General features: G+C 41.2%; 2 protein-coding genes and 1 long non-coding RNA gene across 10 annotated transcripts; 2 read left to right on the top strand and 1 right to left on the bottom strand.

Annotated features, from left to right (window-relative positions):
• Positions 1–6,127: 6,127 nt before the first annotated feature.
• Positions 6,128–11,402, top strand: LOC128107048 (uncharacterized). Its single transcript, XR_008216922.1, has 3 exons — positions 6,128–9,702; positions 10,284–10,405; positions 10,789–11,402. It is a non-coding gene; the product is annotated as an uncharacterized LOC128107048 (long non-coding RNA).
• A 37,166-nt stretch (positions 11,403–48,568) lies between these two features.
• Positions 48,569–78,251, bottom strand: Gpr180 (G protein-coupled receptor 180). Of its 3 annotated transcripts, none has more exons than XM_052732481.1 (9): positions 78,030–78,251; positions 75,275–75,433; positions 68,502–68,702; positions 61,120–61,300; positions 60,940–60,989; positions 57,027–57,184; positions 53,549–53,740; positions 51,945–52,022; positions 48,569–50,960 (listed from the first exon to the last, which is right to left on the bottom strand). In XM_052732481.1, the coding sequence occupies exons 1-9, from the start codon at positions 78,175–78,177 to the stop codon at positions 50,802–50,804; spliced, it is 1,326 nt and encodes a 441-aa protein (XP_052588441.1). In that variant the 5' UTR covers positions 78,178–78,251; the 3' UTR covers positions 48,569–50,801. The 3 variants fall into 3 exon arrangements, with proteins under 3 accessions (XP_052588441.1, XP_052588444.1, XP_052588442.1); XM_052732484.1 differs by having other exon boundaries at positions 75,275–75,408; positions 78,030–78,135; XM_052732482.1 differs by lacking the exons at positions 48,569–50,960; positions 51,945–52,022 and adding an exon at positions 52,029–52,202.
• A 3,259-nt stretch (positions 78,252–81,510) lies between these two features.
• Positions 81,511–114,665, top strand: Tgds (TDP-glucose 4,6-dehydratase). 6 transcript variants are annotated; one of them, XM_052732489.1, is made up of 13 exons: positions 81,568–81,679; positions 83,509–83,571; positions 83,737–83,803; positions 85,349–85,417; positions 86,431–86,521; positions 92,981–93,123; positions 95,615–95,713; positions 96,984–97,043; positions 97,706–97,749; positions 98,545–98,710; positions 99,591–99,649; positions 100,518–100,615; positions 107,159–110,271. In XM_052732489.1, exons 3-13 carry the CDS (start codon positions 83,783–83,785, stop codon positions 107,287–107,289), a joined length of 981 nt encoding a protein of 326 aa, XP_052588449.1. In that variant the 5' UTR covers positions 81,568–81,679; positions 83,509–83,571; positions 83,737–83,782; the 3' UTR covers positions 107,290–110,271. The 6 variants fall into 6 exon arrangements, with proteins under 6 accessions (XP_052588450.1, XP_052588446.1, XP_052588445.1 ...); XM_052732486.1 differs by lacking the exons at positions 83,509–83,571; positions 107,159–110,271 and adding an exon at positions 112,748–114,665 and having other exon boundaries at positions 81,512–81,679; XM_052732485.1 differs by lacking the exon at positions 83,509–83,571 and having other exon boundaries at positions 81,512–81,679.
• Positions 114,666–140,929: the final 26,264 nt, after the last annotated feature.

Raw genomic sequence — 140,929 nt, forward strand, 5'->3', positions numbered from 1 at the left:
CCATTTTCCTTAATAAACAATTGATACAGAAAATCCCAAATGGAAGACTTCTTCATCTCGAGACTATATGAAGCCAACATTTCCTTTCTAATATCCACTTCATCAGTAATAAATGTTAGAAAGCCCTGACTCTTGAGCCAGGTTTTATAATTAGAGAAGACTGTATTTTACATGTGCAAAATACTTGTGCTTAGTGGGGAAAAAATGAGAAATGCGATATGTTCCATTTTGTTGCAATGGTTATACCATTTTAATCTCTTAGGTTCAATATATATCCTCTAGCAGGCTGTACTTCTAGGATTTCATTTTTCGATCCTTAAGGCTGCAAATATCTGTCAAGCCGACATAATGAATTTAAAGTGCTAATGCCTAGAAGACCAGAAAAACATTGAAATATATCCTTGCTTGATTAAATTACCACCTCCAGCTACTTTACATCCTTATGTCCAAATAGATTTTCTTTTTACTTACCAAGTGCTGGATCTGGAAGATGTGGAAGATGTAATTTTATGGTAAAAACATGTGCATGTCTTTAGAGAAGAGTGTGTTATTTAAAGCATCTTTTAAAAGCCCTTCTGTGGCAGGGTTTGCAATGTGATTATGGTTCTTTCAATTATGTGTAACCTGCAGGTTAACCTTAGGACTGAACAAGTAACTTTCAAGAGTATTCTTGGAATGAGATTTATGTTAGAAATCTAGAGTACTGAGTGTCGAACGTTCATGATAACAATACTGGAAATGCATTAACTTACTTCATGAAAATAAAAAGATGATGATGTGTCCTAATCTTCGTGTTAAAAGTTGTCTCTTTAGGAACTGCTCAGATTGACAGACCAACTCAAGGCAGCAAAAGAGACTTAGAGATGTTCCTCATTCCTAATGGGACTGACTGGTAGTCTGGTGAGTCTGCCACAAAAGGGGAATCTTATTTCTAGTTGTAAAAATATGGCAGGCAAGATAAACCTAGAAATAAAAATGCTATGGATGCTAATGAAGAAAAAAAATATTGGTTTTCTAGTCAACTCTTGCTTCTGGAATTTAAGGTCAACTCAAGGGCTGGAAGATAATCTTTCTGTATGTCTGTCTGTGTAGATTTCCATGGCCCTAAGTCCACAGTTGTGCACACTTACCACGTTGTCTGGATCATATACCCCCACAAACATACATGCATTCAAGCACACCATCACAAACTCAAGCACAAACATAGTCCAGTAGTCACTCTGACAGGATGTTTCACAGGAAAAGTGGCATCAAGCACAATAGTTGCATGTGGGTAAGCATTAACTCCAGTTCACCCTGTCCCTGTGCAGGAAAACACAGTTCGGACCCAGGGTCAGTTCCCTGAACCAGTCTGAACCCAACTAGGAGTTAGAGAAAGGCTCTCTAGTTTTAAGGTGAAGGTTTTAGAGCTTTGAGGCATCCGTGTACAAGGCAAAGACAGTGAGGATCAGTGGTTAGACATCAGGTTGCTCCGATGTCTAGGGGTGAAACTAAAGACTACGATGGATGTGGAGTAAAATGACAAGTATCACGGAGCTGGGAGCAGGCAAGAAGGCAAGAGAGCAGATTTGTAGTGCTTTGAAATGAAACGTTCTAATCCCTCCGACAATCCTGTTGACTGTGAGCCATAGCAGTGACAGTACAACACAGAAAAAAGATACATTGTGGGATAAACAGCGTCTCATACGGCAAAACTGAATGGCCCAAATAGATGAATAAGGAGACACAATGGAGAGAAGAGGAAAATGAGTCGGTGGCGATATAAGAAAAAAGGTGAGAGAGAACAGAGAGGCAGGAAAGGGGGGGAAATGTAAATGAGTGAGACAAAAAAGCCAAAAGACGAGAAGAGAAAGAGAGAACAAGGGGGGAAGAAGTAATATTCTCCTTGATAAAAATGCACAAAAGCGAAGATGAACTTTGTTCTTTTTCTCTTTCTGCTCTCCTCTCTTTTTCTGCTTTTCGCCTCGCAGCACGCCAGCCTAAGCTGAGAGCTGTAATGTCATTAAATTGCAAATGCTTTTTCATTTCCGACACACACTGTTTACTTATCTGGCAAAAACATATGTTGGAAGGAATCCGTTAAATTCTGCCCATTGCCTTGGGTAAAAGTGCAATGGAAACGGACCCACTGAGCGTCCTTTCTTCTTCTTTAGCACTCTCCTTATCTACAAGACGGCTCCGCAGAAAACTGGCTAGTTCAATGAAAAATGAAGATACAGCGGGAGATTAGGGAAGAACACTGAGCACAAAATTCCTGGAGAGAGGGTCACTCCATTGCAAATGATTTCACTCCTCTAGATCTACATAAATTACTATTTTTAAGGCATCTCCAAAGTCTGTATATTTTTCTCACTCTGTCAAACATTTAATTTCACGCCCCGTGTTCTGAATATGCTAAAATGCATATCTCTGATGCACCTTTAAGCCAGAAAAACGAATGCAAAATTGAAGATAAAATGATGTGATTTGCACTACAAGCCTATTACTTGAGGTATTTACATATAGTTTACCTCTGCAGTTCTGAGGATGATTTATTAAAAAAAATCTGGATTAAGCTCATATAAATATGTATAAATCTTTGTTTAGAAAATAGATTTTTGCAGCTGTTGTGTTAAAAAAAAGTTCTTTAAGATTCTGTGAAGAATTTTCCTTTTAGCATGCTTTAAGAGGGAAAAAAAGGGGGACAGAATTTGACATTCTGCTTGGCAGGGAGGGGGAGAAGCCTATTCCACCATCCGCAGTTATAAAGATTCTCTTTATTGCCCTTCTTTGCCCAGAGCAGCTGGCCCCGCCTTACTCCTCTATTATACTTATTTAATTTTCTTTTTTTTCTTTCTTTCCCCATCCTTTTTATTTATTTATTTTTTGCTTGGACCCAAATCAGAGTATCCTGGATTATGAAGCTTAAATTAAATATAGATGTTCGATGGCTGAAACAATTGTGAGCCCCTTGGATGGCCATCCAGTTCCTTCTCTTCTCCGTTCCAAGTACGTTATCCTCCTGCAGCCTCCAAGGAGCCTCTTTGAAGCTACCAGGCCCAGGATTTGAAGCTGATTACGAACACAGCACAAGCAAGATCACTTATCTGTTGGAGAAGCCGCTCGAAAAACTGTTGGCATTTTGTCCAAACAACACTCTCTCTCTCTCTCTCTCTCTCTCTCTCTCTCTCTCTCTCTCTCACACACACACACACACACACACACATACACACACACACACTTCATAGCCACCACCTTTTAAATCTAATTTGCCTCTTTGTCAAAAAAAAAAGGCTCTTTTTTTTTTTAGCTTCCTAAATCCCCTGTGATCTCTTTCCCTTTGTAATCATCACGGCAGAATCACTCTTTGCTGTTTTCTCGTTGGGTTTTGAGTTGAGGAGAATTTAGATAACCACGTTGGCAAATTCAAGACTGAATAACCAGTGGATTCTGTAAATACACCATGAGCTACATGGTCAGGGCAGAGCCTGGCTTCTGGGCGGCACCTGCCTGGAAGCTGCTAGAAGCAGGTAGTGGGAGCTGCCTTTACTTCAAAGCACACATTAATCCCTTTGCAATTAAAACAAGAAAGGGTGTTTACAGGCATTTGGTGGCTTTGGGTGAGATAGGCGTTTGCTTTAAAAAGATTGAATTCTGGTTCTGAGCCTCCTCCTTAAAGTTGACTAATGACTATTTAAAATTGTATAACTACAGTCATTTTAAAAAGTTAACAGTCATTCTTTTAGCACAAAATGGCTTAACAATCCCCCCTAGTGGCCTGACTCCCTGTCGCAGTGGTTTCTGAGTGCTCCTTTCTGAAACTGACTGCTTGGTTAGCCGACAGGTTCTTTGCAGCAGATAAAATCAAAGACCAACCATTCAGAACTGAGCTGAGTGTTCAGGGAATCCCTCTTTCCCACTCCGGGGCAGTGGCCACTGCTGGGGAATGAGTCGCCTGGAGTCTGCCAGACAGTCAGCTTTGCGTCTGCGGGTGCTTCTCTAGACTGAATAATAAACTTGAGTTTCTGGCAGGTCTATCTTCATCTTGGAAGTCACAAACAGAGGTGCAAGGTGACGTGCCCTGTCTTTTCAATATTTCCGGCAGTGGATTTGGTTTCTAAAGGGAAAAGTCAATTGTTGTAATGGTCTCTGCCTTTCAGGAAGGTTTGGCCCAAACTGGATTATTTCAGTCCTTTCAGATAGAATTACCTTTAAATGATTGAAAAACTCTATATGTTTCTCAAGTGTGACCACTAAGAAAATGTCTGCTCATCAATGTCATTCCAGTGTGTAATCCTTTCTTTGACACACAAAGAGTGAGAAATGCTTTTTTGCTTGGGACTTACAGGTGAGTAGAACTAGCCAGCATGCAGGCTCAGGCCTACACTCCAGGTAGGTGAGGACTGGTGAAGCCATCTGCCTGCTTCAAGCTGAGAACATGAAGACTAGGAGAGACCTGAGTGTGTCCCAGAGACCTCTTCCAGAATAGTTAGAAATGGAGCTTAGTGCTGCCGTGGAAGATCCTGTCCAGTGTTGCCTTTTGATAGCCCAGGTAGAGACAGAATCAAGATTTCTTGTAGCAGGAGAATATGTGATAAGCAGAATATGCACCATATGTGCCTGTACAAAAAAAGAAAACAACAGTGCAAAATAGCACTAAAGCCCTCAACCCTCACCCACAGGCAGGTTATGTCAGGGCATGATGATAAAAAAGCAATGCACAACGTGCATGAATAGACAGCATTTCGACACTTCAGCCTCCATGCAGATTTTTTCAGCCTATTTCCTCTCCCCAGTATTTATACTCTAATGTCAGTTGATCTTGGCTGCATTTTCCTCCTTTCATATTCCATCCAGGTCTACAAAAATCTTTTTTCCCCCTTTGTTTCTAGAAGTAACTTTTGGAGACCCTGTGCCTCCATCTATTGATTTATTAATTTAAAGTGAGTGGCAGGAATAGTTACCTAATCACAGGACATCCCCTCCTGGCAATCTTGTCTATTCCCAAAAGGCTTTATCCTAAAAGCTGGCTTAGCTGGTCCATCCCGGGGAAGGACAGGTCTTCCCTGGGAATCATTTAGGGAGGGAGTTGTTTTCCTCCTCTGGATTAGCTCTCATTTCTCACCACAGCAAGAGCTTCTCTTTTTGAAGGAAGAGGGCTTACATGTGGCATGTACAGGTACTTCCTGAGGCAGCGGGGATGCTATGATGTTCATGAGTCTTAAGCTGCCAGACCTGTGGATTAATGCCCATTTCTAGCTCCTCACTCCTTGCCTGGTATTTTTCAATGGGGCTGTTCCAAAATATATAAGGTTTTTGTCCTGAAAACTGGGTCCCATTCCAGCCTTCCCTCTTTGTTATTTGACTGACATGTGGACATCTTAGTCCAGACTCTTCTTAGGACACACACACCACACACACATGCACAAACTTTTTATGAGCTATATACATGGCACTAGAGTGTGCTGTTTATTTTAGGATCTTAAGGATTTTCCCAGCTATGACTTTTTTATTAGATAATGTAACAAACCATCCAAAATAGGACCCATTTCTTAACTATATTCTTTAACAATGACAAGTACCAGAGTTGAGAGTGTGGGTTTAATATTCTTAACACACTGAATGAAAATGCTTACTAACTTCTTCTGAGGAAGTTTGAAAATTTATTGCTTATTAATTTGTTATATATTAAAGGTAATTAGAGGCTAACACCGAAATTGTCTATCATCAGGGTAATTCATACACAAATCGAAGCAAGCATTCATGGACCTCGTTTACTGTCCCTTTGTTAATCTTGGCATGGGTGAACAATAGATAATTCTTAAGTTAGTCAGAACTGGAAGTTGAGACAGGGAGTTCCATTAGCTTTCGTGGGTGAAAAGCCATGGCGGTTTAGCTGTACCTGACAAAGATGAATCCAGAAACAGTCTCTGCCTCCCTTTGGCGGTCCTTTCTTCTGTGTCGTGTCTAATGTCAGGCAGCTTGTGTCCATGTAGTTGCCTGATGACCTTCTCACAGAAGCTGCAAAACTGTCTCAATGCTCTGGGCACAGCCTTCATCCCTCCTGGCCAGCCTGTATCCAGATAGAGCCAGGGCCGGGAAGCATGACACCTCTGGTGGCGGGGTGGGCGGCTGCAGGGGGAGGGGTGGGCGGCTGCAGGGACTGAGGACGTGGTGGGAGATACATGAAGGAGAGAGCAAGGCAGTGTTGCCAGAAGTGAAGCAGATGCAGGCACTGGGTAGGCCAAAATAATCACACTTACCTCCCTGTCCCCACAGTCATCTACTGAGGAGGGAAGATACACATACACACATGATCACACACACATATACACACGCACACACACATATGCACACAGATACACACACGCGCACACACATGCACACACGCGCGCGCGCGCGCGCGCACACACACACACACACACACACACACACACACACTATCAGCGAGCTAGGTGGATAACATTACTGGACAAGCGTCATCTACTGGCATGTGTGAGCAGAACTGACAGCCCTGGAGAGCACTGAGAACAAGTGAGAAGATGCAGCAATCTCCTTCCAGGCATGTCCATTCTCTATGGGAGAATATGAAGCATAATTTCAAAGTACTGAAAATATGAACTACCAGTTGCCATGTGGTTTAGTAGAACTACTGCAGAAAAGAATTGGATCACTTTGTTAAGTGGAATATGCACATTGTCTGTGACCAGCAGCCTCCCCCCACTACAATGTTTATCTTTGAAAACTGTTTTTAGGTGTACATGAGAACGGCCAGTATTCACGGACGAAAGACTGTTAAATGACTCCTAGTTTACTCACACAGTGGCAAAAAGTAAATCACATAGATATATGACTTGTCCAGTTACGCCAGAAGCTGGGCCATGGGATTAGTTCTTGAGATGTAAAAGGTTAATGGGTCTTTCCATGAAGATAAGCAAATTGATTTAAAGATGCATGAATTAGGCATAAGCTTAGGTATGCTGTAGCTGTCTTTTATCATGTTTATATATGTGTCTACATATCTACCAAGTGAATGTGCAGAAGCATAGGTCACATACGTACACACACATAATACAGATAAAGGATGGAAGGCCATGTAGAGAGCTATGTTATTGTAGTACTCACAGACACAGATAAGGATGGAACAGCTTCTTCAGACCCATTCTGTGTGTTTACTATAATTGTGTTTGAAGCACATATCTAACTGAGACCATATATCTGAGTGAAACTTACCTTCCAGTCATGAGCCTTGTTCAACTCTCAGCTTGTATTCAGAAAATATTAGTCAAAATGTCATAGGAAACAAAAGGAGCAATCCAAGTCAAGTACAGAAAAATCCACCCCCCACAGCAGACGTTCCTGAGATAGGGTGGGTAACTCAACCCTAACTGTACGCTGCTCGAAGTTTTCACGTCTATTGTGTGCACTTTTAGGCAAACAGACTGGCTTTTGCAACACACTGTACCCCACACACAGTAACTACAAAGCCTAGCTTGTCACACGCTGGCAAAGGGAAATGGTGCTAAATTGCGCTTCCTGGTAGATGTGAAGAGAGTAGATTAAAGCTCTCACTCTGACACACACAGCACAAATGTGGAAGCCAGTGGGCGGATACAAAAGAAAGTGAAATGAGACATATCTAAAAAGTAGCTGCTGTGCTTATGAGTTAATCACACCTCAAAGCGTAACATTGTTGTTTTTTAAATAACAGAAGCAATAAAATCCTAGTATGGATTAATCTTCTGCCAAATTTTGTTTTTTAATCAAATCTATTTTGAGCCAAAGAAAATACAAAAATGCAAATGAAGGGCCTGATCCTCAAGATCTTGAGAACATGTAAGGGCTGATACACTTCAAAGATTGTTTTTAACTCATCACTTAAGCTACAACACAGCCAAACACACTTATTTGTAAACCTTTTAATTTTACATCCCATGTAAAGTTGGGGCCTTTTAGAAAGAAGGGTTTTTAAATCCTAAAAGTAGGTATTTAATAAGTAAATCCTGATCTAATTCAATAACCTGAGTGTGTTATAATCTGAGACTGTGAGAGAGAATTCAGTTGTTTTTCCATAGTAAATTGACTGCCAACAGCAAAACTGTGCTGGGATGCATAGCCCAGGCCTCTCCAGACACACATCCCAACGGAACACAAGGTCCAGACCGTTCAGGGAAGAGTTGTTTGTGCTGTGTTTCCCCGTGTGCTCTCTCCAGCTGGGATGCAGTATGCACCAGCAGACCTAAACAGACTCTTGAGAGCATTTTTACCTCCTCCAAGTGTGAAAATGCTGTTCAAACAGGCTGTTAATGAAGCCATCCACCATGTTGTTCAGTGATGTTTTCGAAGCTGAAGAAAGCTCCAGCAGGCCCCAGGCAGTGCCTACGCTCAGCTAGCAACTGTTTATCCTTTGTGTGGCAACTGTGAAAATGCCAGCTCACATGCTGTCCAAGCGAATCGTGACAATGTCCATGGACATCAGCTGTGTCGTGGCAGACATCACACTGACCGCCATTTACTGTTTGAGGTCACACTCTGGAGAACTACATAATAATGTGTCATTATGAAGGTGCTCCTCAGAGTCCAAAGTTACAAGAAAGGATGTGGTTTAGTTTCCTGAAGCCAGGGATCCTAGGAAGCATTGAAAAATAAATACATATTGTTGATTAAAACAAGAAAAAATAAAAGTAGCATTACACACATTTTTCACCAGGACCATCTCCTACCAAAGGGAAGCAAATATATAATGGGAACTAATTAATATTATTTCAAAGCATTTTTGTTTACACATAAACACAAGAATGCACAGAAGAGTAAACACAAAGTGGAAATTTGCGTGTTGAATCTGCAGTTATGCAGAAACAGTTGGGAGGAATCTCTGCTTGCTTATATTCAAACGGGCAGGCGTGGTTAACAGGGAGATTCTCTTTTGTTTCTTGCAGCACTTGGGACTGAACCCAGGGCCTCACGAATGCTACACAAGAACTCTGAGTTATGTCCTCAGCCCAGGAAAATGATTCTTCAGTATTTGTAATGACATGGAATGTGTGTCAAAGCTCACATGTGCTCTGGGGAAAGTCATCAAATACAGTGCTCCACTCGGGTGACAACCACCGGTACTTGAAACTCAGTACCTCAACAATCAAATCCAGTGTTTCACCCCAGGGAGATTGTCTCTCTTCCTGTTTCTTTCTGTTCTATATCCGTGACAGGCAGAATTCTGAGATGTCCCCTAATGAGTGAGGACAGGACTTGAGAATTCCAGACGGCACTCAGCTTGATGTAGGGGTTTTGCACACGTGGAGTCCCCAGTGGTTGACCTTGAGTTAATCGAAAGGGAGGTGAAGCTGAGTGAACCTAATCTAATCAGGTGAGGCGCTTAAAGAGGATCCAGAGGTCACGGACGCCCCTGCTGGCTCTGAAGTTTTGTATTGTGTTCGGGGAGGCCTTTGAGAGGGTCTGGGGCAAGGATCTGAGATCAGAACAGTCTGTGGCTGATCACAAGAGACAACAAGAGAGCTTAGTCCCAGGACAGCAAGGAACTCAGTGCCACCAGCCACTGAACACACTGAAGGACTCCTCCACTGAGAACACAGCTCCACTGAGAACCTGAGTGTGGGTTTGGACTCTCCACCCACATACGCTGGGACAGTTTTAAGCCACCACCGTTTGAAATAACAATAACAACAAGGGAAAAGAAATAGCCATCCAGCTCAGCTCTCAGAAGTAAGCAGAAGTCTTGGGAATCCTCTTTGCCCGTTCCATGTCCACCAACATGCATGGCCAACTACACTGCCAGGTTACATTGTTAGGCCTCCTGAGCTGCTTCTGGCCTGAGGCCTAGTCCAGGGTCTTTGCCAATGGACTTAACCTCAGCAACGAAAAGCTGAATCTGAGGCTGGCCATCTCCGTAGAAAACTCTCCTGTCCCCTTCCTCCCAACACATTTGTGGGGAAAACCAATCCTCAGTCTGATGTCCAGCACTATGTGACCATCCACTGCTCAGCTTGCCAACCAGCTTCTGGTGCTGTCCAACTCCGACGCTTCTCTGGCCCCACTCCACCCGACTCAGACCTCTATGCTTTGCACAGGCCATTTGCTTTTCCCAGAATGTCAGTCCTTCCGGGGTGGACCTCCTAGACCTTGCCTACTCTTCACAATCCTGATAGCTCCACGTCCCCCATAAGCCCCGCGTGCATACCTGACACAGCAGTCTCTCTCTGCTGCCTTCCGGGAAGCTTTGGGCAGAGTTCCTTTGACACTTACCTAAACATTGCTTGACTCCATGTTTCTCCTTCATCTTTCAGAACTTTCAGAGCCTCTGTTTCCTCTCTCTTTCCTTCTCATCTCCACCTCTGCTGCTGCTTAGACATAGGAGACAGGAATACAGCCTCATCAGTGGAGAAGGACGTTGCAGAAACTCACCACGGTAACTGGCTACTGTCTACGAAATGCCACATGTGGTTAGTTAGCATTGTACTGTGTGCTGTGTCAACTTTAAAGGACACAGTAAGATCGAATGTCACTGGCAAGAGTCCTTTCCGGTGCTTCAGTGGGCACAGGGCTACTGGGATTGACCGTAAGCAGGCAAGAGCACTTCCAACCACTAACTTCTAAAAGTCTAGCCTGCATCATTCTTCCTATTGTGTTGAGCTGTCCTGCATAATTCCGCATCATGTCCCCTTTCACACTTCTGTTTTTAAGAAATATACTTGGGCTTTTTTTTTTTTTTAAATCCCTATGCCCTACCTTTCAAATTTAGTTATGCAATCAACTTCAACTTCATGTTGTTTCTGTTTATTTTCTTCTCAGATTTCTACAGCAGTTGAAGCCAGCTACACTAACAGGAAGGAATAACACCCGTTCCAGCTCCTCTCTGGACTGTCTACACAGTTGCATTCCACTGCAGTCTGATCCGGATTCTGATCCGGATTCTGCTCTGCACCTTCCTTGCTTACCTCAGACAGCTTCATCTGCTAGCTGTCTTCACAACTGCAATTACAGCAGCATTTAAATACCTTTACATTATAGTTCTAGTAGAATGCATAGATTGTAAATATACAATTCAATGGATTTTGATAAGTGTATAAATCCACATAACCAATACCCAGTCAAGACTGTTTCCAGCACCCCAGAGAGTTCCCATGTGTTTCTTCCTAATCAGTCCTCACTGCCCACATTCCTTTTGCTCTAGCTTAGCTTTGCTGGTTCTAAAGCCTCACACGACCACAGAATGTTCTTTCACGTGAAATACGGACTTTCTGCTCAACATGACCCTGTGACTCGTCCATACTGCTTCCCTCATTCCTTGTTACAGCTGGGATTATTTTTATGTTACTATGATTTGCTCATTCCTTCTTCTCTGTGTGGAAACTTGGTTTGTACCTGGGTTTTGATTATTGGGAATAAAGCAGCTATGAACATTTGCTCCAGCAAATGTTTTTATGGGTGTCTGTTTTCTTTCCATCCCACTTACGTAGGACATAGGAGTAGAATTGCTAGGTCTTAGGGTCAGTGCATCTTCAACTCGATAAGGAAGTGCCAATAACGTTCCCAAAGTGTGTGTGTCATTCTACATCCAATCATCCAAACAGCAACTGTGGGAGTTCCAGTTGATTTTCAGTTCTGCCATTTGAAAACTACTGTCTCTCAGCTTCTTTAGTAAAAAGTTAAAAACAGTTTTCTGTTTGAAAATTTCATAATATATACAAATATTTTCATCTGTATACTTTCCCTTCTCCAACCCCTCTCTTTCCCAGCTTCCTGTGCTTTTCAGTGTCTCATTTTCTGGCTTTTCAGGAGGTGTCAGTTCAAGACTTTTGGCCCCTTTTGTAAATCAGGTTGCGAGGTTGTTTTTTTCTAATTTATTTCTACACTTTACTTATCTACTGCAGTTAAAACTCTTCTACGACTCTCTGCATTATGAGTGTCTTCTGCCAGGGTGTGACTCACTGTGTATCTTGTCACATACCTCTGAGCAGAGTCTTCATTACAATGACACCTATTTGAAATATTTTCTGATGCTACCTGTTTTCCACATCTGGAATTTTTCTCCCTACCCAAATGTCTTAATATTTTCTCTGAGAAGTTTTGCAGTCTTAACTTTTGTGCCTTATGCCTATTATTCTTCTCATATTAATTTTTTTGAATGTTTCATGAGCTCAACATCAAAGTTTATTATTTTCCCATACATTTGTCCCATCATCCAATGTCATTTGTTGCAAAAACTTTCCCCCATTTAATTGCCTTGGCAGTTTTGCTGTAAAGTCATTGACTGTGTAAGTGGCATTCAGCGTCGTAGCTCTATATTCTGTCTCATTTCCATTTGTCTGTTTAGTGTCTTTACACTAAACTATGTGATCCTCATTACTATAGTTTAAGTATAACTATAATTTACAGTCTTTGTGGTTTTGAAAATGCAAAGAAAGCTTTTGATTTGAGTTTTGTAAATTTATTTAAAACTCGTTTTGTGTGAGGGAGAAAACACTACGGCAAGAGCGCTCCACACTAACATTACGTTCAGTTTCGCAGGGAGCATTTTCCAGCTCTTACTGATAACACACTGTTGAATTCTAGGACAGCCAGGGCAGTTACACAGAGAAACCCTGTCTTGAAAATACAAAAACAAACAAACCAAAAAAAAAGGAATAAGATGGCTAGATATACAACTTAAAGGTGTAATAAAATGTAAAGTGAGAATTTTCTTTTAAAAAAATACTCTTTGATGAAGGTATATTTAATATGAATGAATTGACAGTTTAGTTGCTGAGAAAGAGGATGTGTTGCCAACATCAACCATATAGAGACCAAGAAATATACCTGCCCATTTTTCCTTCTCCACACAAATGCGGCACAGCGGTACCAGGCAGGATTCCCACCAAGCAGCGGCTGCCCCCTTGCTCCAAACGTCCAGGAGTCTTCTAGGAAATCTGTCAGTCTCTGAGAGCAGTTGTCTTCTAGGCAGCACAGAACGTTTCACCTGAAGTTTGTTTCATCGGGATAAGCAGATGGAATGAAGCAGCGAAAAGGGATCAGAATGACATGTGAGACGCACTCCCCAGTCCTCCACCTAGCTGTGTGGTGTCAGGTAAAGCGCTTCAACTATTTAATTCATTTCCTTTTGAGGATGCTGACACAATTGCGCTAGATAATATGTGTTTAGTCACGTCCTTGAATTCTATAAATGAGAAAGTTGTCACTGCTGTTCCTTAATTTCCCCAAAATAAACATAAAACAAATATGTACAAATAGGCACATAATTAAATTTAGTACAGTTATTACAGTGACTTCATCAGCATCACCCTTGACCCTGAATGACAAGAATATGAACAGAGACAGATTTTAGACTGAGTAGGACCACCAGCAAATTATTTACCTCTGACACCTTACGTACGAGACCTCATCAACAGAATTGTTTCAGATAATCTTTAAAACTCTGTTTCTGACCTGAGATCTGACTCAGTAATCTTGCTGGTCTGCTCTGGTGTAGATACAAGTGTTTAAGACAAAATGTCCCCTCCCCTCACTGTGTGCTAGCACTTTGGAAGGTTCTAGGCCTTGAGTCACCCATGTAGTCAAAATCTTTGGCAGAGGAACAGTCACCCGCTGTAGGAAGTTGCACTGGCTTTGGGAGGAGCCCACAACTCCACACAGATCATCCTAGGGTCCCCTGCCTTTTCAAGAAGATGTGGCCTCTGGTACTTCTCAAACTGGTTCCAGCAGAACAGTCTCTGTCCTGTGGACCAAATAAGTCTCTAAGCAAATTAGCACACAGAGTGTTTCCTCCTAATTTGCTATAACATTCATAATTTAATGCTTGGCATGGTGTAGAGCAATCTAGATGTGAAAGTTTTTATCTCTAGATATATTGGACAAGTAGACTGCTGTATTCTGTGTTCACAGTTCATAAGAAAGGAACCTAGGTTTCACTGATTCCAAGGTGCACATATTTTTCAAAATTTAAAATCTCTGTAATTGGATACCTTTATTGCCCATTGTGTTTGGGAAGCCTTTTGTCATAATTTGATTGGCAGTACTTTTTCTATTGTAGTAAAGTTAACAGTGCATCTTGCAAGCAATGGAATCTGAGGTTCAGTTTGGTGTGGTGAAACCGCTCGCTATCCGGAACAGCGCAGGCACGGGCGAAACTAATGGCCCCCAGTCCTGTTGACTGGGAAGACATACCCTGGGCTCTCACCTCCTTCAGGAGTCCGCCTGTCCTCAGGACCACTAACCTGACTTCCTCTGTGAATCAGGGAGTGTGAGGTGAGAGGTTAAGGTAACACCGTACTGGCTGCTGTGATTTCCTTGTCTGCCAACGAAATAACTGCTGGATTACATGGGTGAATTTTCCAACCAACCTTCTCCAAACTGTTTTTTTTTTTTTTTTTTGCCCCCTCAGAGATAAGTTACAGTAAAAAGAAAACTCTAGTAAACTTGAAATCAGCTATAATTTAAATTAATATATATGTAACTAATCTTTTAAAAATAAATAAATGCTTATTTATAAAACACAAGCCGAAAGCACCGAACTACAGGTTTATAGGTCTGTATGTCCTCGCCTAGTCCTGCGCTCTGGCGGGGAGCACGCTCAGTCTTGACACATGAGCACAGGGCAAACACTTGGTGCTCCCTTGTCCACGTAGCTTTCTGACTAGAAGTTAATCTTTGTGTTTAAAAGTTAACGTTTTCTGCAACTGATTTTCTCTCAAAGAGTAAGAGATGGCTCTTGTTAAGGGATTTGGGAAGTACAGAGAAGGATGGATAAGGATGTTTGCAGTTTACCTTCCTGGGACTGGAGTGACAGCTCAGTGGTCCAAGTCATGCGTCGCCGCTCTTGGGGAGCCTTGTCCAGCACCTGTGGCCGGCGGCTCATCCCTGCCAGCAACTCTAGTTCCAGGGGTTCAACACCCTCTTCTGCCTTCTCTGGGAGGCACCTTCACTCCTATACATAATTAAAAATAAAAACAAATTTAAAACATTCTACCACCCTGAGGTATTATTAAGGTTTTATTTAATTTAAGGTTTTGAAATTTTATTTACTTAAGGTATTACTAAGATTTAAGTGTATTTGTCCATCTTTTGAATAACACTACATAGGATCATAAAGATGGAATTAGAGTGTTGAGATGTATAAAGTGTATATCCACACACACACCCTTCTTCTCACTTTATCACTACTATTTTCTTTTCTTTTTTTTTTTTTTGGTTTTTCGAGACAGGGTTTCTCTGTGTAGCTTTGCGCCTTTCCTGGAACTCGCTTTGGAGACCAGGCTGGCCTCGAACTCACAGAGATCCGCCTGGCTCTGCCTCCCGAGTGCTGGGATTAAAGGCGTGCGCCACCACCGCCCGGCATCACTACTATTTTCATGTCCATGTGTTTGCAAGGTGAATCGGATCAATCTGGGAAAGGGTTAGACTCTTCCTGACTCTATAGAGTGGTTCTCCCCTCTGGTTTTACATCATGAACCACCTGTAAAATTCTAAGAACTACAGAGGTCATAACCTACCCCAGAGAGTCTCAATTACTCTAGGCACGATTTGTTCTTCATGTGACCCTAACACATCTGGATAAAAACTATTGTTTCATGTCAAAAGAAATTCCAATTAGACTGAGAATTGATTGTAAAAAATAAAATAAAACCTGAAACCATGTGCTGTGGGATGGTCTGTATGTCAAATGTGTTGCTCTGATTGGTCAATAAATAAATCACTGATTGGCCCGTGGCCAGGCAGGAAGTATAGGCGGGACAAGGAGGAGAATAGAGCTGGGAAGTGGAAGGCTGAGTAGGGGAGACACTGCCAGCCGCCATCAGGATAAGGAAGATGTAAAGTACCGGTAAGCCACAAGCCACGTGGCAAGGTATAGATTAATAGAAATGGATTAATTTAAGCTGTAAGAACAATTAGCAAGAAGCCTGCCACGGCCATACAGTTTGAAACCAATATAAGTCTCTGTGTTTATTTGATCGGGTTTGAGCGGCTTGGGACTGGCGGGTGAGAGAGAGATTTGTCCTGACTGTGGGCCAGGCAGGAAAACTCTAGCAACAACCATGGAATTAGCGAGTGAAAATATACATATAACTAACATCTTGAAGTACTGAGGAACACTAAAGACGTATTCACATGTGACAACACGAAAACTTGGCATTTCTGCTTTATACACAAAACTGAACGCTAATGACAAAGTAGGGCATGCATTTCCCATATGTGTTATAGGTAAAAATTCATTAAAAATTTATGCAGGAAGAGCTAGTAAAAAAGGCCTACTACAAGCAAATCACCCAGAAAAAAAAAAAAAAAAAAGCCATGATGATGTGTATGGAGATTTAAAACCATTTCCTTTTAAATCTTTAAATGGCGGAGAGCTGACCTTCCCTCCAGGATATCTTACTCCCTTACAGGCTCTCTGCCGTCAGTAACTCAGGAGCATCCAGCACTGTTTACACTTGTGTCCTGACTCAAAGCAAATATATTAAAACTAAAACCCAAATAAAGAAAGAGGAAAGTTACAGTGACACATTGAGGTTCATAAAGTCAGATGCAAAGGAATGCTGAACTGCCTAATTACCGCCAAGTCCGGCTCCATACAGGTTTAACCTGCAATAAAGGAAGTCTTTTCAATCTGCTCTGAGACTTCACTCTGATTGGAATGCACACTCATTATTTCTTGATTACTTTTCTACATAAAGCAAACCATTTCCCACTTTGGTTTGCACAACCCTTATTCAATATTCATATTTTATCTCTAAAGAGTAATCAATCACTTCAAATACAATAACCTATTTAAGAACGGGTTTTATAGGCCAAAAGGCACACCTTTAGTGGTGTGATGGCAGGCATCAGATTCTCTGATTTTTTTGAGGCATGCTTTATAGGATGCTCAAATGAGGCAGTGTGCAGAAGAGGCTCTCATCAGCTGAGTGAGTCAACCCGATCCAGTGTGTGCTTCCCGGTGTCGGGGCGTATCCATAGGAACCCTTTGAAATGTTTTGTTTTAGTCTTTGGCTCCTTTCTCATTCTTACTAGCGCCAACACTTTCAAGATAATGTAGTTTAGACATGTCGCAGCTGTTGAAACCCAACGAAAGCTCGAGCCGTGGTGGAGCACAATCGGGAAACAGAAACCCCCAAACAGCGTTATGATAAAGAGTCAAGGATGAGGTTGAAAAGACAAAGGGTGGGAGGTAATGCCTGACTGGCTTGACTCAACAGGAGCCTGGGGAAAAACATCTGGCTGGGAGCAAGCACTACCTCTTTTACCCCGAGATCAGGCCTCACTGGGTAGCGTGGAAAAAGGAGGGATCTGAGAGATGGCTTCAGGAGACTGAAGAGCAGGTAGAGGAATGTTGCTTTTGGAAAGGGAATTCATATTCAGAAAGTAACAAAATCTAGTTGGAAGTCATAATCTGCAAGATTTGCTCTGTACTTAAGACTTGAATTCTTTCTGGCAGGAATGTTGTCCATCTCCAATTTTCAGGCTAATGTCAAGATCCATACTATAATACACACTTTTGAGAAACTGTCGAAGACAGAATTTGCACCTGTATAAAGGGAATGTACGCTTGAAAAGAGTAAATTTTCACAACTGCTGGATGTTATTTATTCCCACAAAACTTGAAACCTTTACAAACAAAATAAAATAAAGATGATCACAGTGTACAAATTTGATGGTGAATGTGAAGTATAGCAATGTGTGGTATACCCAGAAAGAAGATATTTTCCAAGTTTAAAAAAACAAAAAACAAACAAACAGAAAAACTTTATTCCTCCTGCCCTGCCCCTGAGGGGGGACTTTTTACAAACACTGGCTTCTGAGTAAGTCTTAAAAGCTAATCTTTTAAAAGATCTATAAAGCTCACAGGCTAGGCGAGAGATGTAAAAGTTTGTTTTGTGTGGGAGTAAGCTGGAATTTAGTCGTGTGTGAGTTAGACAGAATCTTGAACACCTTCCAGTCACACCTACCTTCTGTCTTAATCACATATGTATGATCATTTAAAACAAACATTTCATCTCAGGCCATTTAAATATTATCTCCATGAATGGTAGACTAGTAACAACCTTGGGTTCACTGACAATTCTGCACACCCTTTAGGCCTGTGCACACGAGCATTGAGCCGAGGAGTCGCAACACCATCCACACTTGCTATAACGATGCCGGGAGTCAGTGATGTTAGAACCCACCTCTCAGATCAGTCAGATCATGCTTCTCTCTATTCCCTAAGATCCATCCAAAGTGCGGGAGAGAGCACAGGTGGGAAAATTGAGAAAAACTAGAAGAACCGGGTTTTGAAGCCAGGTCTGCCTGCAACAAAGTCCAGACTCCGTCTAGTATATCTTCATGTCTTAATTACGAAGAATTTCAGTGTCTTTGATTCCTAAACAGCCATACGCTGAAGCATTTAGTGGCAATAAATCCAAAATATTAAGTAATACAGGAGGCAAAAAATTAAAAACATAACTTTTTAAATATTTTATTCCTGTGTGTCTGTGTGAATAATTGACCCCAACTGATGGTGCTGTGGGGGAGGTATAAGAAGTGCAGTCTTCCTGGGGGTAAGATTTGAGCCTAAAGCCTTGCCTCCTTCCCGTGTGCGCTCTCTGCTTCACGGTTATGGTTGGGGTGTGAGCTCTCAGGTTCCTGCTCCTGTCCTCATGCCTGCAGCTCACTGCTGTGCCTCCCCACCATGACAGACTCATTCTGAAACTATAAACCCAAATCAAATTCTCTATGATGCCCTGTGTTTTATCACAGCAACAGAAAAAAAAACTAAAAAAATCATATAAACAGAACAAAAGATAAAAGCCTATCATTATATTCTTGGATGTTGGAAGACATGACAGCATTGAACATTCCTTTTTCTTAAAATTAAATTTCAAAATAAATTTGTAGTATGAAAACTACATGGCATATCATTCTTTTAATTTAAACATATGTACATACTGATTACAATTGCAATACAGATCCCATCCATCCGCTCCCAAAAGCACATTCCTTTATAGTCATGTTTAATCCACTTCTATCTGCTTGCAACTGCCCACCTTTCCTCCAGCCTAAAGCTTTATCTGTGAGAATGCCACTTACACAGAATCCCACAGCACAGAGTGTTGTAGAATATTATTTTAAGACGTGTTACATTTGTTTATGCTCGGGAACATTTGTTTAATGCAAAGATTTGTTACATTCCTTTATGTTGCATTTGTTTAACTCTGTGAAGCTGTGTTACTGTGCCTGTCTAAAACACCTGATGGTCTAATAAAGAGCCGAATGACCAATAGCAAGGCAAGAGAAAGGATAGGTGTGGCTGGCAGTCAGAGAGAGTAAATAGAAGGAGAAATCTGTGAGGAAAAAGAAGAAAGAGCGAGAGAGGAGGAGGACATCAGGGGCCAGCCACCCAGCCACCCAGCCACCCAGCCACCCAGCCACCCAGCCACCCAGTCACACAGCCACCCAGCCACCCAGCCACCCAGCCACCCAGCCACCCAGTCACACAGCCACCCAGCCACACAGTCACACAGCCACCCAGCCACCCAGCCACCCAGCCACCCAGCCACCCAGTCACACAGCCACACAGCTACACAGCCACACAGCCACACAGCCACACAGCCAGCCATGGAGTAAGAGTGAAGGTAAGATTACAGAAGTAAGAAAAGGAAAAAGCCCAGAGGCAAAAGGTAGATGGGATAATTTAAGAAAAGCTTGCTAGCAACAAACCAACCTAAGGCTGGACATTTATAATTAAGAATAAGCCTCTGTGAGTGATTTATTTGAGAGCTAGGTGGAGGGCCTCCCAAAATAGTAAAGAGCAAAAACAACCAACTACAACAGAGTTTGAAATTCTTCTTCTTCTTCCAATCAGCAGAGGCCTTTGAGATCCATTGATTTTTTTTTCTTTTAACCTGGTATTCCTTTGCCTGGATGTATTAGACTTTATCAATAAGGGGCATCTGTCTTGTTCTAGAATGTTAAGAGCATGGGTAGACTGCTACAAGTACTGTGTGGAGCCTTTAGTGTGAAGGGAAGCTTTCCTTCCCCTAAGCTGATGCCCAGAAATCAAACTGCTCAGTCACTTGGTAATTTGACTTTGCAAGAAACTTCAACACTGTTCTCCAAAAGGGTTGCACCATTTTTGTTGCTGTCCATTGCTTGGGAGAATCCCAGCTGCTCCACACCCTTTCCAGGACCCGGTAATCTCAGGGTTTTCATCTAGGTCATTCTAAGATGTGCAGTGGTATTTCACCATGGTTTAATTTGCATTTCCCTAACAGCTAATTACACTGAACATCTTCGCATGTGCTGATTTGCCATCTTATATTCTCTTTGGTGAAATGCTTGCTCAAGCTTTTGGCTCATTTTTAAATTGGGCTGACTTCTCACTACAGGGTTTTAAGAGTCCTTTATGAAGCATTCGTTACAGAGTCTTCGTTTGGATGACTTACAAATGCTTACTCCCAGACTACTGCTTATCTAGTCATTCTATTGATGGTGTCTTTTGTACACCACAAGTTTTTAATTTTTACAAAATTAATCATCAATTTTTCTTTTGTAGATTGTGCATTTACTGTCTAAGGCAAGTCGTAAAGATTTCATTTCTATATTCTGAAAGTGTCATGTTTTACATTTAGGTATCGAACTCTTTTTTTGTTTTTGGTATAAGGTGAGATTGGGCAGAGGCTCACTTCCTTGTGGCTTGCATGTCCAATGACTCTGATGAGGTACATTGAAAAAATATTGCCCTTCACACCTTATTTGTCTCTTTTATTTTTCTGTAATATTGTGATGGTTTGAATAGGAATGGCCCCTATAGACTGCTATGTTTGAATGCTTGGCCCATAGGGACTGGCACTATTAGGAGGTGTGGCCTTGTTGGAGGAAATGGGTCACTGTGGGGCCAGGCTTTGTGGTTTCATATGCTCAAGCTATGCCCGATGTGGACACAGTCTCTCCTTCTGCTGCTTGTGGATCAAGATGTAGAACTCTCAGTTCCTTCTTCAGCACCATGTCTGCCCGCATGATGCCATGCTTTCCACTATAACAAGAATGGACTAAAACTCTGAAACTGTAAGCCAGCCCCAATTAAATGTTTTCCTTTATAAGAATTGCCATGGTCCTGCCTGCTAACACTCCTTAAAGTCTGCCCAACATCCCCCAATAGCACCCCTTCCCCTGGGCTCCATATTCTGGCCCACAACTCTGACTGTTTTACCAGAGGCCAGGCTGGTTCTAGGGACCCAAGGTGAGCCTCCACCCACCACCCGTTAACACTCCTTAAAGCCCCAACCCCCACTCCATATTTCAGTCCACAACTTTGGCAGAAGACGTCTGCTTTACCTGAGGCCAGGCCAGTTCTAGGGACCCAAGGTAAGACATTGCCCCTGCCAGCTAACACCCCCTAAAGGTGGCCTAACAGCCTCCAATTGCACCCCCTTCCCTGAGCTCCATATCCCAGCCCACAACCTCAGCTGAAAACTTCTGCTTTACTGGAGGCCCTGCCTTCCTAGAATCCCAGAGACCAAGCAGGTACCCAGAACTCCAGAGGCCACACAGGTACTTGGAAGCACAGAGGCAAAGTTGGCATCCAAAACTCCAGAGGTTTTGCAAGCTGAAAAAACAAACAAACAAACAAAAAAAAAAAACCCAGCAGAGACACCCTACTGTACCTGAAGACTCAATCACCAGAACCACTTGCTGCTGTGGGATGGTCTGTATGTCAAATTGCTCTGATTGGTCAATAAATAAAGCACTGATTGGCCAGTGGCCAGGCAGGAAGTATAGGCGAGACTAACAGAGAGGAGAATTGAGAGAACAGGAAGCTAGGTGAGGGAGACACTGCCAGCCGCCACCATGATAAGCAGCATATGAAGATGCCGGTAAGCCACGAGCCATGTAGTAAGGTATAGATTTATGGAAATGGATTAATTTAAGCTGTAAGAACAGTTAGCAAGAAGCCTGCCACGGCCATACAGTTTGTAAGCAATATAAGTTTCTGTGTTTACTTGGTTAGGTCTGAGCGGTTGTGGGACTGGCAGGTGACAGAGATTTGTCCTGACTGTGGGCCAGGCAGGAAAACTCTAGCTACAACTTTCCACTTAGGCCAGAAGACCAGAGAGGAAACAGAAACCAAGGAACAAAACACCCATCCAACAAAGACAAACAAAGGAATTAACACCTAGACCTATTATCATCCCATATCCAGATGCCTAAATGCCAGTGTAAGAACACAATCAATGCCAGAAAGGGCAACATGGCACCACCAGAGTGTGGTGGTATTTTACTTGTACTGAAATGTGATTTTAATTGTATGTTAATAAATAAAGTTGTCTGGGGGTCAGAGCTATTAGAGTCATAGCAAGTGCATGGCGGCGGTGGCGCACGCCTTTAAGGACCTGGAGGGCGGTACATTCAGGCAGTGACAAGACAGTCACATGTTTGGGTTTACAACCAATGACAAGGCAGAACAGGGAGACTTTAAAGACAGACACACAGGAAGTAGGTCCTTTTCGGAGAGCTCTCTTGGCTGGAGAGGATCCCTGAATCAGGAAGGGTGAGGCTCTTAGCTCTGACCTCTTGGCTTTCTTCTCTGAATTGGCTCTGTGTTTCTTATTTTATAAGACCGTTGGTTACATCTACATTTGGCGCCCAACGTGACAAGAATCCATTAAAAACCGCTTAACGTGGCTTGGCGGCAGGTCCGGTCTCCCGCCAGGGCGGCCGGCAGGTCCCGTTTTCCGCCAGGGCGGCCGGCAGGTCCCGTTTCCCGCCAGGGCGGCCGGCTCCCTAGCCCGGGACCAGGTCGGCTTGGCCTCAGGCCGGACTAACTTTGAGCTACTTGCTTAAAGCCGGTGCTACAGACAATTCAGGCCTGCCCTGCCGAACAGGGCCCCTGCCTGTAAAGCCAACACACGTGGTTGGAGCTTAAGGTAGCCAGAGCCAAGGCTTGACTAGGCTCAAGCGGGAACACGTGGCTGGATTCAAGTTCTTAGGCAGAACTTGTGGCTACGGTTCTTGCGTGTTCTCTCTCTCTCTCTCTCTCTCTCTCTCTCTCTCTCTCTCTCTCTCTCTCTCTGGATTCACACCTCGGACACTAGGAGGCTGTTTTGAAATTCCCTTGGATTGGTACTGTTCTACGAGGACTTGGTAAGTCATTTAACATATCGAATATTTTAAAGGAAACTATTTAAAAGAGAAATTTTTTCCACATTTAAAAAAAAATGGATTTTCTGTGTTCATTGGAAGAAAATTGGGCTTTGTTTGCAATTTTAAACAGTCTGACAATGGAACAGCTATATGAGAAGATTACTGTTGACCGAATTATGCTTTTTATTACTATGCTTATTCTCATTTTACTATTTAAAAAGATAGTCAATTTAAGTGCCAGGATGACAGCTTTAGAAAAACTTGATAAACCTGTAAAAACTCAGACAGAAGAAACTAACAGTGAAGTTGCTTCAAGATTGGATCATAGGGTTACAGAAAGAAAGCCTGTTTTCACACAGTCACCCTTAGTTTGTCCAGTAACCATACAGCAGTTGCCTGATCAAATGACTACACAAAATATTTGGGCTCCAATTGAAATGCTAGATTTACGAAGGTTTAAGGAGGCAGTAGTATCTTATGGCATGCATTCCCCGTATGTAAAGCAAATGTTAAACTCTTGGTCAACATATAATAGGATTGTACCACAGGATTGGCGGGAGCTGGCACAAGCTGTTCTTGAACCCAGTCAAAGGCTTCAGTGGCTAACTTGGTTCAAGGATGAAGCTAAAAACATAGAAAAACAATGGAGGGATAAAGGAATACAAGTCTGCCAGGATCAGCTTATTGGAGAAGGTCAATATGCTTCAGCACAAGCACAATGTTTATATGATGTCCAAACCCTAATTTTATGTCGAACAGCAGCCTTGAATGCATGGGACAGAGTTGAGGAACCAGGAAAAAAAACTGAGTCATTTACAAAGGTTGTACAAGGCCCAAAAGAATCTTTCACAGATTTTTTACAAAGACTGGCTTCAGCAGTAAAGAGAATGGTCCCGGATTCAGAAGCTAGTAAGATAATAATTGAGTCTTTGGCCTTTGAGAATGCGAATGCAGCATGCAAAACAATAATCAGGCCGTTAAAGGCAAGATCTGCACCTTTGGAAGATTGGATTAGAGACACGGTTAATGTTGAAGCTCATGAGCATGATGATACGTGGGTAGGAGAAGCAATTTCAAGAGGTTTGAGGAATGTTAGATGTTTTGGATGTGGAAAGCAAGGACATTTGAAAAGGGACTGTAAACAGGTCATTCCTAGAAACAATGTTTCTTCAAGGAACAATGGCAACAGACTGCCCCTTCCTTCTGGAGTATGCAGAAGGTGTGGTAAGGGAAAACACTGGACCAACGAGTGTAGATCAACAAGGGACAGACAGGGTAATACTTTGCCTCAGTCTTCGGGAAACTCCCAGAGGGGCCTCATGCAGGCCCCAATAGCAAATCCAGTTCAAACCTTTCCTGCAGTCGTAGAGGAAACCCCAACTCAGAACAATTAAATAACCAAATGCCTATTGGAATAAGTCATGCTGGTCAGGATGATGAAACAGAGAGAATAGAAAATTCAGGAGAAAACATAAAGAAAATTTTTTGGCAAACTTCTATTAATGAACAAAGACCAAAATTATCCATAAAAATAAATGGTGTTTTGTTGTCTGGTCTGGTAGACACAGGTGCGGACGTTACCATAATTGCACCAGAATTTTGGCATCCAACTTGGCCTCTTCAGGAGGTAAACATTCAACTGTTAGGAATTGGGACATTATCTCAGGTGAAACAGAGTGCAAGATGGCTCGAATGTATAGGTCCAGAAGGACAGAGAGCAAAATTAAAACCATATGTGGCTAACATAGCTATGAACCTGTGGGGTCGAGACTTGTTACAACAATGGAATACTCAGATTAACATCCCACCAATCTCAGAAACAAATCATAAACTAGCACATGTTTCTGAGAGAAATATTAGAAGGCAATATTCTGAATGGTCACCAGGCATCCATATTATACAAGAACAGGGCACAACAACTGATGATCTTCCAAAGACATCAACAGCTCTACCTTTAAAATGGTTAACAGACAAGCCTGTATGGGTCCATCAATGGCCTTTAACAACAGAGAAACTCCAGGCTTTAGAAGAGCTGGTAGAAGAACAGTTAAATGCTCAGCATATTGAAGAATCAACCAGCCCTTGGAATTCTCCTGTATTTGTTATTAAGAAGAAATCTGGTAAATGGAGAATGGTAACAGACCTTAGAGCAATTAACAAAGTAATTCAGCCAATGGGCTCTCTACAATCTGGAATTCCTTTGCCTACTCTGTTACCAAAAGGATGGCCTCTCATAGTTATTGATTTAAAAGACTGTTTCTTTTCAATACCCTTACAAGAAAAAGACAGAGAAAGATTTGCTTTCACAGTGCCTACTTACAATAATTCTCAACCGGTTAAAAGATTTCAATGGAGAGTCCTTCCACAAGGAATGTTGAATAGTCCAACTCTGTGCCAATATTTTGTACAACAGCCATTGGAAGTGATACGTAAAAAATTTCCTAAATCTATAATTTATCATTATATGGATGATATTTTACTAGCTGACTCAAATGCAGATACTTTAGAAAGAATGTTTGAAGAAGTAAAGAAAATTTTGCCTTGCTGGGGATTACAAATTGCTCCTGAAAAGATACAAAGAGGAGATTCTATTAATTATTTAGGATATAAAATAGAGCTACAAAAAATTAGACCCCAAAAGGTGCAAATTAGGAGAGATCGACTACAGACTCTTAATGACTTTCAAAGATTATTTGGAGATATTTCTCATCTAAGAACTATTGTTGGGGTAAAAAATGATGAACTGCATAATTTGTTCAAAACCTTAGAAGGTGACAAGGACTTAAATAGTCCAAGAGAATTATCACCTGAAGCTGAGAAAGAATTGGCCTTGGTAGAAAAGAAAGTACATGAAGGGCATGTAGATCGTATTGATCCAAAGCTGGATTGCATTTTGGTTATTTTACCTTCTAGGCATTCCCCAATAGGAATATTAATGCAGAGGGAAGATATTATAGTAGAATGGATATTTTTACCAAATAAACCAAATAAAAAATTAAAAACTTATGTGGAAAAAATCTCTGACTTGATTTGGAAAGGAAAATTGAGACTTCGTCAATTAGCAGGAATAGACCCAGCAGAAATTGTCGTACCTTTAACTAAGGAGGATATTGAAAAATTATGGACAGAAAGTGAACCTTGGCAAAGAGCTTGCAGTAATTTTTTGGGAGAAATTAACAGCAAATATCCCAAAAGCGATAGAATTGATCTTATAAAGAGAGCTGATTGGATCTTGCCTCGAATTGTACGGGAAAAACCCATATCTGGAGTTCATACATTTTATACAGATGCCAACAAACAAGGAAAGGCAGGTTACAAATCAGAAAATTTAAGTAAAGTGGTTCAAAGTCCTTATAATTCAGTTCAAAAATCAGAATTGTATGCTATTCTGTTGGTATTAATGGATTTTTCAGAACCTCTCAACATAGTAACTGACTCTCAGTATGCTGAAAGAGTAGTATTACATATTGAAACTGCAGAATTTATCCCTGATGCTTCAGAATTAACTTCACTATTTATTCAATTACAAGATACAATCAGGAAAAGGAGTCATCCTTTATATATAACTCATATCCGATCCCATACTGGTCTGCCAGGCCCTCTAGCACAAGGCAATGATGAGATTGATAAATTATTGATAGGAAATGTGCTGGAGGCCTCAGAATTTCATAAAAAACATCATGTCAATAGTAAAGGTTTAAAAAAGGATTTTTCCATAACCTGGCAACAAGCCAAAGAAATAGTAAAGAAATGTCCTACTTGTTCCTTCTACAATCAAACGCCATTACCAGCTGGATGTAACCCAAAAGGTACTCAAAGGAATGAAATCTGGCAGATGGACGTGTTTCACTTTGCAGAATTTGGAAAACTGAAATATGTACATCACACTATCGATACTTATTCAGGATTTCAGTGGGCAACTGCTTTGAGTTCTGAAAAAGCTGATTCTGTAATCACTCATTTGCTCAAAGTTATGGCCATCATGGGTATACCTGCACAAATCAAAACTGATAATGCTCCATCATATGTCTCTGTTAAAATGAAACAGTTTTTTGCTTATTACAATATAAAGCATATTACAGGCATACCACATAATCCTACAGGTCAAGCAGTTATAGAAAGATCAAACAGAACTCTAAAGGATATGCTAAATAAACAGAAAGGGGTAACAAAAACCCCCAGAAACAGACTTCATAATGCTCTATTAACTTTGAATTTTCTTAATGCCAATGAGAAAGGAACAACAGCTGCAGAGAGACATTGGATAATAGAAAAAACTACAGAATTAAATCAGCCTATATACTTTAAGGATGTGCTGACCTCAGAATGGAAACCAGGGTATGTGTTACGTTGGGGACGAGGTTTTGCTTTTGTTTCTACAGGAGAAGATAAGTTGTGGGTACCATCAAAATTGATAAAGGTTCGATTTGAACAAGAGAAACCTCTTAATTAGAGGAGGTGATAGTTCTTCAACCAGCATGAACATCCAATTTAAACTAACTTATACCAGTAACACATGTCTTTTCATTTAATCAGATAATAACTTGCCAAAAAGGGACATCCCCAAAATTAGTCTTGGGGAAAGGTTTTTGTTTTTGTCTTTTAGGAGAATGAAGGTTAAGGAATCTGAAGAACACTGGACAAATGAGACAACTGAGAAAAGGGACAAATCATCTATCCCAGGAAACAGAGTGAAACGGCGTATGGGTATATATTATCTAAAAACTTTTATGTCTTCCTAAATGTTTGTTTCTGCTTTTCTCTAAAAATTTAACACTATTGGTCTTCTAATAGTCCCAGTTCAATTAAAATTTAAAGCTGACTTTAGAATTGGAGAATGGCTCTCTCCTTCTTTAAACTCAAGCATGTTGTTAAAAGGAAAATGCAAACCCCCTGTATCATGCCAGAATAAAAGAGCCATCTTCTGCTATGGGACAGGAGAAAAGCCAAATTAACTAAGGGACTATTCTATTACTAATCTCAACTCTTTGATTCTATTCTGATTCTTTAAAACTTTTCTTAAAGTATAAATTTTATATCAAAATTTACAAGATTAATATATAGATATATAGATATATATACATTTTAACCTTTGTTAAGATATGAATGGTCATATAGAGTATTAATTAATTCTAGAAAAAAGGCTTCAATTAGCTGCATATATATGTCTTTGTGTTCGAGTCTCTTATCAGTTTTCTGCAGGAAATCACGGCCAGGCCTAACATCAACTGAAGTCTCCAGGAAGAAGTTGGGGCCCCACAACAACAACAATTCCATGTGGACAATAATAACATCATTAAGCTGACAAACATCATCTACAGATCAGCTTTGAACTACAAGGTGCTCATAGCAATTTTGAGATGACTAGCTGAGATGATCCAGTTTCAAAGACTACTTGAATAAAGACTTGAGATAAACCCTGAACTTTGGCATTATACACAGACTGGATAATGAAGGATATGATTACCTTTCCTAGAATTTGACAATTAACCTAAAATTTTTCTTTCAGGATAAAGATAACTTCGCCCATACCCAGCAGGAAGCAATTTTAAGAATACGACACCCACATTCCCAAAGAGGTGGTGTGGGGCGGGTGGTTTTTTGGTCTTTTTAATGGGTTTTGGGTCTGGGATAATTTTCATTGTTTAGGGGAGTTGGTTACAAGTTGTTGTCAAGGGTTAGGAAAAAGGCTAAGCAAAAGAGATTAGATTTAAGGTTCTTGTTTAAAAAAAAAAGAGAAAGAAAGAAGAAGAAAAAGACAATTACTAGTTTTAAATACTTTACATTGGATTGGATTGTTTTATATTGTATACAAATTATATATATTGAAATTGATATTGTTAGAAAATGCTATATGTATATCTCTAATTGTACTTATACCATTCATTTAACAATGCAATTTTCTGATCCTTGAATGTTATTATTACCAACTATTAGGATATAAAGAAATGAAAGTTAGTAGTTAGACATTACAATAGAACTTGTAGTCATATTAGATATGTTTTAAAAATTGAGCAGATATATTTTAGACAGGTCATCTTCAAACCCTTCAGAGATCTACAGAATATGGCATTTAAAATGTTTTAATAACTTAGAAAATTTTTCTTTTTTGTTATGATTATGAGACATGTCGGCTCCTGGCAGTACCAATCTACTTCAGGGAAAATTTGGGCATTGAAGAAACTGTGTATGGAGTTAACTTTCATTGTGGCAAAAGTTAGCTACTGGACAACAAAGTATCCTTGAATCAACTGCTGACAAAATGGACAGACAGGACATGAAACAAAGGACTACTGATTCTTGCCAAAACAAGTGTGGTTATGGCTTTATCAAAAGGCATCTTCTGAGGCCAGGACAATATAGCACCATCCCTGAAGTGGCCTTCACAATTTGGAAAAGGTACAGTGCCCTTTTCTTCGAAGGCAGCTGAATAGGCAGTGGGCCGATGGCTTCTGATGTGCAATGGAACAGCAGCTGAAACAGTTATTCTTGAAGAGTAACTAAGCTCACGCCTCGCAATAGTAAACTGGCATTTGACAGAGGGATGTGGAGAAGAACGGGATGCTAAGATGAAGCCATATATACACAGCCAAGAAGAATGGACAGCTGAATTAAAAAATCAACAACAATTTCCAGAATTTAAAATCCTGAATCATGACATGACACTAGTGGAATTCAGGTGTTTCTGGTACATGGACTGCTCTCACCCAATGTGAGGTTGAACTGTTGACCTTGTGTACATCCTACTTTACAAATGAGTCTGTCAGATATGCTAAGCCTATAGGCTGAAGATGATGCCCCAACACTGTGGAGAAACCTCAGGTGACTGTCCAGGCAGCTGGCTGTTTCTGTCAACTCACAAATTTTTTGGAAGTTGCTTGCATGCACTTTCTGTTTTTATTTTTGTTAGCTAATATTATTTCCTTCTTGGGTCTCTGAGGGAGTTGAAGATTAGGTAGTTATAGTTGAAGGTTAGTTAGTTATAGTTGAAGATTAATTAGGATAGAAAGTGAATTAGATACATTTTGGACTTAACAAAATAGGATAGATAATGAAATTATTTTCTCTGAATTTGTCAAATACAAATGGACTAGACATTGTTTAGACATTTATTACTTGTATATATTGTATATAGTCATTGTACTTTTGTATATAGTTTTTCTTTTGTTAGTTATAACCTTTTTCTTTTTTTTTCCTTTTTATTAAAATAGAAAAGGGGAAATGTGGTGGTATTTTACTTGTACTGAAATGTGATTTTAATTGTATGTTAATAAATAAAGTTGTCTGGGGGTCAGAGCTATTAGAGTCATAGCAAGTGCATGGCGGCGGTGGCGCACGCCTTTAAGGACCTGGAGGGCGGTACATTCAGGCAGTGACAAGACAGTCACATGTTTGGGTTTACAACCAATGACAAGGCAGAACAGGGAGACTTTAAAGACAGACACACAGGAAGTAGGTCCTTTTCGGAGAGCTCTCTTGGCTGGAGAGGATCCCTGAATCAGGAAGGGTGAGGCTCTTAGCTCTGACCTCTTGGCTTTCTTCTCTGAATTGGCTCTGTGTTTCTTATTTTATAAGACCGTTGGTTACATCTACACCAGAGCCCAGCTATCCAATGACAGCAAGATGTTGAACATTCCAGTGCAGCTGAAGCACAAGAAAATGACTTTAAAACCAACTTTATGAAGATGATAGAGGTCCTTAAAGAGGAAATGAAAAACTCCCTTAAAGAAATTGAGGAAAAGACAAAAAATTGGAGGAAATAAAAAAAATCCCTTACAGAATGCCAAGAATAAACAAACAGGTGAAAAAAACTGACTATGCAAGACCTGAAAATGGAAATAGAAGCAATAAAGAAAACACAAACTGAGGGAATTCTGGAAATGGAAAATCTGGGTAAGTGAACAGAAACCATAGATGCAAACATAACCAACAGAATACAAGAGCTGGAAGAGAGAATCTCAGGAGTTGAGGATACAGTAGTGGAAATAGATGCATTGGTCAAAGAAAATGTTAATCCAAAAAATTCTTAACACAAAACATCCAGGAAATCAGGGATACTATGAAAAGACCAAACCTAAGAATAATAGGTATAGAAGGAGAAGAATCCCAGCTCAAAGGCCCAGAAAATATATTCTATAAAATCACAGAAGAAAATTTCCCTAAAGAAGGACATGACAATAAAGGTACAAGAAGCTTACAGAGCACCAAATAGGTTGAGCCAGAAAAAAAGTCTTCATGACACATAATAATCAAAACACTAAACATACAGAACAAAGAATGAATATTAAAAGCTGCAAAGGAAAAAGGCCAAGTAACATATAAAGACAGACCTATCAGAATTACACCCCACTTCTCAATGGAGACTAAAAACCAGAAGAGCCTGGGCTAATGTGCTGTAGACTCTACAAGACCACAAATGCCAGCCAGCCAAGAGTACTATACACAGCAAAAGTTTCAATCACCAAAGATGGAGAAAACAGGATATTTCATGCAAAGTCAAATTGAAACAGTATTTATCCACAAATCCAGCCCTACAGAAGGTACTAGAAGGAAAATTCCAACCCAAGGTTAACTACACCCACTAAAACATGGGCAATAAATAATCTCACACCAGCATAACCCAAAGAATTAAAACACACACACACACACACACACACACACACACACACACACACACACTACCAGCACCACCAATAAAATAACAGAAATTAACAATCACTGGTCATTAATATCTCCCAATATCAGTAGAATCAATTCCTCGATAAAAAGATATATCCATTCTTCTGCTGCATACAAGAAACACACCTCAACACCAAAGATAGACAATTACCTCAGAGTAAGGGGTTGGAAAAAGATTTTCTAAGCAAATGGATCTAAGAAGCAAGCTGGTGTAGCTATTCTAATATCTAATAAAAATAGACTTCTAATCAAACTTTATCGAAAGAGATGGAGAAGGACATTTCATACTCATCAAAGGAAAAATCCACCAAGAGGACATTGCAATTCTTAACATCTATGCCCTAAATGCAAGGGCACCCACATTTGTAAAAGAAACATTACTAAAGCTTAAATCACACATTGAACCTCATATATTGATTATGGGAGACTTCAGTTCCCCACCCTCACCAATGGATGAGTCATCCAGACAAAAACTAAACAAAGAAATAATGGAGCTAACAGATGTTATAACTCAAATGGACTTAATAGATATCTACAGAACATTATACACAAACACAAAAGAATATACCTTCTTCTCAGCACTTCATGGAACATTCTTCAAAACTGACCATATACTTGGTCGTAAAGCAAATCTCAACAGATACAAGAAAAGTGAAATACCCCCTGTACCTTATCAGACCACCAAAAATTAAAGATTTCAACAACAACAGAAAGCCTACAAACTCATGGAAACTGAACAACTCTTTACTGAATCACCACTGGGTCAAGTGGCACAGCCTTAACTGATGGGAACAGCAGAAGTCATAAAGCCAGCACAGCTGCTTGACAAAGATCCAGCAAAGCTGAGCCACATGATGGCTGCCATACCACTTTTGGTTTTGACCTCCGCCTATTGCATGCTTGCAGGGCTTTTGACATTTGTACAACTTGGGAATATTGGATTGATGGAACAATTTCTTATGAACTGTTTACGCCTTCCCAGTACTGCTCCTAAGCCTCCCTAGGAAAGTCCTAAGCAAACTACCCCTCCTGCCTTTAGGGAGCTATCCTTATTTACTTGAAGGTTTTCCTTATGCCTTAGAGGTTGTGGCACACATAAAGAAATCAGAGGTCTCTTTATGAGGCTGGGAGATATTTTTGATACATCTGTCCCTGTACTTACTCAGGAATAAGATAATCAAAACAAAGTAAACTTAGAAAGGTCAACAAGATTCAGTGGGCTAGTTGGCTACCGATCAGATTGCAAGCCTCTTCCCACTGTACATTCAGGCAATTACATGGCATATACAGCAACAAAGCAACAATGTTAGATCTGAAGTTACCTCTGCCCTATATAGGGACTTATATTAATGAGTAAAGAATGGTGTAAAAAGATGATTTTTTTTAAAAAGGAGGTGTCAGGACCTCCCTTTCTTAGAAGAGCTACCTCATGCAGAGCCAGTGTGGTGTCATATGATGAAGGAACAAAAGAATACCAGGATTAGACATATAAACAAATTCTATAAAGATATAAAATGTAAAACATTGTATTATGTCAGTATTTGAATAATAACTGCAGCAGCTTTGGCCTGAGGATATTTCTTGGGCACTCTGACCATTAAGAGTTAATCATACACTGCTTGGGACATGGCATTCTGCCCAGGATAGCTTGGAGATTTTCTTTCTGTCTTGCATTCTTGAAGTCACAAGAGCTACAAGCCTGAGAACAGGCTGTTATGTGTCTGTAGATTCTTAAAACTTGGGTTATGGGGTTAACGAGCAAAAATAATTATAAAAGATAACTGTTTATCAATGATGACTAAACTTGAGAGAAAATGATTATAAAAGATAACTCTGTTCTGTCATGTTTTATCAATGATGACTGAACTTATGACCCCAGACGTGCAAGAGAAAAAGTTAAACAAAACTGATGTGATCTGTGTTTTGGAACAACATGAATCTATCTCTGCTTACTGAATTCTGTATAAAGAAGCACTCTCACTGCTAGTTTCTCACCACCACTACGGCCTGATTCACTTCTTCCCTCACCTACTCCTTACCTCCTCTCTAGAACCTGTCAACTGCCAGGAAGAAATAAAGAAAGAAATTAAAGACTTCCTAGAAGTCCATGAAAATGAATGCACAACATACCCAAACTTATGGGCACAATGAAAGCAGTGCTAAGAGGAAAGTTCATAGCACTGTCTTCATAACGAAATTAGAGAGAGCTCATATTAGTGACCTAACAGCACACCTGAAAGCTCTAGAACAAAAAGAAGCAAACATACCCTGAAAGGAGTAGAATGCAGGAAATAATCAGACTCAGGCCTGAAATCAATAAAATAGAAACAAAGAGAACCATTGGTTCTTTGGGAAAATAAACAAGATAGACAAACCCCTATCCAAACTAACTAAAAAGCAGAGAGAGAGAATATCTAAATTAACAAAATCAGAAATGAAAAGGAAGTTATAACAACAGACACCAAGAAAATCCAAAAAATTATTAGGTCATACTTTAAAAACCTATACTCCATAAAATTAAAAATCTAAAAGAAATGAACAATTTTCTTGATAGATACCACTTACCAAAGTTAAATCAAGATCAGACAAACAATTTAAATCGACTGATAACCCTTAAGGAACTAGAAGCAGTCATTAAAAGTCTCCCAACTAAAAAAGAGCTCAGGGCCATATGGTTTTTGCATGGAATTCTACCAGACCTTCAAAGAAGAATACTCCTCAAATTATTTCACAAAATAAAAACAGAAGTAACATTGCCAAATTCATTTTATGAGGCCACAATTGCCCTGATACCCAAACCACACAAAGACTCAACAAAGAAAGAGAACTACAGACCAATTTCCTTCATGAACATAGATGCAAAAATAAAATATCTGAGCCGGGCGGTGGTGGCGCACGCCTTTAATCCCAGCACTCGGGAGGCAGAGCCAGGCGGATCTCTGTGAGTTCGAGGCCAGCCTGGTCTCCAAAGCGAGCTCCAGGAAAGGCGCAAAGCTACACAGAGAAACCCTGTCTCGAAAAACCAAAAAAAAAAAAAAAATCTGCAAACCATATTTAAGAACACATCAAAAAGATCATCCACCATGATCAAGTAGACTTCATCCCAGAGATGCAGGGTTAAAGAAAATAAGAAAATCTGTCAATATAGTCCACCATATAAACAAACTGAAAGAAAAAGACCCACATGATCATGTCATTAGATGCTGAAAACATCTTTGACAAAATCCAACACCTTTTCATGATAAAGAGCTACAAGAAACATACCTAAACATAATAAAGGCACTATACAGCAAGGCCATACCCAGTATCAAATTAAATGGAGAGAAACTTAAAGCAATCCCACTAAAATCAGGGACAAGACAAGGCTGTCCACTCTCTCCATATCTATTCAATATAACACTTGAAGTTCAAGCTAGATCAATAAGACAACTAAAGGAGATCAAGGGGATACAAATCAGAAAGGAAGAAGTCAAAGTATCCTTATTTGCGGATGATATGAGAATATACATAAGCACCCCCAAAAATTCTACCAGGGAACTCTTACAGCTGATAAACTGTCTTTCAGCAAAGTAGCTGGATACAAAATAAACTAAAAAACAAAACAAAACAAAAAACAACAGTAGCCCTTCTATATACCAATGATGAATGGACTGAGAAAGAAATTAGGGAAACAACACCCTTCACAATAGCCACAAATAATATAAAATATCTTGGTGTAACTGTAGGGAAAAGGGACCAGCCAAAGAAAACCATCCTGGCCCTGAAACCAGAACTAGTGAAAGAAACACACCCTGGATCTGGGCCCCAAGCCAGTGAAAGAAACACTTTAGTCCTGAACCTAGAACCTAACAAGCATGCCCTGACTCTGACCAGTGCCAAAGAAACACACGTTGGTCCTAGAACCAGAGCCAGTGAAAGAAATACACCCTGCCCTAGAATTAGAGCCAAAAAGCTAAAAAGGACAGTGAAAGAAACACAGTTTGGCCCTGAAACCAGAGCCATCTCTGCCCCGACCAATGAAACTAACATCCCTGAGCAGGAAAACTAACCAATCCCTGAGCAGAAAATCTTCTCCCTGGAATAACTCCGCCCTAAGAAGTCCTATATAAGTCTCTTTGCTTGTTCAGTTGTGAGCTGTGCTTTCCCACCCTGGCAGAGGCAGCTACTCTCCTGGATTCCTCCTTCCCAAATAAATCTCTTCCTCAAGAGTCTTGGGTGAAGATCTTCATTCTCCAGCACATAATAGAAGAACGTTATTGAGACATCCCTTAGGAAACTGAGCAGAAAAAAACCTTGCTGAGACATCCCTTAGGGGACTGAGCAAGGCAGAGCAGAAAAAGTAATAACTTTTCACCTGAGTTGGAGGAGAGTGCTACATTTCTGCAGAGGTTTCCCCTTGAGCAGAGTGAGGCAGAAGAAGCAACATCTTGGGCCAGAGAGAAGAGGAGCTCATAGGGGCTCACAGAGACTTGCATAGGACTGAACAAGGCCCTCTGCATACATGTTACAGTTGCGTAACATGTTTTTTTTGTGGAACTCCCAAGAGTGGAAGGAGGGGCTGTTTCTAATTTTGTTACCTGCTTTTGGAATCCTTTCCTCCTTCTGGGTTGCCACCTTCAGCCTTAATAACAGAGGAGGTGTCTAATCTTACTGCAACTTGATATGCCTTGACTGACTGGTATACATGGTGTTAATATTCTGACTTGCCGGTGGTGCCGCCCTGTGTCCTGATGCAAAAGCCTTATTCTAAGGAAAAACTCCTCCCCTTCCTCTCTGTCTTCTGCTCTCTTCCTTCCTGCCATGAGGCGCGCACACTTCTTTCTCTCTCTCCTTTTTGTCTTTTGTGTCTCTTTATCTCCTATTACAATAAACCATTTCCACACAGAGGCAGCATCTGGGTGTGAATGACTTTCCATGCGCATCATCTGCCCAGCATGTTTCCCTGCATTCGAGGATACCCTCAGGGTCCCCAAGTAATATATGATAACACATGGGAGGCCTGTCCTTTTCTGAAGAGAAAGGAGGAGGAGTGGATGGGAATGGGTTAGCAGAGGTTGGGGGCAGGGACTGGGAGGAGAGGCAGGAGGAGAAACTGTGATCGGGCTGGAAAAAATTAATTAATTTCACAAAAAAGAAAAACAAAGCTGGGCGGTGGTGGCGCACGCCTTTAATCCCAGCACTCGGGAGGCAGAGCCAGGCGGATCTCTGTGAGTTCGAGGTCAGCCTGGGCTACAGAGTGAGCTCCAGGAAAGGTGCAAAGCTACACAGAGAAACCCTGTCTCGAAAAACCAAAAAATAAAAAAATAAAATAAAAAAGGAAAAGAGAAACAAAACAGAGGAAACTTGAAAAGTATTGAGCACCCAAAAAAGAAAAGTAGTATTTGAAAAGAAAAGAAAAAAGTTACTATGGTCATAATGTTTCTTCACAGCAATAAAGCCCAAACTAAGAAGTTGGTATAAGGAGTGGGGTATTGCTATGAGAGGCTTGACTATGCTTTTGTTTGGAGGAATGTGGACTTTGGGATTTTGGATTAGGAAGCAGTTGAATGCTTTAAGTGGAGCTTAATGGGCTGTACTAGTAGGAACATGGAAGACAGTGGTGCTGAGGGTGATTTGTACTATGGGGGCCTGGCTTAAGACATTTCAGAGCAGAAGAATTTTAGTATGTTGCCTAGAGATTGTTCTTGTGATATTTTGGTGAAGAATATTTTTTGCCCTTGTCTGAAGAGTCTGCCCTAGGCTAAAGTGATTTGGATAAATTCTGTTGACAGAGGAAATCTCAAAATAGCCTAGTATAGGCACTGTCATGTGGTTAATAATGTTCACTCTTACAAAGTTTTATAATGAAAGGGAGCAAGCTGAGCAAGGGAAAAAAGATGTAGAACAATTTGAGGAGAAAAGGGGCATCAGGAAGTGGAATGGAGCCAAGTCCTGTGTTCAAGGAGACAACCAGATTAGGAATGGAATAAAGGGAGCAATGACCTCAGGGCAAAACTCCACCCAGCTAAGCTTCCAACTTGTGAAAAAGAATGAAAGAACAGCTTAGAGCCAGGTGTGGTAGTATACCCCTTTAATCCCAGCACTCTGGAGATAGAGGCAAGTAGATCTCTAGGTTCAAGGCCGGCTGGATCTACAGAGCAAGTTCCAAGACAGCCAGGCTTAAGTAATGAAGGAAACCATTGAAAACAGAAAGCTAGTGAAGATGTAACCGAACAAGGGAGCCATGTTCCAGCCCCAGTAAGCAGCAGAACTTGGCAGCTTCAGCCTCATGGTTCTGACTTCAAGGACAGAAGAAAGGGGTCTCCCTTGTGACTAAGGAAAGCCACTGAAACCAGGCATGTGTCAGGGTTATCCCTGAATGGAGGCCTAGAGAGGCCATTGTGTGAAGCTGTGAAGGTGAAGCCTGGATTGCCTTGGAGACCCCAAGATGTTGGAGATGTCAGAGCTGTGGGATACCTGCTGAGGAGAGCTGCTATGAGGGAGTAGAAACAGCCCAAGTGAAAGAAGTATGTTAGTAACGAATAACCAGGCTACAATCCACACCCCCAGAGAAGCTAGGTAACAAGGAGGACCTTAAGAAAGATGCATGGATTGCCCTAGGAAGGGGAAATAGATGAGATCTCCTGGGTAAACTGGGGGTGGGGGTAGAAGGGAGGGGATAAGGGGTGAAAACATGTGGGAATGGAATGGGTGAGTTTGGGGAGGAAGGGAAAGGGGGGCAATGAAAGAGATAATCTTGATAGAGGGAGCCATTATGGGGTTAGGGAGAAACCTGGTGCTAGGGAAATCCCCAGAAATCCACAAGGATGACCCCAGCTAAGACTCCTAACAATAGTGGAGAGCGTGCCTGAACTAGCCTTCCCCTGATCAGATTGGTGACTACCCTGTCATCACAGAACCTCCAGCCAGTAACTGATGCACATGGTGATTGATGCAGAGAGCCACCACCGATCTGCAGATGAAGACATCCACAGCTAGTCATGGGGGCAAGCTCCAGGAATCCAGTCCAAGAGAGGGAGGAGGGATTACAGGAGCAAGGTGGGGTGGGTGGGTAGGTCAAGATCATGATGGGGAAACCCACAGAGATAGCTGACCTGAGCTAAGGGGAGCTCTCAGACTCTGGACTGACAGCTGGGGAGCCTGCAAGGGACCAACTAGTCCCTCTGAATGTGGGTGACAGTTGTGTGGCTTGGTCTATTTGTGGGGCCCTGGAAGTGGGACTAGGATCTATCATCCCTGGTGCATGAGCTGGCCTTTTGGAGCCCATTCCCTATGGTGGGATGCCTTGCTCAGCCTTGAAGCAGGGGGGAGGGGCTTGGTCCTACCTTAATTTGATGTACCAAGCTTTGCTGACTCCCCCTGGGAGGCCTTACCCTTTCTGAGGAGTGGATGGGGGGGTGGGGTGAAGTAAGAGAGGTGGGGGGAGAGCAAGAGGAGGGGAGGGAGGGAGAACTGTGGTCGGTATGTAAAATAAATAATTTAAAATAAAAAATAAATTACTCCAAAATGGGGCGGGGCGGGAGGAGTATGTTGCAGTCAACAAAGCTGATAGTAGTTGGAGATCTGAAGAGTGCTTTGACATCAGATATGGAGATGAAGAGTTGGGAGTTTGCCCAGTTGGTTTTCAGTCTTGCTTTGGTTCAGTATTTCCTCATATATGTTCCCTTTCCTCTCTTTTGGAATGGTAATATATATCCTGTACCATTATATGCTGAAAGTATGTGATTTTTTTTCTTGAGTTCATATGAGATTACAATTAAGAGATTGCATGAATCTTAGAAGAGACTTTGAACTTTTAAACAAGTTTGAGACTGCTATAGACTACGGGGACTTTTGAAGTTGGACTGAATTCATTTCTGCATTATGTTATGGTTACAAGCCTATGGTGGACAGGGAGTGGAATGTGGTTTGAATAGGAATGGCCCCCATAGACTCATGTGTTTGAATGCTTGGCCCATAGCGAGTGGCACTATTAGGTGTGGCCTTGTTGGAGGAAGTGTGTCACTATGGTGGTAGGATTTGAGGTCTGATATGCTGTGTGATGTCTTTCTGTATGCTGTGAATATATGTTGCTACCATTGGTTAATAAAGAGGTTGCTCTGGCCTGTGGAAAGGTAGAATAGAGCCAGGTGGGGAATCCAAGCAAAGAGACAAGGAGAAGAAGGCAGAGTCAGAGGAGATGCTGACCGCTGCTGGGGAAGCAAGATGTGATGGAACACAGGTAATGTTATGAATCCACGTGGCAAAACATAGAATATAAATGGGTTAAATTAAGTTTAAGAGCTAGTTAATAATGATCCTGAGCCATAGACCAAACAGTTTGTAATTAATATAAGCCTCTGAATAATTATTTTATAAGCGGCTGTGGGACCATGGGTGGGAAAGATTCATCCAGACCATGGAGCCGGGTGGGACTGAGACACTTCCATCTACACTGATATGCTCAAGCTATGCCCAGTGGGCACACAGTCTCTCCTTCTGCTTGGTGGACTAAGATGTAGAACTCTCTCTCAGCTTTTCTCCAGCATCATGTTTGCCTGGACATTGCCACACTTCCTGCCCTGACAATAATGGACTAAACCTCTGAAACTGTAAGCCATCCCCAGTTAAATATTTTCTTTTGTTAGAGTTGTCATGGTCATGGTATCTATTCACAGCAATAAAACCCAAAGTAAGACAAATATATTATGTAGAATCACTATTTCTTCTCAGATATTTGATATAATTTTTTTTTTTTTTTTTGGTTTTTCGAGACAGGGTTTCTCTGTGTAGCTTTGTGCCTCTCCTGGGACTCACTTGGTAGCCCAGGCTGGCCTCGAACTCACAGAGATCTGCCTGGCTCTGCCTTCCGAGTGCTGGGATTAAAGGCGTGCGCCACCACCGCCCGGCTTTTGATATAATTTATAGAGAAACCATCTAGGCCAGATTCCTATTTCACTAGTATTTTAATCAGAATTCATTTTCTTAAAATAGTTACAGAACTTCTTGAGGTATTTATTCATTCTTCAGTGCATGTTGGTTGTCTGGGACATTAGAAGAGGCAGTTCACCATGAACTGGGTAAGTCCTTACTACATGCATAACTAATGCAAACTCATTTGTTAGTGCTTACCTTCGCAGATAACTAGAGACTTCGTCCTTCTCTAGTATAAGAGAATGTCGTAGCTTGGGTAACTTGTGAGGAAAAGAGTTTACCTTGTGGTTCCAGAGTCTGGAAATCAAGTGCATGGCAATGACATTTGGCAAGGCAGGGCTTGAAAGGACAAATGAACACATGAAAACCAAACCAGAAAGGACGGATTAACTGTTATCATCAACCCATCCAGAGAGATTTCATAAATGGATTGGTGCCCATTTAGGTAGGTTCTGTTAATCATCTCATTAGGCTCCACTCAACACTTCTGCACTGGAGATCAAAATTCTAACAAAATTTGTAGAACAAAATGAAACCCCAGCAACCTTCCCATTTATAACACAGGATAAACCCTCAAGCCCTTCCTGTTCACTTTTTAAATTACTGATGCATCAGCATGGGCACACGTGAGCGGAGCATGCATGTGCAGGTGAAGAGAGTTGTTCTCTCCTTTCACATTGTTGAGACACTGTCGTTCTTGTTTCTGCTGCTGGACGGGGTACTCCAGGCTGGCTCGACGTGAACTCCCAGGCAATTCTGTCTCTGCCCCCCCCCCCCCTTTGCTTTAGGAGTGCTGAGAATACAGATGTGAGCCACATTATCCATCTTTCTGTGAGCTCTGGAGACTGAACTCTGGTTGTCAGGCCTGTATGGCAAGCACTTTTACCCTTTGGGCCAATAGTGCTTGGCATGTAGTTTCCAGAGCAGCAGCTGTTTCATCTAAATGGACATTATTGATCTCAGTTATACATGATTCCTTTGCTCTTCAGTCTTTCTCCCCGGATCCACCACCTACAAGATTTTCTGCAGTGTGGTAGCTTTTATTCTTATTATCGGTATTTTGTGTTTTCCTTTTTATTTTTCCCCTTTGACAATCTTGATGTAGGTTTGTAAATTTTATTGCTCTTTTCAAAGAACCAGCTTTTGGACTCAGTAGTTTTTCTGTGACCAAGGTCACTAACATATATTTTTATCTTTATTGTTTCGTTCTTTTCTAGTTAATTCTCAAATAAATTTTTTAAATTAAGAAATAGTTTTTTTCTTTAAGATTTTTCATTTTAAATGGTACTGTACCATTTCATGTATTTTCATGCAAGTGCCATGAGCATGCTCCCTTCCACCTACCTTGACCCTCTTTTTCTCATTTCTACTCCCTCCTGTTAGTCCCCTGAAGTAGTTTTACATTTTTCATGTCATCAGGACATGTGACTTTACATATCTATAAAGTCTAGGGCCAACAAATGAAAGAAAACATGAAATTACCTCCACTTGTACCCATTTTCTAGTAAGTGACATAACTTTATTTTATTGATGGATGAGGATTCTGTTGTGTGTATAACCTATGTTTATCCATTCCTGTTATTGAGCATGTAGTTTAGCTCCATAACTTAGCTGTTGGGAACAGGGCTACTTAAGTGAAGTGGATGTTCAAGTATGTTTGTGATGTGGTCATTTGAAGTCACTTGGATGCACATGAGTCACACAGTAGATCTTTTTATAGCTTTTTGAGGGACCCACTATTGGTGCATAGGAGTTGGTTTGGTCTGCGTCCTCACTGGCACTTTTCTTTAAGTTTTAAAATTATGTGTGTGTGGGCGTGTTAACATGAGTGCAGGTGTCCAGCGAGTGCCGAATCCCCCATGAGCCACCTCTGCAGCCTGTTGTTTTCTTAATGACCACCGTTCTAACAAGGATGAGATGACATCTCAAAACATCCTAACATTTTTACTACTGGTGGCTAAGAGTATTGAACACTTTAGAAAAATAGTTATTGGCGATTTATATTTCTTCTTTTGAGAACTCTGCAGTTCCTTACTCTACTTTTTGATTTTTTTGTTGTTGTTGTTGTGTTTAGTAAGAGTTCTTCATACACTCTAGATTTTAATCTACCAGGCATACAACTGGTGAAGGTTTTCTTTCACTTTGTAGGGTGTCTCTTCACTATTTCTTTTTGCTGCGCAGGAGCTTAGTGTTTCATGAAGTATCTGTCTTGGTTAGGACTTCTATTGCTATGAAAAAACACCAAGAACACAGCAACTCTTATAAAGGAAAAACATTTAATTGGGGCTGGCTTACAATTTCAGAGTTTTAGTCCATTATCATCATGGTGGGAAACATGGTGGCATACAGGCAGATACGGTGTGGGAGCTGAGAGTCTCATACCTTGATAGGCAGGCAACAGGAAGTAAACTGAACCACTGGGCATGGCTTGAGTATATATGCGATCTCAGAACCGCCTCCACAGTGAAACACTTCCTCCAACAAGGCCATATTAACTCCAACTAAGCCACACCTCCTAATAGTGCCTTTGGGTTTATGGGGGACAATTACATTCAAATGACTGTGGTGATATTTTATTTGTGCTGAAATGTGGTGATATTTTATTTGTTCGCTAAGAAAGCTTGCCTGGAGATCAGAGGAAAAAGTCAGCCATTATAAGTAAAACAAAAGTCATGCAATTTTAGCACACACCTTTAATCCCATCACTTGGGAAGCAGGGATTGTCTGGATCTATGTGTGTTCAAAGTCACACTGGGAACAGAGCTAGGCATGATGGCACACACCTTAAATTCCAACACTAGTTAACCATGGAGGTCTGCACAGACAGACAGGAAGTGACAGAGATAAACAGGAAGAGGAAGTGATGTAGCTGGACAGAGAGAGCAAATCAGATGGCAGAACAGCAAGGCATATAGGCGTGGGCAGACAGAAGTATCTTGCATTTGGAAGCTGTGGAGTTGGTGAGGTAAGGTTAGTTGTAGCTTTCCTTATTTCCCTGATCTCTCAGGTTTTCACCCCTATATCAGGCTCCATGCTTTTTTATTTAATAAGACCATTTAGAAAATCATCTACAAATGACCACAGTACCACTTGTCAATTATTGGCATTGTCTCCTGAATGACTGGAATCCTACTGAGAAAGTTCTTGCTTATGCCTCAGCCTTGAGGTGTTCTTCCTTCCTTTGCCTTCAGTAACTTCAGTTTAGGCTACCAGTGAGATCTTCAATGTATTTGGAAGATCTTCAATGCATTCGGAAGATCTTCAATGCATTCGGCACTGATTGTTTATACAGAGTGAGATGTAAGGATCCAGTTTCTTAACTTCATGTATGGATAGCTAGTTTTCTACTACCACTTTTTGAAGATGATATCTTTTCTTTAATGTGGGTTTTTTTTGTTTTTGTTTTTTGCATCTCATATGGCTGTGTGAGCTTATATTTAGGCTAATATGTCTGTTTCTGTCAGTACCATGCTGTTCTTGTTACTATGACTCGGCAGCATAACTTAAAATTGGGTATGGCGATCCTTCCAGTATTACTCTGTTCGCTCAGGATTTCTTTGGCTATCTGGGATCTTTTATACTTCCACGAGATTTTAGATTAAAAAAAATTGTGCAAAGAAAGGCATTAGAATTTTGATAAGAATTGCACTGAATATGCAGATTTTTATGTTTTTACCATAGCGTTGTTTTTGGTAATATATTTGTTTTCACAGCATTAATTCTTCTAATCCATGGGCATGGGAGGTTTTTCTATCTCCTAATGTCTTTGATTTCCTTTTCCAAGGTTCAAGTTTCATTAAATAGGTCTTTGAATTCCCTGGTTGTTTATTTCAAGGTATTTTTCTCTTGCTTTGCTGCTGAAAGTATTAGAGCTAGGACTCTCTCTCTCTCTCTCTCTCTCTCTCTCCCCCTCTCCCTCTCCCTCCCTCCCTCCCTCTCCCTCTCCCTCCCTCCCTCCCTGTGTGTGGTCTCTATGGTCTATTGTGTTTTGAATATCATCTGCCAAAAAGAATAATTTGTTTTTTTTCTTTTTGTATTTGTATCCTTTTCTAGTTCCTTCTTGTGTCTTATTGCACTAGCTAAAATGTCAATATATTGAAAAGAAGTTAAAAGAAAAAACAGGCATCTTGATTTTAGTGGAAATGCATCACGTTTTCCCCTATTTGATATATTGGTAAAGATTTGTTATTATATATGGCTTTTATTATGTTAACGCAGACCCTCTCATCCTTTGCCTCTTATAATTTTGATCATGAAGGGATGTTGGTCTGGTAGGACTTTTCTGTATCTATTGAGATAATTGTGCAACTTCTGTCCTTGAGTCCATTAATATCGTTACATTTATTGACTTATATATGTTGAACCCTCCCCATATCTCTAGAAAAAACCAACTTGATTATGGCAAATAATCTTCTTGATGTGATCTTTAACTGTTTGCAAGTATTTCATAGGGATTTTTTGCATTGGTCTACAATTTTGTCTTTCTCTGGTTTCGGTACTAGGATAATATTGGCTTCCTGAAAGGTTTGGAGGACTGGAAAGTGGACACCTAAGATGGCTACTTAGCTGAACCGACATAACACCAAGCCACACCCCTGAATATCTATCTCCACAGTCCACAATGGCTACTGAAAGCCTTAAGGAGATCACTCCCCTTGCAGTTAACAGAGATAAATACAAAGACCCATGGCTGCACAAGGTGCTGAGAATAAAGGGCAGCAGAACCTAGACAAGACCAGCCATTGACAAGACACTGGTATCACCCCCTTAGGCTCAGGAAAGAAACCGCGGAAGAGACTGGAAGAACATGAGCTGCAGGATGGAGATGGAGGCTGGGAAGTACCATTTTCTAAACAGGACATTAACTTTGGAACCACAAACTCACAGAATTATCCAGTTGCGTATCCACTTGGACACCCACCAGGCACTCATGGTTATCTCCAAATTCAGCACCATGCAGACAGTAGTGGTCAAACCACAGGACACCTAACAAAACAGACTGATAAATGGGGGAAACAGATTCATAGGGAGCAATAGGGGAGAGAGTGGTTAATGTGGAAAGGAAGTACAAGTGGGTGGAGGGACCAAAATACACCATGTGCACGTATGAAATTATGAAAGAACAAACTACTAATAACCCACTGAAGACAAACCTAATAAAAATCGTCCTCCCTCTTTCAACTATGCCTGACCCTCCACCTTCTAATCAAGTGGCTGGCCTTTGTGTGGACTTACCAGTCCAACCATCAGGGCCCACCAAAAGCAGACACTAATCACTTACAAAGCTCTAAGAACTTGGATTTAGGAAGTTGTAGGGTAGAGGGGGTTATCCTGGAAGGAGTTAGAGTAAGCAAATTCTTGATTCCTTAGCCTTAATTTCAGCCTCATCTATATTAGCAAAAGACTGGAAACCAACAATGTCCAAATCAATTAAAAACAGGTTAAACAAATGAAAGCAAACCCATACAATGGAGCATATTATATGATGGCTACAGAATACATTACTCGGCATACAGGCAGGTGTGTGACATGTTACAACTTTAATACATCGGTATGTTTATCCATCCTATGCATCAAACTGTTTCTAGAAATTTAAGCAAGAATGTCCCAAGTAATAGGTAGTATTCACAAAAGGAAAATGAGTAGCTTCTAGACCTCAATCCCCTTTTAAGGCTATCTCAGATTTTTGTGCAAGATGTAAATATTACCTATTAAAGAAAAAAAAAACCTATTTTCACATCTGTCTAAGACTATTAAACATGATTTATAATTTTCATATGTTCCTGATTATAGGAAGGGCCCTTGTTACACTGAATAAAACTGAGTGTACTAAGAGACAGGAATGTTTTCACTACTCTGAATGACCCTGAGCTGCTATGATGTGTTATTATTTTTAGTTTCCTGTTTTCTACCAGCTACTCCCAACTACTGTTATTTGGTCCGCAAAGTATTACATGACAGTAGAGGGGGACGGCCTCTGAGGACTGGAGGAGTCGCCTCACAGCACCTGACTGAAGAGTTCACACACCCGCTAGCTCCAGGTAAGTGAACAAAGGACAAGGCAGGCACTAAAGCCAAGCGGGTAGTGTGCCTTAGTTAATGCTACACTGCTAAAGAAATTTTGGGGTTTTTTTCTTCAGAATTTCTTTCACTCATATACAAATAATTGTATTACTGTTGTGTGTCTGTGTGTATATGATATGTGTACACACATATGCATTGGTATATATGTCCAGGTCACAAGAAAACTTGGCAGATCCACCTTTAGGTGGGTTCTCAGGATCAAATTCAGACTCTCATTCTTCTGTGGCAAAGCGAGTCATTTCACTCACCTCAGAGATATATTTGAGAGCCAGGTGTGGTGGCTCGTGTCTGTAATATTAGTACTCGAGAGGCCGAGGCAGGATTGCCATGATTTCCAAGCCCGGGTGGGCTACACAATGAGCCCAGCCTGTCATAGAGCAAGACTGTCTCACAAACATAAAAACAACAAAAATACGTATATATCTGAGCACCTAGTATGCACTAAGAATGCCCCGTGTACAGTAAAGACAATGGACAAACTCTCTTACAACAGAAGGTAGAGCCATGGGGCCCAAGGAAGAAAAGACAATTATTAACTATGACAGGGCTGTGTCAGACAGAATAATGTGTCAGCAGGCAGGGTCTGATCAGAACAGGAAAGCCATTTCTTTGTATGACACTGGGATTGAACCTAGAGAGCTTCATGCATGCCAGGCAAGTGTCTACAGTTGAGTTTATACAAGTGTGGACCTATTACACACACGCACGCATGCATGTACAGACAGACATACATACACCTTGTTTTGAAATAATTCTAAACTTACAAAAAAGCAAAAAACAAACCAAATCTGATCTATGATTAACATATGATCCTGCATGCCCACCATCCTGCTTTCCCTTTTGAGACTGTATTGGCTATGTTGTACATGGCTGCACAGGCAAGCCAGTTTCTTCTCACCCCTCTGGGTCTCCTGGCACTCCCAGAACATGCCATGTACCATGTCCATGGAGCTGGGAAGACAATTACCCAGGTGTGGAAGCAGGATGGATACTTAGAGGACTGCAGGATGTAAACTGCAGGGCACCCACACTGGTTCCCAACTTCACAGCAAAGTCCATCAGTTTAGTCTCAGTTCATGAATCCACGTTGGGTTTAAAGGTGGTAAACCTCTTTTCATAAAGCCTCCAACCATCTGGCTGCTCGTAACAATCCCATCATCTCAAATCAAAACCAAACCCTCTAAGATGTGACACCACAGAAGCTAGGTATAAGAAGGTGTCACGAATAATTGCACTCCCCTAAGGGAACGTGTCAAGGGCCCGTGTTCTGCTCATGCCCAGGGTCTATAGCGATGATCTTGGACTTGTGTATATTCTATTTTCATCAGATATGGATTCCTTTATTTGAGATCATAAAGTTTCCAAAAGCAAACCCTGGACTAACTCTCCATGTCTGGCTGTAAGCTAGGTTCAAGTATGAAAGTGGACTACGTTTTCATAGCTACTGAAGTGCATTTCAGAGTTTAGCACAATTACAGGTCCAATTCTGAAAATATCAGCCAAGCCTAAATACAAATATTCATTCATCCTAATGAAAAACTATGCCCTGGGGGCTGGAAATATGGCTCAGGGTTTGCTGCTCTCAGGGTACTGGGATTCTGGCACTCACAGCCAGAGGCTCTCCACTGCCTGTAACTCCAATTTAGGGGATAAGACTCCCTCTTCTGGCCTCCACAGGTACCCACACACATGTGCACACACTCATTAAAATTAAAAATATATAACCTAATAAATATGTTCAAAAATCATGAAAGTAAAATAAAAAAATAAAAATGTCTGGTGAGCTTCAAAGAAACATTTATTTATTCCTACTCAGTTAAATGGGTGCTTGGTTCTAATGTCTGATGTACAGTAGGCATTTATATTATTTATACATATCAATAAAATCAAACATCTTCACATTTTCTCAAAGAAAGAAAACAGTGCTTTTTTTTTTTAACAGGATGGGGGTGTCCATAGACTGTTTTTAAAGGAAAAGAACCCCCTAATTTCAAAGGTATTGTCCGACAGGAGAAAGAAACATAGGGTAGGGACATTTCATCCTTCTGTGATTTAGAGTGATTAAGAAAAGAAAACAGATACTATTATAACATGAGATACTTTAGTCCTTGGATCTGTTAGGTAAGGGATAGTTTCATACATTTGTCAACAACTGTTTTTCTTGACTTAGTAACAGCTTTTAACAGGAAAATATAAATTATTAGCAACTGAATATATTGAAAAACAAACAGAAACCCTGTTAAAAGTTTTGCAGACGCAAGCACATTGGTCTGTGTCCTATGCCTGCCATCAGACTCCCCCGGCTCTCCGTGTAAGAGAATGGACTGTTCCCTTCTCACTGCTTCAAGTTTGCAGAACTTTTGTGTGTGGCTTAACTGAAATGTACTTGAATACAACAGGCGTAACTTGTAGAATTAGTGAGACACAGTGAGAGGAAAAAGTTATACACACTAGTGGGTTCTATAAACCTAAAATATGCCTTCCACATTTTTGTGTTAACCTGTAGCTCTCACTTACTGAAGGACAGCCGAGTACTGTTTAGAGAGACACTTTAGTCATGGGTGGACTGCATTACTTCATCAGTTTGCCAGCTGCAAACATATTTTGCCTTTAAAATGAAGCAGAATATTTTCATTTTCAATGAAACTACATGAAAGTGAAAAATAAAGACAAAACCACAGATACTTTTTAATTGTGTTACATTACCTGAACTCTTTCATTAAAAAGTTCAATTAACAGACTATTGCACCACTTCCTGTTTAAAAGCATGGTAAAAGCAAATAAAAATATTTAAAATTAGCCAAAGGTAAACAAAAAGACCCAAACGACTCGACAGACACCAACAGACTTAGTAACTGCCAATCAGTAATGACTGGTCAGGGCTCTCATCTCACACAGTGAGTACTGACAGCCACAGAGCAGTTCTGCAATCAGGCACTTCAGAAAACTACACACACACACACACACACACACACACACAAACACACCCCACGAGCACATGCAGCTTTATTACAAAGGATTCAAGATGGCAACTACTTACAATCCAGTGCCAACATGGATTATAACAAATCCAGTGAGTATTTTGTTTTTCAATTATTCATAGAAAATTTAATCCTGATTAAGTATCCTTGGGCAGGAATTCATGGGTAGTTGATGACTGAAACCAACATTTATGTGAAATGCTCCTGTTAATGTAATCTGTGTATACAGCTTAATTATGATTGGGGATTCAATGTAAGAGAAATGAATTATCTCAGGATTAAAATTTTAGTGCCATATCACATACTACTTTTTCCTTCTTTCTTTTTAAACACAAAAACCTGTTTGTCCTTTCACCCAAGTGCTCAGATTTAAAACCCTCTCTGTTCTTACAACCAATGTAACATATCTAAGATTGTCCACACATTGTCCAAAATCCTTTCCTAATCAAGATAAAGCCTGAACTAGGGCCAACAATACGGGAGAAACTGCAAATAACTCTACCCATGAATAAACAGAAGCTAATTCATTTAATTGTTCACATACTTTCTGTTTATTTCCAATTCCCTTACGTTGTAATATGAAATGCACGTCCTTTAGAACATAAAAAGTAGTTTTAAAATCAGCATCTCCCACTGACTTCGTAACTGGACTAGCTGGATATGAACAAGCGTGATCATCTGAGTGAACGCTATTTAAGACTATCAGACCTGAGTTCATTATTAATGAGGCATTGGAAGTGTGAACACCTGACCCACATATCATTTAAGTCATCTCTTCACACTTATTTCCACATCAGCTTCAGTCACCTTGAAACACTTGAAACAACACTCTTTTTAAAGTTTATTGTTTGAGCACACTCCAGACATTTATGACCTTTCTGAGTTTTGGCACTGCTGAAATGCAGTTATATAAATAACATGCTTTGCTCTCACAGTTCAGTTTTTCACAGCAAAGGCATGAAAAGAAGTCACTGCATCTGGATCCTTATTGCACTTATCCAATTCACTTGTTCTTTCAACAAAAATCAAGTATTAGAAATGAGAGCGACTTTTGTGTCCAGATGAAATGGTCAGTGGTAGTGTCACTGAGGAAAGTGAAGAAACTTCCCAGTATAGACTGTGGGACAGGAAGAGTCTGTACAGAATAACCATGGACACAGCCTGGCAAAGGATTACACCTATTGTAATAACCTGGAAAAAAGAAAAAAGAAAGGGAATGTTTCACCATGTGCAGAAACAGAAAAGTTACATTTCATGTACCATGCATCCACTCTGCGCTCTACACAGTCCTTCACCTTTACCACGGGTGCATTTCAGGAAACACATTCCACAGACAGTAGACATAACTTCAGGACTGTGACTGTTCAAGGGTAAAATCCTTTTGACGCTTAGTTTACAGATGCTACAGTGGGAGAGAAAAGTACCTGGTTTCCCAAGGGAATGCATGTTACAGACATGGGTTTTGGTAACAAGAAAAATCAGGAATGGAGCTAATTTAATCTAGCTAATAGCAGTAAAACATACTTCTGCCTCAAGTCACAGGTCTTTTTGTGGGCCATGTTCCTACTGTCCACCTGTAAACACTAAATGGCGAGCTCCGCTCTGAAATGCTGGAGCCATCTGCTGATGAAGGAAGGCAGGTATCACCACATCTAGAGTCAGCCTGCTCTAGTCTGCAGGCTGTTCCAGCAACGTGACTGTTCTGTCCATCTCGGCTAATACCTTACACAGTGAACAATTCTAATCATTTCTGTTTTTAAAAGAGATGCACTACATGTCCTCTAGTTTAATTCATAAAACATGACTTCAAAATGGGCTAAGACCCATAGAAGCTACTTCGAGGCTGGGTGTGGTAGCATGTGCTTGTAATCTCAACACTTGGAAGACAGAAACAGGAGGATCAATTCCAGTTTGAGGCCCAGAGCTATATATTCTGATCCTGTTTCAAAAGCAAACAGACCAACAAAAAAGCTATTTCTATCATTTTGCTTATGAACTAATTTTTAATTTTTTTAATGTTTATGAACTTCTAATTTATGTACTCATCAGTTTTTAAAATTTTCTTTTGAGTTTTTAAAGAACTCAAGAAACTTCTGAATGGCTAGGTAGGTATCTCCTACTTTAACATGTTCTAAATAAAGACTTAACAACATTTTCGTCATGAATATCACTTACCTTATCTCTTTGGTAGTCATTAAAAATCACAGCAATGCAGGCAAGCACTGGCTGGCATAAGAACCACAAGATACAGCCCTGAAAGAAACCGACAAGCCAGTAAGATCTGCTGTCTTTACTTGAGACGCGCCAGACTGAGAAGAGAAACAAAAGCAAGGCTGGTCGGGCAGAGTACACTGTGGTCCTCTCAGCATTAGGAGTCTGCAGTGCAGCGGGAGCACCGCGGCTTGAGGGTAGCCTGGGCTATAGAGTGAGATCCTGAATCAAAAATCAAACAACAAGTATTAATATACTTATGGCGTCGGGTGAAGAGAGGGCTCAGCAAATGTTCTTAACTGAGCATTTGCTGTTCTTGCAGAGGACCCAGGGTTAGTCCCCAGCACCCACATGGCAGCTCACAACTGTCTATAACTAGCTCCAGGGCACCTGACAAAACACAGACACTCATAAAATAAAAATAAAATCTTAACACTCTCTCTGTTGTAGGTCCTGACTGGCCTCAATTACACTTCAGCATAAATTTGAAATAAAATGTAGAAATAAATTTATTTTTGCTATGACATTAATACTTCTTTTCTCTCAATAAATTGCCAATTTTTAGAGCACTTATAACATTACACTTATAAATCTGTCCCATACATATATTTTATAGACTATCAATGCTGTGATACAGGCAGCAATTAGTAACTGAGAAAAGCAAGGTACAAATGTATACTATTTCTGCAAAAAGAAATGAAACCATGAAGTCACAGTCACATGTCCATACTCAAGTGAATTCGTAAAAACACCCCAGACGATCACAGCAGTTACTATGAATGGCAGAGTGGATTGCAGGGGAGAGGCAAGAGACTGAGGAGGAACAGGAAATTTCACATTATGCTTTTCAAATACTTTTCTCTATTTTCCCACAAAATGTCACAATGTATCTCTTTCTCAAAATTCAATTTGAAACAAGTTAATAATGCTTGGGGCACTTTGAAGATTGACAGTTTTCAATGTGTTACTACACGTAGAAAGAGAGGGAAATGTAGAGGAATGCATATATTTAAAACTCTCGAGCAGAGAGACATAGGGGCCAGTGATGAGGAAGAGGTGGGAACTAAGATGAGCGCTCAGAATTCCTCTGCTGCTCTACAGCGTTCTGATTAGACGGGCACAGAAAGGACCCACTCTGCTCACATGGACACAGGGGGTGAAGCACCAGCCTCTGGGCTGCAGCACCAGCCTCTGGGCTGCATCCTCCCATACTGAGGACAGCCCCTCAGGGCTTGTTACACAACACTGGAACTCCAAGAGTATCGGTTCAGACAGTTAACAGCTGCTAACAAACAATTTTTTAAATTCCCACAGAAGAGAAGAAAAATCACTACTGATAAGGAAAAACCAAGATGGAGCCCAAGGGCCTTTCAAGACTATACGGAAAATATTGTTCCATGGGTTCTGTACAATGGGTTCAAAGCCACATCATGCATGGCATGAAGATTAACAGAGAGCTCAGAACAGTGCCCTGGCACACAGAAAGCAACCCAGGTTAATTGCTCGCTAACTTTCCAGAAAGGAGAGTGCAGCAGACCATCGGAAGCCACTTCCTGCCCCATGCATACTTTGGCGAATGTGATGTAGAACTCTCTCTTGAGCGTGCTCCTCTCCATTGTGATGATCTGGTAGAGTCCACAGCCCAGCGATAGTGCCAGGCAGATTCTTAAGATGATCAGCAGGACCCCTGCTAAGCTGTGGTGAGAATGTGAACTATGGTGACTAGTGTCTTCAAACTGCTCCCAAAGTAGCAAAATGCTCTGTAAATAACAACAATTAGGGAAAAATAAATACCTGTTTACAATAAAACATGTTCTCAACTCTTTTGAAAGCATCCTTTATATGTTAGAAAAACATTCCTGAGGGATGCAAAGATTATCTGACTGTAAAGGTTGTCAGTTAATAGTGTAGTTCTTTTCCTGCTCTCAGAATCCTAAGTGGGATTTCTATCGAGTGACACACAAATCATCATCTCTGAGAACAAAGTGGAAAAGGTGAAGAATGGGAACTTTCCTCTAAACCTCCCTCCTTCCCTCCCAATTCTCCTCACTATCGCAAGGCTAACCTGCTTGTTTTTTTAATCTTGCTATGTGTCCCTAGCTAGCCCCAAACTCACGATGACCAAGCTGGCCTCAAACTTTGAGTAATCTCACATCTCTGCCTCCTGAGATCTGGCAATATGGCATGCGTCACCATGCCCAATTTAAGACCACTTTCAAATAGCTCAGAATCTTTTCTAGCAGAATGTGCCAAGTCCAAATTGTTGTCAAACGTCACTCTTTCTGGCAACTTCCCTACATAAAGGAAGACATTTTTGCTTATTGACTTAGATTTTATTTTACCATTATTGTATGTGTGAAGGTGCATGCCTGTACCACACCGTGTGTGTAGAGGTCAGAGGACAACTTTATGAGTTCTTCCATTGTTACATGGGTACTGGGGACTGAGCGAAGGTGGTTAGGTATCAGCCTGAAAGCACATCTGTTACATCTGGTATGAGCTCCTGGGCACTGTCACACACCCTTACTTTTCTGCTGACCTTCCCTCTCATCTAGTTATTGTGACAGTAAAAAAAAACAGAGGCCGGGCGGTGGTGGCGCACACCTTTAATCCCAGCACTCAGGAGGCAGAGGAAGGCGGAGCTCTCTGAGTTCGAGGCCAGCCTGGTCTCTATAAGGGAGTTCCAGGGAAGGTGCAAAGCTACACAGAGAAACCCTGTCTCGAAAAAACAAAAAAAAAAACAAAAACAGAGATTTCTGCTGTTCTGTTTATTGCTATCCATGTTCCCTCTGTACCTACTGAGCACCAAGGACTTATTGTTGTAATCTTTTTACCATCAAATATGCTTTTGTGCTTCCTATGTAAGCTCAGCTTTCAAAATTGAGTTGTTAGTCACTTCCAAACACCTTGGTAAATGAAATTCAGTATTAATCCAATCCTTGGGCAGGGCATGGTGGCTCATGCATGTAATCCCAGCAGTAGGGAGGTGCAGGCGATCTCTGTGACTTTTAGGCCAGCCTGATCGACATAATGAGACCCATCTCCAAACAACAAAAATCCACTTCACTGGCCTTAAGGGGTTACCAGCAGCCTCCTCCTTCCTCACCTGCTCTGTCTACTCCAGAGTCTCCTCCTTCCTCGCCTCCTCTGTCTACTCCAGAGTCTCCTCCTTCCTCACCTCCTCTGTCTACTCCAGAGTCTCCTCTTCCTCACCTGCTCTGTCTACTCCAGAGTCTCCTCCTTCCTCACCTGCTCTGTCTACCCCAGTTCTCACCACTATAGGACTTTCAGTAGACAGCTGCTTTTGTGACTCACACAGAGGACAGTTCCTTTGGGACATAAAACTCGCCATTGCTGGGGTTAGGAAAATAGCTCAGTCTCAGGCTAGTGCGTCTTACAGGTGTGAGGACCTGTGCTCATACAGAAAGAACTGTATGTGTATAGTTTATTGTGTTTGTTTACATACATCAAGTTACCTAGAGTGACTGGAAAAGCATGGACTTAAGAATGTAACCATACTTAAACTCTAACACACACAGAGTGGATGTTATAGTTTCTTTTTATTCTTTGACAGTTTTATACATGTATATAAAGAAACCAACTCTTTTCCACTCTCTTTACCCTCCCTCCCGCTGAGACCCTTCTTCCGACAACCCAGTCCTATTTTTATGTCTTTTCTGTTGGAGACGGTAACCATGACTTCCGGCTGCTTGCATGGGAGAGAGGCTATTTACTGAGGCTTGCACAACTTGTCAATGGCTACACCATTGAATCAAGTGACAACCCCTCCTCCAGCAACCATAACCAACACCAATAAGGACTGAGTCTATCCTAGGACTCGCAGTAAAAAAAAAAAGCTGGGTGTGGAAACATGTGCCTGCGATCCTACAAACACAAAAAAGCACACACAAACACACACACACACACATCCATATACCCTCCCACATGCTCATATACTTCCCATATTTCCCCCACAAACATGCATACACAAGCATGCGCAACACACACACACACACACACACACACACACACACACACACACACACACACACTGTTTATCACTAAAAGCACTATTCTTCCCTTACACTAAATTATACCTATCTGGTTTCTTAAACTATACTTCTAAACTTGACTTTTACAACAAAGAAGTATGATTATAGAACTACCATTTCTTATAAGTTGGTTTTCCATATTTAAGTCTGTATTTCCATACACATGTGCTAATATGTGGTCAGTATATTAATAGCACATGTATGCATTTATGTACTGATAGACTGCCGGTATTATTAGCATTGTTTGGCTGTTGCTGAAGATAACAGTTATGTGCAGTGTCAATCTTCAGGTCTCGTGCAGTGTCAATCTTAATTATCAGTTGGTTATTTGTTTGTGACAATAAATTAAAATTACAATGGAATGATGATTTAAAAAAACCTGCATCTTAGGCCGGGCGGTGGTGGCGTACACCTTTAATCCCAACACTTGGGAGGCACAGCCAGGCAGATTTCTGTGAGTTCGAGGCCAGCCTGGTCTACAGAGCAAGATCCAGTACAGGCACCAAAACTATGCAGAGAAACCTTGTCTCGAAAAACCAAAAAAAAAAAAAAAAACAAAAAACCCTGGATTTTTAAGAGAGCTGTGATTTTAGAATATACATGATTTTTTAAAAGATTCATTTAATTTATGTGTATAGGTTTTTTGCCTGCAGAGGTCAGAAACGGGCATCTGATCCTCTGGAACTGGAGTTACAGAGGACTGTGTGCCACCATGTGGGTGCTGGGAATTGAACCTGGATCCTCTGGAAGAGCAGCTGGGGCTCTTAATTACTGAGCCATCTCTGCAGCACCAAAAAATGCTAAAAGATTTCTTTTAATATTTAAGAAAACAGAAAAAGTAGGAAATGACATTTTTAGTAAGTCAAATCCTGCTATCTATACATACTAGCACTCAGGAGATTTGTGAGATCATGTTATCTGCATTTCTTAGAATCCCAGTGCCCGCTGTGCAGTGAGACACATTCAGATGCATTTCTGCAGGGTAAGCTCTCACCTGGGTTATGACAATGAACACCGCAATGCCTGTGGACGCAGGGGTAGAGTCCCACTGGAGAGGTCGGCTTTGAGACTTCTTCATTCGGACTATTGTCCACCCCATGCACAGGCTCAAAAGCAGGTACAACATCTGAATTTGGGAGGCAATGTCAAAAACTAAAGGGAAAGGAAAATCAAAGTCAATAAAGCTTCACAATTCACAGAATTGGGCACATTTTTTTTTTTTTTTTTTTTTTTTTTTTTGGTTTTTCGAGACAGGGTTTCTCTGTGTAGCTTTGCGCCATTCCTGGGACTCGCTTGGTAGCCCAGGCTGGCCTCGAACTCACAGAGATCCGCCTGGCTTGGCCTCCCGAGTGCTGGGATTAAAGGCGTGCACCACCACCGCCCGGCTTGAATTGGGCACATTTTAAATTGAGATGAGAATGCCCCTTTTCAAATCACAAAAACTAAGAAAATTCAGTAAGAGATATTAATGTGTAATAGTTCTAACACATTCAATATTTGACATAAAATTTGTAATTGATTATAGAAACATGGAAATATTACCATTTAGAAACATATATACATGGCTGTATTATATCTTATGTATTAGTCCAACCTTAAAGTTATTTTTCATTTCTTCTCTTTAAAGCTTTTATTGCTATATACAATTCTGACAAAAGAAATAAATTTTAAATATAATTTCTGCAATGTGGAAAATATTAGGATCCTTTCTAGGGTGCTAATGATGTTTGATGGATGAACTGTAATATGGGAATATTTTTTAAAACTGGAAAGAAATGGTATGAGATTTCATAGCCATAACATCCCTTACGTCGGAATCCTCAAGACAAATGAAGAGCTCCATGAACTAGCGCCATGCGCCACCAGGTGGCCAGCACTTGCACTGCAGGAGAACACCACTACTTTAAAAGAATTCAACACATCACCTGTATGCAGATGCACACGACATAGAAACAAATGAGTACACAAAAATCTATAAATGCTTCAGGTTCCGTGAATACTCATCTTATAAATGAATAACTGCCTACAATAAAAGCTATTACTTTTTATCACCATGTACACCAATGGCTTGTGATCACAAAGTAATGCACTGCCCCTCCACAGCTAACGCTTTCAGCTGTCACCACTTGGGTGAGATTTCCTGTGAGACACAGAAGCATCCGGGGTACAACGTAAGTTTATCAATAGTACATGTTGGCTCAAGTAAGCACCTGTTAGTAGAGTCCGGCACATTTGACAGACTTCCCCTGCTCCGTTACCTACGCTGAAACCAGCTGTTCCACACGCGCTGTTGGGGCACACCGCCTTCTGACATGGCATTCACCGCCTTCTGACATGGCATTCACCGCCTTCTGACATGGCATTCACTGCCTTGCCTCCCTGAGCCCGAGGCAGCTCTGGTTCCCTGAGGAGACCTGCACAGATTAGGCCTGCTAACTTCCCATCATGGAAGGTGAGGAGAGGCCCACAGTGCCCTACTCCGTCCTGATGAAGTAGACAGCTAGCAGTTGCTAGGAGTGGTTATGTTTCCTCAGCTTGCAAGCCGCCCATGCTACCATAGGTTACCCTAACCAAATTCACCGGTTCACCAAGCCAGACTGGGGTGCAACCGATGTGGTCTGCTCTAGGTGTGCTTTCTGGAGACGTTTCTCCCCAGGAAAGGTTCACGTATGTATGCTTATATATGTATGGTGGTGAATGCTGACAATAAACTGTTACTATACTTGAATGATGCAACCTGTCAGATCAAGCACATTTTTCTTTCATCACAAATGTTTAAATGTGATGTGAATTAATTTCTTTAAACATTTCACAAATACAGTCAGTTAACCAGATAAAGAAGTTGGCTGGAGGAATGCCTATATAAGCTCCTAAGTAGCAAAAACAAACACCTGGGGAAATCCCCTTCATTTTCCAGCTCATTTCTTTATACACAAGTTTACAAAAACCAATCAAATACCATAATTGGACAGGAAAACCTATGCTCATTGTTGCTGAAAATAATTACCTGTTATTTTATATATAAATAGATATATTTATAAATCATTTATAAAAATATATTTGTAAAAGTGCAAATGTATATAAATATTTATTTATAGATGAAATACACAGATCACATAAGAACTCTGCTCTCTTGAATTCACTCACTTAACCAGCCAACTCTTTTGTTGGAAGAGTCATCACCACTCAGAACATCAGTCATTGCAGCTAAAACCACTAGTGTGCAGAGCACGGTGAGACACATGACACAGTGGTGTGTACTTCATCCCAGGGCTTGGGGACAGCGCCAGGGTTGAGAGCTGAGGCAGCCTCGGCGACACAGCAAGCCCAACGGCAGTCACAAAGTGACCTCCTCCCTCTCAAATACCAAGGGACATAGCTCTTGCTTCACAGACAAAAAGTCTAGAATCCCCAGAACTGTAGAGGAAAAGAACAGTCGGGTACTCAACGATTCACATACAACAGACCTGATAGTCTTCAGAAGAGGTTTCTGCTAAGGTCTGTGCTGTGTGCTTTCCTCTTCAGATGTCAATTTCCTCAACTGCTGAAGTTATCTCTACAGTTTTGTCCTGCCTTAGCACTGTGATTCCATTAACCCTCCAAGCATGCTCAACAGAAAACAAGGGAGAAGCCAAGGACTAGACAGTGTTCAGAAAGGACAAGCACCTTGGGTTCGTGTCCAAGGTGAACTGTACCCAGGATCTCACAAGGTAACAGAAAGATCCTCAAGTTTCTGAATCAAAACAGGTGATGAGACCAGATGAGTGAGTCCTGAGAAGGCAAATGGCAATTATCCAAAGACACCTTGACTCAAACAGAACTATGGGTAGAAAACGAAAAGTCAACTCCAGCATGGTTCCATAGTCAACATTTGTTGCTTACCAAAGCATTAATTTCTGAGTATAAAGAATGGTGTATGACTTGATTGCTCTCAGAAGTTCTCTTTGAAACATCATAATGGCCCACGCCTTTAATCCTAGCACTGGGAGGCAGAGGCAGGTGGATCTCTGTGAGTTCAAGGCCAGCCTGGTCTACAGAGTGAGATCCAGGACAGCCAGAGCTGTTACACAGAGAAAAACCAAAAAAAGTCATGATTCTAAGACCTTTAAATTTTTTTAATTACTAAGAGTTTCTCTTATAAATAAAAGAACAAAGATGTGAGGTCAGCTCAATTATAGGCGTGAACGTGGTCTTGGATCAGAAACAGAGAAAGAGTATAGGAGAAAACAGAATTACAACAGGAAAACCCCTTCACCCCTGGGACGGGAAAACCTGGGTCTGCATCTGGGCTCTGCAGCTCACTAGGTGAATGTGCCTGGTACATCTGAGCACAGATTCTGCAAACGGGGGTCAGCAAAGCATGTCTACGTTTATTGAGGACAAACTGAAGAAGCACATGTGAAGAACAGTGAAGAACTAAGCTAGACACACCACTTATTAGTAAGATCAAACAAGATCTGAGAACTAAACCAGTCTTGTTTATCTGAGTTCTGACTAACCGTGACTAGAAAAAACTACACCACAGCAAAATAATTATTTCACCACCATCATCACCATTACCTCCATCATCATCATCATCACCACCACCATCATCACCATCATCACCATTACCTCCATCATCATCATCATCACCATCAATACACAGAGCTGGAGATCAAACCCAGGGCCTCATTCAATGCTAGGCAAGTACTCTACTACTGAGTTACCCCATTAGTTGAAAATGAAGTCCTTTGGCTTGCGCTCTCTCTCTGTCTCTCTCTCTCTGTCTCTCTCTCTCTCTGTCTCTGTCTCTCTGTGTCTCTCCCTCCAGCTCTCTCTTTCTTTCTTTCCTTCTTTCTCCTCTCTCTCTCTCTCTTTAAAGAAGATGGCAAATTTATTTTTGAAAAAGTACTCAGAAAGATTCTCACCTTCCGCCAAACTTCCCATAAGAGGTACCCCTATTCCATCTTTGGAATATCTGAGGAATTGAAGAGGAGAGCATTAATATAAATTACCAATGGGGAAAAAAACGCTCCTAATCGAGCACGGCTAACTTTGTGGACTAACTAGGACACATTAGCTGGGACGACGAACAGTGGCTGAGTTACCTGGAGAAGTGAATGTAATTGGCTAGGGCCGAGGCAGCCTGGAGCAGCAGTGCTGTGGTCAGGACCTTCAGGACCGTGTGCATGGGTCCTCCCTTCCTGATGGCCTGCCACAGCGCCTGTGCACAGACGCACGCAGTCACGAAGTACGCCAGGACGAGGAGGAAAAAGAACTCGTGTAACCCTGTGGAGAGAAGAACAGCAGTGCTTCAGTACGACAGTGTTGTCAAGTTACCCTAGAGCTCATCTTTCCAACTGGAGTCATAGCATTCTTCTTGTAAGGAAGAAAGATGGAAATTACTAACCTCTTCCCCCGGGACCAAGTTTTAACTCTAAGAAGGCAACTTAAAACAAAGCAGCTAAAGTCAACCTGCAGAACAGAGTCACTCAAGGATGCGACTCACTGTAACCAGAGTTCTGTTCTGTCTGAACACAGCCAGCAGCGACTTCAGGGCTCAGTTAGAGACACTTCAGAAGCTCAAAGTGCACGTCTTTTCTGAGAACTGCAGAACATTTAGTGTCGCCAGTAGCTTAGTAGACCTTGACTATGCGTCTCCAAGTGTGGTCCCTGATCCGGCCACATCACCACAGAACTTGTGATGGAAATTCTTGGGTCCCAATTCTAATCCACCGAACCAGAAACTGGAGGGTGAAGCCAAGCAGTCTGTTTGGAAAGCCCTATGGTGATTCTGATAATAACACATGTGAATCAGTTTGGGGAGTTTCTATTACCTTGAATTTTCATTTGGGCAAAACTTTAAGACATCTATGTCCAGAGCCCTCTTGTCTGGTACTTTCTGTAGCTACTGCCAAAGAGGAAATCCTCTGGCAGTCAGGTGACTCCATGCCAACATGAAGTAGAACTATGACAACAAATGACCACCATTCCAAGTGGCCAAGAACAAAGTTAGATGAGTCATTTTGTCTCTTCAGAATCAAATTACAAACTACAGAAAGTCAGACGTCAACGTTGAAGGTGGAAAGAGCTAATGCTGGACTCTGCCAGAGTCAAGCAGGCAGTGATGATGCAGAGTTCTGAGTGAGCAGAACATGAGCAAAGAGGACTAGCAAAGTTCAGAACCAAGGAAGAATGCAGGCGCTACACTAAAAACGGTGCCACTCATGACGTCACTTCTGCACGGTCTCCTGTAGTGTTCACGTGACCTCACAATAACCCGCATCTTTTCTCTGTACTTAAAATTAATGTTTAGAGTTTTATTTGAGAGATTTCAGGAAAAAAATTCTAATAAATTTCCAGTTAGAAGACTGGGAATTTCATGGTTGTGAATTTACAGGATTCAGTTTTCCTTTTCAATCCAAGAGGGACTGGTCCCAGGAATCTCTCAGACATCAAACAAAACCCATGGATGCTCAAGTCCCTTAAATAAAATGCATGGGATTTATGTATAAAAACCAATGCATATCCTGCTATACACTTTAAATCACCTGTAGATTATCTTCAAAACCTAATCCAACGTAAGTGCTATATAAACAGGCATTATACTGTATTGTTGAGGGAATACTGAAAAGAACACATGTGGTGGTACTGTGTTCCCCGAAATATTGTGCACCCTAATAAACTAACCTGGGGTCAGAGACAGAGCAGCCACAATATTAAACATAAAGGTTAGGCAGTGGTAGCACACACCTTTAATCCTAGCATTCCAGAGGCAGAGATCCATGTGTTCAAGGATACAGCCAGGCATGGTGACACAACATGCCTTTAATCCCAGAAAGTGAACCTTTAATCCCAGGGAGTGGTGGTAGAAAGCAGAAAGGTATATAAGGCGTGAAGACCAGAAACTAGAAGCATTTGGCTGGTTAAGCTTTCAGGCTTTCGAGCAGCAGTTCAGCTGAGATTCATTCTGGATGAGGACACAGAGGCTTCCAGTCTGATGAAACAAGACCAGCTGAGAAGTTGGCCAGGTGAGGTTAGCTGTGGCTTGTTCTGTCTCTCTGACCTTCCAGTGTTCACCCCAATACCTGGCTCAGGTTTGATTTTATTAATAAGAACTTTTAAGATTCATGCTACAAACAAAGCTGGCATGTTTTCCATATAGACCAATTTTCACATGATACTGTTCATCTGTGGCTGGCTGCACACATGGACGTGGAATCTGCTGATATGGAGAGTCAGCTGTACTGAGTCAAACCCACAGTAGTCCCCAAGAGCAGGGCTTTTACATTCTACCGAACACCAGTGTGCAATACTGGCTGCACACAGAGAGCTCTCTACTGAGTCTGTGGATGGACTTGGATTTGCTCCCCTTCCAATGAGAAGTCTGAGATTGCTCTAGCTTCCCAATTCAGTTAAATGCCAATTAATGAAGAAAAAAGAAGGTACTTTTTTATTTTAAAAAATCATTTTGGAAAAGCAAACCACGAGACACATATCCCAGTAAAAAGAGCAAACAAACAGCTCAAACTCATGATTCTGGAGCCATCAGCAAGAGAACCAACAGGAGTAAGAAGTTCTCCTACCACTGGGTGTCTCTCCTGCTCTGCTATGCAATGAGGAGCTACACATTGCCATGCAGAAAAGAAGCCAGGTTAGCTGGCAGGAAGAACCGTCAATTGTGAGGAGGGGGAACAGCTTGTAAGCTCCTTTTATAGAGAGAGACTGCACTTTAGAATGATGACACCGTAATCCTTAGATTATAGTACTGGAACAAGGCAGGAAACACAGATGCTACCAATATATTCAAAGCTGTGAGCCAATAAAATTCCTTACGCTAGCCCTGTTTTGATCTCAGTTTTTAATTTTTCCTTCTTTGTGTTAAAGAATTATACAAAGCACACAAAGCATCTATTGAAAGTTTTTTTTTCTTTGTAATATTTCATAAAGCACCCACACCAGGATCAGGTGTCAGGGTTCATTATGAAACAGATCCACATGACAAGAAAATCATGACTCTTTACTGAGAAGCCAAAATAACTTAAGGACAAAGGGACTTTATTTGGTGGTAAATATATCTCTCTGAAGAAGCTAAGATTATAGAAAACAAAGAAAAATATTTGACTGGGTGAATATATTAACCAAACTAAGACACTGACTCAAATCTTGTTAACTAAATCTTTGATAAGTGAGTCTTACCTTGAGCCTGTCCATAACATACTTTAAAGATAAAAATGCTGGCTCTCCGACCTGGGCTTTATTATTATTTTTCCTTTTAAGTAGATCAGCTCTAAGACATGTCTTTGTTTTCTCTTTAGCTACCAAGTTTACTTTTGTTTTGCCTCTGGCAGTTACAAGTCACAAGAAAGCAATTTGTGTTGTTCACATTGGAATTAAAATCTCATTTTAAAACAGGTGGGTAACTAAGTCTTAAGAGTCAATGCACACTAAAGAGAACTCTCAGAGGAGCACACAGCAGATGGTGGACACTCAGGGAATGTGTCGACTGTGAAGCGAGCCTTAAAGAAGCCTTGATGAGACGGAGTAGAGAGGACGCTTAGACGGCAGTTCCAGTAGCCTTAGCTTCATCGAGAGTGAAAAAGGGTGAAGAGCAGGGAACAGGGGCATGGAACAGGGGCACGGAACAGGGGCACAGAACAGGGGCACATTCCTGTCCAGCCTGCCTCTGGCCTCGGAGCCCAGCTCTTCCCTCCCTCAAGTGTCTCAACACCAATCAAGATTCCAAAACCATCCGATGATTTCAATCAAGATTCCAAAACCATCCGATGATTTCCAACACTGAAACTTGATGGGGCCGACACAGCAAAGATGTGTGCGCCTGGTCAGGCCCACAACATCTCTGTCTGTCTCTCTGTCTGTCTTCCTACCCCCACCCCCCCCCCAACCCCCCCCAACCCCGGCTCCTTTTTTTTTTAATTTTTAGTTTTTAGGTTTTTGAGACAGGGTTTCACTGTGTAGCCCTGGCTGTCCTGGAACTCACTATGTAGACCAGGCTGGCCTTGAACTCAGAGATCTGCCTGCTTCTGCTTCCCGAGTGCTGGGAGTAAAAGCATGTGCCACTACCACCTGACTTTTTTCTTAAGATACTTAGTACCCCGCAGCTGCAACACTTTACTAGAGCTAAGCACTTATCTTTAGAACATGGAGGGGAAAGGGGAAAACAAAAGCATAAATGTATCTATTGAAATCTAGACAAAATAGCAAAGCCTATAATAGTATTTCAATAAAAACCAGCTGTTTGGACTGGAGAGATGACTCAGTGGTTAAGAGCACTGACTGCTCTTCCAAAGGACCCAGGTTCAATTCCCAGCACCCACATGGCAGCTCACAGCTGTCTATAACTCCAGTTCCAGGGGATCTGGCACAGACACACATGCAGGCAGAACCCCAGTGTACGTTAAAAAAATAAATAAATAAATCTTAAAAAAAAAACCCAAACAGCTGTTTGCTTTAGGCAACATGCTTTCAAGAGTCTAGGTACTTCAAAGAAAAGCAGAAAACATAGTTAATAATTTTAATCTTTTAATTTTTTCATGTTTTGAGAATTTCATGAGTTAATATATTTATATCATTTCCACCTCCTTCCCCCCCAGCTCCTCCCATTTGCACCCCCTCTCAAACTCATGATTAATCTTTTAAAGGAGCCATTTCATTTTTTTCTACCTGAAAAGTCTTATATTCCTACTTAGTAGTTTGTTAAGAGCCATCAAATTTGCCTTAGTTAGTTTTGTAAAATAAGATTTAACTACGAATCAGGGATTAACGAAAGTCTAGATTTAGAATGCATTAACTGGACCAAAGGAAAGGAAACAGTTGTAAATTTAAAGAGAATAGCATGCAACATTAATGGTATGTTGTCTGTAGTACGTATGACAAACAGGTTTCTAAAAGAACTGGAGACTATCCCCTGGAAACAAATTCTATACCAAGGCTACACAATAGGAAGGGCCCTCTTAACCTGTACCATAAAACCAGCACATCTCCCTCAGGATGTGGGACACAGCTTTCTACAACAGTGGTTCTGCACATTAGAAGCAACCTCAGCTCTGATTCAATGCCTGGCTTACAACCCAAAACAAGTCTGAGTCTTGGGAGAAGTGAATTTATTTTTCATTTTACTTTTTGGTTTTTTTGAGACGGTGTCTTACTATATAGCTCTGGCTGTCCTGGAACTCACTATGTAGACCAGGCCTGCCGTGAACTCACAGAGTCTGTCTGCCTTTGCCTCTCAATATTTTTTTTTTGAAAAATAAAAATAACAATAATAAAAAAGCTTCTCTATATGTATACACCTTCTCTATATGTATAGTGATGGGTTAAGAATCACCAACTTAGCCGGGCAGTGGTGGTGCACGCCTTTAAGCCAGGCGGATCTTTGTGAGTTCGAGGCCAGCCTGGTCTACAGAGTGAGATCCAGGAACGGCACAAAGCTACACAGAGAAACCGTGTCTCGAAAAAAAAAAAAAAAAAAAAAAAAGAAAGAAAAACAAACAAACAAAAAAAAAGAATCACCAACTTAAACTGCAATATAGACCTACTCACAAGGGCTTAATGCATTTTAATTGATAAAGTAATATAATTTTCAGGAAGTAAGCCAGCCATAGACTGGTTTCCAATAACTCAAGGTACTTTTGGGCTCTTTTGACTGTGAAATAATCAGTCCCTGCAGGGTGGCTCTGCACATAATCTCATGACCAATCACATATTGTCAGGGCATGACCTGTGTAACTTTCCCATTTTAGAATAAGCTTTTGGATACCAAATCAGTAACAAAAGCCAGAAGAAGTAGGCCAGAAAGCCGAGGACTGACAGCCAGATTGGAGTTATTTGTGTGAATTCTAAAGAAAAGCTAGCAGAAGTCCTGGCTGCTAGGAAACCATTAGAGGTGTGGGCAAGTTCAGAGAAAGTCAGGACAAGATGACTCGAATTTGGAGGCCCCAGCGCAGCAGATGGACTTGCTTTATGCTGTGGGGTTGAAGTGCAGATGCCAAACTGGGGATGCGGAAAAAGGAACTGAAAAAGGAGCCAGCACAAGGAAAACAGCGTTCTTCAAGGTTCTGAGAGCTGCAGGCCGAGCATCTGCAGGCAGCAAGGGGAGGGCCCACGGCCAGGCAGGGCATTACTGCCTCGCATGGCCTGAGCAGTCCTAAAGTAAGTGTCCCAGGAAATAAGGGAGTTTGGGAAATAACGGCCTCCAACCACACAGGGCCGTTAGTAGAAACCCATGCCCAGTGCTCTCCACTGGCCTGGGCTTCACCAATGTCATCTTACAGTACTGAGAACAGCCACTGGCATGGCTTGCAAGGATAAAGCATGGCAGACTGACTTCCAGAAACGGTCTACAGCCTATGGTGTCATTAGCCAAACACAGCCTAAGTTAATTTGTGCTCACAAACATCTTGAATGGCTGTTATTTCCTTGACAGAGTAATGCTTTAAAACTACTCTAAGACACTTAGTGCCCCCACTGTCATTCTAAATGTTTTCAAAATCAAAGGACACTTTAAGACTCACCCTGTCACATTCCATTTGTGACCTGCTATTACACATGCTTTGATTTGTTTCTCTAGTGATATTCATACACTGAACTTAATCAATCAAGTCTAATGTGGCCTTACTCCTGTTCAATTCAACTGCTTTATTGTCAACAAGACCCAATGGCATTTTCTTTATTGACTTCTTCAAATGGCCAGTGACCATGAGGAAGTGAACCCTAAGCCCCTTTCCTTGACAGGGGGCCTACATAGATGCTTACCCCAGCATGTGAACTGACAAATCTGTCACCCTTAGAGGACATTCACCATGCTCTGGCCAATCATTCCTACGTGGCTACAATCTCATTTCAGTAGGGCAAGGCACAGTGACCTGAAATTTTAACGAAGACTTGTGGGAATAAATTTGATTCCAGAAAACACCACAGACTTGATCATTACTACCTAAGAACCCAGAAAAGCAAGGTCTAAGTCTGCTCAAAACTAAGGGAAGGGTAGTTTAGTTTATACCTTAAAGTAGATTGTTCAGTTCATTAACATTTTTGATCATAAAAACAATGCTGCTGGGTGGTAATGTCGCACGCCTATAATCCCAGCACTTGGGAGGCAGAGGCAGGCGGATCTCAGTGAGTTCAAGGCCAGCCTGGGCTACAGAGAGAGATCCAGGAAAGGCACCATAACTACACAGAGAAACCCTGTCTCCAAAAAAAAAAAAAAAAAAAAAAAAAAGCCAAAATGTATAAAGAAAACTAAAAATTATATGATTCTATTACCTGTATATACAACTACCTGTTAATATTTTATAATTTGTTTTACTTTCTGTCTTTAATATACTCAAAGTCAAGCTATATAAAATTTAGCATTCTGCTTTTTTAAACTTCAGCTGCTTTCCGTTTTTAATATTCTAAGAAGGTAAAATGAAGATACCTGTGCTCAAATCTCTTCTGTATTTAGGATACATTTAAACACACATCTTACCAGATTCTCCAGCGCTGAAATGGTCAAATGGGTTTCCTTCAGCATCTGGGTTTAGTAACACCATTTCAAATGGGATCTCTTCCAGCTGGGGACTCTCCGTGTCATCTGTGCAGGTGAACTTGTCTGCATAAAACACATGCCATGTCTGGGGAGCCGGAGTCTGGGACACCGTCAGGTTATGCTCTGTCTGGTTCATTGTCACTGAGAGAGAAAGAAAACAGCACCTTTCAAAGCAATCTTCTCAATGTCTTAGTAATAGAATTAATTTGAGTTTAAAATCTTTTTTTTTTTTGCCTCAAAAATTCAAGCCCTGGTATAATATTAGAATAAAGCATAGAGACTATAAAGCAGACTAAAATGAATAATTTAAGCAATAAAATCACTATAAAAGTATCAATAACATACCACAAAAGAGAAATGGTTTCACTGAAACTGAATTTTTAATAAATATTTACAAAGTTTTAGTGGGTTAGCAACATTTAAAAATTATTTTATATGGTAAAATATATACCAAACAATCATTTTAACCATATGATCACAGCATGTAGCAGCTGCAACCACAGTTTTGGAAGTAACTTCCTTAATTTAAATTTAAAATGGAATCTTTTGCTAGGAAAATCCTTATATCCAAAAGTTGTACCTGTTTAAAAAAATGTTTCTTCTAACTAGTCTTTCTTTTCCAAAGGTACTAATAGAAGTAAAAAGAAATGACAACGATTCTGGGTCAGATCCGTACACGGGAGTGAGATACGAAGGACAGACTCACGAAGGCTGGGACACAGAGGTCTGTCCTGGGAGCTGGCTTCAGTACTGTGCCAACTTGACACAAGTCAGTTATCTCGAAGGAGGGAACCTCAGTTGAGAAAATACCTCCATAAGATCTGGCTGTAAGACATTTTCCTAATTAATGATTGATGGGGGAGGGCCCAGCCCAGGTGTGTGGTGCTATGCTTGGTGGTCCTGAATTCTGTAAGAAAGCAGGTTGAGTAAGCCAGGAGGAGCAAGCCAGTAAGCTGCATTCCTTCATGGTCTCTGCATCAGCTTCTAGCTCTAGGTGTCAAATTCTCAAAGCTCTTAGTAAGAATTTAATATGACATCAATACATGGCTCAATGAGACTGCTCAAATGTGGGCATGTCCTCACAAAACAAGTCTCTGTCATGTTGCTGTGTTTACATTTAGACTTTGTCTCAATGACAGACATAAAACTATGACATTGTATCTCCACTGTGAGGCAGCTCTGGATGCTTCTCTTTAAATTATACAGACGCATATAAACAGAAACACAGCAGTGCTTCCAAAAGTGACGCTGGATTTGGTTTGTCTCACTGTCTTTTTGCAGCCAGCCTCATGACAATACTGTTATTATTTTTGAGACAAAAGACTACAACACAGCATGCATGTTCTATGAGGGTGTAATTAGTATCTCAAATATTAACAAAATGTGAATCACTGAAGTAGTGTTGAATGGCTAATTGTTCAATCATTATAAAAAGAAATGAATACTGTTAACCAGAATGCATAGTAAAATACTAATGCCTAAAATGATTTTTAAAGTATACCAAATACACAAAAGGGATCATGTGTATGAGATATATGAGAGCAAATTATTCTCTATGTAATATTGTATTTAACTACTTGATCTGACAACAAATTATTTGGCATCTGTTAGTTTTTAAATAAATTTATACTAATTTTCAGTGTCTTTAAATGTCTTGTGTGCTTGTTTTTAGCTAAAATGGACAAAGTAGTTTCTAGTTTAAAAAAAAAAGCCTGAGCTGGAGGCATACCTTAGTGGCAGTTCACTTACTTTGTATCAACAAGACTCAATCCTTATACAACAACACACACACACACACACACACACACACACACACACACACACATCTTTTATGTTGGGGATGGAGAGATTGCTCAGTGACTAAGAACACTGTTGCTTCTGCAGAGGACCTGGGCTCAATTCTCAAAACCCACAAGTGCTCACAACCACCCCTAACTCAGTTCCAGGGTATCTATTTGCAACACTCTGCACAGGTATTTCAGATTGATCCTTATTTTCAATGTGTACCAGCAGTAAGGGCAGGGCAAAAATAACGAGCTTATTAAGGTTGTTAATTCTGTAAAAATCAGATTACTAGTCTGAAAATGTACTTGTTCCTAGGGATTATTATTAAGAGTAATTATTATTATTACAGTGTCATGAAACAATGAATATGCCTTTTTCACTGAAGGCTCCTGAGTAGCAATATATTATAAATATGACCATTAGTAATTCAAAAGATTAAAACAGATTTTAAAGCTAGGATTTTGTTGAAAAAATTGACAAAATTGATAAAGCATACATGTATAAAATATACATACACCAGCCGGTTTGTCGACTCAACACAGCCAGAATCATCCTGAAAAAGGAGCCTAGGTTAAGAAATTACTTCCCAGGCCTGTGGGCAAGTCTGTAGGGCACTTCCTTAATTGGTGGTTGAGGAGAAAGGGCCCAGCCCACTGTGGGTGACCCTCTCCATGAGCAAGTGGTGCTGGGTTGCATAAGAAAGCAGACTGAGCAAACCATGGGGAGCAAGCCAGTGAGCAGTACTCCTCCATGGTCTCAGCTTCCGTTCCCGCCCTGCTTAAATTCTGCCTTGGCTTCTCTTGATGATTGACTATTATCTGTAAGCTGAAATAAACCCTTTCCTCCCCAAGTAACTTTTGGTCATGGACTTAATTACAACAGAGAAGCAAATTAGAACACAATGTTTTTGTTGTTGTTGTTGTTGTTTTTGAGACTGAGTTTCTCTGTGTAACTTTAGCCTGTCCTGGAACTTGCTCTGTAGACCAGGCTGGCCTCAAACTCAGAGAGATCCACCTGCCTCTGCCTCCTGAGTGCTGCGGTTATAGGAGTGTGCCACTGCCTAGCTAGAACACAATGTTTTACACAAAATATGTAGGTAAAAAATATATAAAAGCTATGTAATACAGATAAGCATATTTTTTAGTACTTTATTTTAGGTCCTCAAACTTAACAAAATAATATTCATTCCTCTAAAATTGCTATTTCCTATTATCTCTCTTTTGCTTGAATTGATATATGTATGGTACGTACGTTAGGTGAACCCAGATGCCAGAAGAAGGCATCAGATTGCCTGGAGCAAGAGTTACAGGGAGTTAGGAGCTGCCGGACGTGGTTGCTAAAACTGAACTCAGGTTCTCTGCAAGAGCAGCAGCAAGTGCTCTTGGCCACTGAGGCATCTCTCCAGTCCCCCTGTTATCTTTCATTTCATAATTCCAAAAAATACTCCCGTCTTTGAAAGAATGGGGAAGGGAAAATAGATGCACACCAAAAAAGGCGAAAGATTTCATTAGGTTACAGCCCCACGTCTACCTCCACGCTGAAAAATAGTCATTCCAAGCAGGCAGTGGTGGCACACACTTTTAATCCCAGCACTCAGAGGCAGAAGCAGGTGGATCTCTGAGTTTGAGGCCAGCCTGGTCTACAGAGTGAGTTCCAGGACAGCCAGGGATACATAGAGAAACCCTGTCTTGAAAAACCCCCAAAAAGGTAGTAATTCCAGCTTCAGCATTTCAGAGTGGGTAGGGACCTAAACACAGACCAATCTGCTTGTTTTACAAAGCACAGGTTTCACAAGTCACTAGTAGTGATTTCCATTTGTGGGTTTGCACTCTGGCAATGCAGGAAATGGCGCTTCTGTAAATGGATAAAGAATATGGTACAATAAGGACCACGTGGTGTCAGGAAACCAAGTGACAGCGCCAAAGCCCAAGGCTTTAAACAGCTGACAATGTATACTGGAACAAGAAAAAGTTTCTGTAACACAAGATTAAAAAAAAAAATCAACTGGCAAACTTCCCTTCTTGCTAGCCAAGCACGAGGCACTGGGACTGCTCATCCTCCAGGCACTTATAAAACACATATTTCACTAACACCAGGTCTCATAAATTGTCATTCCACAGTATACCTTGTAAACAATATTCACTGCACTTACTGTAACTGAAATTTCATGGCATGTTGTTTTAGATTTATTAATTTTAATTACATGTGTGTGTGAGAGAGAGGAAGTTGGGTTTCTGTAAATGAGTGAGTTGTCTGCAGAGATCAGGTGTCAGATGCCCTGGAGATGGACTTACAGGAGGTTGTGAGCCATCCGACCAGTGTGCTGAGAACGGAACTCAGGTCCTTGCTGGGTGATGTCTTTCTGTACACAATGAATATATGGTGTTCCCATTGGTTAATAAATAAGCTGCTTTGGCCTATGGCAAGGCAGCTTAGAGGCAGATGGGAAATCCAAGGAGAGAGACAGGAAAGAGAAAGGCGGAGTCTGGAGAGAAGCCAGCCTGCCACCCAAGGAGCAACATGCCAGCAGACTGGTAAACCCATGGAGCACATGGCAAAACACAGATTAATAGAAATGGGTTAATTTAAGATAAAAGAGCTAGCTAGCAAGAGGCCTGCCATAGGCCATACAGTTTGTAAATAATATTAAGTCTCTGAATGATTATTTTATAAGAGGCTGTGGACTGCAGGGCCAGGTGGGACAGAGAAAACCCCAGCTATACAGTAAGCACTCAACACCTGTGTCATCTCTCCAGCCCTAACCGTGTGTTTACTCACACTGATCTGATGTATTCCTGGCACCATCACCTTTAAGGACTGTCTGTGTTGTGCTTACCCATGTATTAGTCATGCCTAGCACTGTGCATGTGACCACACAGCTGCTCAGTGAAGGGACGAATGGATGGACATGCAGTTTATGGTACTGCTGTTACTGACCGAATTTTGAAAAACTAAAACAAGAAGTAGGAATCATGATAAATGCTGTTGAGGAAAACAGGAGGAGTCAAGGAGGGAGAGCTGAGGGAACAGCAGCTGAAAAGGGAAAGCCTGTGCAAAGGCCTGTGAGAGCATTAACTGAGCACAGACAATACACTGAGGGATGAAGCTACACAGCAGAGATGCCAGGGTTCTGCAGATCAAGCTCGGGGCCTGCGAGCACCAGAGGAGCAGGAAAACACTCAAATTCTTCGATGGTGTGGAGACAAAGCAAAGGCACCATGACCGAAGGTGCCGTGTAGAGAGACCACTGGTGACCAGGCACGGTGGCACACGCCTTTAACCCCAGCACTCGGGAGGCAGAGGCAGGCGGACTCTGTGAATTCGAGAACAGCCTGGTCTACAGAGTGAGTTCCAGGCCAGAGAGCACATGTTCAAAAGGGATTTGGAAGCAAACCCCCAGGACTGAAGTGGAGGAGATGGATGCGGACAGTTCCAGAAACAAGAAGCGCTGAAGAGTAGGATGGAAAAGTTGGAGAGGGAGCTCGGTTTGAACACTAGAGGCACAGAAGAGCAAAGGAGGAGGACTTCTGTACACATGTGAGATGCAGAGCTGAGCAAACATGACGGAAAGGAAACACAGGGATTTGTACAAATTTCAAGATAAATTCAGAGACTTAGGGTTGACGTAAATGTCTGTAATATTACTCCGATCTCTTCAGCATACCACTGATATCAGCTAATAATCTAGGTAACAAACATCCTCGATGGATACCGGTGACCAGGGAACTATTTTCTTTCCTGCTCTCGTTGCTTACACATTCAGACAGCTGACTAGATATTTAGAATGGGGACATTCTACCTGGCTTGGCTATGAGAGAACCAGCACAATTCTGCATGAGGACGATGCTTATGAACACAGGAGAAGAAGGGAAGAGGATGGTTGCTCTTTCTCATGGACGCTGTAGTGGTTTGAATGAGAATGGTGCTCCCAGACTCATATATTTGAACACTTGGTCCCCAGTTGATGGAGTTGTTTGGGAAAGATTAGGAGCTCTCTGAGGTTTTCAGAAGACTTGTGCTATTCCAGTGTGCTCTCTGCCTGTAGCCTGTGGATCACGATGTGAGCGCCCAGCTACTGCTCCAGCTTCCTGCTACCATGCCTGCCTGCCAGCCGAGTCTCTAGCCCTCTGAAACCGTAAACCCAATTAAACTCTCTTATAATTGCCTTGGTACTAGTGTTTTATTACAGCAATAGAAAAGAAACTAATACAGATTCTTTAACCATGTCTCCTGCAAGCAGTTAATTTCAGGGGTATAACAGGTAGAGTGGTATATGTACTTCATTCCTAAATTATAAAAGTCCCACTTTCTCTCTCAATGGCTAGCATCCTAATCATGAGACACTGAATCAAGAAAAAAATGGATGAGAGCGATGATAAGGCCCCTCGTGAGGCAAACCCTAAGTAACGTGGTGCAATAGATACTGTTTTTCCACCATCATACAACTAAGTCTCAATGGCATGCTATCAAACAGCATCGCTTGGGCTAAACTGTATGAGATAACACGTTAGTGTTTAGTGAAGTGCTGGCAGGTAATACCTAGTCAATGTTATTCACTGCATACTACAACCAGATAAAAATGTATCTGGCATATTAGCATGAACTACATAAACCACAGAGTACAAATGAAGACTCCTTTACAAATTATTTGGACATTTAAAAACTCTTTGATCAATAAAAGGAGAAAATCCTTTTATTTTTTTGTTCTATCCTTTGAACAAAGAAATGGTTAGCTTTTGAACAATGCAGCTGAAAACATAACATCCAAAGTATCATATCATCAGTTACGTGTATATAGTCACACACACACACACACACACACACATATATCTTAGTATATACATATATCTACCATGTTGTACTATACTTCAACATTAAAGGGGGGTGGGAACACATCTAATGGTCAAAGAAAAAACCGAAATACTCACTTGTCAGCTGAGCTCTGGATAACCTCTCACTACAGCTATACCCAGGACCGCCCTCCTGTAGCTTTAGCCATTCCTGGGCTTGGAACAGGTAGAGTTTAGCTTCTTTTCCAATGGCCACTGCTATGTTGTTGATTCTGACACACAGAAGCGCATGGTCACCTTGACATTAAAACAAAAATTATCAACTAGTTTGGTCTTATAAAGAACTAAGGCAGTAGGACAAGTCTGTACCTCCATGTATCAATATGGGAATTTAATTTCTTAAATCCCATTTATGTAAATTAACCACAGCATAATGAACACCTCATTCGGGTGTAACGGTTTACCCAACATGGAACGTATCTGTTCAGCTCTAGTGGCAAATGATAACGGTTCACTGAATAAAGAGCATGATCTGGGACACCTGGACATTCATCATCACAGAATTACTGCTTCACTCTACAATCCACTTCATTCATCGTATACATTTGCTCATAATCTATAAGACTTCTTGCTGAAGTATCTTTTTTTAAACATAATACGCTATTAGTATCTAATTATATATATTTTTGTTGGGGGGGGAGGGCATTGTGAGACAGGGTTTCTCTGTGTAGCTCTGACTATCCTGGAACTCACTAGACCAGGCTGGCCTCAAACTCACAAAGATCCACCTGCCTCTGCCTCCCAAGTGCTGGGATTAAAGGTGTGCACCACCACACCCGGCCCCTAATTATAATTTAATGTGAAAATGAAACACAGGTAATAAGTTTAAATATATGTGTTTGGGGTACCTATTTTATACCCCAAACATATTTTTACACTTATGACTTTTACAAAAGAATTTTTAGAATGATATATTGGAAGAGTAATAACAAGTGAGCTCAGCTGCACAACAAACGAAGACCCCAGTTCAGGGGCTAAAGTGATGGCTCCATCGTTAAGAGCATTTGCTGCTCTTGCAGAGGACGTAGGTTTGGTTCCCAGCACCCCTGTGGCGGCTCATACCATCTGAAATTCCAATTATGGGGGATCTGATTCCCTCTCACGTCCAAGGGTACCTGCATGAAAGTGACACGCATAAACTCATGCAGGAATGCACACTTAAACAAAAATAATAATTTAAAAAATTAGTATATAAATATTGAAAAGTAGTTGCCTTAGGGGAAGGGATGCTAGGGAAGAGGTGAAGCAGTAGACTTCTTAAAATTTTACAATTTTCTATTCTTTTGGTTCTTCAGTTCTTTTGTTACTAGAATTATTGTTTTGGTTAAAGTTTTTCAAAAAGTTAAAGTGTACAGTGTACATAAAGAGCAAGTCTCTTACAATAGCTGGTATACTGTATCAAGTTTCACAAAGTGCCTCTAAAGTCCTAACTGTTTAAATTATAGTAAGCTGCAGTTCTGTTTCAGCATAGCTTTATTGAATTAAACTGGAATCGACCAAAACTTGGTAAGAACTACACATAAGAGAATTATACGCACATAATATATAAAAGAGAGAAACTGTACATGAGATATTCCTTCCCCAATCTGTTATGAGACTTATGAAACAACACGTAACATATCTTTTTCATTCATCTGATGCTTGTAACACTTCCCGAACAACATCTGGGGTGTTGACAACCTAGATTATTTCATGTTTCCCCTCGTGTTCACAAGGTAATCATGATCAGGGTTATGTGTATCTCTGTGGGGCATGAACAGCAGAGATCTCAGCTTCCACAGATCCTTGATTTATCAGCGCTATCCAAGTCATAGTGACAGCACAGTCAGTTCTCAAAGGACTGCCACAGGTTAAGAGACTGAAAATACGACAAAAATACAACAAAACTGTTTATTCAAGGGTCTCTTCTTCCTTCCCCCAGGCATATTCAGATTTTGGGAAATTGGCAGGTTTTTCTCAGATATTGTAAAACCTTCCATTTTTGTGTTTTTAAAGCATCCTTTTACACCATCAATTCGGCAAGTTTCCAGGACCTGACATTCCTTGCCACACTCATTTCTGTTACCTTCTCCTAAGACCCCTACGTAGGCACACTGATATCCAGTCGCATGTAATGCAACTTGATCATATAAGCCAAAGATCCGAGCTTCAGTAAGGAAATAACTCACTTGAAATGCAGTTATGTCAAATTCAAAGTACCAAGAAAAAATTCTGAAGCTAAGAGTGCAAATGAACTGGGGCAAAATTAACAGAATGAATTGCAAATTCATCAACCGAAAGAGTTATCGATTTTCCTGGGGGATACCAGGAAGTAAGAATGAAACGCAGCCCTTTGAGACAGGCCAGAGCGTATCAACCACGAAACTTTTCTAAACACTTAAACGCATTTCCACCAAATGAACTCCAGACACACAGTAAATCAGTAGACACACAGTAGCGCGATAACCAAACTGTTGAGGCAAATGACAGATCCCAAATCCGCTCCAAGTAGGTTTCCTGCAACCGGTGTTACAGACAAGATAGGTTCCTGGGCTGACATTCACTCACAACCACAGGGCCCAAATGCACACAACGAGGCCAAGTGCGGAGTTGGGGACCGGCTCTGGGAAGGTGCAGCGGAGCGGTCCTGTTTGCACGGGGAGCGTCGGGGAAATGGAAACCGCTTTCAGGTGCAGTAGGCTGCCGCCTGGTGAAGGCGCAGGGCCGCGGCGACGCGGGGATCCAGGTGAGGCCGGGACGACGTGGCGGGAGGGAGGCGCCGCGGCCGCCGCCTACCGACCCCGGGCCTGCGGGAGGCCGCGCGCCTCCATCCCTCGGCCCGCCCCGGACCTACCGTGGAATTCGAAATGGCCGATGCTCTGGCCCTGGGCGTCCCGGGCCGCAGCGCTGCTGAAGCTGCCCCGCAGGGTCTTGCCCTGGCCGCCCTGCGGCCACCAGCAGCTGCACGTGAGGGCTACCGCCAGCAGCCGCAGGCCGCCCATGCCCGCAGCCCGCTCCACCGCGCGCCGGGCAACCGCCTAGGGCCTGCAGCCCACGTCGGCAGCGGGGGGCGGGGCGGGGCCGAGGGGGCGCGGCGCTGGAGAGTGACGGCCAATGAGACGCGGGATCTCCGCCACGAGCCGAAGACGGCAGCCAATCATCGGCCGTGGTGGGCGGGACGTGCGGCATGCCGGTCCCCACGCTCCCCAGCCGTGCCGCTAGTTCGCGCCTGTTTTAAAATGCAGCCCTCCAGGGATGCTGTGCGGGGATGCCGGGAACCATCACCCTAGTAACCCCTGCGCCCTACGCCACTCACTGCGCACTCGCGCGCTTGTCATTGACGTCTGAGGCTTTCCAGGAAAGAACTGAGAAATGCGTGGCCGAACTATTGCTGTCGGGAAAACTCCCTCAAAGTTGGAAAACGGGCTTTGCTTTTTCTCTCCCGCGCCTATGCCCATTTTAACGCTGCAAGGACACTTCATATGTCCAAACTGAAAAGCCTAACTTCTCTTGGCACCAAACCGATTTTTCCTCCCTTGAATAGAGTTCCCAGTCTAGTTGAATTATATCATCAGACAGCTGAAAATTACAACGACTACCTTCATTACACGTCTTATCAAATATTCATCGGCCTATAATCTGGTGATGGTATGAAGCAGCAGCCACTATACTATTCAGCCGTCACTTAGTTGGCTTGTGTCAACTGACCTCCCTCCAGTATTAACTCTACTTAACTACCGTCCATCTCTGACTTTAAAGTTACAGAATGCTAAAAAAAAAAAAAACAACAACAAAAACCCCCCACCATTTCAGCATCATTTTCTTTCAAAGGGGGTTTATCACTTTTAGTACACAACCCACGCTCTTTAGAATATGGGTTCATTTTTTTATTTTATAATTTAATTTAGTTTTACATATCAGCCACGGATTCCCCTGTCCTCCCTCCTCCTGCCCCCCCGCCCTCCCCCCCAACCCCCCCACCGTTCCCATCTCCTGAATGTGGGTTTAAATACTTCAAATGTCCATCTCTCAACTATGCTCGTCCTTAACACTATCAGTTTCATAAACACCCCAAGCTTCTGTGCTGATGAGATTTGCAAATCCATTGGCTGCAGCGCTTCTTACTCCTCGGTGGCTTCACTTTGTTTCATTTTTTCCAACATACTGAAAGAAGCCTTCCTGACACCCCGAGTCCGAGTTGGGTTTCCGTGGAACCAGAATACCTCACTCCCCTGTCAGGTCACTTACTATGCAATACTGTAAATGACTTCCGGTTCTTCTGACTTTCTCTGTTGTAAGTTGCAGGTCAGAGATTGTGACAGTCTTGATGAAAGCGAAAGCAGGAATCCCAAATTATTTCATGAGTAAGTGTGTACAAGTGATTTTCATTCAACAAGATGTTTTTATAACAAAAGCATGTGCTCACAACATACCTCACCCTTTAAATAAAGAAACCCCATCTCTTATTAACATTTTCAGCACTCCTGGCTTCCCAGGGGAATAAGGGTATTAATATTTTAAGACTTTTTAAAATTACCCTAGTTCTTTTTAAATATGAGTAATTTTCATGCAGGTTAGAAAAACACACACAGTCAAGTGTATAGAGCAACATTTTACATCCTGACTTCCTAATTTCCTTGCCAATTACCCAACACTGAAAAGTGGCTTTGTTAATATTTTCAGGTGGATCTTTTCAGATAAGCTTCTGCAAATACATGTGGTATGAAACTAAATTTGCCTAGAGACTGCCATGGTATTCTGAATTTCTGCATATTAGCTGCAACCTAACTGAGTGAGCTTCAGCTAACCAACAGACTCCCAACTGATCGATTATGCCTGGATATAGAAGATGCATTGTATCATGGTTCTCTTTGAGAAGGCACAATTAGATCTATATAACCTGTTAAGTCTTTCCTAAACATTAGCTTTTTATAAAAAAGATCTATTTTTTTTTTGTACAGGAATTTGCTTACATGGTATTTATGTGCCATAAGGGTACATTGCCCGTGGAGGCCAGAACAGGGCTTCCAATACCCTGGAGCTGGAGTAACAGATGGTTGTTAGCCATCATGTTGGTGCTGGGAATCCAACCTGGCTCCTCTGAAAGAGCAGTGTGTGCTCTTAACCACTGGGCCATACCCCCCCCCCCCCATCTTTTTCCGTACACACTGACTGCCTAGGTGGCATGGTGGTGCTCTCTGAACCTTTCTTCCCGAGTGTTGCTTCATTTTTCACTGTTTGCTAAAATAAAGTTTAGACAAGCCAAATTTGCTAGAGTTTTGAGTGGTATTATTGATATGCCAAGACCAGGGGTCGGGAGTTCCTGAAGGAAAAGCAGAACCCCGGCTTTGACTGCTGTCAGCCCTTTTCTTTCGTCTCGTGGTTTTCTTCTTGATCAGTAATGCCGTTCTTACACCAGAGACAGCCTTCTGACACCTCTGTTCACCTGAAAGAATATGGCTGCCAACCATTTCCAACTGGGAGAGCCTCAGAATTCATGAAGAGCAAGCAGACTATATCAGAACAGTTCTAATATACCAGGGGCAATGAGCAATTTCATCATGAACCTACTTGCTGATGAATGTTTGTCCTGATAGATCTGGTCCCAGATAAATGAAAGGCCTTACCTCCACAGAGCAGAGACAGTGAGCAATTACATCATTGACTTGTGTGTTGATAAACACTAAGAAAGAGAAAAATAAATGGTTCTGCACGGTTAGGGTGCCCGTTGCTGTTTAAATTGAGTCAAGACTCCAACAGGCTGGCACTCAAACTGAGAACTGAAGGAGTATGGGTAAACACTAGCAGACATTCGATGAAAGGGCCTCTAGGCCAAGGCAGAAGCAGCCTGGTAATACCGTAAGAGCAGGGAGGACCATGATGGGGCAGAGTGAGCAAACGAGACAAGAGAGTAAGATCCAGTAGGGGAGTCTACGAAACATCTTTACTATGATTTCAAGTAGCCTTCACAGTCTGTGATAAGATGAACAGTAAAACGTAATTTTGCAATGCAACTTCCCATTCCCATACTGCATACATTCCCGAGGTTTCTGCTCAGGGGGAGTTAGCCTACGGACATAGCTGAAGTACAAAAATGAAGACATCCATTCGTAACTCCGAACGTCCAAGTATCTCTAGAGGTAACCCATGCCAGTTACACTTGCCCAGGACACGTTCCAGACCTAGCTCCCCAGTGACCCCAATTTCAGGTTGGGTCAGACATAGAGCCTGCGCCTGCGCAGTGCCACTGCCGGTCCCGGCCCCGCCCCTCGGGCCGCTGTCAGGGAGAACCCGGAAGCTGCAGTCGACTTCCTTTTAACGTGTCGGGGGCGGGGACGTGTCGCAAAACGTCGTGATGGTACTTCCCTGGGGTCTCCGGATTGCGCGCTCTACGGCGCTGGCGCTGCCGAGCTGAAAGATGTCGGCGCCGCGCCGGGAGGATCCCTCTGGTCCTCCCGGCAGCTACGCGAAGCGGGTCCTGGTGACCGGGGGTGCTGGATTCATGTAGGTAACGGGGCTGGTGGCGAAGTTTCTCCCCGCAAACCTAACCTTTCCCCGCGGCTCTCCTCGTCTTTGCACAGGGGTCCACGGCTCTGAGGATGCAATGTGGGGAGGGTCTTAATGCACGGCCGGGACCACCCGCCCAGTTCCCCTCACTTTTCGGCCAACCAAAAGAGCTTGCTTTGCGACTGCGACGTCTTTAACACCTGTCCCGCAAAAAGAGGAACTCGGGAGTGCTGTGGTAGCGTCCTCCTCAAACGTGCCTGAGGTGTTTACCACCTGTCACTTTTTGAGGTGCACACGCTGAACTCTGCATTTTCTTCAGGCTCCCTCTGCCAAGCCTCCCACCACCACGTCCCAAAGCACGTCTCGACACGATGTGGGATCGTGATGGGACTCACTTTTTCTTTAAGAACACGTTTACAAATCCTCTATTATAAGCAACTTGTGCGAGGCTCATCCCCACATCCCATGAGCCTGTCCTTTTTCTTTGTGTCAAAGGTTATCCTTCATTGGACTTCTCACCACTGTCCCACTGTCCCCCGACTGTGTTAGGCCCGATACTGCGTTCTTTTGCTTAGAGCACTGCTACTATGCCTCCCCGGATTGATCTCCCTGCGTTTTCTTTAGACCCCTTAAAGCGTGTTCCTCACACAGATGTCACTGTTTTTAAGGAAGTGAGATGCTGCTGCCAAATAGGTTTTATACTTGTGGTTTCTGTGAGACTTGTAATAAAGTCCAAAATCTTTATCAGATCTAGAAGACTCTAGTGCTCAAGCCCTGCTTTCCAACCTAATCTCTTGCTTTTCTGTATTTGCTACAACCCCCTCAGGGTTCTTGGACCACAATAGGTTAGTGCCCCTTCCTGACTTGAGACATTTGCACTTCTTTATTTTCTTAGGCTGTTTGCACTATTCAGTTCAGGTGTTAATTTACCCACATTATCAACTTAAGAGTCCTTACCAGACCCACTTAACACGACCTGAAATAGCATTGTTTGTGTTTACTTGTTTATGGCCTTGTCCCTTTTCTAGAGTATAAGCTCTGAGGGCAGACTGATGTTCATGAAGCACCCGCAGAAAGGAAGGTCTGGTCCATATTATGAAGGTCTTCAGTAATAGTTGAGTGGATGAGTGCATGAGTAATAAACAGGAAACTCTTCTACCCTCATGGAACACTGTGTCTCCGGCTTGAAGATACAGAGATTCTCATTCACTGCATTAACATTTTGAATCCAACAGTCACTTTGCTAAGGGTACCGGGAAGCCACGTTTCACTTAATGAACAGGAGTGTGGATGTGGGAAAGTGCCTGTACTTCATGGGAGGCCTGGTCCACAAGAATGTCCTAGAAAGTGAGGGAAACGGCCTCCAAGTATAAATGTCCTCTTTACAGTTGGTCAATGCTTGCCATTACGCCCGAGAACCCAAAGTGTAAGTGTTTAAAAATATCTGGCAGCTCATTTTACTGAGATAGCTCCATATCAGGGTCCATCCACTGATACCCAGGAAGCACTGTCAGTACCAAACTTCAAGATGGTGTCAACTACTATTAGCCCAGGAAGCCTTATTTCAGTCCAGGACCCTCCCGAGATTTCAGGCTTACACAGCCAACTTCTAATACCAAGAGAGCAGTTGCAGAAGTCAGTATAAACAGGCAAATGATGGTGTTTATGCTGAAATAATATTTGTATAATTACGTTGCAGCTCCTGAAAGGGCATATTGGACCCTCAGTGTACTTGCTCTGACTAGACCTTACATTTTTCATGCTCACACTCACAGCATTCATGGGCAGCATCATTTGGTTAAACTGGCTTTTTCTTTATTCTCCAGGCCAGAAAGTTATACATGTCACAAGGAGGATGTGAGAGTTTGTTTATAGATTCTGTTGAGAAGGTGGGTTAAAAGTGTGTATGTGTGGTGTGTTACATCATTGCTTTTGTATTGGAAAAGTGTAAATGTTATCTTGATATTTTCCTACCACTCCACAGCTTAGGAAAACTTTTGAAGAGTCTAGGAAAGTAAACATTTGTCACTCATAAAGTTCTTTTCTCTTTGTAGTGCATCCCATGTGATTGTCTCCTTAGTAGAAGATTATCCCAACTATATGATCATAAATCTTGACAAGGTAAGTGTTATAAAAAATGAGCTTCATGTACTACAATTAGACCTCCTTCTGACTTCATCATTAAAAAGTGCCAGGGAGCTTTTAAGAAGTAGTGCCAGAGAACTAAAGAGTACTAGCATTGGAATAGAATTAAAACCAGTTGCAGTGGCCCTTGCCTATAATGGGACACTAGGGATGTAGAGGCAGGATATTAGAACTTCAGGGTCATCCTTGAACTATATAAGAAGTTCAAGGCCAGCCTAGGAACACATGAGATCCTGTCTACAAACAAATAAACAAAAAGCAGTGAAATTAATTGAGTCTTGGACAGTTTTGTAGTGATGGTTGAAGTCTCCCTGAAGAATAGGATTTTTTAGTTTAAACAAAAGATACAAATGGTTTTAGTTTCATAAAATACAATGGTAAAGTGTACAGGCAAAGAACAATTGTTAACTGTTGGCATATTTTTTTCTGTCTTAATGTTATATGAACAGGTGAACGGAATTCTTTTTCATTTCATTTATTTATTTGGAGGCAGGGGCACATGAGTTATAGCTTGAATGTAGAGAGACCATAAGAGGACTTGTGAGGGTCAGTTCTTTCCTTCACTGTGTGGCTCCCAGGACCAGGCGTGGCAACAAGTACCTTTACCTACTGAGCCATCTGTCCTGCTCTAAAGGTAGAACTCAGGCTGCCCTTAAACACCTGATTCTCCCACATCTGCCTCTTTAGCAAATCCTCCTGGTGTGCAGTACCACAACCAGCAGAGGCAGGTGGATCTCTGTGGGTTCAAGGGTACATAGTGAGACCCTGTCTCAAAATATATAAATGAAAATAAATAATAAATGATGGGTGTGTGTGTGTATATGGGTATGTGCACATGAGTGCAGCTGCCCCCTGAGGCCAGAGGTGGTGGATGTGGAACTCTAGAACTGGAGTTACAGACAGTTGTGAGCCACCAGATAGGTGGTAGGAACTAAACTCTGGAATAGCAGCTAGTGCTCTTAACTTCGGAGCCATCTCTCCAGCCCCAACCAGCTCTTTTTAAAATGTATGCACTGATTTACCATGTTAGAGGAGGTGTAATGAATTATAGATGTATAAAGCAGGTGTTTCTTTATCTTCAATCGATAGTTCCTTTTCTGTCAAGAGCTAAATGTGTTTAGTTTTTAGCCACCAGTGCTGAAGGTGAGTTTGAGCAGGACCACTTTTGTTTGTTTGTTTTTTTTTTTTTGGTTTTTTGAGACAGGGTTTCTCTGTGTAGCTTTGCGCCTTTCCTGGATCTCGCGCTGTAGACCAGGCTGGCCTCGAGAGCAGGACCACTTTTAAAGAGAGATTTGTAACAGTGTTTCTCTTGGAGTTAGTTCTGAAAATTAACAGTGACCTGCTTTTACTTTTAGGATGTCAGAAATTTTAAAGGTGTAAAATACAGGAAGCCTTTTTAGAAGATGTGTTCTTGTATGGGTGTTTTAACATTTGTGATCTTCAAACTGAATCGACTTGTTATAGAAAGAGCTGATCTTGCTTTGTGTGCTGTTTCTTCCCCACCATGTTTCTTGTTTTAAGCTGGATTACTGTGCAAGCTTGAAGAATCTGGAACCTATTTCTAACAAACAAAACTACAAATTTATACAGGTATGGAAGCTTTGTTGATAATGCCTCTTTAGTCATGCAGAAACCATAATGCTCTGTGTTACAAACATGTTAAAGATCAGATAGTTTCCAGAATACTACATGATACTGAGAGTTCTACTTTTAGATTGATATCTCTTACAAAACTGCATATGAGTTTTGGTACCGTGGCAAATCTGTGAATAATTGACAAGATATGTGAATTAAAAATACATACAAGCATCAGAGTACTATAATTTTAGTTAGTGGTGATAAAACATACTTCCCAATATTATTCCAGTTGTTATGCTTATTTTACATGTATTTTAGTGTAGCTCTCTGAAAGATTTCTTTCTTTCTTTTCTTTTTTTTCTTTTTTTTTTTTTTTTTTCGAGACAGGGTTTCTCTGTGTAGCTTTGCGCCTTTCCTGGGACTCACTTGGTAGCCCAGGCTGGCCTCGAACTCATAGAGATCCGCCTGGCTCTGCCTCCCTAGTGCTGGGATTAAAGGCGTGCGCCACCACCGCCCGGCTTTTCTTTTTTTTCTTTAAGATTTATTTATTTATTATGTATGCCTTCAGGCCAGAAGAGGGCACCAGATCTCATTACAGATGGTTGTGAGCCACCATGTGGTTGCTGGGAATTGAACTCGGGTACTCTGGAAGAGCAGCCAGTGCTCTTAACCCCTGAGCTATCTCTCCAGCCCGGTTTTTTTTTTTTCTTAATGCTAAAAAATTTCCTTGTGATCTTAGCTTTACAAGTATGTGATAGAAGTCAGCACAGTATTTAACAGAAGTTGGTATTCAACAACATTATTGCTTGACATATTTGCAAAAATACTTGGAATTAAATACATATGTTCTAAGATGCTGAAGAACCACATTGTTATTATACTTGCCTGACTGCTTGGTTGACTTCAAGACATTTTTTGTTGAATTCAGGGGTGAGAAATGGAGGAGGGCTGCTAAAGTACACCTGGTTATTGTGGATGTGAGTGCCCCTGAAACCTCACCTGTCCATGTTTGCCTCTCCATGCAGGGTGACATTTGCGACTCTCACTTTGTGAAGCTGCTGTTTGAGATGGAGAAAATAGACATAGTCCTGCATTTTGCTGCACAGACACATGTAGGTAAGCACTGTTTTATGCTATAGCTATGGCTGGCCTCTTCTTTCCCTAGTGAATAAGTTCCAAGTCCAGGAACGGGGATGAATAGCAGGAACGTAACACAGTCTTTGGAAGAGGGTACACCCACTGTGACACAGTCTTTGGAAGAGGATACACCCGCTGTGCCCAAACAGCACTTGTCCCCATGGAGTCAGGGCTTGTTTCCCTTGGTTTGTTTTTTAACAGGGGCCCTGGGAACCCACTCAGCCCTCCTGCCTGGTGGAGTGGCACTTACTTTATTGATTGAACCACATCCTCGGCCTTGATAATTGGGCTTTCCACATATCACTTTTTAATTCATGTGTGTTGAAATGGGACATTAAAAATAGCTTTAAAAAATGTCGAGTTGGGGCCGGGCGGTGGTGGCGCACGCCTTTAATCCCAGCACTCGGGAGGCAGAGCCAGGCGGATCTCTGTGAGTTCGAGGCCAGCCTGGTCTCCTAAGCGAGTTCCAGGAAAGGCGCAAAGCTACACAGAGAAACCCTGTCTCGAAAAACCAAAAAAAAAAAAAAAAAAAAAAATGTCGAGTTGAATCAAATTCAGACTGATGGTTATTTCTGAAAGGAAGGAATAAGATGAGCTTCAATTTTGTTTCATGTTCTTCTTGTGTAGCTGTAGCTTTCTACAGCCCCACCTTGGAATGCCAAAATGTAGTTGTTTTGGCTCTTTAGCTCTTTTGGGAGGCCCACCACTCAGCTCCCAAATAAATCACAGACAGAGGGTTATTCTTAATTATAAATGCCCGGCCTTAGCTTGGCTTGCTTGTTGCTAGCCAGCTTTTCTTAACTTTAAATTATCTCATCTACGTGTTGCCTCTGGGCTTTTTCCTTTTCTTACTTTTGTAATCTTACTTTCACTCTTACTCCGTGGATGGCTGGGCCCTAGCGTCCTCCTCTCCTTGTTCTCTTGCTCTTTCTTCCTAGATCTCTCCTTCTATTTATTCTCTCTGCCTGCCAGCCCCGCCTATCATTTCTCCTGCCTTGCTATTGGCCATTCAGCTCTTTATTAGACCATCCACTGTTTTAGACAGGCACAGTAACACATCTTCACAGAGTTAAACAAATGCAACATAAAAGACTGCAACACATCTTTGCATCATTAAACAAATGCTCCACAGCATAAACAAATGGAACACATCTTAAAATAATATTCCACAACAAGTGGCAGTATACCAGTTAACATGATCTGTACCACTTCGTGCATTTGAGATGCTGTGTTGATAATTCAGTTGACCTTTCTCCTGGGAAATACACACACATCAGAAGAATTGGAAGTGAAGTTAAATAAGTAGCCGTCATGTGGCCACGTCTTGCCCTCACCATAGCAGGAGGCAGCGTTGCTGCGGAGCCGGCTGGCAGAGGCTGCTGCCTCTCCCGCTTCCTGCAGACGCAAACCTGTGTTTCCCTCTGCTCTTCTCTGTGGTTTTGATGACTGATATTTAGCCCTAAAAGTTTTATTTTTGTTTGGGCTATTTTAAAATCTTCTACTATGTGTGTACTTGTGCACATACTCACACGAGTACACAGACATGTAGACTTTTATAACATTTCTTGTCAGTTTCCATGTGTGAAATGCTGGGTAGTTGGGTGTGGGTATAGTTTGTTCCTTCTCTGCTGTTTCAGTATTCCAATTTAAGAGAGCTCCACAGTTATGTTTTGACTCTGGTTGGACATTGGGTTACTTGTGCTCCTGGGCAGTTTTATGCAGCAGTGCTGTGAACTTTCTTGTCCACGGATCATGTCCTTTAAGTATACCGCCTGTCTGATGTCTGTGCAGGGTCCTCAATAACGGGGCTGCAGCAAACAGTTTGCAGAGAAGTCGCACTGACTCTTGTCAGATGCTCGTCATTTTTCCAAATTCAGCGCTGTGTGGCGGATGGACTCCCATTTGTATGAGAGTCTAGTTTATATTTTTCCAAGTTTCTAGTGAGAACATGTGTTTTTATGTTTTTTGATAATTTAAATTTTTTATAAAATACTGTTGAAATCATTTGCCCATTTAAAGAAAAGCCTATTACCTTTTTCATATTGAAGTATCTTAATGAGAGATATTTTGGTAAGAAAAATGAGAAGTAGTGATCTCTTGTATGTTCCTGACGAACTAAACCTTTATCTTTATGTTATCATGTTTCATACGTGTGTGGTTTGTATGCATGTGTGTGAGTGTATGTGTGTGTGCACGAACATGTACATGTTTGTGCAGGTAGATGTTCCCGTGTAGGCACATGCAGAAATCAGAGGAAGACGTGAGATGTTGTGCTCTGCCTCACTCCTGCGATAGAGTCTCTTACTGAACCTGAAACTCACTATTTGGACCAGACTGGGTAGCCAAAGAGCTTCTGGGATCTTCCTGTCCGCACTCCCCAGTTGGGGCTTACAGGCGTGTACAGCATGTGGTGCTGGGTTTGAACAGTAGCAAGCACTCGGACCCACTGAGCCATCTCCCAGTTCTGCAGTGATCTTCCTTCCTTGGTGATGTGGATTGCCCTGAGCTCCTTTTAGTAGACATGAATGTGGCTGTGCCATCTGGTGATGTCCTTTCTGTAGTGTTGTTTCCAGCTCTCCTCTGCCTTCGTGAGTTAGCTTGTGCATGCCGGGTAAGCATTCTATCACAGACTTCATCTTCAGCCTAGATTCTACTCCTTTTGAAACAACTGTTTGATCGTCAATGATATTTACCTGCTTGCTGTCTTTTACAGCCTGGGCTGAGGAATCGTTTCTCTTTGCTTTTCCCACTGCTCGTTTGGAAAGCACATAGTCTGTGCTTACATAAGGTGATTAGCTTTCAGAGTGTAAAGTCCGGACCTCTGCGCTCCTCCCAGATCATGGCCTTTAGCTTGTTTATGCCCAGCCTTGTTTTTAGCTAAGCTTTAAGTCTGTTGTGTTTCATTTTGTCTTTCAGTCCCAGTAGATATCAGTCTTACTATTTTTAATAGTGCTATTTTGTGTGGTCAGGATTTGTGTATATTTGAGCTTTGGCAATGATGATTTTTTCATTGTCTTTTTTTCCCGTTCCTGTGTTAAATCAGAATTTAAGAGCAGGTTCTCCATGTCAGTTCTTAGGGCACCTTGAGATTCAGCTGATGGTGGCAGCGAGCTCCGCTGCCGTATTCTTTTTACCTGTGCACCAGGTTCTGTGGTGATGACTTGGTTTCTTCTTTTCTTCAAAGTACCATTATGAGCTCCTGGATTTTAACACAACTTCTGTCTCCTGTTGCTTTAGTCATTTGTGGTGCTGGGTGTCCGCACTCACACCCACTGTTGGCCACTAGAAGCAGTTCTGATGGTTTCCTGAGTCCTCTTTGGCATAACCTGGTAGCCCTTGACACTGCCCTACATGCTTATCTTCAAGGTTTCTCAGCATGCTCTGCCTTTCCTATGGCCTCACATGGTGGCTTTTCCTCTGTGTTCAGGCTCTCACTCAGTTTTGGGTCCAAATGTTATCCTTGTGAGAGCACACATCTGGATTAGTGTTCACCTTAAGGGGTTCATTTCGACTGAATCACCTCCTGAAAACCTGTCTCCAGACATAATCGCACTCTAATGTACTATGGGAGTAGGCATCAGCATAAATTTTAGGGGGAGAAGTTCAGCTCATAGGTCTGGATTAACGGATAAATGCTTACCAGTTTGGCTACACATCCCTGGATTTTCTTCCTTTGGGTTTGAATACATTGTTGTAGGCCAGTGGGTCTCAACCTGTGGGTTGTGAACCCTTCAGTAGTCAAATGACCCTTTCACAGGGGTCACATATCAGACATTTACATTACAATTCATAACAGTAGCAAATTACAGTTATGAAGTATCAATGAAAATAATTTTGTGCTTGGGGGTCACCACCACATGACCTGTATTAAAGGGTCACAGCATTAGGAGGGTTGAGGACAAACACTGTTGTAGTCTCACTACTGTGTGCAGAAGTATGTTCCTCCATCCGTTTAGCCTCACCTACAAAGTATCTTTTCTTGTTTTTTAAATATTTAAGTGTGTGCTCCTGAGTGTATGCATGTGCACTGGGGCCTCCCTTTCCTCGTGGTCCATTGGCCACCAGTCCATGAGGACAGAGGGAGCAGAGGTGACATGCAGGGCTTCGTCCAGCTGTGAGCACGAGGGGAAGAGCCTTCCACAGTCAGCTTCAGTGAGACAGCTCAGCTTTATTTCAGGGTGAGGGAACACAGAGGATGGGGACAGCAACTGGGGCATCACCTAATCTGCATTTGGCAGCATGGTCCTACCGTACAGCTGGAGCACGACACCTAGTTATCACATGGGCGGCAAGGGGAGAGTTCTGCAAGGAGCTGTGTCAAAGGTCACATGGGCTAAGTCAGGCACTCAGGCTCAGGGGCAGCTTCCAAATAAGGTCAGGCATCCGGGCCTAGTGGCACTGTCCAGATAGGGCAGAGAGAGTCCTCTTGCAAGCTCAGAGAGCTATCTGGACACAGTGAACTGCAGCCTTAGGTAGCGGGGGCTTCCAGCAGTGACCCACATGTACGCAGGAGCCTTGGAGGTCAGAACAGGCATCAGATCCCCTAGAACTGGATTTCAGATGGTTTGTAGCCACCCTGTGGGTACTGGGAATCAAACCTGGGTCCTCTGAAAAAGCAAATGTTCTTAACAACTAAACCATCTATAACCCCTCTTGTCAGTTTTTTTTATTTTTTGCTAGTCTGAGAAATAAGTTTTAAATTTGAGTTTTCTTCATTATAAGTGAAGTTGAGCATCATAAGGACCATTCATTTGTTTAGACTATTTATGTCTTCTATACATTTTACTCTAGGACTATTCTTACTTGTTTTTACAAATTATTTGTAGATTGTTGGTGTGGGCTGTTTATCTCCAGTATGTTCAAGTATTTCCCCCTTGTCCTGTGGTTTTTATTTTGTTTCTAGTTTAGGGTTTATTGTTGTTTTCAGCTCCCCCGGCCCCATACTGGTTACACTAGGGACTAGCATCACATGTAAAAGCACTCCTCCACTTCTTACAAGCCCAGCCTGCCCACGTGTCCTGTTTTAGTGTTTGACAGTGGGGCGTGTGAGTAAGGTACTCAAGGTCCCCAGAAAGGAGCTGGTTACTAAGGGGCATAGTTCTGGTGGTTGTCTGTCTTGCTTGATAGATGAGGTCAGATAATCATTTGCATGTCCCTTCCCATGATGCATCTGATTTTAATCATAGGTGCACCCAATTGTGCATAGGTATCTTAGGGTTTTTATTGCTGTAAAGAGACACCATGACTGTGGCAACTCTTATAAATGAAAACATTTAACTAGGGTGGCTTACAGTTCAGAGGTTCAGTCCATTATCATCATGATGGGGAGCATCATGGGCGCAGTGTGCAGGCAGACATGGTGCTGGAGAAGTAGCTGAGAGTCCTATACCTTGCAGGTATCAGGAAGTCAACTGAGACACTAGGCAGTATCCTGATCATAGGAAACCTAAAAGCCCGCCCTCACAGTGACACACCTCTTGTAACAAGGCCATACCCACTCCAACAAAACCACATCTCCTAATAGTGCCACTCCCTATGAGATTATGGGAGCCAATTACATTCAAACAACCACAATGGGTATAGGATAGTAAATAGACACTTGACCCTAAAAGTTTACTAGGAGGATATTGTTTGCCTTACTGCACATGCAACCCAAACCAGTTCAGACCAGACTGGCCTTTCTGTCTTATACCCAGATACATCAGGAATGTATCTGAGTAGAAACTATCTGTATTTGATTACTTTTAGGGGTCGAGAACTTGTGCTGTAGTTCAGAGAGGGGTGCACATGTAGTCAGAAGCAGGGTAGCCCAGTGCAGGTATGAGTCTGAGCGTCTCTGAGGCTGCCAGGTGCCAAGTGCAGTATTAAACGAGGAGTGGGGCACATGACCAAATTAAATAAGGACCAGACTACTTATCTGTGCTTTATGTTTACCTGTCTTTCTAGCACTTGGGCGGGAGAGACAGGAAGATCAGACGTTCAAGACTGGGTCAGTGAGATGCCTCAGTGGATAAAGGCTCTTCCTTCCAAGCCCGATAACCTGAATTTGCTCCCCAAAGTCCACATGGAAGGAGGAGAGAATGACTCCACACTCAAGGTGTGGTACACACACACACACACCATACATATGCTCACACATAGTAATTAATTAAAAATAAAATTTCGGGCTGGAGAGATGGCTCAGCCGTTAAAGGCTAGGCTCACAACCAAAAATATAAAAATAAAATTTCAGTGTCGTGCTCAGCTACATAGTAAGTTTGAGGCCAGCTTGGACTACATGAGACCACCGGTGTATCAACCTGTATTGTGTTGTTTCTTAAACCTGTTGCAGATGTGGTGAGTAATGGGAAGGAAGCACTCTTAAAACCTGAGTTAGTCTTTTGGTATTTGTTTTGTCCCGTGAGTGGAATTATTGTGGTTTTCTCTTGTCCTTTTTAGATCTTTCGTTTGTCCGTGCCTTTGAGTTTACATATGTCAATGTTTATGGCACTCATGTTTTGGTAAATACTGCTTATGAAGCCAGAGTGGAGAAATTTATTTACGTCAGCACAGATGAAGTATATGGAGGCAGTCTTGATCAGGTAAGCTTAGAAAGCATATTCTGCTTACTTACTGTGTACCAGTGTAGAAGTCTGTCTTGTTCAAGTTCTGGGCTTTTCCTGTGCTCTGATTACATGCATTGTGTCACCCTCCAAAATGTGACTTCTCCTTTGTGGTATCAAGGGATACCACTTCACGTGAGGGACTGTTAGCATTGGTACAGAGTCACCCAGGATCTGACTGTTCTGCAACAGCAGCAGATATCATGTTTAGTCTCAGTCGTAAAACATGATGATGTCATTTCATGGGCTGTAGCATACCCCTGCTCACCTTCTCCTCGGGGCGGGAAAACACGTTAGAATGTCCATGATGAGTGTTGCAAAATTGTTGTTGAAACTGGCATCTGTTCTTCTGTTGTTGATATTTTGAAGACAGGGTCTCACTGTGCAGCTCAGGCTGGCCTGGAATCCCCTGTGTTACTCAGCCTCACAGCCTTCCTGCCTCTGTCTCCAGAATGCTGGTATTACAGGGATGTGTTGCTATGCCTGGCCCTGTTCATATGAAATCATTCCTAATTGTATTTTTTAGACAAAAAGATAGAACCATTCTTCAGTCCATAGTTTCCTTTCCTTGGTCCTTTCTTTTAAATACATGTTCTGTTGGGAGTCAGTAACAGGCCAGGGTCAATCTCTACGTTGATGGGAAGTGAGGAACAGGCCAGGGTCTAGCTCAGTGTGGATGGGAAGTGAGTAACAGGCCAGGGTCAATCTCTGTGTTGATGGGAAGTGGGTAACAGGCCAGGATCTAGTTCAGAGTCAATGGGAAATGAGTAACAACAGTCTAGGGGTCTTGCTCAGTACTTACTCAGTGTGTGTGAAATCCTGTGTTTAATTCTAAGCAGGATATGAAAGCAAAAGCCTCAGAATAAACAAATATCTATGCTGCTAGGTACAGTGGTCCTGAAATTAAGAGGGTACCAGAGAGAAGCCTCAAAAAAAATCTATGTGCAGGTAATAGTTATTGAATGCTTACTTCTAAAAGTTATTAATGGTTAAGATAATTTCTATACAGTTAACATTTTAGTGTAGTTGTGTGATCTTGGACAGATGGAGAGAATAATGGCAGTCAAAAATTAAATTTAGATAGAGAAGAGTGCAGTTGTTCATACTTCTGAAGTTTTAATCTTCAAATCACTAGCTATTTGGTGTGTAAGCACCCAACTGTTACCCAGTAAAACTACAGATTTCCTTATATAAGTATATTTTTATGAGAATCAAAACAAAAGTTGGTGTATGTCATTTTAAAAAGGGTTCCCAAACACTTCTAATGTGTGGACATTTGATATGGTATTAGCCAGCAGCTGGTTTCTACTCTCTGGAAGATCTTCCAACTTGTGTTTTGATAGAAAGAATTCAACAATGTCTGGGTGGTGCATAGAGAAGGTCCTAACATTCCAGTCCCAAGTCTTTCCACTCAGGAGAATTAAGTTATTTACTGATTGCATAAAATAAAGGATGATGCACAAACTTCATTACCATCTATCATTTTGTCTAGTACCAATTTTGTGTTTAGCTCTATTGTATGGGCTCTTCTGACCATCATTTTTACAACTAAATAATTACATGATTTTGCTTTCAGTGGTGAGCTTCAGAATGTTGCAACAGTGATTGTCAACAGCTGTACCAAGATTTCCTGAGAGAATGCTTATTCACCCAAGATAGTTGCAAACATTTTAGCCAGGCCTGATGGTACACACCTGGTGGCACAGTTCCGTAATCTGAGCTCTGAAGGAGGCTGAAACAGAAGGACCCCAAGTTAAAACCTAGCCTGGGTAACTTAGTGACACTTTGTCTCAAAAGTATAAATATAAGGCAGGAAAGATGGCTTTATTTCTCTTACAGAGGACTCTGGCTTGGCTCCTGTACCCATGTGGTTGCTTACAATCATGTATAACTCCAGGTCCTGGAGACCTAATGCCCTTAAGTGGTTCCCATGGGTTCCTGTGGATATGTGGTGCACAGAAACTCATGTACACACACATACATATAAAAATAATAAATACATCTTTAAAAATATTTTAAAATGTTGAGACTATAGGTTTGATATAATATGGCCTCTAGCCAGTTCAGTAACTACATTTCCTATTTCTTCTCCCCTACACTAGACTTTAAGAACCTTTACACTTACTCTTCCCATGACTAGAATTCAAGAGGTATCTGTGTTGGTTTGGCTTTTGTTTGCTTGTTTTTGAGACAGGGTTTCAATTCTTGATTCCATTCCTCCACCTCCCAAGTGCTGGGATTACAGATGTGTACCACCAGAGCAAGAAATGATTTCTTAGATGTAGTGATTGACATTTCAAACTAGTAGTATGGTTGTATATTAATGTGCACTCAACGTGTGTGTGTGCTGGGATTGAACTCAGGTTCTTGTGAATTTGACACAGACTACTGTTAAGCCACACACTTAGACGTTGTAATATGTTTTCTACTTAATTACTTATGTAATTCAAATGTATCCTTTTAAAACTAGGAGTTTGATGAATCATCACCCAAACAACCTACAAACCCTTATGCTTCATCTAAAGCCGCCGCTGAGTGTTTTGTACAGTCTTATTGGGAACGATACAAGGTAAAAGCTGATTTCTGAAACTATTTGGTAATATTTATTGTGCATGTGAGTGAATGTATGTATGTGTGTTCTATGATATGAGTGTGGCGGTCAGAGGGCATCGTATGGAAGCACTTTCGTCCTTCCACCATGTGGGTTCAGGCATTGAGTAGGTCATCAAGCTTGGTAGCAAGTACTTTTTTCAATCTCACCAGACCTGATTTCTGAAACTCTGGAGCCATTTACTGTGGACTTAAGCTTTAAAATTCTAAGTTAGCTTTGGCGTAGAAAACCTAGCTTAAAAACTTAGTAAGGTCTTATAAGTAGTAAATCTTATATTGCATGGGCAGCGAAGGCCCTGCCTCTTGTTCAGTTCCTCATGAAAGCACAAACCTGAAACATATTTAGTCTTATTTCAGTAACAGAACATCACAGGTCTAGCGAGATGCTCATGGAAATCCTACAAGGTGGAGGGATGACAGATTCCTTTCCCAGCAGTTGCTTTTCTCTGTGTGAGTCAGCAGTCTGGCTCCATATGAGGTAGACTTGAAGACTTATGTCTGGTGGCTCTGACAGTGTCATTCTGGGAGTTTAATCACAACAAGTGTTATCAGCTCCAGTGCCATGTATTTGGCTTCCCACTGGCATTATTAGTTATTAGGGCTGAGTTAGAAAGGCAAGCCAAGAAATTCCTTGGTGTTCTCTTGCTTTTTGTGATGATCCTTTTTACTTGTAAGGGTTGATTCAATGAAGAGAGTCAACTTGATGCCTACCATTTTACCATCTAATTAAATGTAGACTGCTGGAAGCCATCTTGGAAATAATCATGTGGAGTGCCTCAGTGTTGAATCTGATTCTGTGCTTCCCTCTGTGTCCGTCTTCCCATTGGGCCTCTGCTTTTATCTGAGCACTGTCCTCCCCTGTGTTTTTTAAGATATGATCTTACTATGTGGTCCTGGATGGTCTGGAATTTACTATGTCGACCACACTGGTCTCAAACTCAAAGAGATCCCCCTGCCTCTTCCTCCTGACTTCTAGTATTAAAAGCATGCATCACCAGGCCTGACTTAAAACAACAACAACAGCAAACTCACTGCATAGCTCAGGCTGGATCTTGAACTAGAAATCCTCCTGCATTAGCCTCATGGGTGTCAGAATTACAAGTGTGAGCTCAGACAGGCTCTTCACTGTGCTGACAGAGTGTCAGGTAGGCACCAGTGTTAGGAAGCTGTGTGTTTTAAACTAACCCTGCTTGTTGGGCCCTTAGTTAATGTTGAATGTTCACTCTAAGTTTCCAGTTGTCATCACCAGAAGCAGTAATGTTTACGGACCACATCAGTATCCAGAAAAGGTAAACTCTGTTTCTAAATTACCTCCAGCAGTTATTTGTTTGAACTAATTTATGTTGTAATTGTGCATAATTACATGCTCTGTGGGGGTTGCACTCGAGCTCTTCAGACTCAGAGTTTGGAGATGTCACTCAAAGTGTCAACTTGACACATTCCAGCTGGCATGCCATTGTGTCCTTTAACCATTGTCTTTAAATTGGGGGATGCAAAGAAAAGACAGCATTTTTAGGATGTGTGTGGACAGGCACTGTCTTCCTTGCATTCTGAAGCACCATATAGCACTCCCAGTACTGCCCAGTGTAGCAGTTAAGACTGGTCTGCAGTTATGTCATGGAATATAAAAGTTAGAAGCTAATTAGGCAAAGATGTAGAAGCTTGGACTTACTGAGTGGGCGCTTATATGTGAGTGATAAGTGATATGTGATGCCTGCCTTTATGAAAGAAATCTCCAAAGAGGTGGCGTATGTAGGCCGCAAACTGTCCAAGAAGGCTTCCTCTGAATTCCCACTATACCTGCCTTTTCATCCTCAGGTTTTTATGAAATCACAAACTACCTTAGAGTTCTTTATTTACCAGAGGTCATGAATTTAGGTTCATCTTATGAGTTTAAATTCATATTAATGTCATTTTCAAAGTCTGAAATGACATTTAAATATTCTTCTAGGTTATTCCAAAATTTATATCTTTGCTCCAACACGACAGGAAATGGTATGTCACTTTTTACTTTTGCATTCATGTGCTTTCTGCTATGCTAATAGTATTCAGTAGCAATCTTTGAAAGCCATCAGGTCTTACAGAGGCCATGGATCTGAACATTCTGCCAGTTTAGGAATGCTTTCTCCATTTAATGTGATAGTTTTTCAATAACTGCATCTTCATGACTTACTAAGGTAAATTCTGAAATTATCTGCCATGGAACTTAGAGCTACAAAATAAAATTCATATCTGTGTATAATTTTAGATTTCCAAATGGTTAATTTAATATAGAAATGTAGGTTTTCTTTTTCTTTTTTCCATTATTTTTAGGTTCTAGGGCTTGAAAGTAGGCCTTGCCCCTTCTGAGCAAGCACTCTAATAACAAGCTGTAGCCCTACCCGTCCCAGCCCTGTCATTTCCTTATTGTTGACTTTTTAACTTTTTGAAGTTGCTCAGGCTGGCCTTGAACTTGGAATCCTCTTGCCTCAGTTTCCCAAGTGGCTGTAGTTACAGTCCTGTATAAGCCCACCCAACTTAGGTAATTCTTCAAAATGAATTTATAGTATAAAATTAACAAATATTTATTCAGGAGCCATATTTTCCACTTTTTAAATTAAGAATCCTCAAGAAGTTTGGGTATCATTTAAGAAATGAGGAAGAAATTTTAAGGGAACTAATATTTTTCAGTCACAGATTTCTAGGGCCTCTGGAAATTGGCTTCTCAGGAATCACACTGGTCACTGCTCATGCCTGGTTTGGGAGCTTCTTTTCTGCACTTTATAATCCTGCTTTATTTAATCCGTTTAGCTGTATTCATGGATCAGGGCTTCAAAGAAGAAACTTCCTTTATGCTGCTGATGTAGTGGAAGCATTTCTCACTGTCCTCAAAAAGGGAGAACCAGGGGAAATCTATAACATTGGGACCAACTTTGAAATGTCAGTTGTTCAGCTTGCGAAAGAACTAATACAGCTGGTACGTATGGATCTGCTCTAAGAGGGTATTTATGAATTTGTCACCAAATTAGTGGCAATAATGAAGAATTTACTCACTATGTGTATTAGTTGCTGTGATGAAACACCATGACCACAAGCAAGTTAAGGAAAAAGTTAATTTCAGTTTAGATCTTGAGGGATAGTGTCCATAATGGTGCTGGTGCAACATAGCTTGGAGGCAAGAGTAGGAAGCTGGTTAGATCATTTTCATCCATCCACACATAGGAAGCAGAAGAAAGAGCAGGGAGTGGGGTGAGGCTGTAACACCGCAAAGCCTGCCCCAGTGATGTCTTTATTCTCTTTGGCAAAGCCCTACTTGCTAAAGTTTCTGTACCATCCCCAAGCAGTACCACCAATGGAGAACCAAGGATTCAACTACACCAGCCAATAGGGGAAGTTTCTCATGCAAACTACCACTGTATCAACAGGTTACCATTTCCTTTACTTAGAAATGAACAGAAGGGAAAATAAATTCATAATCATGTGTACCGTGTGTCTTTGTGTGACATGGCATTAGTTCTTCAGGGAGAGAGTATCAGTGTGCGTCCTCTAGCTGGAAGATATACAGCTTCAGAAATAGGAACTCCAGTGAAGCGTGAAGTGACTGTGAGGCTCCAGTGTGAACTGCTCATTGTAGGCTTCAGGGTGCTCCCCTGTGGTTTGTGTAGAACACATTCTTGATGAGCTCTGGATGGAGTGGAGGTTGTAAGGATAGAAAGTATTCTGGCTGCCCTCCTCCTCTTCCCTTCCCGTTGTGAGGCAGTTGTCTTTCTTGTCTGCTTCTATCAGCTAGTAAATACAACTGTTGCTCTGTGGTCTCTTTTTGTACTGTGGCTCAGAAGCTTGCTTCATTTTGACAGATCAAAGAGACCAATTCAGAGTCTGAAACGGAAAGGTGGGTGGACTACGTTAATGACAGGTGAGTAACAAGTTGGAACATCTGGAGAAGATGGTGAAGTTTTGGGTGCTTATAAAACTATAAGCTATATGAACTTACCGGAAAAGTAGTTTAACTCATGCATTGTCTGACACATTTTTCTTCCTAATTATAAGTGTTGTAGAGATTAAGGATAGCACTGTTATTAGCCACGGGCTTAAAGAAAGTTGTTGACTCTTTCCCCGTGTGGGGTTTTCTTCATTGTGAAATTGGGAGATTATCTTCTCACAGAAGTGTTCTGAGGGTTAATTACATTGTAGACAATGCTTCTTGCCCCAGGCTTGGTACTCAGGCTTGGTACACTTACTTGCACCTGTGTGATTGATTTATTCATTCGTCAAACATTTGCTTATTTTCTTATATATGTCAGACACTTCATTTGTACCTAAATTGTGGCTGAAATAAATAAAATATTGAAAGGATAGTCTATAGAGAATGTTAGGCATTGGTAATAAATGGGTTTTATATATCTTTCCACAATAACATGTTTCCAGCATGATTTTGTTTTAATGTGAATTGTGATAAAGATGTGTGGGTGTGCATTCTGTCTCTTAGTCAGATGTGCAAGTGTGTGTTCTGTCTCTTAGTCAGATGTGCAAGTGTGTGTTCATAATAAATGTGTGTGTACATTTTGTATCTTAGATGTACAAATGTATATTCACAATAAAGATGTGTGATTGCATTCCGTGTCTTAGATGTGCAAATGTATATTCACAATAAAGATGTGTGATTGCATTCCGTGTCTTAGATGTGCAAATGTATGTTCACAATAAAGATGTGTGAGTGCATTCTGTGTCTTAGATGTGCAAATGTATGTTCACAATGTCATCTTAAATCTTTGCTTTGCAAGACCTCACAATGACATGAGATATCCAATGAAGTCTGAAAAAATTCACAGTTTAGGATGGAAGCCCAAAGTGCCTTGGGAAGAAGGAATAAAGAAAACAGGTACGTGGTAACGAGTCGATCATTTGGGGACAGTACCGAGATCTGCAGAGCCGTGAGGAACCGGCTGCAACCCGAGCTGCTCGTTTCATTCCTGACAGTCGTTTCCTGAGCATCTGGAGTTGAGTGGACTTCGCTTCTCACTGCTCCTCCTGAGCCTTCTCCGTTCCTCAGATGCTCACTTAGTTCCGATGCTGGGTGCTCAGTTCTCCTTTCCTTTGTCTTCTTGAAAGGCAGCTTTCTTCTTTCTCAGTGGTCCATGTTAAGATCAGTGGGGTCTTAGCTCTGAAGAAAATTTAAAACTAGTAAAAGAAGAGTTAATCTCTCTCTCTCTCTCTCTTTCTCTCTCTCTCTCTCTCTCTCTCTCTCTCTCTCTCCTCTCTCTCTCTCTCTCTCTGTGTGTGTGTGTGTGTGTGTAAAGCTCTTTGGACCCTGGGTGGTAGCACATGCCTTAAATCCCAACATTCAGGAAGTGGAGGCAGGAGGATCTCTGAGTTTGAGGCCAGCCTGGTTTACATAACAAGTTTTAGGCTAGCTAGGGCTGCCTAGTGAAACCCTGTCTCAAAAGACAGAACAAAACAGACCAACAAAAATCTGTTTGGAATTGTGTTTGTAGGAAAGAATCTGCTCAAATGTGTAAAAACAGGCCTTGATTCACAACTTTAAATACAAAATACTTTGTTCAAGTATGAAAAGCCAAAAGCAAAGGTAGCTTCCATTCTTAGCTAGACTTAGGCTTCTTACTTAGTGTAGAGCCTTGAGCTAATAGTGCACACCATAAACTGACCTCACCTATTCATAGAGAGACCCTTCATCTCATGTTGCCTGATCCTGTATCACTGTGGTTAGATGAATAAGTATTCTTCTTTCTGTGAAGTAGCTTTAAAGGCAGCATAAATGCCTGTTGCCTCCCCTGAGATTGCTGAAATCTGAATGTCTTCAGCATTCCCCACAGGTCTGTGCTGCAGGGACTGCCTTTGCATTGGGCAGAAGGCAGCAGCTCCTTACTGTTTCCAGGGCTTTTCAGGTGATGAGCCCCGCTGGTCAGCTTGAAGGTGAGACTCTGCTGACGTAGCAGGCACTCAGGAAGTGCTGCTTAATTGATGCATGGTTTTTACTTTTTCATTGTCTTGATTTTCCTGCCAGTTGAGTGGTACCGAGAGAATTTTCACAACTGGAAGAACGCAGAAAAGGCGTTAGAGCCCTTTCCAGTTCAGCCACCATTTATGTAATGCCAGTCGCAGAGAAGGGGACATTATCCTACCTCAGCAAGTAACCTGAAATCAAGTGCCTAAATGAAGTGCCAGCCTCTCACTCTGAGTGAGAGGGATGCTCCGGTATTGGATTCAGATGCAGAGTCTTCAGAAGTTTCAGTATTGGTCCAGGATTCCATGTGGAGATTCCCTCAGCAAACTTCTCCCAGAAGTCCCATGGTGGTCCGGCAGAAGCACTGGATGTGGCAGGATGAGGCCCCTGGTTCTGAGAACAGAGGCAGGTGGAAGCACTGGATGGACCTCTGTCGGCTCCCCAGCCTTCGCCAGCACCTGATGGTCTCAGGTTTTATGTCCTGTCTAATTTTTAAGGTCTGATGATGTGAAAATGGAACAAAATGGAAGCATATTGAACCCTTTTTAACTTTTGATAATTTTGTAAAATTAACTTAGATGGTTCTTAAAGGTAAGATGGAAATTTCTTACATTTTTGAAATCGGCTGTTGATTTATATGTAACTGGTATCAGAAATTTGATCATGTATCTATCTACTGTTTACAATGGTTTTATTTATAAAATTATCAATGTATTTTAATATATTAAATACAGATTGTGGCTTTTTTAGTGATATATTTTTATTTGTTGTTAATTTTTTAAATCATGCATTTTTTTAATCTCTTTGCCCTAAAGATTTCAAGGTAATTTAAAAAGTAGCTGAGCTGATATTGGGTGGACACAGGTAGAGGTTGCTCTGTCATGGATGCCGATTTCATCCCCACAACCAGTGAGAACCTGTCTTGAAGAGAAAGGATCAGAGATGGCTCAGCAGGTCAGGCCACTCGCCACTTCTCCTGACCCCCGGACCTGACCCCCGGGCCTGATCCCCGGACCTGATCCCCGGACCTGACCCCCGGGCCTGATCCCCGGACCTGATCCCCGGACCTGATCCCCGGGCCTGATTCCCGGGCCTGATCCCCCTGCGTTGTCTTCCGACCTCCACACCGCAACCAACGTGCGACAGCCTCCGAAACTAACTCGTGAAAGAGAGCTGTGCTTGGCAGGTCCCATCGGTAATCCTGCTGTTTAAGAGCTGAGGCAGCCTGCACTCCACAGTGAGACTTGCTTGATAACAACACTGTAACAGGCAGATGCTCGTTTGACCCTCGGTTAGGAAGCATTCACACACATGCCAGGAAGTTCCTGTGTGCGTCTTTTCCCTTGGGCTCCTCTGTTTTCCCTGTCTGCAGACAAAGAGGAGCTCGAGTCCTGAGGGAGCAGGTGTGGAGCCAGAACAATGCCAGTGCGGATGGGGGACGTGAAAGTGGACAGACGGTGCTGCCCAAGGCTCTGTAGGCAGGAAGGCAGCCTCACGGGAAAAGCATCCACTCCCTCTCAGGCCAGCTTGAATAGTGCCATACTGGGAGCTCAGCATTTGCGTCTGATGCCTGAAGACTGGATGTTCACAGGCAGGTTAACCACGAGGGAAGTGAGGATCTGTGCAGTGGGTCCCAGGACTAGGTTCCTTCTCTAATTTATGCCTGTTACATGCAGATACCTGGTGGGGTCATACTGAGGTCACTAGTGACAGAGACTGGGCAAAGTTAAAAGCAAGTCGTTTTGTCTTCTGGATTCAGCGCCTCTTCCACAGTGCTTGCTTCCTAGTGAACATTGACAAAGACACACAGGTCTCTACTCCCCATCAAGCCTCAGGCAGCTTTCTGCCCCATGGCCTGAGTATATGTCATTCCGAGGCAGGACACTTTTGATATAAATGCTAAGCAAGGCACAGTGCTTAAATCACTGTCCTGTAATTTCCCTTTGTCTGTTTTTTAATTACATTTATTTATTTTGTGGTAAGGGCTTGTATGCCATGGTGCGTGTGGGGGGATCAGAGGACAGCTGGGAATTCTTTCTTGTCATGTGGGTCCTGGGACTGAACTCAGGACAGATTGAGGGCAAGTGCCTTAACCTAGTGGGCCATCTCACCCTCCCCTCCCCTCCCCTGCTTTTTATGCTTGGTTTTTGTTGTTGTTTTTTGAGCAGGGTTTCTCTGTGTAGCAGCCCTGGCTGTCCTGGAACTTGCTCTGTAGATCAGACTGGCCTCAGACTCACAGACATCCACTGAGTTGCTGGGATTAAAGGCATGCGCCACCACCACCCGACTTTTATGCTTGTTTTAAGGTCACTCTTACATTGCTGTCTGCTTTTCACTTGCTCTCGTGCAGCGGCTCACCTCTATAACCAAGGTGGGCTTTCCCCTCCCTCCGTCTGCCTGGCTGCACTGTGTGTGCGGAGAGGGGTACACTGGGCAGCTGGCTGGCCTGCCTTTGTGACTCAGCACTCCGGTGGTACCCAGGCTCCAGCTCAGATGTTCCTTTTCTGTCCTGCCTTAGTGGACTGCTCCTGACAATGTGTGAGTGTGCGCATTGGTTACCAGGGGCTTCCATCACATAGATCACTGAATAGGTGTCTTCAGCAACAAATTTATTTTCTCACCATCTTGAGGCAAGAAATCTAAGGTCAAGATCAAGGTGTCGGAATTAGTGTATGAGGCCTCTCTCCTTGGGTTTGTAGGTTTCTGTCTTCTCTGTGTCCGTTCATGGTCCCTGCCCTCTCATATCTGTGATTAATTCTCCTTTTTATGGTTTTCTTAAGGCAGAGAAATAGAGGAAGACAGCCAACGTCTTCTGGTCTTTCCAAGTACATGCACAAGCTTGGGAAGTGCCCTGTCTGCCATGGCGTGATGCTTGCAGCTTACCCTGCCAACAAGATTGCTTTTAAAGTTGATATAATCAGCTTTATAGATCCATGTCTTTTGTTTTAAAGATCACATGCATGTGTTGCAGAAATTGAAGATTAAATTAAAAAAAAAGCTATCTTACCGCTGGAAGATAACTTGTTAATATTTTGATGTATGTTCTTGTTTGAGGCATATACACATAATTGGTGAAAACCAGATGTGGGATTATCATGGACATACTATTTGGAGCTTGCTTCTTTTCTACTGACAGTATTTCATGGGTGCTTTGATATGGGGTCTTTTGCCATTTTTAGTGACTGTAGAATTATGTTTGATAGCTCAGTCTGGAAGCAGTATGGAAGACGAGTCTAAGGATAGCAGGACTGAGTTCCCAATGGCATCCAGCTTAGGAAGTTCTGCGGTAAATCAGGCTGTTGACACTCGGGCCCGGGCACAGCCCTGCACACAGGTAGAGCTGGTGACAGCCTGGAGAACATTACAGACTCACTGATGGATGACAGGTGGTAAGGCTGTTGCTGGACGTGGTGGCATCTTAAGGCTTAGAATGCGGGACTGGAACAGTAAGTTTAGGAGTCGGGGCTTTAACGCAAAACCAGTCACATATATGAATGTGTAGATCAAGTTGGTGGGCTCAAGATCTAGAAAAACATATTTGGGGGCTAAATGGCTGTTAACACCTGAGAGTGGGACCTGGTGGTGAAGGGACCTTTAAGAGCTAAGGCCGAGTAGGTAATCAGTGGATGCAACCTTTGGTAGGGATTAATGTAACTTTCCCAGAAACCTGGTTAGTTTCCAGGAGAATGAATTGTTACAAAACAGTAACAACAACAACAACAACAACAACAACAACCCCTGAGCTCTTTTATGGCTTCCTGTTTTCACTGTAAGACCTATGGCACACACCCTTACCCAGTTTTTCAGATTTATTCAGTGTGTGTGTGTGTGGTATGTGTGTGTAGGTGCACATGCCACTGTGGTGATATTTTGTTTATGATCTAATAAATAAAGCTTGCCTGGAGATCAGAGGGCAGAGCCAGCCACTAGTTAACCATAGAGACCAGGCAGTGGTGGCACATACCTTCAATCCCAGCACTTGGGAGGAGGAAACAGAAAGCAATATGGCTGGGTGGAGAGAGGAAGTGATAAGGTGGGGTGGAGACAGGAGCTCACCCCTTTTGGTCAGAGGATTAGGAAGAGGTAAGTCTCACTAGTAGCTGGCTCCTTTACTTCTCTGATCTTCTAGCATTATTTACCTCTATATCTGACTCCAGGTGTTTATTATTAAGACCAATTAGAATTTAAGCTACATGCCACATCACAGATGTGGGGTCAGTTCTCTCCTTGGAGGGTTCCAGGGATTGAATTCAGCTTGGTGACAAGTTCTGTTACCTGCTGGGCCATCTCACCAGCTCCATACTTTTGATGACATCTCTCATAAGGGTCTGTTGCGGGATAATCTTTTTGTATGCTGTGAAGAGGTATCTCCGCCAAGGCACCTTCTGATTGGTTTAATAAAGAACTGGATGGACAATGGCTAGGCAGGGGAGGATAGGCGGGACTTCTGGAAAGAGATAGGAACTCTGAGACACAGAAACAGTGGGACATATAGTATGGAGGAGAGTTAACACGACATGCGGCAGAATGTACATTAATATAAACGGATTAATTTAAGTTTTAGGAGCTAGTTGGGAACAAGCCTAAGCTAAGGCCAAGCTTTCATATTTAATAATAAGTCTCTGTGTCATTATTTGGGAGCTGGTGGTCCAAAGAAAGACCAACTACAAGGGCCTTACCAAAGGCCCGAATGATGGGGTCACCCAATCTTGGATGTTTAGATCTTTCCGAAGGTTACCCAGTCACAGCTAGTCTATGCTACAGCAACAGAAAACAGACTAATATAGCCTTGCCTGCATATGTAGAGGTTCTATCTTTTTCATATCAACAAATTCATGTGTTTATGGGTTTGCTCTTCCTGCTAGACTTGTAGTCCCTGGGAGTGGAATCATCTCTGAATTTATGGACCTGTATGTCATAGTATTTTTTCTGAGAAATAACCTGTCTTCAAAGAGACAACTTTTGCCAGACCTTGCAACCAAGTTAATAATATGCCCTGAGATCTTCTAAAACTGTTCAAATGCTGTCAATTTGCTGTATACTCAGCCTATTTAAGTTTAACCTGCCTTTAAGAGAACAGTATAACCAATGTTACTATGCCTTGCTCTTCCCATGTATTCGGCTTTTAGAATTTAAGCTAAGTAAATAGCTTTAATCTTAAACTATGGATTCTTCCATGTCCCTGACCCAGGAGAGTGTATGTATATGTGTTGTGATAACCATTTACTGAAAGTAGCCAACAGGCTGAAAACAACCTTAAAGAACAAATATCCCGTCATGTTGGAAGCAATGTGTGGATATAGGTTGATAACATCTGTGTGTGGTTCTTGAGTGCTGTTCTGGGTTCAGTAAAGTAACTTCTTTCTTTGTAAAACTCAAAGATTTCTGTAGAAAACTAATCCTCATCCCACTCCACATTCCCTACGCTGCTCAGTAAGTAAAGCTCTTTGTTCCGTACAGGCAACAGGGACGGACAGATCGGACACAGACCACAAACTAGACAGAAGACACAAGGAGAGAAGTGGAGAATTCAAACGGCTCACTCTTGGTCTAAGCTACTCCAGGAGAAAGTCTCTCTCTTCATTCCTTGATGCCTTAAAGATGCACCTGCATCCCCAGCATTTCTATCTGTAGGGATTTGAAGGGGCAGGGTCTATGTCCTTGGCTCTGTCTCAGTTTCTCCGGCCTCTCTTCTTCCTCTCTGCTAAACCCCACTCCAGGCAGACCCCCGCTGTTTCCCATTCCCTGTAACTGCTGACAGCTGCCCTTCCTTGAACTTCATGCTTTGTGTCTGCCCTGCTTTCTTTGATAATTATGTGGGTTTTATTTGGAAAGACTTGCCTTTAATCCTCACTTCAGAGCTTCTTTGAGGAGACTCCTGCTTTTCTATCTTGGAATAATTTTTCTTTCATCCTTTCTTGGTGTTTATAATCAATAATTCTAATATTGCTTTGTGTACTGCTAATCATTAGTTAGTATATTTTTTCACAGCTGTATCAAATACCCGACAAAGGCAACTTAAGGGTGTGGTGGTTTGAATGAGAAATGTCCCCCGAGGCTCGTGAATTTCAGCATGGGTTCCATTTGGTGACTCTGTTTGGGGGGTTATGTAGCCTTTAGGAAGTGGAGCTTTGCTGCAGGACCCAAGTCAGCAGGGTCAGGGATCGTCCTTTGCTTCTTTCCTTCTTGCTGTGTGCTTCCTGTGTGTGGATAAGATGTGATCAGCCAGCTCCTGGCTCCCGCTACCATTTCATGCTTCCAGATATGATGGACTCTGTTCCTCTGGAGGCCAGAATAAGCTTTTTCTTCCTTAAGTTGCTTTTGATCATGACATTTTATCACAGCAACAGAGAAGTAACTAATGCAGAGGGTTTGTTTGGGCTCTCAGTCTGAGGGTACAGTTCATCGTGGTAGAGAGAGTGAAGGGACACTGGCCCACCAGAGCATGTGGCTCTGCAGGCCTTGCCCGTCTCCATTCCCTCTGCCTTGCTAAGAACCATTAGATCACATTCCTAAAGCGAGTCACCAGGTCTGTTCCCTTATTTGACCACTTCCTCCTCCTGAGGCTGACTGCCAAGGTCCAGCAATCAGAATCCTCCTTTGGTTCACCTAATTAACATGCCAAATTAAAATTAAACTCCTCATCTTAGCACAGGGTTTCCCCATGTACCTTTATAAACCGCCGTTTGCCTATGGGCCATGTCTCTCGCCTCTATACACAGGTAGTCCTTGGTCCCTCCAAGACAAATACCACTTCTCCTTTGTCGTGTCCCCTTCCCCTTCTCCTTCATCCCCTATCTCCTTGGGCACAGCATCCTAGCCCACTCTAACACAGACCTCCCCTTCACCTCTTAAGATGACACCAGCAAGGTCATTTGCTGCTGTTTTCTGTGTGAGTCAGAAAGCAGTCACTTGAACTTTTCTTTCTTGCGTAATAATAAAGTATCCCTCTGTGAAAACAGGTGTATGGGTGTGCTTTGTGCCTGATTTGGGGTCCAGACGGCATCCCCTGCTGAGCTTGGGACCAGAGCTTGGGGCCATTGGTCACATCACTTCTTCTGTTAAATGGAAGTGTGCAGAGCTCATTTTTTCCTTCCAGTCTATACTCCAGCCTGTGGAATGCCACCACCCACTTTTAGGGTGCCTCTTCCTGGATCACTTAAACCTTTCTTGGAACACCCTCACACACACCCAAAAACATAATGATTTTTTTTTAATATTTAGCACAATTCCGTTATTGAATCTTTGGAAATTTCACATCATGTACCCCAATTCCGCTCACCTCCCAGTCCCTCCATATCCTCTCCTCCCCTCTGCAGTGGCCCCCACATAAATATTTTTTTAAAAAAGCAAACAACATATTGCTTTTAAGTCTTATCAGATTGACAGCTGAGATTACAACTTACCATGTTCTAATTGACAACTTAAAATGATTGTTTACAGTGGTGGAAAATACTGTTTTATCAATGTGACATCTTTATTCTAAATTCAGAAACTGGGAAGCCCCGTCATCATTTTCCCTTAGTTAAGTCAGTGTTCAGAAATCAAGCCATTCTAGTTCTCGTGTGTTCCCTTGGTTCTAAGCCACTGGGACCCGCTCCCTATTCAATATCTGCTAACGTTATGTAAGTTAATTCCCATCTGCTGACTGTTGACATGGAGGGAAAACATGGCTGTCTTCCTGTCCAGAGTTGTGAAAATTAACCACTGGAGTTGGAGACAAGGGCAAGTACAGTTTCAGGCTAAGAGAGATGTGGAATATTCAGCAAATTAGGTTGAATAAACCTTTGAGAAGTATCTTTCTGTTTCCAGAAAAATAATGTTGCATATTAATTAATGGCTGTGGGAATAATTTTGCCCTTCACACACACACACACACACACACACACACACACACACACACACACACACACACACTGACAGAACCAAATAAACAGTTGAAAATATGAAGCAACTTTACTTTGCCAAAACAAACAAGAAATCTGCCAGAAGAAAATGCCCATTTTAACTATTTGCATTACCTACCAAACGAAGGTAGATCTAAGCTTTAATGCTTATGAAACCACATTCCCTTAAATTTGCTGTTTCAGGTGTTCCCATTGCCTGCATCACATTCCAAATATGCATACAACCTCCGACTTGATCTGCAAATATTTCCGTTAACAAAAAAGAATAGTGCACCACATAGTTGAAATTAAATCAGTTTCGAATTCTCAGGAGCTGCAGTTGTGGCTGTGTAAGCCAAGGCACAAACCAAATGGACTCAGCTGCTACAACACAACAACACAATCACCACAATCTGATTCTCCTTTGTAATTGTGAAGGTCCAAACAGCTTGGTTCAGAAAGGAAATTAAAAGTTAAGAATAAAAGGAAATGAAGACATTTTTATCCCCATCGTGTGCCATGATAGAGTATTGAGTTGACCTTGTAAAGTTAAAGATTTTGCTGTATATTACATTGGCGCTGACTATAAGATCTGGAAATTCTGTGTTTGTATCTAATGTTTGAAGCAGCATAATTTCATTTAGTCATGTTATTTCTCAATAAAGGTGATGTTGTGGAATATTCTTTTATACTGTGTGAAGATATGTCACTGTGATTGGTTTAATGAAAAAAACCTAAATGTCCAATAGTTAGGCAGGATTTTCAGGATAGAAGGAACACTAGGAAGAAGGTGGAGTTGCCAGTCGGACTTGGAGGAAACATGACATGAAGGAAATGAGGTAGCAAGCTGTGAGCCACATGGCAGCATGTAAATTAGTAGAAATGGGTTAATTTAAGTTATAACAGCTAGTTAAAAACAAGCCTAAGCTATTGTTTAAGCTTTCATAATTTATAATAAGTATCCATGTTGTTTATTTGGGAGCTGGCTGGCGGGACAGAGAAAGACTCACTACAAATGGCAGCCAACATGGGGCCCCTTGTAGCTAGAGTTTTCCCACCTGGCCCACAGTCAGGACAAATCTCTGTCACCCTCCAGTCCCACAGCCACTCAGACCCAACCAAGTAAACAGAGACTTATATTGCTTACAAACTGTATGGCCGTGGCAGGCTTCTTGCTAACTGTTCTTATATCTTAAATTAATCCATTTCTATAAATCTATACCTTGCCATGTGGCTCATGGCTTACCAACATCTTCACATGCTGCTTGTCATGGCGGTAGCTGACAGTGTCTCCCCCCACCTTCCTGTTCTCTCAATTCTCCTCTCTGTTAGTCCCACCTATGCTTCCTGCCTGACCACTGGCCAATCAGTGTTTTATTTATTGACCAATCAGAGTAACAGATTTAACATACAGACCATCCCACAGCAGGGCTCGAATATCCACATAAGGCCTGAGAAAGCTAGAAAAAAAAAGTTCAAAAATGGAGCCAAACACAGCTTCCTAGTCCTGCAGTCTCTCATGCTGGCCGTGTTACAGAGATGCATCTCTAGGCCGCTGCCTGCAGGCTTGAGCCTCCAGTGCATCATAAACTCAGCTGCGTGTCAATTTAAGATTTTGCTCATGCAGACAGAAAAGGTTACAGATATGCAGTAAACAGATTCAGATGGAAGAAAAACCTCTAAACAGGTTACAGTGTTCTTAACAATGTGTGTGGGCTTAAGAAAAATAGAAAAATGGTATAGACAATCATAAGAAATAGTTTAAAAATAATAAAATCTTTAAAAAGAAAAGAAAAGTAATAAAAAAAGAAGCCATGTAGAAATGGGAAATACATAGGGAGTTGGGATCCTGTATGGTGTTGTATTGGCTTTAAATTTTTGATTGCTGATAAGCAAATAATAGCTACTGAGAGACACTGGATTATAAAAACTACTAAATTAAACCAATCTATATATTCTTAAAATGTTATAACTTCAAAATGGAAGTAAAAATATATGCTATGTCAGGGAAAGTTATGCTTGTGTTTCTGCAGAAAACAAAAGGCTGTGGGTTCATTCAAGGTTGATAGAGATCAGATTTGATGGGGGGGGATTGGGGGGTAGGGTAGAGGGGAAAACTCCTGAAAACCCTGGCTATAGACATAAAGTAATAAACCTAGAAAAACTACAAGACAGGTAACATATATTTTACCTGCTCAAACATAAAACAAAACAAAACAAAAGTCATCTTTGATTGGCTTGTGTACAACACACAGTTCATACTTGTGTTAATACAGACGTGTACGTTACCTTTCAAAATTTATGTTTTTAGACACCAATGAAAATGGGTGGTCCAGGTGATCCAGCCTCACAGAGTACCTCTGTTGTAGTTTCCTCGGGGTTCTATATCCAGAACAGCTTCAAGTCTACTGACTGAGATGGTCCAGCCTCACAGACTATTCTAGCCAGGACTTGACCATTATCCTAATTTTCTCAGAGTCCCCCAAAGATGCCAGCACCCCCAGACAACAGGGAGCAGTCTAGAAAACACAACACCCACATTTCCAAGAGACAGGATGAGTGGGTTTTGGTTATTCAACGGGTTATGGATAATTGTCATTGTTTAGGGGCTTGGTTACAAATTGGTTTTGGTCATGGTGAGAAAAAAACTGAATAAAGGAGATTAGATTCATGGATCTCTTTCTAAAGAGAAAAAGGGAGGATATAGGATAGAAGTGATGAGATAAAAGGGTGGACTGTTCAGTCTACTTCTTAACAACTACTAGTCTTAAATATTTTACATTGGTATTGATTTTGGTATAATGATATAAATTTGAAGTTATTTTTGTTATACTGTATATTTTCTACTCTTATTTAAGGTATTTTTGTATATTGATACAAATTTAAGGTTATTTTTGTTGGAACATACAGTACATACATTTCTACCTCTTGTTCAAGGTGTTGTACCTATGCATCTCATTTAACAGTGTAATATAAATTTCTAGTCTTTGCAATTTATTATTATTTAGAGAAATAAATACAGGTTAGTAGTTAGTCACCTATAACAATCAAACTTGTAGTCATGTTAGGTATGTTTTCAAGGTCAAACATACTTTAGATAGATGGTCTTCAAACACTTCTAAGACTTACAGAATATGACATTTAAAATGTTTTGTTAATACAGGGCTTTTCATGACAATGAGATATCTGCTCCTGGCAGCACCAAGTTACTTCAGAAGGGCATCAAAGAACCTGCATATGGAGTTTGCTTTCAATGTGGCAAACTAGCCATTTGGTCAAGAAACTGCTCTTGTCTTGACTGCTGATGGTATGCTGTGCAAACTGGAAAAGCAAGACACAAAGGAAAAAGACTGTTGAATTTTGCCAAGACTAGGTGGGACAGTCCTTCAGAATTCCTGCTTTACAAAAGAATCTGATAGATATTCTAGGCCTGTAGGCTGAAGATTGAATACCCCAGTGTTGCAGAGGAACCTTGGGTGATTGTCCAGGCAGCCAGATGTCTGTCATTTCTATAGGTTTGGAAGTGGCTTACACTGCACTTCCTGTTTACTCATGTAATAATATATCCTTCTGGGATATCCTTTGATGGAGTTGAACACTGGGTAGTTATAGTTGCAGTTTTCCTTAGTTATGATAGAAGGTAAATTAGGTACAGAGCTTTGGACTCATCAAGATAGAATAAATAATGGAGTATTTTCTCCAAATATGCCAAATACAAATGGGCTGGATATTGTAAATGTAATTCTTACCTGATAATTGCTCTTATTGTGCAGGAGGTCATGGGCGTATACAGCAGGTGACAACTAATGTTTAACAGGTTAACCCACCAGACTAATAACTCTCTGTTGGAGAACCCTACTAGGCAAAGTCCGTGGGGGTCACTGGCTGTGGAAACTGCTTGTTTTCTGTCTGTAACTTTCTCTTGTGCCACCACTTACCTCTCCCCCCAAAAAAATAGCTGTGGGGTTCTTTCCACAGCCCATTGGTGGTGTATATTCCATCTTTGTGCATACTTATAATTGTGGATGGTCAGGAAGATGATGTCTGCTTAAGCTGTATAATTCTGATGACTAGAAATAATACCAGAATATTTTTCTTTACTGATGCAGGAAAGTAACAGCATTTTCAGTCTCAAAGACAGCTAATTTTAGACTTCAGAACAAATTCAAAACAGACTAAGCCATCCCTGCAGAAAATACACAAAAACTAGTTCCCAGGTATTTATTGCTAAATCAAGATCAGGCTGTTTTCATTGAGACATAACCCCCTACAGAATTGACTGCATGTACTCACCGGCTCAAGGTTCAGTCAACTGTTTACTTTCTGTCTTGGAACTCTCACCAACTTAGAGCAACGTGTATGGCCAAGAGTTACACTCACCAGTCAGCGTGATCTTCCTAAGCTGAGAGAAACTTACCATGTGACTTATTATGTGTTATTAGAATGGATCGGACCCTGAAAATGTAACATAGTATTATCCAGAGTTTGGCTGAGAGAGAGAGAGAGAGAGAGAGAGAGAGAGAGAGAGAGAGAGAGAGAGAGAGAGAGAAGGAAGAATGAGAGAGTATGTAAGTGTGTATGTGGGTGTGTGGAGGGGAACTATGAAAAGCTACGGAGAGAACTGCTGGGAAAAAAGCTGTGCAGAGGGTAAGAATGAATGTGTTTGGGTGTGTGCTGAGGAAGGGATATGTAGAACTATATAAAGAGCAGCAAGTGGTGTGTGTGTGTGTGTGTGTGTGTGTGTGTGTGTGTGTGTGTGTGTGTGTGTGTGTGCTGAGTGAGAGATGGAGCAGAATGGGCAACGAGAAAATTAACAGTTTCTTGAGTAGGGAAAGAGTGAATAAATGATGTAATAATATGTGAAGGAGTGTTACAGAATAGAGAGAAGAAATGTATATAAAAGAGAGATGTATAAAAAGGAGATGTAACTGTGCAAAAGATGTATGTGGATATGTGGAGTATTTATGGAGAATTTAACAGTGTGAAATGTAACTTGGCTGTATGAAGAATGTAACAATGTGGAATGTATCTATGTGGAGACAGAGATTTACTGAGAGGATTTTTTAAGATGAAATAAAAGAGTAAGTTACCATCAGAAAGTATGAATGTTTCCTTATTTTCCTCCTCAGATAGAAAAAGTCTAGCCTGTAGTGGGTAGCCATTCCAGCTTTGATCTGGAAGTTCCAACCCCCATTGAGACTTCGGCAACTGTCACACCTACAAGGAGGGGCCAAGGGAGGCGCCTGGGGACCCGAGAGCTGGATCGGCGGGTGCTCTCTCTGTTGCGGGACCCCGGACTGGAGAGGTGTACCAAGCAGAGCTCCAGAGAACACCGCTGGACTGCGATACACCTTCCCCAGACTCCGTGACCTACCTATCCCTTAATTTGTAAGTTACGCCATTAAATAAATCTCCTTTTAACTGCGTGGAGTGGCCTTAATAATTTCACCAATATCTGGCGCTCACGTGGGGCAAATTCCAAAGGCCTGGGTGGCTCCCACCCTCAGCCTCCTCCCCGGCTAGCGGGTACCTAAACCCGCCTGCAAAGTTCCATATAACCAGGGAACGCCTACAGGGTTCCATTCCCTAAAGAGGGAGCAGCTAGTCCGGTCTCAGTTCCCTAGCTTAGCCCCGAGACCAGCGAAAGAGGCATTCCCGGCTTCCTGAGTGCCAGCGCCGGCTCCTGCCATCTTGACTCCAGCGAGCTGCAGTCAGCCAAGATCACCAGAAGGCCCTGCTTTGGAGCTGTACCAATGCCACCTGCTGGCTGAAAAGTGCTACTACACCCCCCCAAAACCACGAAAGGTAAGTAAAAGTACCTGATAATTTTACACCTTAAAATTGACTAACAAATTTTGAATAATTCTTGTAATATGGCTGACAACATTACCTCACAAGAATTTGAAAACCTTTTTGCTTGTATGATGAATGACATCTTACTGGAAATATACGATCTTCCTAAGGTATATCTGGCCTGTACCATTTTGGCATTCATTGTAATAATCCACACAGTGTTCAAACACTGGTTTAATAACAAGAACAAAGATGAGTCATTATTGGGACTGATACAGGCTTTAAGCGAGAGCAATGAAGGCTTACAGAAAAAGATTCTATCTCTGGAATCTGCTTTAAGGGATAGCAATGAGACCTTAGAGAAAAAGATTCTTTCTCTGGAATCTGCTGATCAGGATTTACAAAACAGGCTTGTACCAAAAATTGATCTTATTGATAATAAATGTGAATATTTAATGGACAGAACACTAACTCTCCAGACACTATATAAGGAAGAAAGATTATCATTAATTGATAAGATAAGGTCCATGGAATCATGTGTTTCTGAGGAACATAAAAACTTCTATGATCCCATGAGGAATCTGGAGTCCCTTCCCAGAGAGGAGGCTCACTCCATAGAACAGACCCTAGGTGCTCGTTTGCAGGCCTTAGAAGAAACTCTCAGTAAACATGACAAGGGACCTAATAAGCAGAAGGGCAAGACCATAGAGGTTGTAACATCTCCAAATGGCTCTCACACAATGGCTTATCCTGTTATCATCCATGAGAAGCCAGTGGATGACACACACCCCGAGCCATATAATACATATACATTACAACCAATTTCAACAAGGGACTTTAAAAATATAAAGGAAGCAGTAGTTACATATGGGATACACTCCACGTACGTAAAACAGATGTTAAATTCGTGGTCTACCTCACATAGAATCATCCCAGATGACTGGCATCAGTTAATTTCAGCTGTTCTAGAATATAGCCAGCAGCTACAGTGGAAAAGCTGGTTGAGAGAAGAGGCAAAAATTTTAGAACAACAAGGTAAACTCAGAGGTTTCGTGATCTCCCAAGATCAAATACTTGGTGAGGGATGTGTTGCTGACAGGAATGTACAAGCCATTTATGATGAGCATACAATATCCCTATGCCGTACAGCAGCTCTAAACGCTTGGAAAAAAATTCCAGAACCTGGAAAACCAACTGAGGTATACACAAAGATATTTCAGGGACCACACGAACCCTTCACTGATTTTTTACAAAGACTGAACACAGCTATAACAAGAGCTGTATCAGATAAAGAATTAAGAAAAGTATTAACTGAGTCCTTGGCATTCGACAATGCTAATGCAGAATGCAGAAGAATACTTACACCATTAAAGATCAGATCAGCTCCTTTGGAAGAATGGATTCAGTATACTAATGGTGTTGAGTCTCGTAACTACAGTAATGAGGCTTGGATTGGAGAGACAAATCCCAGAGGTGAAAGAAGGCCCCGTGTTACCAAATGTTTTACATGTGGTACACCAGGTCATATAAGTAAAAACTGTACATGGGGTACTCCTAGGAGTAATATTCCTTTTAGGAATAACCTAAACAGGAGACCCCAACCACCTCCCGGATTATGTAGAAGGTGTGGCAAAGGCCGACATTGGACCAGTGAGTGCAGATCGAAAATAGATATACGAGGTAACCCTTTACTGGCGGGAAACGCCTCAGGGGGCCTCTTGCAGGCCCCCAAATCCAATGTAGTACGAACATTCCCAGCCACTGTGGAAGAAATTCCTCTCCAAGACAACTGAATAAACCAATGCCTAATGTAAAAACCGATACTGCAATGGATGATAAAACAGCTCTGATGGATGGATCACAGTTTACAAAGAACAATATAAAACAAATATTTTGGCAGACTTCCATAAATGATCAAAGACCAAAGCTTAGAATTCGAATTAATGGCCTGGTTATGGAGGGACTGGTAGACACAGGTGCAGATGTGACTATAATTACACCAAAATCATGGCATCCAAATTGGCCTCTTCAAGAGGTAGATGTCCAACTTTTAGGGATTGGCACCCTATCTCAGATAAAACAGAGTTCGAGATGGGTTGAATGCATAGGGCCAGAAGGACAGAGAGGAAGGCTGAAGCCATATGTAGCAAATGTAGCAGTAAATCTTTGGGGCCGAGATCTGTTACGACAGTGGAATACCCAGATTAAAATTCCTACACTTTCAGAAAAAGAATACAGACAAATGCATGTTTCTAGGAATAATATCATCACATGCTATAAAAATCAGGCACCAACCATTCAGGCTGTTCACAAACAGAGCACAACTGCTGTTGAACCCTCAGAAGTACCAACTGCCTTACCTTTAAAATGGCTAACTAATAAACCTGTCTGGGTTGGACAATGGCCTTTGACAAAAGACAAGCTACAAGCTTTAGAACAGCTGGTTCAAGAGCAGTTAAATGCTCAACACATTGAAGAATTTACCAGCCCTTGGAATTCTCCTGTATTTGTTATTAAAAAAAAGTCTGGTAATTGGAGAATGCTGACAGATCTGAGAGCTATTAATAAAGTAATTCAGCCAATGGGCTCCCTACAGACTGGGATGCCCTTGCCCTCTCTGCTACCTAAAGAATGGCCTATAATAGTTATTGACTTAAAAGACTGTTTCTTTACCATACCCTTACAAGAAAATGATAGAGAAAAATTTGCCTTCACAGTACCTAATTATAACAATTCTCAGCCAGTCAAGAGATATCAATGGAAGGTCCTCCCACAGGGAATGTTAAACAGCCCTACTTTGTGCCAATACTTTGTGCAGAAACCTTTGGAGATAATTCGTGTAAAGTTTCCACAATCCATAATTTATCACTATATTGATGATATCCTATTAGCTGATCCAAAGTTAGATACATTAGAAAGCATGTTTGAAGAAGTAAAAAAAGTTTTGCCTCGCTGGGGACTGCAAATTGCTCCTGAAAAAATACAAAGAGGAGATTCTATTAACTACTTAGGATATAAGATAGAGCTACAAAAAATTAGACCCCAAAAGGTACAGCTAAGGAGAGATCGGTTGAAGACTCTTAATGATTTTCAAAAGTTATTAGGAAGCATTTCCAACTTACTGGGTATCATGGGAATACCCAAATATGGACTACAAAATTTGGCTAATACTCTAGAAGGGGACAAAGAATTAAATAGTCCAAGAGAATTATCAGCCGAAGCTGAGAAGGAATTGGCTCTAGTAGAAAAGACAATTTGAGAAGCACATGTGGATCGTGTGGATCCAGACCTTAAATGCATTCTTGTCATATTCCCCTCCAGACATTCCCCAACAGGTATTTTGATGCAGAGGGAAGATATTATATTGGAATGGATATTCCTACCACGTAAACCAAATAAGAAATTAAAGACTTATATAGAAAAGATCTCTGATTTGATTCAAAAAGGTAAACTAAGACTTCGCCAGTTGACAGGAATGGACCCAGCAGAAACTGTAGTACCTTTAACTAATGAAGAAATTTCATCACTATGGAAAGATAATGAATACTGGCAGATAGCCTGCAGTAACTTTTTGGGAGAGATTAACAACCACTATCCCAAAAGCAAGAGAATAGAATTCATAAAGAAGACTGAATGGGTCCTTCCTCACATTGTACGACAAAAGCCAATTTCTGGAGTCCTCACATTCTATACTGATGCAAATAAATCAGGGAAAGCAGGATATAAATCAGGAGACTTAAGTAAAGTGGTACAAAGTCCATACAGCTCTGTACAAAAGGCAGAACTGTATGCCATTCTTATGGTACTGATGGACTTCACAGAACCCCTCAATATAGTCACTGACTCTCAATATGCAGAGAGAGTTGTTTTACATATTGAAACTGCTGAATTTATTCCTGATAATACAGAATTAACTTCATTATTCATACAATTGCAGGAAATCATCAGAAAAAGGGAACATCCTATATATATAACACATATCAGATCCCATACAGGTCTGCCAGGACCTCTAGCACAAGGTAATGATGAGATTGATCAGTTACTAATAGGTAATGTGCTAGAAGCTTCAGAATTTCATAAGAAATGCCATGTAAATAGCAAAGGTTTGAAGAAGGATTTCGCCATCACTTGGCAACAGGCTAAGGATATTGTGAAAAAATGTCCTACTTGTTCCATCTATAACCAACTTCCATTACCTGCAGGGAGCAATCCAAAAGGTATACAAAGAAATGAAATTTGGCAGATGGATGTGTTTCATTTTGCAGAATTTGGAAGATTAAAGTATGTACATCATACCATTGACACCTATTCAGGATTTCAGTGGGCAACTCCTATGAGTTCTGAAAAGGCTGATTCTGTGATTACACACCTATTAGAAGTTATGGCCATCATGGGAATACCTGTACAAATTAAGACAGACAATGCCCCAGCATATGTCTCCAATAAAATGAGACAATTCTTTGCTTATTACAATATAAAGCATGTTACAGGTATACCACACAATCCCACAGGCCAAGCAGTCATAGAAAGATCCAATCGAACTTTAAAAGATATGCTAAATAAACAGCAACGGGTAACAATGACTCCTAGAAATAGATTGCATAGTGCTTTATTAACCTTGAATTTTCTCAATGCTGATGAGAAAGGAACAACAGCTGCAGAGAGACATTGGACGACAGACAAAACTCCTGAGCTAAACCAACTGGTTTATTTCAAGAATGTGCTGACCTCAGAATGGAAACCTGGATATGTTCTACGTTGGGGAAGGGGTTTTGCCTTTGTTTCTGCAGGAGAAGAAAAGCTATGGATACCAACAAAATTAATAAAAATTCAATTCGAACAGGAAAAACCCCTTGATGAGGAGAAGTAAAAGATCATCCACCAATGTGACATCTCTACAAGTTGTAAGAAAAATTTAACAATCAAAGGTTGGGGTAGGGTTCTGTTTTTGTCTTTCCAGGATGATGGAAATACCCATCTTACAGAAGTCATAAGGCCTTGGATATCCGGATGTTTACAGCAGAAAGAAAGAATCTATTGGTACCAATCTACACACGGTAAAAATCTCACTGTCTAACATCTGTCTCTCTATCAATCTAGAAAAGTTGTGGTTCCAATTCAATTATAAGCCAAGCTGACTTTGGAGATGGAATTGGCTCACTCCTTCTCTAAACCCAAGCATATTGCTAAAAGGAAGTTTGAGAGATTCTTCAGTCCCATATCTGAAGAGCCCTCTGGTGTGGGACAGAAGGAAACCAATAAAAAGGGACCATTGTCTTCTAGATTCTAACTCTCTCCATGCTTACTCTTGATTTCTCAGAATCCTTTCTTACATGCTATGTCCTCTTTAAATCCAAACCTTCCATTTTGATAACAAATAAGTTTTTCTAATAGCAATCTCAGAAGTCTCCAGAAGGAAGATGGGGCCCCAACAACAACTCTACCCAATCCAGAATGATGCCATGGTAATCATCATCATACTACACTTCTTACCAGAATTTCAGACAATCTTACCCATTACTCTAAGACTTGCTGCAGAACCTACAGTTAGTCTAACTGAGATTTAACTATCTGAGCTTTCTCACAGTACCCAACAGAGATAACGTCACCCCCTAAACAGCAGGAAGTAATTCTAAGAAAACGACGCCCCTTCTCCCTTAGGTTTCATAATTCTCAGGGTTATGGATGATGGTTATAGGGTTGGGGGTGGAAGGAAATATTAAACTCAGTATTCTAAAAAAAAAAAATGAAAAGAAGAAATGGAATGGATAGGTATAAGGTATTATGGTAGATTATTATGTATACTAGTAAACAAATTTAGTAAAATAGCAGCCTTAAATAATTTGCACTGTAATTTGCACTGTTATGGATTCTTATATGTTGATACAAATGTAAACTATTTTTATATTCCTGTTTAAGATAATTTGTATATTGATACAAATACAGAACTATATTTGTTATAATGTACATATATTTCTACTCTTATTTGAAATATTTGTATATTGATACAAATGTAAATTTATATCTGTCATACTTTATGTAGGTTCTACTTCTGTTTAGGATATTCGGTATATTGATATATATTTAAGATTATTGTCATATTGCATATCACACTACATACTCCTACCTCTGTTATAAATATCGATATATATTTAAGATTATTGTCATATTGCAATCGCACTATATACTCCTACCTCTGTTATAACATCTTGTGTATTGTCACAATTTTAAAGTCATCGTTCTTTACCATACACTTGCTTATAGACTGTTTACCTTGTTTACGTGAAGCCTTAGTCCTTAGGTTATTTCGGTAGATAAGACTTACAGATTTATAGTCACCTATGCTGGTCATCTCTATAGTTACGTTAGTTAGGTTATCCAGATTTACAGATACATAGGTCAGATGGACAGGTAATCTTCAAACACTTCATAGACCTAGAGAATATGGCATTTAAATAACTTAGAATTCTGTTGATGTGAGACACAATTGCTCCTGGCTGCACCAATTTGATCCCGAGAGAATGTTGGGCTTCTAAGACATTTCCATTTGGAAGTTTGTCTTCTTGACACAAAATGGCCTACTGGGCAAAGAACTGCCCTTGCCTCGACGGATGACAGTACAAATGCAATGCCATCCTTTCTGGACAAGCGGGACACAAGGAAAGCGACCACTGTACTCTGCCAAGACAGGATAAGATGGTCTTTCAGAGTTCCTGCTTCTAAAAATGGTCTGTCAGATACTTTCGGCCTGTAGCCAATTTGAATGCACCAACAATGCTGAGAAACATTAGGTGACTGTCCAGGCTGCCAGCTGCCTTGGTCTACTCTCGCAAGATTCCCGAAAGTTGCTTGCATCCATCTACCATTCCTCAGGTACCATTATATTCCTTCTCAGGTCTTTGATGGGATTGAAGACTAGCAGTTATAGTTACAACTTAGTAGATAGAACATATTAAGTATTAGATTCAGGTTCTTTAGGATAGGATACCTTTTGGAATGATCTTTGTAACATGCCATTTACCTATGCTCTATACTTCTCTGGATTTTAGTATGTGTTTCTTGCTTGATATTGTTTGTATTGGTTGTAGTTCCATCTTATCTAGGTCATTATCCCTCATTATTCCTGGACTATATTTGATAACCATTCCTTTGTATATAGTCTTGTATTAGGTTAGAACTTTCTTATTTAGACAAAAAGGGGGAGATGTAGTGGGTAGCCATTCCAGCTTTGATCTGGAAGTTCCAACCCCCATTGAGACTTCGGCAACTGTCACGCCTACAAGGCGGGGCGAAAGGAGGCGCCTGGGGACCTGAGATCTGGATCGGCGGGTGCTCTCTCTGTTGCGGGACCCCGGACTGGAGAGGTGTACCAAGCAGAGCTCCAGAGAACACCGCTGGACTGCGATACACCTTCCCCAGACTCCGCGACCTACCTATCCCTTAATTTGTAAGTTACGCCATTAAATAAATCTCCTTTTAACTGCGTGGAGTGGCCTTAATAATTTCACCAATACTAGCCCTCAGATAGAAAAGAATTTTTCCTAAGCCCTCTCTGCCTGTGTTTATAGTTTTATTGTGTTAGAGTTAAAACCTTTCCTATTTATTTAGACAAAAAGGGAGAAATGTTGTGGAATATTCCTTTACACTGTGTGAAGATATGTCACTGTGACTGGTTTAATACAAAGCTGGTCAGCCAGTAGCAGGATTTGGGGACAGAGAGAACACTGAGAAGAAGGCAGAGCTGCCAGCCAGAAATGGAGGAAGCATGAAATGGAGGAGATGAGGTAACAAGCCATGAGCCGCGTGGCATCATGTAAATTAATAGAAATGGGTTAATTTAAGTTATAAGAGCTAGTTAATAGCTTCAGCTATTGGTTGAACTGTCATAGTTAATAAGAAGTCTCTGTGTCATTTATTTGGGAGCTGGATGGTGGGACAGAGAAAGACTCGCTACAAGATAATTCCTTATAAAATAAAAGTTAGGCTAGATATTGTTTTTTAAACTTTTTGTTTTGAAAAAAGAATTTAAATTAGACATTCTTTAATTTGGGAGCTTTGGTAAGGTTCTCCAAGGAAAAGAAAGAACAAGATAAAGGCCCTTTATCAGACCATATAATTCTGATCTGAGGATTCCACAACAAGACATTGTAATGAGTGGACAGAGGCTACGGAGGCCAATTGAAAACAAAGTTCTTTAGCCATAAGTAAAACACAGGATTTGAACCCAAAAATTTCTACATCTGTAAGATAACACTCTCAAATTTTAATTATGCAAAATTAAAAGCAAATAAAATCTGAGGCACATTTCACCATCTGGGATCTCAACAATGTTGACACTTTGCTCTATCTCCCTGTGTGTGTTTGAGATATTCTCAGAAGCCAGGCATGGCAGTGCACATCTTTAATTCCAGCACTCATGAGGCAGAGGTAGGCAGATCTCTGAGTTGGAGGCCAGTCTGTTCTACATATAGAGGTCCTGTGCCGGCCAGCCAGGGCTGCATAGTGAGACCCTGTCTCAAAAGAAAAAGATATTGACAAAAAACACTATGATAATTCACTGGTCTCCTAAAGCTATTGTGTTCTGATATGACAAGCCACGTGATGGTGGCCCATGCCTTTTGGGGGACAGAGGCAGGTGGATCTCTGAGTTTGAGGCTAGCCTGCTCTACAGAGTGAGTTTCAGGACAGCCAGGGCTACACAGAGAGACAGAATGACATTTGCACACTAAGAATGTTGTTTCTGAGAGAAATATTAAAAGATATTATTCTAATGAGTGCTCACCAGCCATCCATGTCATACAAGAACAGGGCACAACAACTGATAATCTTCCAAAAACATTAACAGCTCTACCTTTAAAATGGTCGACAGACAAGCCTGTATGGGTTCAGCAATGGCCTTTAACAACAGAGAAACTCCAGGCTTTACAAGAGCTGGTGGAAGAACAGTTAAATGCTCATCATATTGAAGAATCAACCAGCCCTTGGAATTCTCCTGTATTTGTTATAAAAAAAAAATCTGGTAAATGGAGAATGGTAACAGACCTTAGAGCAATTAACAAAGTAATTCAGCCAATGGGCTCTTTACAATCTGGAATTCCTTTACCTACTCTGTTACCAAAAGGCTGGCCTCTCATAGTTATTGATTTAAAAGACTGTTTCTTTTCAATACCCTTACAAGAAAAAGACAGAGAAAGGTTTGCTTTCACAGTGCCTACTTATAATAATTCTCAACCGGTTAAAAGATTTCAATGGAGGGTTCTCCCACAGGGAATGTTGAATAGCCCAACTTTGTGCCAATATTTTGTAAAACAGCCATTAGAAGTGGTACGTAAAAAATTTCCTAAATCTATAATTTATCATTATATGGATGACATTTTATTAGCTGATTCAAATGCAGATACTTTAGAAAGAATGTTTGAAAAAGTAAAGAAAATTTTGCCTTGCTGGGGATTACAAATTGCTTTAGAAAAGGTACAAAGAGGAGATTCTATTAATTATTTAGGATATAAAATAGAACTTCAAAAAATTAGACCTCAAAAAGTGCAAATTAGGAGAGATCGACTACAGACTCTTAATGACTTTCAAAGATTATTTGGAGACATTTCTCATCTAAGAACTATTGTTGGGGTAAAAAATGATGAACTGAATAATTTGTTTAAAACCTTAGAAGGTGATAAGGACTTAAATAGTCCAAGAGAATTATCACCTGAAGCTGAGAAAGAATTGGCCTTGGTAGAAAAGAAAGTACATGAAGGGCACGTAGATCGTATTGATCCAAAGCTGGATTGCATTTTGGTTATTTTACCTTCTAGGCATTCCCCAACAGGAATATTAATGCAAAGGAAAGATATTATATTGGAATGGATATTTTTACCAAATAAACCAAATAAAAAATTAAAAACTTATGTGGAAAAAATCTCTGACTTGATTTGGAAAGGAAAATTGAGACTTCGTCAATTAGCAGGAATAGACCCAGCAGAAATTGTCGTACCTTTAACTAAGGAGGACATTGAAAAATTATGGATAGAAAATGAAGCTTGGCAAAAAGCTTGTAGTAATTTTTTGGGAGAAATTAACAGCAAATATCCCAAAAGCAATAGAATTGATCTTATAAAGAGAGCTGATTGGATCTTGCCTCAAATTGTGAGGAAAAAACCCATATCTGGAGTTCGTACATTTTATACAGATGCCAACAAACAAGGAAAGGCAGGTTACAAATCAGAAAATTTAAGTAAAGTGGTTCAAAGTCCTTATAATTCAGTTCAAAAATCAGAATTGTATGCTATTCTGTTGGTATTAATGGATTTTTCAGAACCTCTCAATATAGTAACTGACTCTCAGTATGCTGAAAGAGTAGTATTACATATTGAGACTGCAGAATTTATCCACGATGCTTCAGAATTAACTTCATTATTTATTCAATTACAAGATACAATCAGAAAACGGAGTCATCCTTTATATATAACTCACATCCGATCCCATACTGGTCTGCCAGGCCCTCTAGCACAAGGCAATGATGAGATTGATAAATTATTGATAGGAAATGTGCTGGAGGCCTCAGAATTTCATAAAAAACATCATGTAAATAGTAAAGGTTTAAAAAAGGATTTTTCCATAACCTGGCAACAAGCCAAAGAAATAGTAAAGAAATGTCCTACTTGTTCCTTCTACAATCAAACACCATTACCAGCAGGATGTAACCCAAAGGGTACTCAGAGGAATGAAATCTGGCAGATGGACGTGTTTCACTTTGCAGAATTTGGAAAACTGAAATATGTACACCACACTATCGATACTTATTCAGGATTTCAATGGGCAACTGCTTTGAGTTCTGAAAAAGCTGATTCTGTAATCACTCATTTGCTAGAAGTTATGGCCATTATGGGTATACCTGCACAAATCAAAACTGATAATGCTCCATCATATGTCTCTGTTAAAATGAAACAGTTTTTTGCTTATTATAATATAAACCATGTTACAGGTATACCACATAATCCTACAGGTCAAGCAGTTATAGAAAGATCAAACAGAACTCTAAAGGATATGCTAAATAAACAAAAAGGAGTAACAAAAACCCCCAGAAATAGACTACATAATGCTCTATTAACTTTGAATTTTCTCAATGCCAATGAGAAAGGAACAACAGCTGCAGAGAGACATTGGATAATAGAAAAAACTACAGAATTAAATCAACCTATATACTTTAAGGATGTGCTGACCTCAGAATGGAAACCAGGGTATGTGTTACGTTGGGGACGAGGTTTTGCTTTTATTTCTACAGGAGAAGATAAGCTGTGGGTACCATCAAAATTGATAAAGGTTCGATTTGAACAAGAGAGACCTCTTAATTAGAGGAGGTGATAGTTCATCAACTATCGTAAACATCCAATTTAAACTAACTTACACCAGTAACACATGCCTTTTCATTTAATCAGATAACTTGTCAAAAAGGAACATCCCCAAAAAACCTTGGGGAAAGGTTTTTGTTTTTGTCTTTTAGGAGAATGAAGGTTAACGAATTTGAAGAACACTGGACAAATGAGACAACTGAAGAAAAGGAACAAATCATCTATCCTAAGAAACAGAGTGAAATGGCGTATGGGTATGTTATCTAAAAAAATTTTATGTCTTCCTAAATGTTTGTTTCTACTTTTCTTTAAAGATTTAACACTATTTAACTTCTAATAGTCCCAGTTCAATTAAAATTTAAAGCTGACTTTGGAGTTGGAGAATGGCTCTCTCCTTCTTTAAACTCAAGCATGTTGTTAAAAGGAAAATGCAAACTCCCTGTATCATGCCAGAGGAAAAGAGCCATCTTCTGCTATGGGACAGGAGAAAAGCCAAATTAATTAAGGGACTATTCTATTACAAATCTCAACTCTTTGATTCTATTCTGATTCTTTAAACTTTTCTTAAAGTATGAATTTTATATCAAAATTTACAAGATCGATATATATAGATATATATACATTTTAAACTTTGTTAAGATATAAATGGTCATATAGAGTACTAACTAATTCTAAAAAGTCGCATATATAGTCTTTGTGTTCGAGTCTCTTATCAGTTTTTTGCAGGAAATCACGGTTAGGCCTAACATCAACTGAAGTCTCCAGGAAGAAGATGGGGCCCCACAACAACAACAATTCCACGTGGACAATAATAACATCACTAAGCTGACAAACATCATCTACAGATCAGCTTTGAACTACAAAGTGCTCAGAGCAATTTTGAGAAGAGCTAGCTGAGATGATCCAGTCTCAAAGACTACTTGAATAAGGATTTGAGATAAACCCTGAATTTTGGCATTATACACAGACTGGATAACGAAGGATATATTTTCCTTTCCTAGAATTTGACAATTAACCTAAAATTTTTCTTTCAGGATAAAGATACCTTCGCCCATACCCAGCAGGAAGCAATTTCAAGAATACGACGCCCACATTCCCAAAGAGGTGGTGTGGGGCGGTTGGTTTTTTTGATCTTTTAATGGGTTTTGGGTCTGGGATAATTTTCATTGATTAGGGGGGTTGGTTACAAGTTGTTGTCAAGGGTTAGGAAAAAGGCTAAGCAAAGGAGATTAGATTTAAGGTTCTTATTAAAAAAAAAAAAGAAAGAAAGAAAAGAAAAATGTAAATACTTTACATTGGATTGGATTGTTTTATATTGTATACAAATTATATATATTGAAATTGATATTGTTAGAAAATGTTATATATATTTTTCTAATTGTACCGTTCATCTAACAATGTAATGCAATTTTCTGATCCTTGAATGTTATTACCAACTATTAGGATATAAAGAAATGAAAGTTAGTAGTTAGATATTATAATAGAACTTGTAGTTATATTAGGTATGTTTTCAAGATTGAGTAGATATATTTTAGATAGACAGGTTATCTTCAAACCCTTCAGAGATCTACAGAATATGGCATTTAAAATGTTTTAATAACTTAGAAAATTTTTCTTTTTTGTTATGACTATGAGACATGTCGGCTCCTGGCAGTACCAATCTACTTCAGAGAAAATATGGGCATTGAAGAAACTGCATATGGAGTTAACTTTCATTGTGGCAAAAGTTAGCCACTGGACAACAAAGTATCCTCGAATCAACAGGACAAAATGGACAAACAGGACATAAAACAAAGGATTACTGATTCTTGCCAAAACAAGTGTGGTTATGGCTTTATCAAAAGGCATCTTCAGAGGCCAGGACAATATGGCACCATCCCTGAAGTGGCCTTCGCAATTCGAAAAAGGTACAGTGCCCTTTTCTTCGAAGGCAGCTGAACAGGCAGTGGGCCGATGGCCTCTGATGTGCAATGGAACAGCAGCTGAAACAGTTATTCTTGAAGAGTAACTAAGCTCACGCCTCTCAATAGTAGACTGGCATTTGATGGAGGGATATGGAGAAGAATGGGATGCTGAGATGAAGCCATATATACACAGCCAGGAAGAATGGACAGCTGAGTTGGAAAACCATCAGCAATTTCCAGAATTTGAAATCCTGAATCATGACATGACACTGGTGGAATTCAGGTGTTTCTGGTACATGGACTACACTCACTCAATGTGAGGTTGAACTGTTGACCTTGTGTACATCCTGCTTCATAAATGAGTCTGTCGGATATGCTGGGCCTATAGGCTGAAGATGATGCCCCAGCACTTCGGAGAAACCTCAGGTGACTGTCCAGACAGCTGTCTGTTTCTGTCAACTCACAAATTTTTTGGAGGTTGCTTATGTGCACTTCCTGTTTTTATTTTTGTTAGCTAATATTATTTCCTTCTTGGGTCTCTGAGGGAGTTGAAGATTAGTTAGTTATAGTTGAAGGTTAGTTAGTTATAGTTGAAGATTAATTAGGATACATTTTGGACTTACAAAAATAGGATAGATAATGAAATTATTTTCTCTGAATTTGTCAAATACAAATGGACTAGACATTGTTTAGGTATTTATTACTTGTATATATTGTATATAGTTATTGTCCTTTTGTATATAGTTTTTCTTATATTAGTTATAAGCTTTTTCTTTTTTTTCCTTTTTATTAAAATAGAAAAGGGGAAATATGGTGATATTTTATTTGTATTAAAATGTTATTTGTATGTTAATAAATAAAGTTGCCCGGGGGTCAGAGCTATTAGCAAGCCATAGGAAAGCAGGGCAGTGGTAGCGTACGCTTGTAATTCCAGCACTTAGTAGGCAGAGCTGGGTAAGTCTCTGTGTGTTCAGGGATACAACCATTATTGGATACACATGCCTTTAATCTTAATACCAATCATGGAAAACCTGGAGGCCTATACAGACAGGCTGTGAGGAGGCGGTCATGTGGTTGGGTTTACAACCAATGAGAAGGCAGGACAGGAACTCTATATAAAGACTTTAACACAGGGGTAGCTCTGGTTCGGAGAGGTAGGACCACTGCAGGAGGAAGGGTAAGGTTTTGGCTCTTGGCTCTGACCTCTTGGCTTTCTTCTTTGCATTGGTTCTGTGTTTATTGTTTGATGGGAAGGTTGGTTACATCTACAGAATGTTAAGTAATTTCACACTATTTAATAACATACTCAATTCTATTATCCATTGTTTTATCTCCACACCTAAATCTAGTAAAGATCCATGTTACTATTGTTAGATCTGGGGTTTTTTTTGTTTGGTTTGGTTTTTGTTTTTGTTTTTTGAAATAGGGTCTTATGAACCATGCTGACCTCATAATTACTCTATACCTGATGGCCTTGAACTTCTGATTCTCCTGCTTCTATCTGCCTGCACTACCAATGTCTAGTTTTGTGTAGTGCTGGGATTTAAACCCAGGGCTTTGCACATGATGGCAAGCATTCTACCAATTGAACTGCATCCCTATTACTATACATCCCTATCCCTCTGTATGTCTTTATAGTCTGTTAAATATAGATATTTAGTATAGATGTCTGATAGAGTACTATCTCTCCATCTTTTTTATGTTCTTGTTTTAACTGATATTTAAAAGACAACAGGCTAGATATCTTAGAGAATATGAAATACCCTTTGCTGTACCTGGTTATTCCTCACAGTACTGGTAATTTGTCCCATTTCTGAATTTTATACCAACTGTTTGTTCTATGTTTTAGCATAAGTGTGTTGGCTTTCTGATGCTGTGAAAAAGATGCCCAAGGTGACCAAAGGAGCAAACGTTTATTTTAGCTCATGATTTTGAGCTTTCAGTCAGTGGTCCATTGACCACACTGCATTTGGGCCAGTGCCAAGATGACACTCTGTGGTGTGGTGTGTTGTGTGGCAAAGAATGCTGCTCACCTCATGGTGGCTGGGAAGTGAAAGAGTCACTGAGAAGGAAGGGGATTCCCTATATCTCCTTCAAGGACATGCCCCAGTGACCTGCCTTCCTTTCTCTAGGATCATTTCCTGAGGTTCTTCCATCTCCCTACAGCATCACATGTGAACAAAAAGCCTTTAATGCAGACAGAAAAGGTTACAGATACACAGTAAAGACAGATCCAGACCAAAAAAGAAGAAAAACAAACAAACAAACAAACAAAAATAATAAAACAAAAAAAGACCCCAAACCTCTAAACAGGTCGCAGTGTGTTAAAAATATACATAGGCTTGGAAGGGAGAAAAAAAAGGGTGTATATAAAATAGTTTAAGAATAATAAAGTGCCAGGCGGTGGTGGCACATGCCTTTAATGCCAGCACTCAGGAGGCAGAGGAAGGCAGATCTCTGTGAGTTCGAGGCCAGCCTGGGCTACAGAGTGAGTTCCAGGAAAGGAGCAAAACTACACATAGAAACCCTGTCTCGGAAAAAATAAAAAAGAAAAAAAGAAAAAGTAAAGTCCTTTAAAAGGGAGTAAAGTCCTATAAAAGAAAAAAGCCATGTAAAGATGGAAAATACACAGAGTCTGGATGCTGTATGTTATAACCTTGTATTTGAGTTTGTTGGCTGCTAAGACACACTGGATTATGAGGGCTGCTAGATTAAACCAACCTATATATTTTCAAAATGTCTTCATTTTAGAATTTAAGAGAAAAGATGTATTGCTTTCGGTGAGAGATTTTGCTTTTATTTCCTCAGGAAATGAGAGGCTGTGGGTTAATTCCCAGTTAAAGAAAATCAGATTTGATCCAGGAAGACCCCCTAAAAATTTTGACTACAAACATAAAAGAATAAACCTAGAAAAATTACAAAACACATAACATATTTTACCTACTCAAATATAAAACAAAAAATCATCTTTGGCTAACTTGTGTACAGCGCACAGTCTATACTTGTGTTAATACAAAAATGCATGTTACCTTTAAAAGTTTATATATTTTCAGAACAAGGAGACCAAGTGCCAGTAAAAATGGGTGGCCCAGATGATCCAACATCTCAGAGCACCTCTGTTACAATTTCCTCTGAGTTTTGTATCCAGAACAACTTCAAGGTTACTGGCTGAGATGATCCAGACTCACAGACTGTTCATGCCAACATTTAACAAGAACTATACTCACATTCCCAAAAAATGGGTTATGGATGTTTATTATCATTTAAGGGGGGTTGGTTACAAGTTCTTATTGGTAATGGTCAGGAAAAAAACTAAATGAGTTAAATCAAAGATCTCTTTCTGAAAGAAAAAAGGGGATATGATACAGAAATAATGAGATAAAAGGACACATTATTGAATCTACTTTAATACAAAACAACTATTAGTCTCAAAATATTTTACATTGGTATGAACTTTAGTTTACTGATAGAAATTTAAAAGTTATTTCTGTTATAATGTATGTATGTTTCTATTCTTATTTGGGGTATTGTGCTTATACAGTTTATTTAAAAATATAACGTATAATTAAGAAATACAGGTTAGTAGTTAGTAATCTATAATAGTCAAAGTTATAATCGTGTTAGGTATGTTATCAAGGTCATACACAGATATATTTAGATAGATGGGTGGTCTTCAAATACTTCAAAGACCTACAAAATATGCCTTTTAAAATGTTTAATAACCTAAGGCTTTTCATGACAGTGAGGCACATCTGCTCCTCACAGTACCAGTCTACTTCAGAGAAGATGATGAGCATCAAAGAAACTCCACTTGGAGTTTGCTTTCTTTGTGACAAAACTAGCCATGTGGGCAAAAACTGTCCTTGTCTCAACTGCTGACAGAGTGCCGTCCAGGTTGGACAAGCAGGACAGAAAAGAAGGCAACTGCTGAACTTTGCCAAGACAAGGTGGGACAGTCCCTCAAAATTCCTGCTTCACAGAAAGGTCTGTCAGATGGTATGGGCCTGTAAGCCAAAGATGGATGCCCCATTGTTACAAAAGAACCTTGGGTGACTGTCCAGGCAGTCAGCTTTTTCTGTCATTTCTATCATGTTGGAAGTTGTTTACAATGTACTTCCTGTTTACTCAGGTAATATTATATCCTTCTCAGTTCTCTAATGAAGCTGAAGACTAGATAGTTATAATTTTGCTTGTTACCAAATTCAAAAAAGAAACTCACAGAAGAGGTGTAAAACATATAAGGTTTAGAGACATAAAAAGATAGTTTTGGGTTGTTGATACAAGTTAGGATAAAAAGTAAATTAGATACAGCACTTTGGATAGGATAGATAATGGAGTATTTTCTCTAATTTTGTCAAATACATATGGACTGGATACTGTAACTGTAATTCTTAATAACTGATTTTGTTGTATATAATTTTACTATGTTAAAATTAAAACGTTCTTTTATAATTAGACAAAAAGGGGGAAATGGTGTAGAATAATCCTTTTGTACACTGTAAAGATTTGTCATTTGAATTTGTTTAATAAAAAGCTGACTGTCTGGTAGCCAGGAAGGAAGTATTTCAGGACAGCCAACCTAAGGATGCTGGGATGAAGAAGGGTGGAGTTAGAGGAGATGCCAGCTGATGCAGAGCAAACAGGAAGTATAGAAAATGAGGTAACAAGCCATGAGTCATGTGGCAGAGGACAGATAAGAAATGTGAGTTATTTTAAAATGTAAGAGTTAGCTAGTAACAAGCCTGAAACATTGGTGGAGCATTTGCAATTAATATTAAGTTTCTGAGTGGTTATTTGGGAACAGCTGTCCACACAGGAAAACTCTGCCTTCACTTTAACACAGGGACCATTAGGCAACACTTGAGATTCAAGCTATGCCACTAAGTGGCCCTGTGTATGGGATTTCACCATATCAGGAGGCCCATCAAGTTATATCAATGGACTTCTACTCAAACTAAAGTATAAATGATTCCTGGTAGGCTACTTTCTAGGCTCATATTTTTAAATCTTTTAAAATTTTCTTTATTTAAATTATAAATAATGGTGGATTTCATTATGGCATTATGGTATTTCAATTATATTCATAAATAGTTACCCTCTTTGTCACCCTCTCTTGTTCTCCTCTCACTTCTGCTAATACCTTTCCTCTTCCAAACTAGCCCCCCCTAGAGAGAGAGAGAGAGAGAGAGAGAGAGAGAGAGAGAGAGAGAGAGAGGAGATCGAGAGAGGAGAGTACCCAAGATCCAGAGGAAATCCTAATAAGCTTCATTAAGGTTGCTTATAGGGGTGTGAGTGAGCAAAGATTTGTTTACAGGAGCAATATCACAAAAGAAATGTCTCTTCACTGGGTGGCAGTGGCACACACCTTTAATCTCAGCACTAGGGAGGCAGAAGTAGGCACATCTCTGTGAGTTTGAGACCAGCCTGGTCTACAGAGCAAGTTCCAGAACAGCAACCAAAACTACACTGAGAAACCTTGTCTTGAAAAAAACCAAGAGAGACAGAGAGAGAGAGAGAGAGAGAGAGAGAGAGAGAGAGAGAGAGAGAGAGAGAGAGAGAGAGAGAGATGTCTCTTTTTCTTTCATCAGCCATTAACCTAAAGCTTTAGGGAGCAGTGGGGTCCATGATGGGTCCAGATTTTTTTAAAATTATTAAAATTATGCATGTGGATGTTTTGCCTGCATGCACGTCTGTGCACCACTTATGTGTCTGGTGCCCACAGAAGTCAGAATCAGGTATTGGATCCCTTGGACCTAGAGTTGCAGATGGTTGTGAGCCACCACATGAGTACTGGGTATTGTAAGGGGAGCCAGAACTCATAACTGCTGAGCCAACTATTCAGCCCTGGGTCCAGATTTTCAGTTAGTGAAAGTCCTAAAGATTCTCAGCTCAGATTATATAAAATGTTTTTGTGTGATCCAAATATTCTAGTCTAGTGTAGGTAGTAAGATTTGTCATTGATGAAGGCCATGTGTCTCAAAATGTTACATGATTGCTCTTGGATGTCCCTGGAGACGAGTCTATCAAAGCTTGATAGATGTTTAAGTTCATGTTACAAAGTTACAAAGTGTTTACATATAACCCTTACCTATCCTCTGCTGTACTTTAAGACTTCTCCAGCTTGCTTCACACTATCTGATATACTATGAAGGAAATACAAATTTAGTTACTGTTCTGTATCGTTTAGGGAATAATGACAGCTGTCATTATTATGCAATAATAATGCATGTCCAGTAGGGATGCAAATTTGGATTTTTCACAAATATTTTCAATCCACAGTTGCAGAATCCTCCAATGCCTATCTCCAAGGGTTTATAGATCATACATTGTAGCATATTTATTTGTGCTGAGAGTTAATCTAATTTAGGGGTAAACACAATAACAGCTCTGCCTGGAGACCTGAAACCAAATTGTAGTCCCACTTCTGTCCCTAAATGTGTGTCACCAGGACTCATGGATCTCTTTGGGCTTTCATTGATTGACATGTGAGAGGAAGGCCTTGCTCCAGCTTCCCTACAATTCCTTTAAATTATCTAGTATTGCACACCGATGAGACTGAACATCAATATGTATTTATCCGTTTATGCTTTGACAATTTCATACAGCCGTGTCTTAGTTGGCTTTCTTTTTTAAATTTTATTTATTTATTATCTTTTATTTTATCTATCTATCTATCTATCCATTTATTATTTATTTATTATTTTGTTTTCTATTTCTATGGTAAAGGCCGTGACCTAAAAAAACTTAGAGAGGAAGGGAAGCCAAGGCAGGAACTTGGAGGCAAGCACCGAAGCAGAATCCCCAGAGGAGTGCTGTTAAGTGGGATTACTCTCCTTGGCTTGCTCAGTTGGCTTTCTTCTACACCCCAGGACCATCAGGACCATCCGCTCAGGGGCGGCACCACCCATAAAGGGCTGGGTCCTCCCACATCAATCCATCAGGAGCGAGCTCGGCAGACTCACCGATAGGCCTTATCTGATGGCGGCAATTCCTCAACTGAGGTTCCCTCATCCCAGATGACCCTAGCTTTTGTCACGTTGACAAAGAAAACAAAAATGTGGAATTCCGGGATCAAACAAGTCGGTGCCTGTGCCCCGAAATCTCTCAGAGACCCAGGTTAAAAAACCTGGATCCACTTCATAGGGACAAAAGGTTACGTCGTTTTAAAATCCAGGAAGTCTTTTCCTCCCCGCCAGCAAGCTGGCGCCAGCAGATGTTATTTGGCCTGTCCGCTGATAAACTGAGATGTGCCACCTCTGCTGAGGCGACGTCCTGCTCTCTCCCTTCACTTCCCAGGGAGCGGGGACTCTTTTGTATTTAAAGTGATAAGGCCTGCCCACCCCAATCCAACCCGTGGATGCAAATTAGGTGTATTTCGCTTATTCCTTTGTCTTCAAGTTACATATAAACTAGACTGTTACCCCAGTAAACAAGCTGCCCGGGACGCAGACTTCTTTGCTGGAATGTACTCAGGGCTGTCTGACACCCAAGTCTCTATTCTCCCCTGGGTCCTAAAACAGCCGGCGGCTCACCGTGGAGTCTTGGGGCAGGGGGACGGATAACAACACAAAAACAGCATAATGTAGAAGTTTTTGGTCATTTTCACTCCTATTACCCTCTCTCAGCCCCTTTCAGTCATATTAAACTCTTTTCCCCCCACCAAAGCCCTTCTGCTTACATGACTCACTCCCACCCTCTGTGTGTGTGTGTGTGTGTGTGTGTGTGTGTGTGTGTGTGTGTGTGTGTGTGTGTGTGTGTGTGTTTGCTGAGCCCTACTGAGTTTAATTGGGTTGCTTGCATGAGCATAGATACAGGATCATTTATTGAAGCTTGGGCAATTGCTGTTCCCCGGGGCTACAGCACTAGTCCGTGTATCTTAAGGTAAAGAACCCTGCAGTCCTTATGAGTCAAACAAGCGAGTATCAACCATTCTGAAAGCAAAATGTTGCTTTCTGTTCTCTTATATAGATAGTCCCTGCAATAAGGGCAAATATGCATTCTGATCCAGCCCGTGGTGAATGAATGGTTGACAAATATTTTAACACACACGCATGCAGGAGCATTCCACGGCAGAGGCTGGCTGAAGAGCTAGGGAATAAGGGGTGAAGGACTAACTTAACAGAGGGTCAGAAAGTGAGAGGAACGACTGCAAAGAGAGCAAACGGAAGGAGTGGCAATTGGTGGTCACATCTGTGCACTGTCGCAATGCCCTTTGTCCTTGAGGCTCCGTGGCAAGGGGGCTCATGGCTGTTTCCTTCTTAGAAGTCAGGTGAGGGAAGCTCACGAAATGCTGTTTTCATCTGAGCCTGATGTATAGCCTGGAATCCCAGCGACTTGGAGCACCTCAAGAGTTGAAAAGCAAACACATTTCAGTTGCTGGGGACTGAACTCCCATCCTCTGCATAAGCAGTACAAGCTCTTAACCACTGGGCCATCTCTCCAGCCCTGGTTCCCCTCCCCTTTTATTTTAATTAACAAGGGATTTAGGAATTTCTTGTGCTAAGGCTATTCTATTTTGTCTTTGGGTGAATAACCAGGCTTTATCCTTACCTCTGGATAGTAGGAGGTGGAGGCAGGCAGATGGGGAGATGGGGACATGAAAACAATTGGAAGGATGGCCCACTTCATCAAAAGAGAGCCATAAGCAATTAAGATAAGAAGTACGTAAGAGTATCCAAGCTATAACACTCAAGTTCTGGAATCCAAGTTTTCTGGCCTTGAGGGCATTCTGCAAAATCCACAAAGGTGAGTTATATCTTGTTGGATGGATGTGGGAGGATTGGATTAGAGCATACAAACAGCTTGGTAGGTTGTTCTTGAGTATAATTTACTTCATTGTTTCTGGCCTGGTAAGTATACCCAGAGGGTTCATATTGATGTGTGTGATTGAACAAAACAAAAAACAATAAGGTCTTCATCGACCCGTGGTTTAATGGCTTTAAATAAATTAACTTCTTTTGGATCGATTTAACACACTGATGATATTTGCAATCTATTAACTTTTTAACGTTTCTTCCCTCAGTTACAACTTTAATATATAACTTTAGAGAAATCATTTTGCATTCATCAAGTGAAGGTATTACTTTCTACATGCAGAAAACTTCAAAATGTGTAGTCCTACACACAAGAAAACATCTAAAAGCAGGCTTGGGGCCTAACTCTGGATTCTATTTTTAAAAATTAGACTCTTTGGACTCTTTAGACTCTTTCATTTTTAATTAAAATAAGGTCTTTAAAAAAATTAACAGTGGCTGGATGTGGTGGCATGTGTCTATAATCTCAACACAAGAGAAGCTGAGGCATGGGGATGGTGTAACACATCAAGGTCAAGGCCAGCTTGAGCTAACTTGGAAGAAACTATTTAAAAAAACTAAGGAGTGAGGTTGTATCTCGATGGTAAACACTTGCCTAGTGTACTCTAGGCCATAGATTCAACGTCCAACACCAAAAATATAAGTAAATAAAGTTTACAAATTAAAAGTGTTTGATTCAAGGTACAGAACATGTTTTGGGGATCAGCTGTCAGTTTGTAGCAAATTGTCTACCTCGTGTGGCCTGAATTATGAACTTCCCTCAGTTCACACATCCTTTTAGGAGGTATGAAGGCAAAATTAAGGCTAAAGAGGCCCTAGGAGTAGAGTCATAACCCATAGGATGTATGACTTTATTTGAAGAGGTAGCTTTCTCTGTGTATGCACACACATGTATGGAAGTGGACGGAGGAGGGGTGTGCACACAGGTGGCTGCTGGCTAAGGAAGACGTCCATTAACAGAAAACCAGAGAACTGATGTTCTGGTCTTAGATTCCTAGTCCCAACCTAAGAGAAAATTAATTTCTCTTTGTAAGCCACACAATCTGTTTTGTTGTGGCTGCTCAAGCATACTAATATAGCAAGGTTGAGCATGTTATGTGTATAATGTTTCTGGGCTTCAACTTTTGGACACACAAAATGTGTAGATTGGACTAAATAAACCCAAATTGTCTTTCAGTTCTAGCATTAATGATTCTAACCGAAAATAACCAAAAGAACAATTCAATCTGAGTTTCTGGTTCTCAGGAAGATTATAAATCAGCCAAAGCAATTGTATACACTTTTCCCAGATACACCAATTGTTAGTATTTTTTCAACTTTTCATGTCTACATGTATATGTATATTCACATATAAAATATTATGAGTTAATGTTATTTGTTTATTTTCTGAACCATTTGAGAGTTAATCCTCCCAAATACGATCCTGTGTATTTCCTAATAACAAGGATCAGCAGTCACCTAAATATGGCTGCCAACCTTGGGAAAGTCAACAGCCTGATTCACCAACTGTCCCAACCACTTCCTTTTCCACTTGTGTGAGAGCTAGTTCTCAGTGCCAAGCTGCACTGGGATGTCATGTTTCTTTAATGTCTTTACGTGGTGGTGATAGTATGGGGGGGGGGGGGAGGTCCTCAGCCTTTTTTCTAGTATCTTCTAGAAGAACTTTTGCTTGGCAATTATTTGATGCTGTTCATGGTGAAATCCAACAGATTTATGTCTGGCTTGATGCTATGCAAGTGTGTGGGTCTTGGGGCACATGACACCCAAATGCTCTTCATTGTTGATCTTAACAAAGATGACCAAGCCAGGCATTGCTGGATTTCTTCACGGTACAGCTTTTACTTGTCCCCCTTGCAACCATTAAATAAGCTATGGAGGGCACCTCTGAAGCTTTGCATTTCTAGCCTCATATAACGTTACCCACAGAGGCTTGACATCCACAGATGACTCTTTGTTCCCCCTTCTGTCGTCATCTTTTCGTTCCTTCTTTTTCTGAAACAGAGACTCATGTCTCCCATACTGACCTTGAACTTGATATTTTGCTGAGGCTAATCTTGAGCTTCTGATTCTCCTGCCTCTACATCCTGAGTGTTGGGATTACAAGTATCTATCAGCACACATGGCTTCATGCAATGCTGGGGATCAAACCCAGGGTTTTATGAATGGTTAGGCAAGCACTTTTCATAACTGAGCTACATCACCAGCCACTCGTTCACTGAATGAGTCTTTACTATGATGCCTGGAAAATGGCAACTTCCGGGGCCACCACATCTAACTCGTGACGTAATTCACTCAGCTCTATAAAGAAGCCTTCACTCCACCTCACCACTATGCCCAGCTATTGTACTCATGACTTGGTGTTTTACTCGTCCATGATATTCATGTTGTCCCAGCTTGGGCCAGTAGGAGCCCTTTCAAACTGCTTCTATATTCTTTTTACATACTCCCATCATTTTTTTTAAACTTCCCTATGATAAATATTAAAATGAGAGGAAAAGAAAGTGTTGTTGGGGTTTTGTTGGTATGTGCTACAGGGTCCCAGAAACAAAGTTAAGAACAGATAATTGTGCTGGAGAGATGGCTCAGAGGTTAAGAGCACTGGCTGCTCTGCCAGAGGTCCTGAGTTCAATTCCCAGCACCCACATGGTGGCTCACAACCATCTGTAATGTTATCTGGTGCCCTCCTCTGGCCTGCAAGCAGAACACTGTATACATAATAAATAAATTTTTTAAAAAAGGAACAGATAATTAATGGACAGCAGCTGGAAAGTCTATCAGGCCTAGATACAACACATTTTCTTTAGTTGTATTATTCTTAGATCTGCTGGCTAGTTCTCAGTTTTCATAGTTATCATAAGCAATTAGATTGGAGTTAGTCAAAATCCTTGGGCTAACTGGGAAGACAGGAGTGTAGACTACAAAAAGTTTCTTTTCCGGCTAGAATCCCCATCCTTATCCTTATCCTTACTTCGCATCTCAGCTCCTTCACCTGACCCTCCATGTTTGCCACGATGGTTCATCTCTTGCCAGTGAACCCAAGTTTTTTCTCAAACTCAGCAACAATGTATCCCTTTGATCAGCTTCCTGTATTTCCAGCACCTGTACCGGCCTGGTATGCTGAAGACAGCAGAGCTCCAGTCGGTCAAACAAGACTCAGAATCTGGAATGTGAATTTAGCAGGGGAGGCTGGCGACCCCAAGTGCCCGGGAGAAGCTCTAAGGATCCTGAGTGACATACTGCCTCCAAGAAGGCTGCACCTTCTAAACCTCCCTAAACCGCACCACTGGGGTCTAATGGGGACACTGCTCATTCAAACCACTACTCACCCACCCCCAAGTCATCATGGAAGAAGGCGTGGAAAGACGGTGAGAGCCGGAGATCGGGTTGCAGCACCGTTTAGTCCCGGCAGGCAGGTGGCCACCGGAAACAGCAGCGGCTGGTTGCCCAAAGAGCCACAGAAAACAATCAAGTCTTTGCTGGAGTGCTT

Source organism: Peromyscus californicus, unplaced genomic scaffold (assembly GCF_007827085.1).
Source record: "Peromyscus californicus insignis strain IS unplaced genomic scaffold, ASM782708v3 Scaffold_12__1_contigs__length_115047231, whole genome shotgun sequence".
Lineage (NCBI taxonomy): Eukaryota > Metazoa > Chordata > Mammalia > Rodentia > Cricetidae > Peromyscus > Peromyscus californicus.

Excerpts from the sequence above, each read along its gene's own strand:
- Tgds (XM_052732485.1), top strand. The coding sequence starts at position 81,594 with ATGTCGGCGCCGCGCCGGGAGGATCCCTCTGGTCCTCCCGGCAGCTAC. Across the intron at positions 98,711-99,590 it reads CGAAAGAACTAATACAGCTG|ATCAAAGAGACCAATTCAGA; the intron begins GTACGTATGGAT and ends TCATTTTGACAG. Across the intron at positions 99,650-100,517 it reads GTGGACTACGTTAATGACAG|ACCTCACAATGACATGAGAT; the intron begins GTGAGTAACAAG and ends TTGCTTTGCAAG.
- Gpr180 (XM_052732481.1), bottom strand. The coding sequence starts at position 78,177 with ATGGGCGGCCTGCGGCTGCTGGCGGTAGCCCTCACGTGCAGCTGCTGG. Across the intron at positions 61,301-68,501 it reads TTTCAGCGCTGGAGAATCTG|GGTTACACGAGTTCTTTTTC; the intron begins GTAAGATGTGTG and ends TTCTCTCCACAG. Across the intron at positions 52,023-53,548 it reads TCTACATCACATTCGCCAAA|GGCTGTATCTTGTGGTTCTT; the intron begins GTATGCATGGGG and ends GGTTTCTTTCAG.